Below are 136,021 nucleotides of genomic sequence, written 5' to 3' on the forward strand. Positions count from 1 at the left end.
CATGTGTTGGTACCACCTAGTATTGACGACATACGCGGCTGTTCATCACTGCAGCTCTTTTCTACTCTGTTCATCAAGAAAAAATGCCTGAGAAACTATCTCATTTAAATTACTTTGAACTATTCGCAAAACAAACATCTTGTGAGGTTTTGGTTTAGGAGGTAATTCCGTTTTTATATTAAAGACCAATGTTGATTGGCATGGTGTTTGTACCCACTGAGCTCAAATGCCTCTGAGGGAAAATGCAGACTTTCATGTGATTTTTGAACACTGGTCTTTGAAATTGAACCAGTATATTCACACTGGAAAAGCCGTTACAATTTCTTCCTCTTTGCTGTTGCGTAACATTGAGCAGATACATCTCTTAATGGTCACTGAATAGAAGTAATGCCACAGAAAGTCTAGGAGTGTAAAGGAAATTACTGGTAAATTATGAAAAGGATCAGCTCGCTGATGATTTTAAAGAAAGTTATTCTATGCTAAGTGGAGACTGGACTTCATTTCCTGGCATGATATAGTTACAAAATATTTTTAATACTAGTGCATGGGTAGCACAGCCGCAGATACATGGCAGTTCATTTGTCCACCTTCACAAGATACAAACAGAGCCACAGCAGATGGCATAAACCCCTTCTGCTCTACGCGGAGTCACCGGTAACCTGTCCACAGGCTCCTCTCGTTGGACTAGTATAAGGTCATCCTATGGATTGCTATCTGTTCTACAAGCGTATCTCCGTTTCAGCCAGTCCAGTCTCCCCTTCCCATCTCCGCTGTTGTAACGGACACGTGGAGCTGGAGATTCGCCTTTTCTTGGGGATATCGCTTCAGCAGAAACAGAGGTGGCTGTGAAACCCGGGGTGGGTCTGCAGGCACACAGAGGTATCTGCTGCAGGCTGAGCACGCAGAGATGAGGCTCCTGTGCAGCCCTTTTGCCGGCTTTTGGGAAGCGTTTCTCGGCGGTGCCTCCTCCAGCAGAGGCGGAACGGCTCCCCAGGGAGCAATGCGGAGACTTCTGGAGCTGCAGCTCCCGATGACGGCGATGCTTTCGGCTAGCAGGAGCCGAATCGCAGGAGGCGTGCGGCAGGGACGGAGCTGTGCCTCGCTCCAGGCGGCTCTGCGCTGGCTCGGGTCAGGGTGTCCCTGTGATTTCCACCTGTCACCTCAGGTCTCCTGGGGGGAACTGCCCCCACTTCCCCTGGCAGCCCTGAGAAGGTGCTGTCTGGGCCAAGAGAGCATGGGAATTTGCTTTTCTCTTTCGTCCTCTATTTCCTCAGACCCTGAGGAGGAGGACTCCTCAAGGCAGCAAAAGGAAAGGGTCTGGGCCACCCATATAAATGAAGAAGAAAAACCTATCAGATACCTTAAGTAATGGTTTTCATTAAGAAATCTTCACTAAGGAAGGTTGCTGCCATAAGGAGAAGGTGTCTTATAGGACAACCCGCCTAGTGCGGGGTATAACAAATGTCTGTAATAACAAACAACTGCAAAAAGCCTAGAAGCAAAATCCCAAGCTGCATGACTCCATCCCTTTAAAGCCTTTAAGCTTGCTGCTGGTGCAGTACCAAATCCCTTTTTCAACCCAGAATATACATCTTAACAGGAGATTTTTTGAGACAGAGAGGATATGCACGGTGGCACAGGGCTGTCTGTGACAGCAGCAAGCCCAAATGTTGGTAATGGCCCTTCCGAGAGCAATCCCACTCCCCTGCTCAGATTTAATCAGGCATCTCGTCCAGCATCTCCAGCCCCACGTGCGGGTGTGGGAGCAGCCCAGGATAGGATGCTGCGGTCCATGGAGGGATGCTGCAGCCCTTGAGGAGATGCTGCATCTCTCCAGGGGATGCTGCGGCTCCCGAGGGGATGCTGCAGCTTGCCGCGGGCAGGAAGCCGCAGGCAGTGCCAGCTCTGAGGCCTGCCTGCGCCTGGCAGCAAGTTGCCATGGCTACAAGGTGAGTCACTTTGGGGGAAAAAAAGGAAAAGATGAACTCTGGCAGGGCTGCCAGTCGGCAGCCTGCCCTGCCTGACAGCCGGAGCCGCAGCCATACCTTGTGTGGGGCAGACAAGGGCAGGAGAAGCTCCGACCCCTTGAAAAGCTGCTGCTGGCGCCAGGGCTCTCAGCTTTTCCTGTCAAATATGAATTTCCACACGCCAAGGGAGCCCTGGGAAAAAATAAGCAATTCAAATATGACCAGTTCATTTTGCCATTCCTTCACATGCACTCCTTCGCCTTTCAAACTTAGTTAACAAGGGAGGAGGAAAGCTTATACCAACAAGGAGACCCCACACGACCTTCCTCACAGCAAACACTACAATTTGTGCTACAAATAGGTGAAAACAGTCCTTGTGTCTCAAGGCAGCAAAGAGCCTGCTCCTGCCCTGCGCTGGGTGTCCAGGCCTTGTATGTTGCTGACTCTCCAGCAATGCACATGCTCAAGATTGTTGTGGTTTTGTTTTTTTTAAACATTGCATTTTTAAATACTTTGAGTGCCACAAAAACTGCCATGGCAGGCATTCACACGGAGTCTTTCAGTACAGAACGGGCTGAAACACCCAGTGTGTGGGACGGGAGCATGGCTGAACGTAAAACACCATTAATGCCAATGGACTGCAAACGAAAAAATGCCACTTTTGCCACTCCTAGCAAAGTTCAGTAAAATCCCTGTGGTTCACCTGGACTGAAGACCATGCAGTATTTTTCCATTGGGCTCCATGGGCTACCCTTCCTCTCCATGCCTCAGCTCCTTCCCGGAGCACCCCAGTCTCTCACATCAAGCACTTTTTGGTACGGGGTTGAACGCAGGGAGCCCAGACCCCACCACAAAGCAGCACAAACTGACCCAGGGCTCCTGGCAGGAATTTTGGCCCCTGACGGAGTGTAGCAACGCAAGACCACTGCCGCTGCCTTGCGGGCAAGCGGCAGAAAGTGGGGCAGTATGAAGATACCAAGATCATAACAGCGGGCACTCAAACCTGTTGGAGGGAAAGACTTCAGGACTAACATCCACCAGTCAGCAATAAAACCGAGGCAAAACTTCAGGAAATCTTTTCATCTGATGAAGGAAAATGCAATGGAAAAGGCTATGATGCCATATCAGCTTTTCAATCCCTTTTTTCTTTTTCCTCTCTTTTTTTCCTAACCAGGAGCTATTTGGAACCTGGTTCTCCTAAAGCACCCACCTCCGTTCAGGGTGGAAGCAAAGATCCCTCCTACGCACACAGACATTTATTTTCTTGCTCCGTTACTGGAGCATCGTGAGTGAGGATGCGCTGTCTTTAAATATTCTCTTTGTAAACCCTGAGATTCCCCTCTGAAAACCCCTCTCAAAGTCTTTCTGCAGCAGAGCCAGCACCTCCCTGAATATTTCTTAAGGACTGAGATGGATTACTTCACATCACCCAGGAATAAACCTCCGCTTTGTCACTGTCTTATTCATATTTGATAGCATGAATTGCTAACAGGCTTATATTTGCATATTAGATTAATCAGATGCTGTCTTCCTGGTCTTGCCTGAACAACTTTATGATGTGTCAAATTAAAGTCTACAAAGATTTGTTTCACGCTCGAGCTTTTTTGCAATGTGTGTTTAATTTTCATTTTACTAGAAATTAATTAAGGCTGAGTACAGAGCAGGCAGGTGACAGACACATTGCTGCAGGCGAAGCGGGGATGGCAAGTGATGCAAAACACGCATTTCTCACCCTGCCCCGCTGTTCTGCAGGTTGCGAGGCTCTCACCGGCTGGGTGGTCGCCGGTACAGGCGTGTGACCCTGGGAGTGCATGCTGCTGCAGTCACAGAGCGCTGTCTGGGTCCAGGGCAGGAGGAGATGGGTCTAGGAGGAGATGCTACAGCTGCATCTCTCCTGCCCCGGCCACCCGTTTCCCCAGCACTGGAGGAGCTGGCAGCTCATGCACCCCCATCCCGCATCCCATGCTTCCCTAGGCTCATTTTCTCCCAGACCTTGAGGACCCTATGGCTCATACGGCAGCGCGGTAACTGACCCAGGGTAGATGTTTTACCGCACACCATCAAACAGAAACAATGCCAAAAATGGAGACAGTAGGAGAACCAGGGGGGTCTGACACTAAGCTAAGACAAGAAGACTTTTTTCCCCTCTAAACAGGCATTTTTCTAGAGGATTTTTCCACCATGAACCTTTATTCATGTCACGTAGACACTCCCTGCCGCTACTCCTCTAATAGTCAGGCGGGACAAGGTTTGGGCACAGCACTCTGCTGCTTTTGACAAAGCATCACAGCAAAACACTCACGCTCTGCGTCACTGCCTGGCTTGGGCTTGCACGAGTTGGCAGTTCAGCCAGACACCTCTTGGCTCATTTGCGTCTGAAAATCCTTTGGCCATACCTTCATTGCAGGACAGCTCGTGGCTGCTATGGGTGGCAGGTCCTGGGCGTGGCCAGTTTCCCCCCAACCTATTGGTAAAGAATGGTGGAGAAACTCTGATTATTGCATTGCAAAGGGCCCAGGGAGTGTAACCCCAGAAGTTCTCCAGGCACACAGAGATGAAGGACGTTGTGGTCAGAGGGTTTCCAGTGCTGATGGCCACCTCAGCAATATGTTCAAAATGGGCTGTCAATCACACCAGAAGGCATGGTGCTGAAAAAATATTCCTTATTGCCATACTGCCTAGGAATTCACACAACTGACACAAACTATAATCCACATGTATTTTTAAATGGATTGAAAATAAGCTTTTTTCAGTTTTAGTCTTTTAATAATCTTTTTACCTTTAAGGATATTCTATAAGCACAGGCTCTTTAGAAAAGACCACTCTCTGCTGTGCTTCTCAACCTGACACAGAATGTCAACAGCTAATAATAATAACAATAGTAATCCACAAGGTCTTTTCTTCATTGATTACATGGTGCAGCTATTAGCAGACCCCATCACTCAACTTCAGCCTGAAGCAGTGATTAGTTCAAAAAAAAGGATCAGAGTATAACGCCACATTTCTAATGTGGTAACTGAGAACGATCAGGTCGGTATGAAAAGGTCTGTCCAGTGACACAATGACTGCTTTTATTTGGATTGGGGGACCAGGACGTCCTCCACCCAAAAGTGGGGACAACGTTTGGATATGTCTTAGCTGCCATTCTGAAGGAAATACAGGTTTTAATGGAAGTCCTCCACGGCTACTACACAAAGAGAGAAAGAACTGAGCATTTCTTTAAACCAGACTAGATTGTCTTTGGAGGGTTCTCGTCCCAGCTGTGGAGATGGACTCTTCCCTGGCCAGCACCTGGCACTGAAGAGCAGTGCCTGGCCTCACCAGCTTGCACCACAAGAGCAGAAGCACAGCACGGGTCTCCCTGGGCCCCAGCCGGAGCTTGGCCTCGCTCCCCAGGCTCAGCCTTTCCCCGCCTCTGGAGCGCAAGCCTGCCTCAACACTTGTCTTGGATTTCGTCAGCAAGGAACTGAAAGCATCACGTTAGGGATGAAGAGTGTGCACAAACATAGGAATCTCTTGGCCATGGATTAGTTTTTAGCTGTTTGCCATGTCTCAAAAAAGGAGGGAGTGAGACGGAAAAAAAAAAGAAAAAAAAAAGAAATAAAAGGAATAAAAGTAAACAAACCCCATGACCTCACCAGATGGCACAAGTTTCAGTCTTTCAAGAGAAAATAAGGAATGAACCAACAGACTTTGCCAACATGACCTAATCTCTCTTCTGCCAGTTTGGATCCTGTTTATAATTAGTAGTAAATGCACTAAAAAAAATGAAATGAGCTGTGCATTACTGACATTTCATCTGTGTCCTCTCGTGTACACTGGGAGAACTGCCTCTCTCTGTGCATCAGATTTTAATGGCAATCAGTCTTGAAGCTGGAACCCTGCAGATAAAAACGCTAGCACAAACATCTCCTCCAAGGAGTTTTCAACCTTGAGAAACACTCCTCTGCTTCTGGTCAGACGTTATTCACTTCATTTACCTCCAAAGCACCCTGGAGTCTCATTGATTTATCTGGATGATTCCCGAAGAAGTGAGGTGCACAGTGCCCTGTGTTCCCGTTGGGAAGTTTTAATTCTCCCAGGCAGCACAAAATTACACAGACGCACACACGCGGAAGCATGGTATGGCAGCTCACACCGCTTCAGCCTCACATCTGACCACATCTCTGGTGGTTTTGTTCATAGCACTGAACGACCACTGCTCTATTGCCATGTTTTATCTGTTAAAACTGAATTGAAGACTCTGAAAAAAATAGGATGCATTTGATAGAGTCAAGAACAGTTTGCTGCTTCTCAGATGCAAATCCATAGGGCAAGGAGTTACTAACCGTCTCTCTCTCCACGCGGCCTGTGGTCAGCCTGGCCACTGCCTTTGCAGCCTGACTTCCACTCCTGTCCCCTTTCCCCACCCTGCCGTGTCGTGCATCAGACCCAGCGCCACAGGCAGCACTCCTTCGATGCCAGCTGCAGCGTCCGTGAACGCACCACCGGGCATGCGGCAAGGTCTTTTAATCTCTCACGGAAGCACAGAAAAATCATTGGCACATCATCAGCGGGCCACTCAAATAGAGGAGGAATTGAAAAAAAATCCACCCTAAAAATTCTTATTTTCCCCTATAGTGGTAGGAAGCCAAATCCCAGAGTTCTGTTATGCTAAAGGGAGACTGCATTATTTTAAGATTTCTACCACTGAGGTTTCATTGCCTTATGTCATAAAATTGATATAAATAATGACAAAACTGTATCTGAGTGATAGGTGAAAATTAAGCGAAGAAAGGCAGAAGGATAACTAAAAATGTCTTGTTTTCAGTCCCAGAAAGGATTGGTTTCTTTGGTGGAAAAAGGATCACATATCCCGAAAAATGTAGAGTGGGATTTCCGCCGTGCGGTGCCTGTGTGCGGGCGTGGCGCCTGGCAGGCAGAGCAGGACGATGTGCACCCCAGGTGCCCGTCAGCTCGCTCTGGGGACGGGTGGGACCCCAGCAGGTGGCACTGCCAGCCCGGCGATCCTGCCTTCACCCTGCCGCTGAGGGCGTTAATTTAGACCGAGATCTTGATACTGAAGTTTGAGGCTACTTCACGTTTTTGAGTTATTACGGCCAGTACCTCTCTGCATGTTTGCACAGCGGGAATATAAACTGGCACTGTGGGCAGGTAACTGTGTTTTTTCCCCACCTTTCCTTACGTATCAGGCAGTATACGGAGCCTCACCGAGGTGCCTACAGCAAGGCTCTCTGCGTGCTGCGGAAACAAAGCTATGATTTCTGACAACGTGACAGCTTCGCTTGTTTTTTCAAGAATTTTTTGCTGCTGCAGAGGGGCAGAGCTCCGGCAGCAGAGAGGATGAGATGAGCCATGGGAGGAAATGAGTCACGGCCCAGGGGGGCGAAGGGAGCTCCCAAGAGAAGAGGCAGCAAAAATCAAAGCCTGTTTCTGACTGGGGCATCCTGAAGAGGAGGAGAGCTGAGCAGGAGCCAAACAGACCACGGGATGAGGAAAGACCAGTGCCATCATGCAACTGATGTTCGGAGCCATTTTAAGCAACAGAAAGGGGTGTCTAGGTCTCACAGCTTAAACTCCTCAGATTCTGCCTTTCTGCCAGATCTCTGAATATTTCTCTGTACGTGGGGGGTGCTTGAGACTCCCAGATGCCATCAGAACATCAGAAAAAAAACGGTGAATAATATTGTTTAACCAAAAAAATAAATGATGCTTAGTTGATGCTGTTTTGATTCCCCGTCAGAGCGGTTGAAACCAGGACGCTTCACAGACCACTTCTGAAGGACTTAAGGTCTGAGAAGCAAGCCCGTGTACAGCAAACGTTAACCCAGGTATGTGTCACCTTGAAAGAGCCTGCACTTCTGGCAGGGCATTTTTAAGCAGCCAGTAGTCCAAAAGGAGGTGAAAAGCACTGTGGTAAAGTTTCTTTGGCAAAGCCTGGAAGGGTCTTAACACACAGGTGCCACCGTGAAAGTGGAGGGTACAAAACCTGGTATCTCAGGTTTCCTGGGTCAGTGGTGCAGCCGGCGGCTCTTTGGGCGGTTGGCAGAGCCCTGGTGGACAAGGCAGGGAGATGGCGGAGACGGGAGGCAGCGCAGCCCCACCAAGGGGCGGAGATCCCTCCCCAGCAGTGCAAGCCAGCAGTGTCTGATTCACCCCAAATACGCTGTCGCTCTGTGCTCGGAAGATCAGAGCCAACCCAGAATGACTCCTGCAAATCTTTCCATACAACATTTTGGTGAGGACAAACAAGAAAAACACGGAGTACAAGCACAGTCACGTTGATGGGTTCACACAGAAGAGTCAGGGTAAGGGAGTGAAGGTTTGGGTTTAACAACCAGCACCGCGATAGTCTCCTCCTCGGCGCGGGTGACTCATGCTTTGTGCATCTCTTAAAGATCTGGTCGACAGCCCTGCCGCCAGTAAACACACTAGAGCGCAGACTGAGAGGGGCAGAGGAGAATGGCAGGACTGGGGTCCGAGGGAAGAAAATCATCCGGCGGCCACGCACCGACTCCAGCACACCCTGGAAACGGGGCACAAACAAGCTGCTCCCCAGAGACGTGCCACTGCCCTGCGAGAGCAGGGCTGGGACACATCTCTGGGCAACATTGCCCCACGTCTCAGACCACTGTCCTGGTTTCTCCAAGCCCTCCTGCACTTTGGCACTCCCTTTCCCACTTCCAGCTTTATGGGCTGTATTTATTTTTTTCCCCGGGGTGTCAGGGATTATCTCTCTTTGGCATGTGAAACATGTCCCCTGCCTCTAGCTGCAAACCACGCGCTTTGGCAGCAGAGGCAGAGGATGTGGGGGAAATGCCTGCACTGGCATCACGGCACAGACACGGGCACAGTGGCACACTGGCACTTAACTATTTGTTCACCACAAGTATCGTCACGCCAGCAAGCTGCTGACAGCAGTTTTGGGTGTAACTGGTCAATTAAAAAGGATCCAGTCTCTTCTGACAGCAGTATGCAATGCTCCCAGAGCTTTCCAGAGTCTTGTTGAAAAGGATAATGGACTCTGGTGTCAGGACACATACACTTTTTTCCAATCCTTACCCTACAGGGGGAAGGGGATTTTCACACATGCAGATATCTGGACCTGGCTCATGTAAAGTACCGTCTCCATACTTTAATGTTGCAGAAATAATGATTTTTAGACCTGATCTAAAACTCACTTGGAGCAGTGTGAAACCAGTATTTGCAATGAGGTTTGTGGCAGGCCCCTGGCAAGCACAACTGACCACATTTCCTCCAGTTACGCCAAATTCTGAGTAGCGGAGGAGGATTTTCATTTCCCCCGTGCCTGGCGTAGGAGGTGGGCACTGGTGCTCATGTGCTGTTTGCAAAAATCTCCTCTGAGTCTTCAGGGTCTTACAGCAGGGAGCGTGTATTTTCTCACTCGAGGCCATTATTTTTGCCACATTTAATAATTACACTTTAATTCTTTAGCTGATTACTCCACCCTGAAGCTGCTGTGCCACTGGCCTGCGGCCTCGGGAGAGCAGAGCAGGATGGATTTGTCATCTGCTCGCCAGCGGTGAGTCATGGCAGAGGCAGGAGGGGAGCAGCGGCACGGCGAGGGTGCCATCCTCCTCCGGACATGGACGACCCGCTCCCCTGCCAAGGGCCTTCCCTGCCCTTTGTCTCGGGAATCGGGAGGCAGCCGGGTTGTCTTAGGTTTTGGAAAGGGGGCAGGGGTGTGCTTCCGGTGCTGGGGAGGGGACAGAGCACCGTGAGCCGGGGTGGCCAGGCTGGCTTCAGCAGGACAAGCCCGGGCACGGTGCGGCTGTCCCGGGCAGTGGCATCGCAAGTCGCTCCACACCAAACAAATGCATCTCCTCAGGCGGAGTACTTCCCCTCAGATGTTACTGCTCTCCTGCCCGATGGTGGCATGAAGTATGTGGAGTTTTTTTGATGCCCGATGGTGGCAAGAAGTACGTGGGGTTTTGTGGTGTTGATGTTTACAAAATGTGAGTTCCTGCGTGTCTCCTCTCACAGCCCCTGTACGCGTACTGCCCACACACACCTGCGGCAAGCACTGTGTATTTGCAGTCACTGTCCCGAGGCCGGGGGAGCCTGTGCTGCATGGCAAGGGACACCTGGACACCGGCACGCGGTGTTGGGATGGCCGCTGCCCGGAGGGAGAGGAGCATCACCTGGGCTGACAGGGCTGGCTGGCGTGCAGGAGCAGCACATTCCTCTGGGGAGAAATGACAGGTTTGAGGTTTTGTGATGCACTTGCAACCTGTTACCTCTCATAATGATTTGCACATCAGCTGGACCAAGATTGTGCTGAGCTGCTCTACCAAGCAGTTTTACTGCAAACCAAGTCCTCCGCACTCCCACGCTGACGCCTGGTCCTGGAGACGGGGGGAAACAGGTCCTGCTGCAATGCAGGGCTACCCCATCTCAGGACAAGCGTGAAACTAACGCACAGCTTAAAATAGAAAGGAGAAGTGCTCCCCAGAGAGAGCAGCGTGTGCTGAGAGGGAGCTATCTGCACTTTGGCTCCATTAATGCCGAATGCTTTCAGAGGAGCGCGAGCTGCAAGCAGGGATGTCCCCCAGCAATGCACCGCAGAGGCTCTCGCCCTGACGCTGTTGCTTGGCCGCTCAGGCGAATATTTATATTATTGTGCTGTTTTGCAGCTGCGTTCGGTTACCAAGGTGGGAGCGACCTGCTCAGCACGCACTGAAACAAGCAAAAGGTGAGAGTTGTTTTTTCCACTCACTTTTAATTAAATGTCAAGCCAGGCTGCACTGAGTGTCATGGTCCTGTTTCCAGGTGCACACTTGTATCTGGTTCTGCTCAATGTTAGTTCAATTTGCTTTCTTTTTTAATTGTCAAAAATGTATACTGCCTTCAAAACAGCACATAGCTGTAAAATATTTCCCACTTTATACGTTTCCCTTCAGAGCAATCCCAGTTTCATATTTTCTCACACTTCTGGAACAGGAAGGAATTTCCTGCAAAGCAGCGCCGCAATTTTCCATAAAACATTTATGTACCAGCCTGTACTTACTTTGACTTCCTTTCTGCTGATCTGACTGCAAGTTGTGCCTCTTAAAAAGCAGCAATTGTATATTAATCTAAGAGGCCCGTGAGACTCAGTCCAGCAGGGAGCACACCGTCGCCAGTGGTGAAGAAGAGCTTGAACCATGCAACTGAGAAAAGATCAGAGCAGGGAAGTAATGGCAAAGCAGTAGACGGCTACAACGGATTCCGGGATGTCACACTGTAAGCAGAGCTCTTTTTTGAAGATTTGGTTATTAATATTAATGCAGCTTTTAACATGTTAGTCTGACTTTCAGATGAGGCACTAGTCAACCAAGTTAAGTGCAGGATGAACCAGACACTAACAGGCTGCTAAATGCACAGCATCCACCAACCTTCATTGAGCCGATCTGCAGCTATTCAGCAACACGATGCTCTCCGGAGGAACAGCATTGTCCGCTCTTTCCCCTGTTTCTGGGCATATCATGCAACTGTGATTGGCAAAGTATTCGACAATGTCTTTTTTCTAACTCTAGAGTGTCCTTAATAAATTGTTTGTGTGTGTATATATTTAAAATGTGTACATGATTGCATGAATGTGTGCATCTGCACACAAATACGTCTTGCAGACATCGTTATGCCATTACACATGGCTGCATGGTTAGATGAAAACCACAGTTAGGTTTCTCGCGGCTGGCACACTGGAGAGGACAAGCTATATAATAACTTTTCTTCGTTGTTGATACAGTCTGGTTTTTAAGCTTGATAATCAGAACAGAAATGTGGTGTGACCAAAAGGACTGTGCATAAACAAACCTCAGGGTCAATGCCCTTATCCACGACAAACACCCTGTGTGACCCCGGACGCTCCTCAGTCCTTCTGAACCTCAGTTTACCAGCAGCAAACACAACGGCCTCCCCCAGAAATGTGAACGAAAGCCTGGGGTCCTCGAACCCTGCAGGATTTGGGGATGTGTTACAAGTCATGAGACCTGCCAGAGGCCAGCACTGTAATTTCCTTCTCTCTCAACAGGAATTTCTTGTTTGCCAGAGGTTTTTTCACAACCTCTCACAAGTGCAGAGGGAAATACTATGGAAGTACTCTTGTAATTACTGATGTCTTGTTTCATGGGCAGCTGATGAAAGTGTATGAGAAGAGGCGTCACTGCCCAGCCAACACAGCATCGGGGAAAAATTTACAAACCACCAGTGGGAAGGAAAAAAGACATTTAGCAGCGTTGGCAAAACAGCGTTTTGTGTTGTCTAACAAGTGGCAGTGCCCAGTACTCTGCCAGCAGCACGCTCCTATAAGTGCCCAAGGAGCAGCCACAGAAATGACTGTCATTTGCAGTATTAAGAGAGCGATGGCCGCTGTGTGCTGCCGGTGTCACTGGTAACTACAGCTGATACCCAACTGAAGGCTTGTGCTGTGGCTACTGCTTACGAAGGCTGAGTGGAGGCAGGTGGCAGAGATTTTTTTCTCCCTTTCCTGGCCCTAGAGATTCTCTGAGGTTTCTATCCAAATTCTATCTTAAGCTCAATATTTTGTTGTGTAAGTCCAGGGTAAATTATATCTTTCAGTGCTGTTTTGCTTTAAATTATTATTGGTTAATGTTCACTCATTAGTCTTTTATTTTACCTGGGAATCATGGGAATATTGGTTAGGGATACAGTGCATTACATCATGTACAAAATAGTTGCGAGACGGACATACAAATATGTTTGTATAAATCTATATACATACTATATATAAAGCAGTCAAGTGTTGGTTTTATTTTTGCTTTTGGATTGTAAACTGTACTTTAATCTGTCTTGGGCTTCTTCAGCCCTAATTGCATGTGTATCTGTGCATGGGTAAGACAGTGAGAAAAAGAAAACATAAAATAGAAAAAGAGATGTGGTATCACGCAAAACCTTTTCTTCATTACCCTGGGATGACTCATCGAAAGTCACCCACATAAGTGATTTACTGCGTCTTTACAAACCAATAGAAACAATTTTTACCGTGTTTTACAGAACGCGTTTTAGAAAACCACAGCTATTTTTCATAGCCTGTCCCCTGCGAAGTCTCTGTTAAAACCAAGAATCCCAGGATTAATTTCATCTGAAGGAGAGCGTTGCCCTGAGGGGGCCACTGCGAACCTTGATGACTGCAGATAAGTGCAGTGTTGCACTGGAGGGAACCCTATTACTCTCAAGGAAATCATTGTTTCTGTGGCAAATGGAGATTAAGTGAGAAAATGCCCAAGAAGCACACTGAAGTTTTAATCTCCTGCATGGGTTGTATGATTTGCAAGATACAGCATTGACACAAATAAAAACATTTTGCATTGTTTTCTGCACGTTGAAAACATAAACTGTGTTTAAAAGCTATTTATTTTATTTTATTAGCATGATTTTCTGCTGATTTTGAAACTTTCTAGTGTATAAAGACTTCAAAATTTACTTCTAAACAGGGATTTTTTTTCATTTCACCTCACATGCAGCTCTACAAAGTTCTCCTTATCTGCAGTTTCTAGTTATAGACTAATCTAAGCCTACAGTTTGAGAACCTGAGAGAAATGGTATTGTCATTTCCACATGTATAAATCTTGCATTCAGCAGAGTTCTTCCAGGTTTATAAAAATCAGAAATGTCTTAGGTGTCCTGGTTTGAGGACATTTTGCTGTAATTTCATAAATTAGCGTACACTTGAGAGAATATACCTCATCTCAGGCAAGCTCTTCTGAGACAAATCCAGCAGACAGAAAGGAGCTGCAGGTTTGCCACTCCCACATAGCTGCGATGTTTGACATTCACTGGGGTAACGCCTAGCTCATCGTGCTGTACTTCCTCTTGGGCTCGCTTTGGAGTCATAACCTCGACTGTTTGTGCCTGTATCCAGGCCAGAGAAATGCCTGTGATTTGCTAAAAGCTGAATTTATACTGAAACAAACCAATGATTCGAAGCACACGTTCTCAAACTGGTTCCAAATCAACAGCTAGAACTATTCTGGGGATACGGTGGTCTCACCTCAGCTGCCTTGAATCTCTGCCGACTCCGCAAGCTGACAGCACTGTTTGGCTTCCCCAGTAGAAACTGTCTGTGGAGGCAAGAGAGCAACAAACATGAGGAGGCAGAACAAAGTCCTGTATGATGAAGGCTACAACTTTATTTTTTTTTCACTGACGGTTGTATCTGATACATTCTGCTGAAGCTTTGGGATTTGCCCTATTTCAGTGTAATGAAGCAGAACACCGAGATAAATAAAAGCTTTTGTACCTATCACCCAAATTCAGCACCAGTGATTATTCAAAGTTAATTTCAAAGGGTTTTTTTTGTTGTTGGTGGTTTTTTTTTTTGTTTGTTTGGTTTTTTTAATGAAGGCCCAACTCAGTATTTAGGGATTTACAAAATAACAAAACCCAAGGAAAACACTGATTTTCTCTTGTTTGGTGTCAAAGCTTGGGAATTCTGTGTGTGGAAAGGAAATTTCCATTCAGCAGTGGGATGGAGTCCAACAGGAAATCTTCAAAGCACACTAAACAATCAGAGGGCATACCATTTATATGATAAAAGAGAACATGTTTATAATATGTACAAAAATATGGGTATCAATATATACGTAAATAAGCCTTTCTTTTCAATAGTGAGGATTTGAATTATTGCTTTATAGAGCAAGGAGGTTACCAAACTGTTTGCTCTTACCAAGAAATAGAATTTCCGTAACTGAAAACTCCAATTTCCACTTACTAAACAGTTTGTGAACAAAAACAGTAGAAGAAGAAATGAAATGTACTTGTCTGTCTTTGTTATTGTTGGTGTGTTAAAACAGGGTGGGACTGAATGCATCAGATTAAAAAAAAAAAAGTAAATCCTGATGGTTTTGGGAGGAAGAGAACAGAAAGAAAACTTGTTAGAATTTTCTTGGTAGACCAGAAGAAGAGGAGGAAAGAGATTAAACAAAGAACTTGTTTGACTGGTTTTTATCCTTACTTTTAGACTTTTCTAAAACTACCCTAGATAAAAATCCAATTACACAAGAGATTTTGTACTTTATTTTGTAAATTTGGTGAATGACTCATAAGCTTGCAGTAGTACTATTATGCAAGTTATACTAATAAAATATGTATGCTTGGCAAAAATTTCATCCAATCTTGCCAGAATTTTGAGAACCTTTTTATTCAGAGGCATTTGACGTCAACTGATGCCCTTTGGAGACAGAGTACGGTAGGGAAAAATGAGTCTGTGATTCTGGATTCCATTTTTAGACTCCCAATACCTTGGATTAAATGTAAATGTATCTGTGAAACATCTCTCTAAATGGCTATTAAAAGCATACCAAATGTTTTAAAATACTTGTTTACATTACACATTATCACAGTAAGGAACCTGCGCTCCTGACAAGGCCACCTGCTGTTGCTCCAACCCATACACATGGAACAAACATAGGTCTGGACTATCCGTCGTCTCCTGCACCTGTTTCTGACCAGCCCTGTGCAGAACTCCGCTACCAGTGACACGTAAAATCTCAGTAGGCTTTAGCGGGTGTGTTCACTTGCAGGTGCTGTGAAGGAATAAGTAGAATAGGCAACAGAAAATACAGTATGACTTTGAAATTACACACCTGCATGCTACTGAAAGCTGCAGGAAAAACTTACCTTTTCCTGATTAAAGATAGTAAGTGTCCGACTGACTTGGATAATTGGTAGCACCTCCGCCACTCGGATGCCCAAATCCTTACACAAACGAGCAAACTGTTGGAGTGGTGTTTAGGCCTGCAGCAGTTCAAGAGCTGACTCAGGCACCCAACAGCTGAGATCACTTGCGTTAGGGGAACAAGTACCTGCTTTTCATTCCCCTGGTAAATGTGTGCTGTCTACATCCTTTCTGTATAAAAGTAATCTAAACCAGTTAAGAAAAAATTTATGCAGAAGTTGCCAATAAACAATGGTTTCTTCAAGCAGTGGCAAACTGGAGGAACCTTCTAATAGAAACAACAGTGCCAACACCTTTGCCCCGAAGCAAGATTTCCTTGCAAGGCTGGAGCCCAGTTGGTTTCCAGAACACTGCAGAAGCACGCAGTGGCTGTGGGAACCGGAGTACGTGGCTGGATGGCTCCAGTCTGCCATTATGCCGTGCTCAAATCTCATCTATATGCCTAACTTCTTACAAGGAGAGCTTAGAATTGATGATGTGTTTCTGGATCAGCAGAACCCTCAACACCCAGCGTGATACAGACCGACATCACCAAGGATTTCATGTATTACTGCCTCGTTACTGTGCAGCTCCACAATTCCAATTACTGTCAGCTCCGGTTGCTTGTCACCAGGCACGCAGCAGCCAGAGTGGTGAAGCAGAGCAAAGGCTTCCCAGCGCAGCGTGCCAGCAGGGAGGGTCTGCTGCCTGCAGCCGAGGAATGCAGTACAATCTGTTAGACCTGTCAGAGTGACCCCAGGTAAAACAGCACACAAGAGCCTCGTGTGAAAGTCATGCATTAAGCACGTCCCTTGCCTTCCTCTCCTCCGGAGCACCCTGCCGAGATGGATGGCGTTATAAGCTGGTCCCATGTAACTCCTTTACAATTCCATGGCCAGATGCAATACAGAGCTTCGGTAAAGGCTGTGTACTTAAAATTTTAGGCAAGTCACCCATCGAGTGGAATGCCAAACCCATACATGTCACAGACCGAAACACTTCAAAGGCCAGCCATAAATCTGCGTGGAGCTACTCAGAAAGGAAAAGCAGGGACAGCTTTAACCTGTCCTTCCTCTCTGGAGATTAAAGCCGTTCTCCAAGGCCTCGAGGGGTTCACCCTCGCCCACTCGTCTCCTTCTCTCCGTCAGACAGGACAGGGCGTGAGCACTAATTAGGTTTATAGACTTCCCACCAAGTGACTTAGTCCTTCTGCTTCTTCCCCGGAGGAAGCAGGGAGTAGTTGCTTAGGTGGTGAGCATTCCCTAGAGACTCGGATACTTTTCCTTCCTCCTGCTCATAGACGTGGCCTCCTCGCATGTGCCCATGTCCAGGAACCGCCACTGCTGGGACCTCTTCGGAGTAATAGCACCCACCCAACGCTGTGCCACCCAGCCAGCCTGAGCCTGGGATCCCCTGGCACAGAACACCCTGAACACCTATTTTACTTGAGCTGCGCACAAGCAAGACCTGGGTGAGACAAATCTGGTGAACCGTGCCAGTTCCTGCACACAACCCCCATGTGTGAGCGCTACACACGGCTTGGCAGTTACTGCACTTTGAACCCCTTCCACTGCAGGTTGACTTCATGTCATTAACCACATCGTTCTTGCCATAATGCTTCAAGAATATTTGCCATACTACTCAGTCACAGTTCATTTCTTTACCAAGGTGGCCTCGGAGAACCTCTTTTGGTAAAAGATTAATTTTTCATGCCAGCTATATATCCACACAAACAGGAGCCTTGCCCAAACCATTCCTACTTATGGAGGATTTTCCAGCTGTTGATGAGGGAGGTTTGGCCATGCTGAATCTTCCTTCAGCTTTGTGAAAAATAGCAAAGGTATTGTTGGCTTTCGCCATAATAACAAGGCTATAAATCTTTGACTTATAAGGATAACTAACCTTTAGTAAATTAGGAAACATGAGAAACCTCAAAGATAACAACTAACAGCAACTATGAAGAAAAACATCATGAAGAAAAACATCCGAGAGAAACAAAAGAGAACTTCTCCAAAGACTCCACAAGTGATTAACAGAAGGAAACAGATGCATGGGAAAAGGGAACTGAAGATCATGGATCCTCAGAAACAATTCAGAAGGAAACACACAAATAGAAGAGAAAAGGGACTAATAATAATCAATCATTATAAACAATTACTCTGTCTAAAAGAGGGAATACGTATGCAATATTGAATGTATATAAGACATGGTTGAAGTGTTAGCTGGTGTGCCGCTGACTTGAGTCACGCACCCAGCGCTGTGCTTTTGCTTTATTGGCTTTGTCCCTATAATAAAATAAGTGCCATTTCTGTTTAAGGGATCTGGCTATTTATTACAAGCTTTGACCGACCACTGTCTGTTCCGGCGGTGTTTTGGAAGAGCCGTCGGTACATCCCAGGCAGCTCATTTGTGTGAAGGCTCACACGGACAGGGACATTCGGGACCTACTCTCAAAAAACCATCAGACCTTGAAAGCTTTTCCACTGAATAACCCGAGCTGCGGTACATCCTCCTGACGTGACCGTTAACACATCGACCCACAGGATGCGTGACCCACACGGAGACCGAGGGCGCTGGCATGTCGGGATGGCGTCCCTTGCCTTCTGTGCCATTTCAGGCCCAGGTGACAGCCAAGGCCGGAGGCTGGTGGAGGAGCCGGGATGTCAGGGAGCCAGAGGAGCCGCAGGCGCTGCTGCCCAGCTCAGTCGCCGAGGGTGCCCTGAGAGGGCAGGATCCCTGCCGGGAGCTGCCTCAGCCCCAACCCGAGGGCCGCGCGTCCATACCCAACGCTTTCCCGAGGGGAAAGGCTGAGGGTCCGACTTTCGTGAGGAAAAGGAAGGCGTCTGTGCATTTTTTTACCACAAAACACCCTTTTTTTAAAGTTTCGGCCAAGCGTTGTCCCGCCACCGGCGCTGGCAGGGCGCGGGGCGCCGGGGGCCGCCGCCCCAGCCCGGGCCCCTCCCGACCGCCTCAGCCCGGGCCCTGCCGCCGTCCGAAGCGCGCCCCCCCGCCGGCCCCCCCACCGGCCCCCCCGGCCCCGGCCGGAAGGGGAGGGACCGGCCGCCGAGCGGGACGGCAGGGCTGCGGCGCCGGGACGACTGCTCGCCACCACCGGCAGCCCCCCCCGCCCGCCTTCCCCGGGGCCCGCAGCAACGCCGGGGGCAGGCGGCAGGGAGCCCGCCGCCATGTCGCAGCCCGGAGCGGCGGTAAGGCGGGGGTGCGGGCGTGTGTGGGGGATGGCGGGCCGCGGGCACTGGTCCCGCCGGGGCTGTGGGGCGGCGGGGCCTGGCGGAGGGGCGGGTGCCGCCCTGGGGCGGTGGCGGCTGCCGGGGCGCGGCCCGGGCCGGGCGGCGCGGGCGGTTGAGGAGCGGCGGGCAGCGCCATGGCCTTCGCGCGGTGGTGGTACGCCATGGTAAATAGGGGGGCTGCGGCCGTGGGACCGGGACCGGGGGTGAGGCCGGGCCGGGCGGGGAGGCCGGGGGGCGGCCGGGGGGCGGCCGGGAGTGGGGGGCTCCGCGGGCGGGGTGGCCCGCAGGCTCCCTCCCCGCTCCGGGGGCAAGGCTTAAGAAGGGATAAGGAAAAGGATTTTGTGGTGACTGGCGGCAAATCAGCGCTTTTTTTAAACGCTCGCGCAGTAGAGTTTCAGGTCAGATGAGAACTTGGTGTTCTCTGGCGCTGCTTCCGTAATCCCTGTGCCGTCTTTTACAGGCGACTCTGGAAAATCTGCTTTTTCGTGCTGTTGGCTGTTTTCGTAATTTTCTGAATACTGCAAGCGCGCTAGCTGATGAAACTACCACACAGCCATTTGCAACATAAGGCAGAATTTCTATATAAGTCCCAATTTGTATGGGATTGTTTTGGCTTTGGAAAAAACTCCGCAGTGTGCCTTTTTTCAGCAACATGTTCTTAACTGCAGGTAGGTGGTGGAGTTGCCAGGAATAGTCCTCGTTTGCCAGCGACTCCCTAAGTAAACCACAGCCCTCTGATGGCTCCGTGCGGTTTGGCTGGTCTTAGGTCACTACTCTAAATTACCATGACGAACCTGCAGTTGCCTTAAAAAGTCTTCTTTGTGATTTATTAGTCATATGAGGAAACGGTTGGTCGCACTATGGAGTGGTGAATAAAAGTTTGCGTTCTGTTAAAGTTTTACAGAAAGTATGCATTGTGTAAGGTGGCTTTCAGAGAAAATATCACTTTAATGTGTTTACTAAATAGATAATCAGGCAGATTAAATCTGTTGAATCTATGATTGTGCTTTTAAATTGCTCTAAGTAGCTCGGATCAGTGTTTACTAATGTTTTCAAGTACCGTTCCTTCTGTCAAGTCAGATCAGTGATGGAGGTGACACAAAGTCGCAAGGAGGAAAGTTTGGGAACTGCTGCATTAAGTGATGACACAAATGTTAAATGCCTCGGTAGTCCCGGGTCACTGAATCTAGGGTAAAAAAAAATACTAAGGCAACATGACTACCTTTGATCAGGTAAGGAAATCTCTCCTCCACGTGATCCATTGGAAACCCATTGTCGCAGGTGTTGGCAGCAGCGTAGGACCTGTGGGCCTCCACGTGAGACATGCGTCCTCTTGTCTCATGCACGTGTGTCACACAGGACAGTTTCTGCCTGGAAGACCTTGTGGCCTAAAGGATGAGTAAGCAAAGCAGAAAAAGTGGGAAGGAGGAACAGATGCAAAAGTGATTTACTGGTTGCTCTACCAAGGTTTTTACTGGCTAGTGTATTTAAAGGAGAACAGAATGTCTGTAAGATGAATCTAGTTTTCACCTTTCTATTCTTTACATTGCTTGATTTTAGTTCCCCCGAAACCTCTTTCCGCTGGCAGTTTTCTGAGCAGCATCAGATATCTCCGTCTTCCCAATTTCAGCTGAAAATGAAGGCCAAACTCCTATCCGCATAAAAGCATATCTGCTTTAGTATCTGTAATGCAAAGTTGGTTGACTTCAGCAGAGAATCTTGCAAGGAGGCTTCCCTTCTCACCTAGTTGCTGAGCATGTTGTCACTGCAGTCCTCTGAGATGTTGTGCAATGGCTTTGAACCAAAGGCTCATTAATGCTGATGGGGCTCCCGAGGTTTAGAAGGAATTTTTTGAAGCAAGAACTTTAGCTGAGGTCTGACTATTGCAAGCACAGGCTGAGAAAGCAATTGTGTGTTCAGTTCTTAGTATTTTGCTCTGTGCTTTTGACCTAGGCCGGTTACTTTATGAATGTTCTTTGACTCAGAAGTTAAAAGGTCTGTCTGTAAAATAATATATATGAAGGACAAAGGGGTCCAGGAAGGCTGGACATTTTTCAAGAGGGAAATCTTTAAGGTGCAGGAGCTGGCCATCCCCATGTGCCATAAGATCAGCCAGTGGGGAAGAAGACCAGCCTGGCTCAAACAAGAGCTCTGGCTGGAACTCAGAAAAGTTTATGGCCTCTGGAAGAAGGGACATGGCACTGAGGAAGAGTACGAAGATTACATGAGGCTGTGCAGGTAGAAAATCAGAAGGGCCAAAGCCCAACTAGAATGTAATCTGGCTACTGCTGTAAAAGACAATTAAAAACGTTTCTATAAGGAGGACTAAGGAAAATTTCCATCCTTTATTGGATGTGGGGGGAAACATAGTGACCAAGGATGAGCAAGAGGCTGAGGCACTTAATTCGTTCTCTGCCTCAGACGACTTTAATAGTAAGACCAGTTGTTCTCTGGGTACCTAGCCCCTGAGCTGGACAATAGGGACAAGGAACAGAATGAACCCCCCATAATCCAAGAGGAAATGGTGAGGGACCCGCTACATCACTTAGATACACGTAAGTCTGTGGGGCCGGATGGCATCCACCCCATACGCTCACCAAGCCACTTACCGTCATTTACCAGCAGTCTTGGCAAACCAGGGAGGTCCCAATTGACTGGAGGTTAGCAAATGTGATGCCTATCCACAAGAAGGGTCACAAGGAGGATCTGGGGAACTTCAGGCCTGTCAGTCTGACCTCAGTGCAGAGGAAGGTTATGGAGCAGATCATCTTGAGTGCTGTCACACGGCACATACAGGACAACCAGGCGATCGAGCACAGTCAGCATGGTTTATGAAAGGCAGGTCCTGCTTGACAAACCTGATCTGCTTAGTGGATGAGGGAAAGGCTGTGGATGTTGTCTCCCTAGACTTTAGTGAAGCCTTTGACATAGTTTCCCACAGCATTATCCTGGAGAAGCTGGCTGCCCATGGCTTGGATGAACATACGCTTCACTGGGTGAAAGACTGGCTGTCTGTCTGGGCCCAGAGGGTGGTGGTGAATGGAGTTAACTCCAGTTAGGGGCCAGTGATGAGTGGTGTTCCCCAGGGCTTAGTACTGGGGCCAGTTCTCTTTAATATCTGTATCAATGACCTGGATGAGAGGATCAAGTGCACCCTCAGTAAGTTTGCAGAGGACTCCGAGTTGGGCAAGAGTGTTCATCTGCTGGAGGGCAGGAAGGCTCTACAGAGGGATCTGGACAGGCTGGATGGATGGGCCAAGGCCAATAGTGCGAGGTTCAACAAGGCCAAGTGCCAGGTCCTGCGCTTGGGTCACAACAACCTCATGAATGCTACAGGCTGTGGGAAGAGTGGCTGGAGAGCTGCCTGGCAGAAAAGGACCTGGGGGTGTTGGTCAACTGACGGCTGAATAGGAGCCAGCAGTGTGCCCAGGGGGCCAAGAAGGCCAACAGCACCCTGGCTTGTGTCAGGAATAGTGTGGCCAGCAGGACTGGGGCAGTGACCACGGTCCCCCTGTACTCGGCACTGGTGAGGCTGCACCTCAAATACTGTGTTCAGTTTTGGGCCCCTCACCGCAGGAGGGACATTGAGGTGCTGGAGCGAGTCCAGAGAAGGGCAATGGAGCTGGTGAGGGGTCTGGAGCACAAGTCCTTTGAGGAGTGGCTGAGGGAGCTGGGGGTGTTCAGCCTGGAGAAGAGGAGGCTGAGGGGAGACCTTCTCGCTCTCTACAGCTCCCTGAAAGGAGGGGGCAGCCAGGGGGCGTCGGGCTCTTCTCCCAAGGAACAGGCGATGGGACAAGAGGAAACGGCCTCAAGTTGTGCCAGGGGAGGTTTAGATGGATATTAGGAAAAATGTCTTCACGGAAAGGGTAGTCAAGGATTGGAAGAGGCTGCCCAGGGCAGTGGTGGAGTCGCCATCCCTGGAGGGATTTAAAAGCCGGGCAGACGTGGTGCTGAGGGACATGGGGTAGTGGTAACATGGCAGTGCTGGGTTAATGGTTGGACTTGGTGATCTTAAAGGCCTCTTCCAACCAAAACAATTCTATGATTCTGTGATTCTATGAGTAGTGTCATGGTATTTTCGTTCACTGTAGAACAGGATGAAGATCTCAGGATAATCTTTCTTCTTCATGGTACTTCTCTGTGTATTTTGTGGAGACGCGATTATGGGTAGGTTTGCGTGTTTAGTAAAGTTTGAAAATAATTTGGGCCAACTTAACAACTATAAGGAATGGTTGTTAGCTCGCTAGTTAAGCTGGAAATGTAACTTCAGCTGTTCACCCACTATTTGTGTGACAGAGCTGGAGCTTCTCTTGTCCACTGTCTTGGTTGTGGATATGTTTCTTTGGCATTGGAAGGAAAGATAAGTGTTAAAGAGTGCCCAAAGGAGAAGTCAACTTTGTCATCCACTTGGGAATGTAAAGGAGCAATGCATGCATACTGTCTAAGAAAACTGGAGTGTAGTCTCCTGTAAGCAAACTGATTTATTTGCTTTATTTCATTTTTATATTTAACTTTTTACTAGAAGGTTCAAAGCTTGGAGATACAGAGCAAAATAGAGGTGTTGAAGGGCATGTTTGAAACAGGGTCCCTTCTCATGTCTTAAGCATCTGCTGTTCAGGGAAGCAGCATAATCTTCTCAGAAGGTGTATTAGGAAGTTGTGCTTTCCAAGCTTACCTCCTCAGGATGGCAGACTTTCAAGTGAGGTAATACTTTCATAGACTGTTTTATTATCTGAGGCCAGAGCGTATCAGCACTTGATGTGTACACAGTGTGTGAGGCCAGCTCGCTGGATAAAAAAATTACTTTGGTTGGGCCCATATGTGCCTTGTTCCTGTGGTTAAAATAAGCAGTCTTTGGCTTTTAAGTCAAAGTCTCATTGTTAGTGGTGCTGTTTGACATAACCTTTTGGAGAGAAGATGGCATGCATTTAATTTCTCTCCAACTTGAGTTTAGGGTGGCAAAGTTGTGGTCCTTGTCCTGTTCCGTTTCTTGTCCTTTCTGGCCAGTGAAGCCACCCTGGGGTGCCTCAGGGACGTGGAATTGATATTCTGCTTGAAGGGAGGTTGAGGGAATCCTGCCAGCCCCCTTGACCTCCTCTCTCTGCAGGCAGTGCAGGCTGCTGTACCTGACTGCCTGGTCTGAGAAAACAGAAGCGTCTGCTGAGGCAGGCAAACGCAGAAGACTTGACACGCAGGAGGGGACACTCTGAGCTCCACCCGCCCGCTCAGACACGGTGTATATTCCCCCTGAATAGTCCTGGGACTGGGCGTCTTATTGATGCTCTGTCTGTCTGGTACAGCTTTCCTTGGTGTGAAGATGAGGAGGTGGACTTAGGGAGGAAGGGTAACACCAGATTTGACCCTGGTAAAAGTCTGTCGCACTCAGTAGGAACTAAGTAAGGCTTCTCCGTTCTTTGACATGGTTTAATAAAACAACAAAAAAAATCTGGGCTTTAATTGGTGTTGCTGCTTTTTAAGCTATGTCCAAATTTGAAACAGCAAGTCAATAAAAGCAATAAAATACATGCAGTGTATAGAAAGACATGCTTGCTGTATTAGCTGGATTAAGGGTACCACTTGGCTTTTAGAGTGTTGTGATGCCAAGAGCATTTGTTTAGGAAGAGAGCCTGGCTGCACAACAGAGTTTTGCTGTGCGGGAGCTGTAGCTCCTGAGCCTCATAGCAGTGCTGTCTCTGGAGTTTCACTTTGTCATCAGGAGCACACTCACTGACATTGCTTTTACTGGTATGTATGTGGTGTGCTTTTATGGTAGCAGTAAAAAGCACAGGTAACTGGGTTAATTGTGTCTATACTGAAAGTGCTATTACGGGGCAGTGAGTCAATTCATCTCTTACCTGAAAAGCCAACCTATGGGACTTGTTTTTCCTCTGAAGAGGCACAATTGGAATATGAGAATAGCACTTTCAATTTTAGAACTTGTCAAGTATCTTAGTAATGCCCAAACTCATTTTAGAAACTTGAATTATTAGAGGTTGTCTAGAATAATTTTTGAAATTTTTGTCAGGTACCACCATAATGGAAACAGATTAGAGACATGCTATTTTTTTTATGTTTAGTTTTAAATTTTCATTCAGCTGTAGTATTTTCCCAGCCTGTCTGCTGACGTGCTCGAGCACGTTCCTGTTGCTGATAGTGCAGTGGTACATGGATCATTACTTTCTCCCTATAGCCATGTAAAGAAAAATCTGCGGGAACTCATTACTTCAGTGAGTTAGCAAACTTTACCTCCTGCTGCTCAGTCCTCAAAACAGAAGGGAATAAATCGGCCTCAAATCATCTCCTGTCTTTACTTAAAACAAACCAGACATGAATCCTCATTCCCAGATGTCTCTGTTTCTGTGGGAAGTTACACCAGCTGAGATATTAGATAATATCTCTATTATGTTGCCGTTTATATTCATGGTAAAATTTCTTGCTTTTAACTTTTTTTTTTATTCTGAAGATTAAACAATATGCTTTTGAAAAAGATTTGTTGAGGGACAGTATTAACTAATTCTGAGAGACGCAGAGACTAAAATGTGCGCTGTATGCCAGTGTGCATGCTGAAGAAACTGTACGTTGCCATATGTGGGGAGCAAGTGGGATTGCACATCAGGTTATGTGAAAGCAAGAGCTTTAAAGTCTTGGAGGGGATCAAAGAGGCGGGAGGTTTGGGGAACCTGGAAGAACTGTATTTCCTAATGTGCACCTGTGTCTGAACTATTACAGCATTTGGTTTTTGTATATGAGCAGCTGAATTCTAGAAATCGTAGTAATAGCTTTCTTTCAGGTTAGGAGGGCTGGGCATCGTGAGCATTTTAACGTGTCTGAGGAAAGGTCAGATGTTGGAGCAGATGCTTGTAATTGCACACGTTGTGTTGATCTCTCAGAGCTGTTCTGTTTCTGCTGAAGCCTGTGGGACTGACAGTGTTTATGAAGCAGGTATTGGAGAGGGCTGTGCTGGTGAGGAGTGAATGACAAGCATATTATCTTCCAGCACTTTTCACAAGAACAGTCAAGTTACATGTGCTGCCCTGAAAGTCATGACTTCCTGACTGATTTCACCTGAAGTTATACAGCAGGTCATGTAGAAATCCTGTCCAATACTGAGAAAGAAAACTTACAATGTTCCCATCTGTTGTATTGCAGTAGGTGGAAGGAATCACACATGCACTAAGATATTTGGGGTATTCTCTACGTAGAAGGTGTAATTTGGGATCTTATTAACTACACATCTTATTTTCTCTACTTACAGCATGGTGACAAGAAGGCAAGTGGAGCTTCTTCCACATCAGGAGAGAATAAAGGAGAAGCAGCAGAGGTAAATTCAAGTGTTTGAACATATGAAAAAGAAAAGTTGATAGTGAATTTTCCCCTATACAGACCTTTGTCTTTTGATGGCAAAGTGGTAGTTTTCAGGTAATCAGCCGGTGACTGTAGTCACTCATTATTCGTTCCAGGAATGTATAGTTTTGTCTTGTGCTGCTGAGCAGCCTACTGAAAATTTTTCTTTGCTCATCCTTTCACAAATACTTCATGTTAGTATTGGTGGAAATGATCTGAGTGGGTGTGTCTATGCTGCAGTGCAGTTACCCTTTGGGACACGTCTGGTGGTCCTGGTTTTTCGGTTGTACAGAAGTACAGATGAGATGAGTACACTGTGATGCTTTCCACCTTGTCGGCACCCTGGCTTTTCTTCCAAAAATGCAAATCCAAATTCATACATATATGTTGCTTGTCTGGGCCATCTCCTGACACACCTGCAAATATGTGGTCAGTACTGTATTTTAGAAAAAAATACTTATTTTTTGAGATACTGCCTCCTCAGGAACTGGTATTTACAGTTCAAGGGTCCCTGCTGGGTTATAACATTGAGTTTACACAAATGACTTCATAGTCTGAGCGTAGCAGCTGTGGCTGTTGTTAACAATCATAAGCCATATGGGTTGTGGGCAGTGTTAGGGTCAGTACCTTGAAGGGCCTCCTCTCTCCCAGCAGCTCCAAGCCCTGTCAGCCACTCAGAGGTAGGTCCTTGTGTGCTGCAGCGAGTCGGGCTGGTATTGCAAAGAGAAGGTGTTGTCCACACCAGGACGCGAGCGCCAGTACTGCTCGTTAGTTCACCAACAGCCTCTGCCGTGGCAAGCAGGAGCAGTGCTTCCCCAGGGAAGGCTAACAGCAGGTTCGGGAAGAGAAGAATTTGTGGTGATGTCTGTTACTAGTTGTCTACTTGTTGGCTTCAAATGTCAATCACTGATACATGGGAGACAGAAATAGTTGTGCCTGATACCTTGTTAATAGCAGAAGCTATTTGGACAATGTCTAAACTGTGGTGTGTTTAACTGCACTGCAGATCAACACCTGTGAATGTTTTTATTACTGTCCTCTGAAGGAGATGATTAGAGCAATTACCTTTCTTTCCTGGTCCCAATACCAAGAAAGGCTTGGCTAGCCTGGGAACACGTTCCTCCTTTCCTCTCTAGACAGTTTATTTTTTTTCTTAAATAGCATTATTCTTTTAGTTCAGTTTAGTTGTTAGTTTAATGCCAAATTCTTTGACTGCAGGTTGTAGCTCTTAATATAGAAGTGCTGACTTCCTTGTGGGAAGGGTGGGAGTTGAAGCCTGTAGTTTGGGTTGTGGAGTTGCTGTTTCTGACCTCTCACTGAGAAGATCTGCTTCTAGCTAGCAAAAGAAGGCTGTCACTAAGTTTATTGTCCTGGTGCTTTTACTTTATGAGTCCTTAGAATACTGCGTGTATATTTCCTCTTGTGAATTTCTTGATATGTTTGAGTTGTTTCATTGGCTTTACAATGCTTAAAAGTGAAAGTAGATCAAAACACTTTCGTGTAGGCCCATTGAACAGCATTAGGGCCGCCACGGTTCACATCAACCTCCAAAACACTCTGATATTTTAAGCAGTTGAGGTAGCAACTCAAAATCTTTGTGCAGATTTCCCAAGAGTCTTCAATGTTATATTTTTGTTTAAAAGTTTAAGGTTATTTCTGTAGTCTTCAGTTTTTGAAGCAGAAATTGATAATCCGCCTGTAGATGGCTGTGGACACCCTTGCCTAGAATATTGAGTTTGTGCATCTGCCTACTAGAAAAGGTTTAGTAATGCATTATAAAAATGACAAGGAAATACAAAGGTCTTTGAAGAGTTCATATTCATATTGAAGGGAAAATTGCAAAAGCCCTTGTGCTCCTTGTTTAGCTAAAAATAACAATAAACGACTCTGTCTCTCAAATTCTTTGAGTACATAGTCCCGAAGGAGTGAGAGAAGGTGAGTAAAGCTTTGAGAAGTAAAGGTAGGAAAGGTCTGACACAGGTTTGAGTAGAAGACACTAATTAGCCACAGCATCAAGGAGAACTCAAAACAGGTGCTGTTAAGGTGTACAATAGGCTTCTTAAACCTTTCCTTCTTGGAAACTTAAAACTAGATTGAAAAAAACACTGGAGAGGCTGACACTGGTCCCACAGCTAGAACTTGCTGGAAGAGGCAGACAGCAGGTGAATTCAACTGCCTGTCTTGGTTGGATGTAAAGGGCGCATACAGTCCTTCCCTGCTTCTCTTCCCAAGGGTCCACTCTCACCTCTTCTCCTCAGTGGCCAGAAACGTAAAGCTTACCACAGTACTGAGGTTCCGACTGATGCTTCTCTTCCTTCTAGAATACTGAATTTAGCCTGTTCAGTTTCTGAAAACAAAAGCTAAGATGTGTCCTTAAGGCTATATGCCCATTTTACTTTAACTCTCAACCTTCACAGTAGCCTGTGGTAGTTACTTGGAAGCCCTTTGGTTGCACTAGTAGTCGGTGCCATTGCATCTAGCACAGGAAAGAGGTGTTTCGGGAAGGGATAGGACTGTGATACCCTGCTTTACAGGGCCATGTTGTGCTTGGAAAGGTGAATCTCCTCCACTTCAGTACTTAATGTATGTTATCAAAGGAAAGATACTGTCAGTGGTTTGCCTCATTTCAGCAGCGCTTCTCAGACTTCAGGTCTAGACAGGCTGGGGGACTTACTTGCTATAGGAATGGTCAGCTTTAGGTTGAGGTGCACGTAATCTGTCAGTCTAATGATGAGCAACTGAAGGTGTATCTGTACATGGTGTCTTGTAGAAATAGGCAAAAGATTAGCTGGAGGGACAGAACTGGAAACTGCAAGTGTGTTAGAATACATAATTGAAAGATCAGGCAGTTCTTTATCAGTGTAGTTGACAGTGAAAGTGTGTGTGCTATGGTTGTATTGGGCACTGTTCAAGGACAAAGGTTCAAGTCACAAGGATATACCTTAAGTCTTTGTGTCTTGGGTTTCAGAACCTTACATCTGATGAATTCACATTCTGAGGAGAATCAGACACTTCTTGAGAATCTAAATCAGCTTTAATGAAATGTTTTCATTCTTTGTGGATGTGTGTGTCGTGGATGTTAACAGAAAAGAAATGATGGTTGCTGGAATTGGTGGTTGCTCATGCACTTGAAGCTGCTGCATATGTTTGCAGCTGGGATGCACCTGCCACCCAGTAGAAGTGAGTGATGTGCTGCTGTTTTCCCATCTCTTCCTCTGTTTTCTCGCTGTGTTTTGACATTGTGGTCGTGAGTCAACATGTTTGCAGCATGCCGTTGCAAAGTGTATGCGATAGGAAATTTCCTTTCTTCTCCTTCCCTCCTGATGTTCCAAGGCTTTTAGCAATTTTGTATTTAAAGGGTTAGCATGTGAGACACAACTGGTGGGGTTTTCCTTTACCTCTCATCTTCACATCAACTTCAGCTTAATGTGTCCTTCCAGCAATTTGAGATCAGTTCAGACTTTGTGTGCCATCAAGGCATTAGTGCTCTAGAAGCTTTTGGGTGCTAAAAGATAAGAGATAGTTAAGAAGTCCCTGGACCACAAATTGTTTGTAAGAGGGTTAACATGTACCTAACCTGTTTCTACATCACTGTTTTTGTATTCTTTTATATCTGCTGTTGGCTACTGCTAGGGACAGGGGAATGGCATATGTGACACTTTGGCCCGCCTCAGTAAGATGGGTCTTGTGTTGTAGTGAGTTGTATGGTCCTGCTGCCCTCTTCTTGAATGCTGTGTTCAGTATTGCCCCTTCAGAGGGCTGCCCTTGAGGGCACATAAGATTGATGCAGACCAGACACTCATTCTCCTCTGAAAACCACATAACTCTGTTTTGAATTGATTCATGCTTGTGTTATTAACTGCATTCTATAGTAAGACCTATTCTTGTTTTACTGTTGTAGAGGGAAATACCAAGGAGAGCTTCTGTATCAGTCTAAAAATCTAGCCTTCGTACTGCTGGTGTCTGAATGTAAAAATGTAGTTTAAAAGGAGGATGGAGCCATATATTCTAGGAATTTGAAGCCTCAGTTTAGAGTGGGGCCACGTTTTACCAGGTAGGGAATGAAACAAGACACTCCCTAGTGCGTCCTGCCATTTCAAGTCATGCTTTACAGCAGTCCAGACAAAATATTTGCTGCTTACTCAGCTCATTATTCTTTATTTAACAGGAAATACATTCTTTACTTTTAGTTGATGACAGTGATAATTGGCGTCGAAGCATTACTATCCTTTTAGAATTCATTCTTTGCTCTAACATCAGGATTTCTGTGATAACTTGTAATCCTGATGCTTGTGATGCAGGATTCCTTATCCAGAAAAAGCATTAGAGTTACGCGGAGCCCAGGGGCATAATGGTGAGTAAAGACATGATGACTGGTAAAAATCTGTTGGGGTATCCACTATGTGTCTGAATTGCGAACGTGCATAAGTAACTTTGATTAGAGCCTTTGTGAGGTTTCTTTCTGCTTTGGTACCAAATTATTTATTTTAAAGTGCATTGTTTGTTTGTTTATTTTTTTCCCCCTGCACAGGTGTCCGGCAGATGTGTCTGCCCAGACATGCCGGGGACACCGGTGGAGGAGCAGAGGTGTTCTGCGGGGTACAGCACTGGCTTTCTTGCCTGTCTTCCTTTGCTGTTTTGGTTCTTCTTCAGCTACGATGCAAAAATAACATTATTTCAGTTAAATTTTAATACTCGTTGGGAGCTGTTGTGACGTGAGGCTCTTCCTGCCATAGGAAGAAATGGAGTGTGATTGCTGCCCAAGCAATTCTTGAATGAAAGATTGAAAGCTGGAGGCTGAAATGCTGCTTATGGTTGTCAAAAGCATTTCCAGAACAGAGATTGCATGTTCTTTCCTCATGTGGTACTTTTTTTTTTTTTTCCTTAAAACACCTGTACCATATGCATTCTCATTGCAATAGTATAATGAACACTTGAATGTTATAGTCCAATATTCCTAGACACCAGTCTTAAGGCATGTCTTTACTTGGAAAATCTAAATATCAAAGGGATATGTATTTTATCTTCCCTTTGTTAAACATGGGGAAAGTAATATTCCACTCTGAAACAGTGTTTTTGGTTTTTGTTTTGAAGCCACTGCTAATAATGAAAAGTAGATTATGGGTACCTGTATGCCACAGCTTTTATTCCTTCACATGCAATTCTGTATGGGTTCTTGATTATTCTAATTCATTTCGTAAGGAAGCTATGCTTTGATAATTCATTAGCTCTGTCATTATCAGGTTGGGAAGCAAGGTGTGAGTACAGCTTCAAGGTGATTCTTCAGCTGATTGTGTCAGACTGTCACAGAAAAACTCATCCGCTTCTTGAAGGGGGAGAAGGTGTCAGCGGCTCCGATGGATTTGTTCATAAAGTGTTGGAGCTGGTTTGCCTGGAGGGAGCATTGTGTGGAGGATGCTGGGAAGTACATAACATCATTATTTTAATAAGCTTAAAAGAAGGATGAACCGAGTAGCATGATGTGGCCAATTTTTATGCTTTTACAAATGTATTAAGGGGTAGATATCAAAGAAGTTACTATTGAAAGGTGACCCTGGGAACTGAAATATATTACTGTACTTAGCCTATCATGGTCAGCATTCGCTAAAGAATACTAATGTGATGTTGTGGCTTAACTCTCCATGTAGCTTATCTCCAGGAAGTCTTTCTCTACTCTAAAGAATAATTTATTTGCTTCTTTTCTGTCTTCTACCTGTACAGCAGTGGAGCCTGCTGTTCCACTTACAGTGAAACAGAGAGATGTTTGTGTTAACATTTTTTTTCTTTATACTGTTTAATAGATTAACATAAGTTCATGCTCAGAACAAGGATTTATTTAAGTCTAGTATTAGGTTTTTTTTTCTAGTTCAGACTGGGGGGAAAAAAACAGCTAGCCTTGTGCCTGAAATTTTTGAGTATGTTGGTAGCTGTCATAAAAACTCATTCTGCACAACAGTACATTATTTGTGGATTTTCAGAGCTTCACAGTTATGTTAGACATAGTTTAGGTACCAAAGGTAGGTCCTGAACACCATGAGGTCCTGAACCAAGGGCTGAGCCTGCACTAGAAATCAAGAGCTGTGATGCTGAAGGCATACCCAGAATACTAACCCAGAATTTTTGATTTTTTTTTTCCTTTTCTTTTTGAAAATAGAAAGGTAGCACTTAAAATTTTGTGTTTCTTCAGCAACCTAGTAAGTTATTTAAAAGTTGAAGCGTTGGTGGATGATGCTTATTACCGAGCTTTTAATGCACTACATCAGAGACAAAACCTAAGGCATTCTGCATCTCAGCATTGTCCCTAGGAAACTGTAATGCATCACACCTTTGTCACCTGCCTTCAGGAGCATTGTCACCTGGGGCTGGAAGACCGATGCTTTAATTAAAAATGTTCATTGTGATGGGGGTTGAAGGGTATGTGAAAGGAGAGTGTCGGCCCTTTAAAGTGTGTCTGGTCAAAGGAGCCATAAGAAGAAAATTCGGAGACAAACCTGACCGACGTGATGAGGGAGGCTGTGACAAGAGGAAACCTGGTCAGTGGCACCAGTTGGACATGTGGAGTGGGAATATGAGAGAGATCTTGAGGTGCTGGAGCGAGTGCAGAGGAGGGCAGCGAAGCTGGTGAAGGGCCTGGAGAATAAATCTGATGAGGAGCGACTGAAGGAGCTGGGACTGTTTAGTTTGAGGAAGAGGAGGCTGAGGGGAGACCTCATCGCTCTCTACAACTACTTGAAAGGCCGTTGTAGAGAGGTTGGTGCTGGTCTCTTCTCACAGGTCATTAGCGATAGAACGAGAGGGAATGGGTTCAAGCTGCAGCAGGGGAGGTTTAGGCTGGACATTAGGAAAAAATTCTTCCCAGAAAGAGTGGTCAGACACTGGAATAGGCTGCCCAGGGAGGTGGTGGGGTCACCATCCCTGGATGTGTTTAAGAGCGGTTTAGATGTGGTGTTAAGGGATATGGTGTAAGGGAGAACTGTGTAGAGTGGAGATGATGGTTGGACTCGATGATCCCAAGGGTCTTTTCCAACCTAAATGATTCTATGAGTCTGTGATGTTTATCTTTTCAACTGGGTGGATAAGGAAGGGGAGGGAGACAGATGCGCGGACACCTAAAACCTGAGAAATTAGTGTCAATGAAGACAACAACCAGAAACAAACCTGGTAAGCCACACTAGTGGATGGGCTCTCTGGAAAATGCAGCAAACCGTGACTTTGTAACTGGTGAGGCTGGAAGCCGGAGGCTCCAGGATATTTGGAGGGGTTTGGTGGGATGGTGCTAGCTGGTGGGGCGATGTGCAGGTCACAGCCTGGTGCCGGGAGGGCGAGGGTGTGTGTCCTCCCCAAAACGGGTGTGCGTGTGTATTCACTGGCAAAGCTGAAGCGGGACCAGCAGGTGAGTGGGGACCCTGGGTCTGGGCAGGGTGTCAGGCGGGCAGAGGGTCCGTGCTGGTTTTGGGGGGACCCACGAGTGTGGGGTGCCTGTGGGACGTATGTGTGAGTGCTGTGTGTTGGCAGCGAGCACTGGGCTGGGCCAGCCAGTGAGCAGGGGAGCTTGGGCGGGTCCGAGCGCCAGGGTCCAGGTGTTGTCCCAACCCTGGGCTCTTCACCCGGGATGCAAAGAGCCGATCCACCCCCAGAGCCCAGATCCGTGTTTCCTGATGTCTGCGCGGAGCTGGGTGCTGGGGGAAGCTCCACAAAGCCAGCACACCTTGGCTTATGCATTGTAAGCTTTGATATTTTACAAAAATCCACTCATTGCCACGCTACGCTTCTCTCTGGCGGCTCACGATTTCACAAGAAGCGCCTGTTGGCGACTGGTATTCTCCCTTCGATTAAAGATAGAGAACCTTCCTGAATCTCTGCGCGAGCCTGGAGAGTGGGGGTCTCGTCTAGGAGGCGTGGAGCTTCAGAGGTGGAGGTGTGGTGGGCACGTTGTAATGAGCGCGGTTCACCTGAAGGGCACATGCTGTTTGTTTTCACCACTTTGTACAACCAGCAACCTTGCGGTTTTAGGGGAATGCCCCAGTTCTCCCGAGTTGTGTTCCTTGTGTCTTTTTGCTGTCTACAGCCGGACACAATACATCTGTTCTCTTTGACTGCCCGAGGTCTCGTCTTCCTTAGTAACATCCTGTCTGCTCTGCCTTCATTGCGGGCCAGGGTGCTGGGGAGACAGAGGGGCCGTGCTGGTGCTTGGGGGACCCGAGTGCGCATCATCTGCTCATGATCCCAGCGGGTACCAAATGTCTTCTTGCAGTAGTGACCTGCTGCCTTGGCCATCCCCGGTGGAGGGGATGGGCCTGGGGGTGCTGGGGTGTGATGGGGGTCCTGCCTGTGGGCACTGCTGACAGCAGCGGTGTCGGCGTCCTCTGTCTGTCTGTGTGTCTCTGGGACATGTGCTTGGCTTTGCTGCTGTTTGAACTTGCAACCACATCCCTCAGCCTGGGCAGGCCTGGCTGGGCAGGCGCTGGGCTGGGCTCCAGCAGCTGGGCAGGTCCATACTGGGTAGTGCTGGTCTATGCTGGGCAGCACTGAACTTCAGCAGCCGTGCAGGAGGGTCCAGTGCCGGAGTGGCTGGTGGAGGCAGCCACACTCCTAACATCCCTTTAACAGGAAAAATCACTATTACGCATGGTTTTTGCAACATACTGTGCAGTCTTAAGTGGATGTCTCCAGCGTGGCCGTTACTAAGTGTGAAATCCTTGATGTAAATATCCCATTTTGTGTCAGTCTGTGCCATCAGGCCACATTTTTGTGATGTTAATCTTATGTAAATGGCCACAGAGGGTGGCCTGCTGCCCCGGGCTCTGACTGGAGGTTGACTGTTGGAGGTGCAGCTTTGTTTGCTCGAGATGCTCTCCTAGTGTTTGGAGCTGAATCAGAAAGGGAACAGGAGGTGAAAATTACCTTAGTGATAGAGGTTTCTCAGCCTCCCAGTCTGTTACTGTACCTAGTGTCCCATCAACTGAAACCTGGTGCTTCTGAGTTTGCATCCAAGCTTGCTGATTGAATCTCTGGTCATTGTGCAGACTTCCCTGCTTGTAGAGAGTAATTTAAAGTGTGACAGCTTTAGTAGAGCTGTGAGTCTTGAGCTTCCACTTATCACAGAAAATTAATAGGTCCCAAACGTCTGCTGCTTCCAAAAATCAGATGCTTTTTGCTATGTTCATTAATAACAGCTTATTTTCCCAGTCTTCGTTAGATGTGATTTCACGTATCGCTGAGTTATTGCAGTGGTACTCAATGGTACTTGCTAATAAAGACATTACATTGGCCAAAACCTGGAGGTTCAAAGGGGATGTCATGGTTTTGTTTCAGTTGCAAGAATATTTATTAACTAGAAGAGCCATCATTTTTCCCTTAGCTTTGTATCTTTACTTCCCTGCCTGAGCTGTAGTGTTACCTTCTCTGTTGTCATTCAAGTTATGTCTGTACATCCATAGCTCACCCAGTTATTTTCATTGGTACTTTTCATTGAAGTGTATATGGTTACTGTTGCTTTAACTGTTGATTAAAACAGAGTCATTCTGCCACAGGAAATAGCACAGATTTATATATTATCCGTAAAACAGTATGAGAGAACTCAGCCTATTCTGGGCTGGACAATACTGTTTGAAATGAGTCTGCGCGAGTTAAAAGTTACATAGGAGAATTTATTTTTGGATAACTTGCCTAGTATAAAATGTTCTAATGGACTTTTTTTTTGGGGGGGGGGTACCTTTTTTTTTTAATACCTTTCTTTTTGGTTTACATTTTTACTTGGCTTTTCTTTTTCTTCAGCAACACTTCTGACACTTGTTATGTTTTGTATTTTGTAGAAGAAACCAGGAAGTGCTAATGTCAGCCAGCCCCCCAAGACTCAGACAAGTGGAGCACCTTCTGCTGTTAAGGTAATGCGTACTTAAGGAAATGGTCTCTTTTAAAACTGAAGAGGATGTGCTGTGACTTCATCCCCTGCAATGGAATAGAAAATAGTTTGTTTGCCTGCATTCGGCAACACTATGATGCCCTTCAGGTCTACTAGGAATCGTGGTGAATTGAAGTGAAAGGGGAACCCAAGCCTGTGGAATGCTAGCATTGACTTTGTGAGGAAATAGACTTGGTAACATTTTCCCCTGTCACGTGCTCTTTGTTAGTCTCCTAGTTATTTTAAAAAAAACACAGTCCCATTGATATCAGTGGCAAATTTCATTTGACTTACAGGGATATGGCCCTTTTTTTACTCTTAGTTTTTGTTTGTGTGTTTGTATTCTGTTTACTCCATGGGACGTGGTGAGAGTGAAGCACTGGTAAGTGTCTTTGCTTTCATAGCCTCTGGAGCAGTTCAGTCATTCAGGAAGTTAGCATAAGAAGCGTTATGAAGATGACTTGCATAGGAGTGCAGTCGATATTCCCTGAAGAGAAGCAGTGATCACATTAAGCGTGCTCAGGTCTTGCAGAATATTGAAATAGAGTGTTGAAAATACGGTGTCTGATGGTGGTCACACGTGAACTGATGGCTGTAGTTGGGAATCACTCTTAGGTGCGTATTTGTCACGGATGAGTGGAATGCACCTCACTCGAAAGAGAGAAGACGCAATATGTTTTATTAAGGTAAAATAATAATTTGACAATTGAGTAAGTTTGATGGAATTTAACAAAGTGTAACAGTGGTTCAATAAGTTTGGTGGCAAGGTTCACCTTATTAATTACCGCATGGAGGAAACATACAAAGGAAAATTGAGTTCGACTCGAGCTAGAGTGGTTCACACAGAGACCAGAGGGGCAGAGTAAAGAGGGCCTTGCCGTTGAGATACAGGGTTCAGAGTGGACCCCCCCCAGCTCTGTTTTTGGAGCCTGGGTGTGGCTGGGTCCAATCTGAGTCTCAGACTTGAACAGTGGTTTATGTCTAAAGGACTCATCCATACAATGTTTAGAATCATATTAACTCTATGGGTTAGTGATGGTTCATAGCATTAATGTGGCGTGCTATCGAGTACACAGGTGATCAGTCGCAGGTAGGGGATCTCTCTGCCTCGGGTACGGGAGGATCTCTTAGTCTCATGTAAGCAATCTCAAGCCTTGAGAGGGATCTTCTCAAGGGGGGAGTCACCCGGCCTGCAGTCCAGCTGCAGTTCAGGGAGAGCTCCAACTGGGCCCAGCCTGATGGCAATATTTAGGGTGAAATAGTTGGCTGATAGTCAATAGTATGGACAAGATAGATGTCTTCGTTTTAGTTCCGGTATCTTGTCCTGTACTTGGCTTGTCTTGCATTTTGGGTTTCAAATATTTTCGAAATTTCAAACCTTTCGAAATATTTTTCAAGACACCTTCACTCCCTTGCATATGAGCCAGGGGCTTTCCGGCTCGCCAGTTCAGCCCCGGGACATGAGGCTGGTTGCTCCTTAGCGAACCTGAACCAAAGTATGGCGAATCACTGCTTTTGTAAAGTAATACTCCTAAAGATATCTCTGTGCTACCTAAGTAATTATTTTTCCTTTCTACTCAGTGAAGGAGGACACAAGGATATAAATCCTGTTATCACAGACTCATAGAACGGTTTGGGTGGGAAGGGACCTGTAAAGGCCACCCAGTGGCACCCCCTGCCCTGGGCAGGGACACCTCCCACCAGCCCAGGTTGCTCCAAGCCCCGTCCAACCTGGCCTTGAACCCCTCCAGGGATGGGGCAGCCACAGCTTCTCTGGGCACCCTGGGCCAGGGGCTCACCACCCTCACAGCCAACAATTTCTTCCTCGGATCTCATCCAAATCTCCCCCCTTTCAGTGTAAAACCATTCCCCCTCGTCCCATGGCTCCCCTCCCTGATCCAAAGTCCCTCCCCAGCTTTCCTGGAGCCCCTTTAGGGCCTGGAAGGGGCTGGAAGGTCTCCCTGGAGCCTTCTCTTCTCGAGGCTGAACCCCCCCAGCTCTCTCAGCCTGTCCTCCCAGCAGAGGGGCTCCAGCCCCCCCAGCATCTCCGGGGCCTCCTCTGGCCCCACTCCAACAGCTCCGTGTCCTGCTGTTGGTGCCCCAGCGCTGGAGGCAGCGCTGCAGGGGGGTCTCCCGCGAGTGGAGCAGAGGGGCAGAATCCCCCCCTCACCCCCGTGCCCACGCTGCTCGGGATGCAGCCCAGGCTGCGGGGGGTTCCTGGGCTGCCAGCGTAGGTTGCCGGGGCGTGTTGAGCTTCTCACCCAACAACACCCCCTTCTCCTCAGGGCTGCACTTTCTTTGTCCCTTTCTTTCAGTGCTTTTCCCTGTCACTAGACAGCCCAACGTTTTTGTTGCTTTTGTTTCTATTCCTTGCAGTTTGCCAGGGCATTTCTCCTGCTAGTTAAGGTGGATGTAGTCGTCCATATGTAGTTCCCATGACAGCTCTACAATGTGGGATGGTCTCGAGTATAGTATTTCTGCGTATCAGTCACCAGCTGCATAGTCCTGTGGAAGCTCACATCTAATTTGCGAACTAAGGCATCTTTAAGTCTTTTTCTCTGTTTGTGTTCTTTCTATTGTAAGTGCATCTTTTACGTTAAGTGGACAAGATACAATTTCTGGTAATGCTGTTAAGCGTAAGAACTGGAAGGTAGTGTCATGAGGAAAATGTGACGTAATGTACTCACCAGGAATTGCTTTATATTAGGTTGTGGCAACTTTGGCTGTGTATTTTATTCAGTACTTGGTGCTTTTCCAGTTTCTGTGACATTCCAAAATATTTACTATTAAAGATATGTACTGAAAATACTTACCTGATGCTGTCTAATTTTGACTCTTAATAGCTATTTTAAGTTTAACCTTTTTACTTCCCTCTTGTCCACGACTACCTTTCTTCAGTTAGACTAAACCTTCTCTTAATTATATCTTCTAATTGTAACAATCTCCTGCAATCCTGTAGTGTCATTTAAAGTAGAGCAAAACTCGGAGACTTATTGTTCTGTTCTTGTAGTTTGTGCCACCTGTACTTTTTTTAAGCCATTTGGCTAGCTGTGTTCTTTTCTGCCCTTTTTTTTTACTTTAAAAATAGCTATTCAAAAGAAAAATTTTGTAGGGATTTGTAGGGATTTTTTTTTTTAACAGGAATTTTACAGGAAGGGAAGTAGTTCTTGAAAAGGCAGGGCAGCCTTTTCTCTTTTGCTGCAAAAATAGATAAAATCCTTTGATGAAATGAAAAATATTCCACCAGTTTTTAGACAACGTTGGAACTGCTTTTTCTTCCTTTAATTTTTTTCCTTGCTGTAGCTTTAATGTGTCCTGTGTGCAAAATATCTTTTCATTCCTTAATCATTTTTTTGGTCAATAATGCTTTTCATTAATATACCTTATCCCAGATAAATTTCTAACTTCTTTGAGGAGTCAGGTGAGGTGAGGCAGTTAAGTTGCTACAGCTAGAGCTGTTCAGTTTTTTAACCTACTCTTACCCTATGGTGAAATTACTTGCTCTAAATTGAATACCCAGAGGGTTTTTTGCTTCTATATTATGGCCTAAGTAATTTTTCCTTCAGTTAGTAAGTAATGATAACTGATGGCTTGTGTTCTGGTTGGGTTGCCTGTATTTCTGAGTTTAAGATACAGGAACTTGGGTGTGATGAATGCTTGTCATTGCTTAATGCCTGCCTAATGCGTGGGTAGTTTAATTTTCCTGTGATGGTATCTTGTGACGTCGACTACTTCTAAGAGCAAGGGCTTGTCTCTCTGGCTTTGTTTTCAGCACTGTGTATCTGAACTGCTGTTCTTTGTGTATTAATTTTATCTGCGCCCTCTTTTTTGTTTCATTCTGAATTTCCTGGCATTGCAGCCAGCGTTTACTCGCTGCTTCTGCTCAGTGTCGTCTTACAGGGATTTTATCCGGCTGCATGTGTGTCCGTGTGGTGTAGGGAATAAGCGCTGCCTCTCTTGTCTCCTCTCTATCTGTACAGCTTTTGTGTTCTCTGTGTTAAGGGCACCTAGGAAGTTTAGTTAGCAACCTTCATGTGCCTAGTTTGTGTATGACTCAAATCTAAATTAATAATGTAAAGATATTTAACTGAAACAGATGTTCTGACTTCTTTCTGTCAATCACAAGGCTTACTTTCCTTTTTTGATGTGAAATCCTGTTCGACTATTATTGTGTACCAGGGTGTTTTCAGGAAGCACATGCCTTGTACCCTGCTAGATAAATGGGTGAAAAGTTAAGATTTGGGTAAGGTTATGATCATGGTGAATATTTAGTGGTTGCTCATGTGCGGCCTCTTCCATGTATACATTAGCTGCAGAAACACACACTCAATGTATACATTAAGGTGCACAAACCAGGAGGTCATCGCTACCGTGATTAGCAGGCAGCAGTGAGGAGGAGAAAATGAACTAACATCCTTCCTGTGCGGAAGGTACCCTACCAGCACTGCTGTGTTTTCTTTTACCGCCTTTTAAATTGTTTTTGCCAATTTAAACCAACAGGAAAGCCAATTTCTAGCCCAGTGTTCAATCATAGCTATTAATAGAAGGCACTAATATTTGAACACAGCTGGATCCAGCTATTTGTCTTGGATCTTTGTGTTCTTATATGGTAATTCTATTGATACCAAACAAAGTTTTGCTGCTCCTTATGTAACAGGTTTTTGGCATTGATCTTAATGGGTTGTTAATGAGTAATAATTTTCTTTTTGTTGCTGGCTGCTGTAGTTTACTGAAGTCAGAATGTTTGTCCATATTACTTGCATGGACACTTTATTGAAGCAGTGCTGGAAGAGTTCAGGAACAGTGGAAATTCAGTAAGAATTATTTTTGTTTCAGAGTTGACTGATCTTGAATATTTTCAAAGGAAACTTCTTGATCTTAATGATTTAAGAAATTTAAGGTTAGTTACTTTCAGCTGGCATCCAAAGTAACAGTTTTAAAGGGGGATTCAATCTGCTTGTGCGACAGAGAGAAAAGCAAGAAGGAAAAAAAGAGCAATTACTAAATATCTTTGAGTAAAGCCCCTACTATTTCTGCAGCAGACTGGAAATTCTGTCACAAGTTTACGTGGATTGTCATCAGAAGTGATTCCTACTGTCAGTGTATTTGCTGGGATGTTTTTTTTCTGCTACATGCCTTACTTTAGCTGTCACTAAATTTTTATTCTGTGGGCTTTGCACAGGCATCTTACTGCGAAGGAAGGCATTTTTGAGTAGAAGACCTCTGACTTTACAATACTGATTTGGAACGTCCACAGAAATGCGTAAATCTATTTCCATGTTACCAGTCATATTATGAAGGTTGTAAAGGCTATCTCTAAATTTTGAGGTTATTCAGAAAAAATACTTAAATGAGGTATCTGAGAACTTCCTTTTCATGTTCTCCTTTGAGTAAGCTTGTGTCATGGTGCACAAATCCTCAGTTTATCGGTGTTTTGCAGCAAGACTGTGGCAAAGCACGGGGCTGTTGCTGCAAGTTGCCCTCAGAGCTGTTGCCAGCACGGAGCCCAGCACGTGGAAACCATGAGAGCCGTGTCCCTGTGGAGAACACTGCTGGTTTTCTTGGTGGCAGAGGCATGCTAAAAATAGACCAGAAGATGAAAAATTGGAAGCTGCAGGAGTACAGAAGCTGCCTCCTGTGTGGGAGAGCTGCCTTTGTGTAAGGTCATGGGATGTGGCGTCCATCACCCGAGGTCATCTCTGCGTTTGAAAAGTGGGGCTGCAAAAGAAGCCTCTAATCTGGAGACTGCTGCGGAAGTTGCAATTTGTAAAGCTATGCAGGGGTCAGAATAATATGATCATTTCACAATACGTGTTCTGTACTTCACTCAAAAATGGGATATTTTCCTCATCAGTCCATGTCACATCTTTGGGCGTTTTCCCCTTCCTACTTCCCTTCTAGGGCTGACTTCTGTTTCTTGTTCCCTTGAGATAAAGGGCAGCATGGAGGCTATTACAAAAAAAATGGCTGAAGGGTTTGTTAGTGATATGGGGGCTTTTTCTTAAAAAACATAAAACGTACACCTCTTCCCCCTGCCCCCCCCTCCGATATTGATAATTTGATTCTATAGCAAAAAAAAATAATTAAAAAGTCAAGAGCTGGTCACTGTTGGTATTTCAAGAAGCATCTTTTAATTTCTAAATTAATATAAATTACTTGGAATTTGTGACGCTTAAAAATAGTCCTCATTGGGCAAGTTCCAGTGGCTTTAACTGGTCCAACCATCTCGATTTCTTTAGATTAATAACACCTATGTACTTAGGGAGTCTGGATAATCAGTCCAGATTTAGGGAGGAAGTGTCCCATAAGCTTCTCATAAAAGTATCGGTGTTGTGCGGGGCAGATGAGTAGGTTCCGTCCGCCCGCACCGGCGCTGCTGGCTCGGAAGGTGGGAGACGAACGCTGCTTTCCCAGAGCCGGGAGTTGTGCCGCCCTGGCGGCCGTTTCATCCCCGCTCTTGGCGCGTCGCTCTCCGTGCCGTCAGCTCGGTGACAGCCCCGTCTGCTGGGGGCGGGGGCCGAGCCTCGGCGGGGCTGGGCGGGGAGCCCGCTCGGCACACCGGCTCGCCCAGGGCTGGGCCAGCACCTCCCAAAAAACCGAAACCACAGCCTGCGCCGCGGCGGAAACCGGCCGTATCCTGACACTGGGACGAAAACCAGCCATATCCTGGCGTTCCTGCTGGAAACAGAGGACGCACGAGTACCAGGTAAGTTAGCTATTCGTGATGGCTTTGCTTTCCCGCCGACTCTGCTTTAGGCTAATTTACAAGGTTCAGTTCTAACCCCCCCGCCCCCTTCCCCCGGGAATTTTGTGGGCTGAAACAACACAAGCTGCTGACTTCCAGGGCTTCCAGCGTGATCCCGTCGTCGTCAGGCTCGAAGTGCTCCGGAGCTAGCTGTGTGTGGTGAATTGGCTTTTAAAATCGTTGTAAGGTGGTGGGAACAGTCTTTTTAGACACTGTGTAAAACTGCATGTTTTGCACATTACACAACAAGTGGTTTACATGACATAAGCAGTCTTGTAGAAGAGACGGATAAGGACGAGCAGACTTTTAAAGTAGTGTCTAAGTTGTTCTGTATTTATATTTTTGGTTTTGGGTTGGTGTGGTTTTTTGTTGTTTTTTTTTTTTTTTTTTTCATTGCTCACAGCCCACACTGTTCTTGCATCAAAACCTGATGTAGTTTTTTTTGCAAACAAATGCAGAGCTTCATATGCCTGCGGCACATAGAGAATATTGTGTAGGCAGGGTATGGGGATACGTAAGAGCGACTTCTTGGTTGAAGTGTGCTTAGGTATCAACATCTTACTGACAAGAATTTGTTATACTTGATACCTATAATATGCTAAAATACCAGATACAACAAACATATGGGAAAAGAAATACTTTTCAATAAATTGTGTATTATTGCTCTTTCTGTAGTAGTAGAAATTAGATAGGTAGGTGTTGCTTAGGGTAGCCGCTATTTGATTATTGTATTCTTGCTCCTTCTCTTTTCTTCTTTGGAGAAAGTAAGAATAGTGAGTTAAATAACGTGGAGTTCTTGAACATTGCAGCGACCTCTGCTGAGTTCTTGATCTGTTATCTTCTTTTGACAACTAGTTTTCTCAACGTTGGTTTTTTTTTTTTTTTTTTTAATTGATACAAAACATACTGGGTAGTACTTTCTTCTGTGTAAGGCATTTTCTTTCGTGGACTAGCGTACTTGTTAGTGACAGTCTCTTGTATAAAACAGTGCTTTTTTTGTTTTTTATGGGAGTGATTAGATACATTGAGCTATGTAGAGCTTGCAGAAAATTCCGTTCCTAATCTTGGAGTGTCATGGAGCGTCCCTCAGCCAGTATTTCTCACAGCTCTAGTTCTGGAGCTCTGCACCTTAAGCGGACACTCCCAGTTTGAAATCTCGGCACAGCTGTACTGTCCAGAAGTTGGTGGCTCTTGGAGGACTGCGAATGGGGCTAGAGGAGAAATCTCTGTCTACAGAAAGGAAAGGAACCGCTTCTTTCAGTGAGTTTGTCTTCAGTGTGTTCATTCTCGTTTCTACTCTTGTTTTCCTGAGGGGTAGAAAAAACCTGCACTCACAAAAACCTGGGGCTTCGTCCAGAGCGTCTTCTGCCAAAGTAAGAACCTGGCAGGGAGGCAGTGGCCCTGTGAGCTTCTCCGGAGCTCTTTAAGGCTCGGAAACCTTCCCTCTTCTCAAAGAAGTCAGCTCTGCGCCTGCCTTTCTGCCTGACTCAGTAGAAGTGCTTGAACTGACTGGAATACTCCCATTTTTGATCCCCAGGAAGGAAGCCTGTGTGAAGCAGGACAAGGCTTCATGAAGCTGGAGATTTTGTGTTTTTTAATTGAACAATGATGTGCTTATTCCTCCAGAACATGCAGAGGGCCCTTATGAAGCAATTTTGAGAGATCCTGAGTTAAGAGCCAGTGCTGAAGCAAGAAATGTCCCAATCTGGCTCTTTTTAAGCAGGAATAGTAAAACAATGTTGAGTTTTTGTAAAATTATCTAAGAAAAAACATCCCAACACCTCCTCCCCCTGAGTTTGTGCAGTGTTGTGCTCAGATGATATTTTAACAGCAAAGTTCTATTAAGATTCCTTGACTTGGTGATTTTTATTTACCCTCGTATCTTATTTTCTGGTAACCAACACCGCTGTGACAGTGTGTGTATCAGATCATGTGGCTTTGTGAATAAGACTTTGTTTCTGCATCCTGGGGGTGAAAAATCCAGTTTCTAATTCAGAGTATTGCTCACTAGCTCTCCTGACTGGCAGCCACCCATTTTGAGTATTGCCTAGTTTGACTATTGTAATAAAAATACCCGGGCTCATCGTTTCAGAGATCTTCGTCTTAAGGTGAAGTCCTCTCTCACAGAACGTTTCTGTCTTTTTAAACGCCACTTTAAAGAAGGCTGGTTCCGTCTGTAATTCGCCGTTCCGTCTGTGCAGAGGAGGGCTCTGCGTGCTGACCCCAGCGACACCGCAGACCAAGTGACACAAATCCTAGCTGAGCTCAGCGGCTCGCTGTGGCATGTGGCTGGCACCTAATCGCCTGTTTTCCTGGTGTTTTCTTATCAGTGTGCAGTTTGCTGCTGCAGATCACTTTGGAGCCTTGTGGTGTTTAAAACAACACGCAGAAATGGAAACACCTGTAGTAATTACAGCTGAATACTAACCTTCTGCAGGGTGTAGAACTGAAAAGAGGATTTTTGAGCTATGTACAAAAAGGAGAGCCCTGCTATGGTGACCAGCTGGTACGTCACTGTAATACTCTGTTGTGCAGAGTGGGAACCGGAGAAGAGCGGTGACAGGACCAATGCACTGCTTCTAATCTTTGAATATGACTGAATGAAAATGAAATTCCAGTCTGTGCCAACTCGTAGCATTTATTGTTGATGAAGGCAGAGCAGACAGGATGTTACTAAGGAAGACGAGACCTCGGGCAGTCAAAGAGAACAGATGTATTGTGTCCGGCTGTAGACAGCAAAAAGACACAAGGAACACAACTCGGGAGAACTGGGGCATTCCCCTGAAACCGCAAGGTTGCTGGTTGTACAAAGTGGTGAAAACAAACAGCATGTGCCCTTCAGGTGAACCGCGCTCATTACAACGTGCCCACCACACCTCCACCTCTGAAGCTCCACGCCTCCTAGACGAGACCCCCACTCTCCAGGCTCGCGCAGAGATTCAGGAAGGTTCTCTATCTTTAATCGAAGGGAGAATACCAGTCGCCAACAGGCGCGTCTTGTGAAATCGTGAGCCACCAGAGAGAAGCGTAGCGTGGCAATGAGTGGATTTTTGTAAAATATCAAAGCTTACAATGCATAAGCCAAGGTGTGCTGGCTTTGTGGAGCTTCCCCCAGCGCCCAGCTCCGCGCAGACATCAGGAAACACGGATCTGGGCTCTGGGGGTGGATCGGCTCTTTGCATCCCGGGTGAAGAGCCCAGGGTTGGGACAACATTGTGAGGGAAACAGTTTCCAAAAGCAGGTAATCAAAGAGTACATTTTAAGAAGAAATAAGAATGGGGAGTTTAAAGCAAACTGTTGGTGTCAGAACTCTTTTCGTGACACTACTGTATGCCCAGCGAGCAGGTTTCACCCAGTGCTCACACGTTTGGCTTTTCTGAGTATTTCTCAATGTGTAGCTCGGGGCACTTTCAAGTTAGGTAACCCATTCTGTGATCAAGTGGAAATACTGAGATAACTCCTCATCTCAATGGCAATAAAATGAACATCTTTGACAAAGAAAAGTAATTTTGAAAATAAAATGGTTTTACTTGCCTGAAGCTGTGAGTTGAAAAACTTTTCCAGTGAAACAAAGTCTCCGTTTGGTGCTGGTGTGGTATAATCTGGATACAGAACCAAAGCTTTCTTGCAGTCTTCGCTTTTAACTCAATTTAAAAGAAACAAGGAGTGTTTAGCCTGTGATATTAAGGTGGTGGTCTGTTTGCATACGGGCAGAATCTGAAGGCAGCAGGTGAACTCTGTTTCCCTGCTCGGCATGCACTGGCTTTCTTTCCAGATCACTTGCAATAGTCGTGAAAGGATGTTAAACAGGAGTTGCAAAGGTTATAGAGCAGTAGCCATGCTCTAAGCCATTACTTAAGTCTAATTTCTTTGGCCCACAAACTGAACTGTGTGTAGGTAGAGGTTCTTTGCATTCAAGTACTGTGCCTGCTGTGTGACCACCTAGCAAACTCTTTTCCCCTGCCCCCAAACACAGTAAACGACCCTGTGAAAACATTAGACTCAAGTAGGAGAGATTGACAAATGAATGCACAGAGCTTCTTACCAGCAACTGTGGGATAGTTATAAATTTTTGTGCATATCCCAAACTTCCTGCATATAAGTAAGCATAAACTGAGGTGTTGAAAGGTGAAGAAAAGAGTCAAATGGTACAAAAATTGTTCAAAGTCAATTGTCATTCACTGCCCTTGGTTGCCTCTTGTTCAAACATCAAGGTGTTTCAGAGTTTTAACAGTGACTTAATAGTTACTAAAATAAAGAAGAACAAACATAGCAGTATTAAGCGTTGGACTTGACATAGGCTACTGAAATCCAGAAAGCCTAAAGCAGACATCTAACCTAAAGGTGGTTTGATGCATCAGTTAGTTCCTAGGTGTATGAAGCCTTTTTGACACTGTGCTAAATATAATACTGATCTTATTCACAGATTGTGCTTGATAACACTTGATTCAGTGTGACACAATTCAAATGGAAACAGGTTATCTCAAAAAACTCTGCTTAAAAACCTGTTACTTTAGATTTGAGTAGTATGGTTGATCAGCTTTGGCAGATAGATTAAAAAAGTACTGATAAGTTGTTTTTTTTTTTTTTTTTCCTATGCCAAAGTGGCAGAGATTTTATTTTAGTAGTCAAAACAGCAGAAAACAATAAGTGTGAGTCTGTCGTATGAAAGTTGTCTGTCTCAGTGTGCTGCGATCCCCGATAAATTTAGCAGCACTTGAGGCTGTAAGAATGCTTCATGAGCTAATAATCTTTTCAATTTCTTGAAAAATTTCTCTTTAAAAAAATAGTCATGTTTTTGTTTCACGAGAAAATGGATTTGTTTATTTCCTGTGTGCTCTTTGAGCATCTCTAAATGATGGTTGATCTTGCTCTTGGGTATAGATTAATCTTTGTTGCAAATACTTATTGTATGTGATGAGAAAATTGCAGAAGAATAAAATTCGAGGATTAATCTTTTCTAAAGTAGTGATATGGATCATCTTTTGAATTGGGTTTTGCAGAGAGGCAGGGTCCTGTTCTACCAGTGGTCTTTGGGTTTTGTCTCTCTGACTCATCCCCATCAACTTTCCGATCTGGAAAAGAAGCACGGGCTGTTTGTCATTAGTTTTGCTGTTATTTAGGAGGAGGGGGCGCGTGGCGCTGAGAGGCTGTCAGGTGGCAAATGCACTTCTGGGGCGCTCCTGAGATGAGAATGTCCAGATGAGGCTCCTGATGGTTGAGTTGCGTGCGTAGTCTTCCTCCCACTCATCTCCTCGCATGCCGGCCCCTCCCCAGGCAGCAGTTTCATTTTGACGCCCAGCAGACTTACCTGCTGCGTTTGTCTGTCCTCTGCAGAGGGAATACTTTAGCTCTACTTCACTTTATTCTTCGGGTTCGCTCTGAACTGTGGGTGCGTATTTGAACAGACAAAATCTAGATCTAAGTTTCTGAGCTCTAAGGGGGAGTGGGTTTATCTCTAAAATTATTTTTCTTGTTACCTTTGTCAGGTTGTGGAAATTTAAACTAGCAAAATAGTAATAGTTTTTACATTTTTTTAAGTTATGTTCATACCATATTAAAAGCACAGAAGTACAGAGATGGGTGGTTTTTTTCTCATTTTTGGTTGTGGTTTTTTTTTAAATGGATATTTTAAACCATGTGTATTGAAGAACTGAACCACAAAAGCATTAATTCAACAAACTGCCTATTCAAATGAACTTTAATACTTACATATTAAATCCTGCTTTGGTTTTGTTTGCTTTACGGCAACCAGTGCAAAGCTGGGGGGCTTTGCTGAGTCAGGGCTGTAAAGAGCTCCGTGCTGTCACAGTAACAACACCAACAAAGAATTTTACATTGAATTAGAATTTAGTTACAGAAAAAGTAGCTTTCCCCCAAGGATTTCTTCCCCACCCGCCTCAGTTACTGGCACGGGCAGTAGGCTTTGTTTATAACATGCAGTGTTAGTGAATTTCAACACTGATAATAGGCTTTAGAAATGAAAGAGGCATGCCAGTAGTCACATGTGGCAAAGTCAGTCATTAGAACTTGCAATGTGAGTTGTTTAGAAAGGAAATCATGCTGATTACTTCTACAAAGAAACTTATCACAACAGGAGGACATAGCGGCATACACGGCAGGAATGTTTTATGTAAATACATCAGCGTCTGGATAATATGCAGGTACTAAGAGGAAACCTATATCCTGCTATTACATTTCATTAAGTTTTTAATATTAAGCCTCCACAAAATTAACGGAGAGTCTGAAATCTTGGAAAAAAATATTGTTCTCTTGGTTGTGTGTGTGGTTTTTTATTACCTTTCTCTTAAAAACATGTTAAAACAACTTAATAGAGGAACTACGTATAGGAACAGTAACTGCAAAGTAGTAGGATATTTCCAGAATTACTTAGGATGGAAAATGGCACAGAAGCACTCAAACTTGTAATTTTTAACTCGGCTGTTATAGATACAGTCGTAATAAAATTTATATAAAGGGGCAATTTCAGTGGTACACTTCTTCCAGTTTTAAATCGCTGCATATCTTAGCTGCCATGTAGCTTTAAATATATATGTCTATATATTTTTATATAGAAATTTGTACATATGGATGCACACATGGATATTGACTGAGATTGTGCCTTGCACCTCCAGCTGACTCGTTGGAACATTAGTGGAATTGTGTTTGTGCTGCAGATGACAATATTGACTCTCCACGGCCGGCGTGTGTGGAACGTGCCTTGCTTTGCGGGCGGTGTGAGAGCCCGCAGCGGGTGCTGGGGTGCGCTCGGTGCCATCCTTGCCTTGCCTCCTGCCCGACGACAGCCACTGTCTCTCTGGGGGGCGAGGGCTGCGCTGCCCTTTTCTTACCACGCGCCACCAAAGCAAGCGAGACATTTAACCTACAGCAGCTCACGCGGTATTTTACGCTGAAGTGAAATAGCCCATTATTTTCCACAATAGTTCCCTAAAGAGCATTTGTTGCCCACATCTTACAAACGTTATTAATTAAAGTTTAGTAACACAACCATTCCTGTAGAGAAGCCACCATTTGTATCCAGGTAGGTGAGGTTTTGCCTTGCATTACACAGCTGTGTTGATGTAACCCTGTAAGTTAGTAACACTGAAATAATGAACTTGCTGTTCACTTTCAGCCCGAGGAACAGTCCCGACTCATTCATGTGTAAGGTGTGTAAGCCCAAACGAGGACCCAGGTGGGTCTTCAGTCCACTGTCCTCGATCGGCACAGCTAGGTCAGTCAGAAAATACTTAGGTAAGCTGGCCCAAGGCTGCTGGGGCTGGAAGTGCCGGGTTCATCTGGGCACCCTCTGCCACGGAGCAGCTCTTCTCCCAGGAAGGGAGATCTGTGAGCTCTGACTTGAGGGATTCTTTGCTATACAAAAAGTCAGTTTCTTCTTCTTTTACCGTTGCCTTAGCTCCCTGACCAGAGGACAAAACATCAAGTGCCATCTTGCTTTTCTTGACACTAATTCCCTCTTACCCACTTTTTCTTCCTTATTTTTTTTCCCACCTAAAGCTGTCCTCAGATCTTTCTTTATTTGTCTGTACTGCAGATGATTCGTCTGTACTGTACTGTGATGGCGAGAACTGTCTTACACTTGACCTAGAGAGGCTCAAGCCAAAAAGATGAAGTTGTTCCCATATTTTACATTTATATTTGTGTTCGCATGGTAACAATTTTTTATCTTGAATTCCTCTTTCCTGGGTTGTTTTTGGCAAGGGTATCTCAGCCTGTGGCATTGTAACCTTATATGCTTTTCTCAGTATTGCTGCCTGCCTAGCTTTTGGATTCTTGTGTTGTTGCATCTGATATCCTTCAACCTACCACCAGCCTGTTGGAGATCCCTTCGGGAACTCCCTGAAACGTTTAGGCTAGAAGCTGGCTGAAAGGAAGCTTGTAACCCAGTGTTAAACTCTAACCTCCCCATTTCATTCGAGAAAATGTCACCTCAAGTACTGTGAGAAGTTGCAGTGGCAACATGTCCTACTCTGGAGGTTTGTTTGTTCTTATTCACCAGGCTTATTTCCGTGTTTGAGTGTATTCAGTGTTGCGTTGTCTTTTTACGTACTTTATTCTTCACCAATCTGTTGATTCTTACTTACTCTCGTTATCATCTAAGTGTTTCTGTATTGGTTGCTTGGTAAATGTTTTCAGTATCTCTGCTGGTTTTGAAGGAATACAACTGGTGCGTTGTCCTCTTTTCTGAGGGTGGGCAGTGACCTTCTGTAGTCTGATGAATCTTCTCCATGAATTTCCAAAATTTATAGTATTAGTTGACGATAGCCTTTGCTACATTGCCTATGGGGTAGTTTCAATGACTTCCGTCTTTCCATAACTTAGAGCTCTCATGGATTTCATCACCTGCTGTTTGACTTTTCCAAATATGCATTTTCAGCCAGTTCCCTGAATAGCTAGAATTACTTTCTTTCTGTGTTTGTCACCTTTACTTTCATTTTCTTCTCCCATTGCACTTTCCCTTTTACTTCTGCATTTGTGGGGTACACGCACTGTGATAACCAATTCTTGATAGGCTATTTTTTTTGTCTTGTTTTACTAACCCACTTCTGGCTTCTGTGATTGTTCTGTTCCAACAGTAGCCTGAAGATTGTCCCCCTAATTTGACAAATGAGTTCCTAAGGGTATTCCTTCTCTTACCAAGTTAGATCCTGTGGTGGTGCAACCCCACCACCACCACCTTGTTCCTTGGCACGGTTTCGTTGCCACATAATAATACAATGGACCAGAACGATACATAATGGTCTAACGTGAAAGAAAGGAAAGGTGGAGAGCAATGGACCAGAACACTATGGCAACCCTTTAGTGTACCTATGGCTCCTACCGTTTCTAAATAATAACTATAATTGATCACTCCTGACAACATATGGATCGTGGCCACAGAAGGCGGGATACCAGGACCCCAAGACCTAGCGAGTTCTGGGCTTGCGTAACCGGTGGAAAATGCTGGAATATTCCATTGTCCCAGCTGGGCCACAGTGTACCTGACAAAAGTCAATTATCTCAGATCCTGTAAATAGTGATTCTAGGGGGACCCTTTGGGCTCTCTGGGATCACAGGGGGCTGTTGTTAGTATCTCTCCTGCGCTGGGACGCCCCTGAGGCAAACACCTCAAGAATTAGAAGGCCGGGGTGAGTCAGCCCCTCTTGAGTCTCAGTTACTGCCCATTAAGGAATGCCGATGCGGTGTGAACATGCGCTCTCAACTCAGGAAAAGGGAAGTTTGACTATAGGCTAGCCTCTCTGTCACCCACCTCTCCACCTCTATGTTTGTGATACACACATCAGCCTTGTGGATGTGGATGTTCCTCTTCATGTGGATGTGCACACGTAGGAGTTGAAAGGGGTACCAGCCAGCTCGTTAGAGGTGTGCGATACTGAGGGATCTTGATCTCGGTGATTATAGAGGACGGGGAGTGTGTGTGTGTGCGCGCGCGTGCGCACTCCTATGCTTTGCTCATGTGTATATGCATTAGTTTGAGATCTGTGCTTTTGCTCACATATCTGTGTATTGATTTGGGATACTTTATAGTAAGTCAGTGTCAATCTTGTCATCTTCGAAGTTAAGTTGTTGTTCAATTATTTTGTTAAATAACTTTGTAAGCCTTTAAATTGGTTAATGATTAAGCGTGGCTAAAATTCAACCTCTTGATCTATCTCAAATCATTAATAAATTTTGAATCGCTGCTAAATCATAACTGTGTCAAATATCCCCATCTGTGACAGATCCCCAGTCTCTCCGTCAGCCCTCCCTGGAAAGCCATCCATCTAACTGGTGGCCAGGAGCCTCTGAGGTCTGTGGGTGGGTTCCTGTGTCTGTCTGTCTGTCCGTCCATGCCTGTCCTGCCTGCTGGCTGGGCCGGTGACACCTCAGCCTGGGATGCTGCCTGTCACCCGGCAGCATCCAGGGTAATTATCAGGTACCAGTTTGTGCTTAATCAGTGTCAACCTGTAACCTCTCCTCTGTCTTTCAAGCCCCTTCTGTGGTGGTCGTGGCGGTCTCGTGCTGTCCATGGGCTGCCCTGCAGGAACCGTCTCCGCGTGCTCCCTGCTGGTGGCCGCTCTGCCCTGGAGCTCACCTGCTTTCCCAGCTGGCAGAGCCGTGCAGCAGCCGCCCCCAGCCAGGACCCCTGGCTGCCCCTCGCTCCCCAGGGACCTTCCCCACCAGTTGGGTCGGGACCGGGGCCGGCTCGGCACCCCCCGGCCCAGTGCTCTGTCTGGGCAGGACCCCCAGGTGCAGCCTCAGGAGGAACAGGCCGTGATGCTCATTTTTCCACCCGCTGCCGTCTCTGCCCTTCGGGGCGTCCCTGACAACACAACAAAAACTTTGCTCTCTGCAGGAACACCTGCCTGGCTTTCTCTGCCGAGCCCCAAGCTCCGGGGCAGGCCGGACTCTGCCCGTTCTCGCAGTTCCCTTTGTGAGGGGGTGTTTCACCAGCCGGGGTGGGAGCAGGGTGTGCCTGCCCGGGCCGCGGCGGTGCGTCAGGCGGTTGTTATGCTGGTTGCTAGGCAGCGTTTTAATATTTACCTCCGCGCCTGACACGCGTCCGACTGTTGCTTTGCCCCTTCTGCAGTCTGTCGGTCGGGCTGCAGCAGATGTGGACGGTGAGCAGCCAGGCACAGTCAGACGCTGGTCCTTGGAAGAGGGAAAGTGGAACAACCCGCAGTAAAAAGGAGCCCCCCAGAGCCAGGCTGGTGGTGACCGTCTGCCTGGTGGCCACCAGGCGAGGGGTTGGACCCTGGCAGCTTCGTGTGCTGTCAGTCTGCAAAGCTCAGCGTGGTTGCAGACCCAGGGCACTAAAGGGCTAGGAAGGACAAGGACCCCTGCTTGTAGTGGCTCTTTTTGGGGAGAGAGTGGAAAATTGGAGGCCCAGAGTAGTGGGGAATTGAGGCAAAACCTGCTGTTAAGTGAGGGGGGGCACACCGTGGCCCCGAGAGAGCCAGAAGGTCACTGCGGTGGTCTGCGGGAGGGTGCCCTCTGCTCTCCACCATCCTTCCCGCTCCCCCCTCCATCACAGCATTTTGTTTCTCCAGATCAACCCTGAGCGTTTTCGGGGAGGATGGCTTGGCATCCTGTGTAGCTGCTCATCAGCAGCCATGCATTAAACTGCGTTTTATCCACAAACTACTCTTCTTCCTCCATGAGTATTTGAAGGCCTCATCTCTCAGTTGCTGGTGTTACTGCCATCCAGCTGGATGGGGTAGAACGAAGCAGCAGCTGGTTTCTTTGGGAGGTTTTCGCTCATCTCTGCCAGTTGTAGTGCAGCTGTTGTGCTGGAACTTGGGAAAGAATTTTTCGATGTACTGTAAGAGAAAGGCTCGGTAGGAGTTTTCAGAAGGGAGGAAGGGAGAAGGGCTCAGATAAACGTGTTTTTATTAAATGGACAGGGATGAGGGTGACTAACACAAAGGTGTAGAACAGACACCTACTTGTTAGTCATGTGAAGGAATTCAGATTAATTTAATGGAAAAGAAAAGGAACGGAAAAAACTTTCAAAGGACAAATTAAGAAAAATATGGTGTTACCTACAGATTACCTGATGGTGGTAGTGGAAATGTATAAAAAGATTTTTTAAAAACTTTTGTTCCCTGTCCTGATGTGGGAGGCTCTGTACATTCCCGTGTACGTCTCCACCCATACAGAAGTTCCCATCTAGTGTGTATAGGTATATACGTATAAGGAAGCAGATATTATTTGCTTAGATTTCTGTAGTGTGACAGTTGCAAATTCTCTCTAGTATATATTTGGAGTAGTCAAACCTCTTACTGAGGTGTGGAAGACGCCGGGTACGCTGGCAGGGAGAGCACACTGTCATTGCCGCAGTGGAGCTTCTAATTCTGTACAACTTTCGTCTTAGTGTTGAGAAATGCTTGTGCTATGAAAAGTTCTGGGATTGAGAAAGTTTTCCATGTGGAAGTAAGAAGTCACCCCAGGTATGGAATAGTAATGTGGCTTCTGAGCTCGTTCAGACAAGGCAGGTTTTAATATAGCGAGTGGCATGGAAAACGTGAAGAAATCTAGAAGAACTGATAACTTGTGCTGTTCGTTTAAATGTAAACTGTAAGTTTGTTGCTATGATCAAGGGGGAAAATAACAGCCTTCAGCAGAGAAACACGAAGCAGGAAAGAAAGGTAGTATTACATCTGTATAAAGTATTGATGAGACAATTAGAATATTAATTTCTGGGCTTTGAAGTTTGATACAGTCACAGCAGAATTAAAACATGCAGATTAACATCACTGAAGGTAGGAAAACAGGCCGTGTCATTTGCAGCTTTTCCGCAAGTGGTGATATGCAGGAGCACTTGTCTGTGTGTTACATACAGATTAACTATTCCTTTTTATGTCAGCATATTTGAGTTTTCTAATTTAGTATTAAGTATTTTGTGTGGAAAACTAGTAAATCCAAAAAGTACAATTTTTGTTAAAAAAATCATGTAGAAGAATAATCCACAATAAGTATATATGCTTCAGTATCAGAGCAGGATTTTGAGTTATTTTGATACTTGATACGAAATTTGCTGTCAGTACATGTCAGAGGGAAAAAAAATGTGAGAAGATCTATGGGCATCATGCTGTCAAAATCCTCCATACTTCTACTGTAGGAATACAGGCAAGACACAAGACCTAAACTGATAACTCTAATTTTCACTAATAATTTATTCTTAATTTTTTTTTTAGCTGAATTCAGGTTGCTTATGCTAGCTTAATAGTTGTATGTGTAACAAAGGTGAAATTAATCAATTTCCTTTTTTTTTTCCTCTCAGAAGCAGTCCCCCTCTGCAGATGCATCAAAACCAGAAATTATGAAGCCATCTGAGACAAAGGTACGAGTTCTTGAGAAACTCAAGCTTGCAGTTAAGCACAAACATATGAAGCAATAGAATTTCTTTTTTAATACTGATACTGAGTAACTTTATTTTGCATATTTCTTCCCTGCAGCTTAGTTTCCTCTTCAAAAAGCATCTAAAAAATGCTATACAAAGTACTCGGAAGACTTCATGACAGCAATACTAATTTTAATTTTAGCTCAGTCACATTTTGTGACATGTATATAGCTCCCCCCAGTGTAATTACAGGGTTATTTATGTAGTGATAATTTTTCACGTATTCAAAGAATTCAGGACAAGTTTCAGCTTTGAGTGTGCGTACAGTTGCATCGTCTCATTAATCTCATATCTTTGTCCATCCGACAGCTTCCTTGCCTTTGTCCTTTATGCCTGTTCTGTCTTGTCTCATGACTAGCACTTCTGTAGTGTCGAAGCTGTGTCATCAATCACGTACTTTACTTGTTAGAATAGAGTCATAATCCTCACGTATGCCTCTGTTGCCTAACAGAATTTACATGTATTATTTAAACAAATGATTAATGATTTTCTCCCTGCTTCATTTTCCGTAATCGTAACAGTGAAACCAACAAAAATACCGAATACCAAAGTAGACCGGCAGGGACTTGTGCAGCGGCAAAGCTTAGGTCTGCCTGCACCTTTTGTAAGTACAACCGAGGGAACACTTAGAGCGGTGAGGTCAGGAGAGAACGCTTAGAGTCCTGAGGCTCTGGAGCTTGTCTGGTCCGGCCCTTGCCCCGGGCAGGTAGGTCAGGCTGCTGGAGGCCTTGCTGGGCAAACTTGGAATGTCTGCAAGGGTGCGGATGATGCAGCATCCCTGGGTAGACAGTTCCGATGTTTGAGTACCGTCATTATGATGATTTTTTTTCCTTGTATCAAATGGGAAGTTCCTTTGCTGCAACTTGTATCTGTTGCCTGTTGTCATTTTACTGTGCATCTGGGAGAAGAGTCTCGGTCCATCTCCTCTGTATCTGAAGTTAGCCCTTACATTCCCCTTAGCCTTTTAAAACCCTTTTTCTCCACGCACACATGTAATACTTAGACTGGTAGCAGTGAGCTGGGCAACAATTAAACCATTTCCATTTGTACATGTCCATTGTCACTCATATAGGAAGGTGTCAGCAAGTCTCCAGTTTCATCTTCCAGTTATGTTTGTGAGCAAACTCATCTGTGTCACGTTCATTACTGGTGCTGTTCTCCATATGGCTGAACGCAGCCAGCTATCTAAAAATAGTTACGGTCTTTCCCTGCTTGAAATTTGAAATAACTCTAGAAGAATGTGGTAAATTTCTAATCAGATCTTTAAAACTGGTGTTGCAAGATGAGGCAAAAATAGAGTGGGAGAGGCATATGCCAGTGCTGTGAGACTGGTAAACAACAGCCCCTTTGAACCAGAGTCCTGCCTTTGCACGGACACGTGTCGCGGCTCAACCCCAGCCCTCAGCCGAGCACCAGGCAGCTCGCCGCCCCTGTCCCTGGGAGAATCGGGAAAGTGAAAATGGGAAGACCCATGGGTTGAGATAAGAAGAGTTTAATAATTAAAGTAAAATAATAAGAGTAATAAAAAAATGTAATGGAAAGGAAAATAACCAAAAGAGAGAGATGTAAAACCCAAGGAGGAGGAGTGACGCAGGTGAAGAACAGCTGCTCAGCACCCACCGATTGATGCCCAGCCTGTGCCCGAGCAGCAACAGCCACCCCCCGCCAACCCCCCCATTTACGTGCTGAGCATGACGCCATCTGGTGCGGGAAATGCCTGTGGCCAGTTTGGGTAGCCGGTAGCCATCCTGGCTGTGCCCCCTCCCAGCTCCTGGTGCACCCCCAGCCTCCTCGCTGGCAAAAAGTCCTTGGCAACACCTAAAACGTGAATGCGTTATCAATATTATTCTCCTACTAAATCCAAACCACAGCACTGTACCAGCTGCTGAGAAGAAAATTAACTCTGTCCCAGCTGAAACCAGGACAATGTGTAAGACAGTCAGTGTTTTACTTCAATGTCTGATGCATTATTAATGCCTTCCTCCTGCTGGATGAAGCAAAGCCGTCTGCATTTCAACAGTAGGCTCCTTTGGGAAGAAATAAGGTTGCTGAGTCACTTTTCATTTCTAGCCCTCAATTCCCTGCAAATTAACAACTCTTTCCCATTTGCCTGCTATAACCACACCTCATTTGTCTTAGAATCGCCGTAGTGTGCAACTACTTTTAAACGTGCTCTGAACCCCTTTCAGCTTTCGGGTCTGTGTACGTGAATCCTCTGTCTCAACCCTCAGTGTTGCGCCCGTCTGAGAGAGCTGTGAGTTACTGCGGGAGGGAACGTGGGAGCTGTCGCTGGGCGGGAGGCCGGGGCGCTGGGGAGGCTGGAGAGCAGGGTGGAGGGCTGGAGCCCCCCGCCTCCTGCTGCAGGAATCGGGGTGCTGCCACTGCAGAAACACACCCCATTCCGCTTTCTGCCTCTTGCACGCATTTGTGCAGCTCCACTGTAAACTGCAGAAGGAGTTAAAAAATACTGGTTCTCTTTCGTAGGCTATTTTTCAGTTTCCTGAGTCGGTTTCGGTGGCAGCCTCTGAGGCGGTGGCACAGAGCAGGTGGAAGCAGGCAGCAGAAGGGGAGGTGGAATGTCTTTTTCTCTGTAGGAGTTCGGTGTTCGCTGTAAATATGCCATGGCTTCAGGCTGTGACTGCTCACAGCTGACACAGTTTAAAGGATGAGTGAATAGTTGCCTTTGAAAGTATGGTCTTATACTAAAATGGTTGGTTTGACTTGCCTGCTAATATTTTTTTTTAAAATTGGATTTGAACTTTGCTATTGCTAAAGCCTATGTAAATAGATATGTCTCTGCGTGTATGAGAGCCTGTATGTGCTCATGATCATGTGTTTTAATGTGGCTTCATCATCCTCATCTGTGTTTAAGTCTTGAATGAAAGCATTGCCCATATGGGTCCAGCATTGGACATGCTCTTCAGCATTGTCACAGATAAATCTATGGTATGAGCAATGCTGCACATTCTAAAGGATGTACAAGGATAATGAATAACGCATACACAAAAAAGACATTAAGTATTTAGTAAAACAATATTTACAATACTAAAAAAGGCATGCAGTTGCTGATAACTGGTTTGGCAGGCTGAGAATTTGAATTTGTGTTTTGTACAGGTGTTGTCGAGTGTTGACAGAAATGCAAGTAAACACATTTTATTGTCCTGCAAAAAAGGTGTGTTTACTTTTCTTCCGAAAAGCACGTAAGGAAAACCTGAATTTGTTTCTTAGCAGCAGGGTACTTAAAGTGCCGAGCAGGCAGCAGTCCCACAGCAGGAAAAGTCAAACTGTATGTTCCTTGAACCTCACGCCTGCGCGTGTGTTATGCTTCTTGGCAGCCTTGCTGCCGAAGGACATCCCCTCTCTGAATGACTCTGTGCTTTAGATGATACCTAAACACGCTCAACTTTTTTTAGCTTAAAAACTGTGAAAAGTCAGGATTACCTTTTCAATATAGGATTATTTAGTGTACAGGTACACAAATGGATGTGTGTATTTACCATATGGTAGTCATGTAACCACGATGTGCAAGTGGAAGCATATACGGTATGACTGAACCTGAGACGTACTGTGTTTCAATCACGTTAGACATCAAGAGAAAATCCAACAGGGGGAATCTGAGAGGCTAAGTGATTATTTTCATTTTTTTAAATGTTTTATTTTTAATTTTGTCCACACTTTGGAGTTTGGGAAATTTTCGTCTTCCTTCTCTATCAGTATTTTGCCTTTTGTGACTGACTTGCTTGTGGTGGGGTGTTCTTTACTGTGGTCTGCAGCTTCGACACCTTTGCCAGGCTTATGCCCAGACACCTACGTTTTTATGCATGTTTGGGATTTCCCAACCAAGTGTCTGTGGTTTAGTGTGGGGGTGTGAATACTTGCACAATGAATGGTAGAAAAAGGTAGCACATTTCTCTGTGTGGTCAGCTAGCAAACAGAAGCTGGATATATCTAAATGGTAATTAATGTTTGGCAGCTAAAACAAATAAAAATACGGTGAGGAGGCTGGCATTTTCATTTTTATTTCTTCTTACCAAATATAACCATTCCTTAATTTTTCAGTGTTTGTTCTTACACGTTTCTACCAGTATTCATTTATTGCTTACTGTACTTCAACTTGAGTTGAATCACAGGAGTCAATTTCGTGGCATGGCTGCAGAAAATTTTCAGGTGTAAACCCAGCTGTTCATTGTGTTTGTTTAGTATCTTCTTTCCTTCTCTTTTCAGTCCTTCGTATGAGGAGAGTGTGTGTGTGAGGGTGTGTGTTTGCACCCATTTGAGTGCTCTTCAGTCGCTGGAGTGGAGATCTGTGCAAGGTCAAGGCACTGTCTATTAGTTACACAGGATCTGTGCTCACAAGTGTGAACCTGTCCGATATTCTTCTTTGAATAAGCTGACTCTGTAGAAATAACCAGGCATATTAATCTCGATCTGAATGTATATTGCTTCTATTTCAGCCCACACCAACAACCAAAACAGAACCTGGAAAAACCGCACAGTCAACCAAGGTAAATGCATATCTTCGACCTTTGGTGAGTTTTTGTGCTTTGGCCTTTGACTAACTTTGAAAAAAGAGGCTAAAGTCTTGTCTGCCACTGCGCCACATGAAACTGCCATGAGATGAGTAACATACCTGTGCGCAAAAGAGCGAGGAGCTGGCAGGTCTGCAAATGCAGTGTTTTGGGGGAACAGTCAGGATGCTTTATTGCTTCAAAACAGCTTAAGAAGTGTTCTGGTAACCATCTGTAAATGTATCTTGTGCTTATTTGAACTGCTGTAGATCGTGTTCCATAGCACTGAATGGTGGTAACGCTAAATGATCTCGATTTTTTTATTTCATGACAGCCAACAGACTCTCAAAATAAACAGGCTTCTGAAGAGAGGCAAAAGGAACCCCGTGATGTAAGTTGTATGATTTATCTCTCTCTCCCTCCCCCTCCTTCTATCCTCCCTTTCCTCCACCCCGGGGCTTCTTGTGGTATTTCTCTTCTTTCTTTCGTTTAAAAAAAATAATTAAAAAAAACAAACCAAACAAAACCAGCCCATATGTATTTTCTTATCTAATGATAATAGTTTATCTCTACACAGGCAAAAAGCCAAACCTCACCTTCTGTGACAACAGCTTCTAAACCAAATAATACCGGAAAAGTAACTACAGCACAAGCTGATCAGCCTCCACCAGCAACCTCCACAGAGACAGCAAAGGTATAGCAGAAGTAGCAATATTATTTATGTTATTGTAGGGGTTAAAAATTCACATCAAGATAGATTCTTATAATGAATATTGTAAAGCAAGACTGGGGCCCCAAAAATCACTATGTAGAAAAGCTCAAAAGCTGTCTTGTGTCTAAAGGTTTCTATGAAAACCTCCTTGTCCTGCTTTAAAATCTAGGACTTAGAAACTGTACACTTTACCCACTAATTAACTTAAACAACATCCTGAATATACCACTTCCAGCTAACCCATGACAGCATTAATGGATAAGCATCAGCTGCAGATAGAGCAACCCAGCCCGGCGGTATTGGTAGTTTGTGCTGCTCCTTTGGAGATCCCGGTGTGCATCCACCTTTTGTTGTCCTGTTCATACATCTGTTTTCATGGTCCCACACACTCCAGCTGTTATCTAAGCAAGCGACATTATCACGATTGTAGGCCTCTTCCCGTGTGTTAGGTGTCTGGGGTTCCTCTGTCATTTGTACAAGCTTTGTGCAAGTTCCTTGCAGCTACATGGGTGTAATTAGTTCTTTGTCAGTCTCTTCCCTTGCCCCGTGAACAGAAGGGGCCGCCTGGTCAGTCAAGCAAATGCTTTCTTCATATGAGCAGTGCCATCATGGAGCTCCTTCACCTGTGGACTTCCAGGTGTGTTTGTAGTAGCAGTGTTGGCTCCAAATGCAGCAGGTCAGCAGGTGATGCATTTTCAGTAGGGCAACCCGTACACCCTGACTGCAAGACTCAAAAAAAACCTAGGAAGAGAAAGGTTGGGGAAGAAGCTGGGGAGGGGTCATTTCAGGGGGGCAAGTGGAGAAGAAGCTGGAGCAAAACTGTGTAGTAAAGTCAGGATCTAGATCTTTTTGGTCTTCTGGTCTACATGTGCCTGGGTGACAAGGCCAGGGTGACATGAACAGCAACAGAGTTGGCGTTGCTCCTGCACCTAACTCCCTGAAGCAGTTTTCACCCTACCTATTTGAGCACTATTTGCTGCTGGTGCTAATGGTGTATTGAGAACTATCAGTTGTAGGTGAAAGCCTCCAAAATGGAAAGTAAAAGAAAGAAGAAAAGTACTTAAAGTTGCATGCTTGCTTTCTCACAGCCAAGTCACAGTGGAAAGAGAGTATGTCTGCGTAGCATTGCAGGCAGATGCTATCCCCAAGGATTTGGATGCTCTGCAGGTGTGTTAGCCAGTTGCTGAGTCCAAAAAAATACGTGCAGCCTCAGAAGGCTGGGCTTAGTACCATGCAAGCTGCAGCTACTCAACTTTCCGACCACTCAGCCAGCACGTAGAACCAGCTTATCTTTATTGCAAGTGTAGATGAAGAGGGACAACAGATATGCGTGCCTGAGTAGAACGTCTCTGTTTTACCTTGTTCTCTCTAGGATTTGTAACATCGGGCCATGTAATCAAGCTGTCTCTTAATTTGTCTCTTATTTCTCCAGCCTAAGCCTGAGAAGATGTCCATAGCGGCTAGTCCACCTGGTGCAGGTGCAGCCAGTGCAAGTGTGGTTACTGCAGCTGATGAGTCAAGTACTGAGGTTGGTAAACGCAGTCCCAGATAAATTCTTCCCTTGTAAAAATGTCTGAGAGTGTATTTCTCTCTCAGAAACACTTCAGTTTCAGAAAAAATAAATGGGTAACTGCTGAAGTATTGCTATGTAGTAGTAATGCATGGTGGTGAAGGACTGTCTGACAGAAGAGGTCACAACCTAGTGGTGTGTCATTTGTGCTTTGTCAGATAGGACCTATTTAGAATCACTTTTACCACAACTAGCATAAAATTGATTACTCTCTGTCTTCAATTATGTTTGTATACGATCTTGTTCCTCATTTTGTGGGATGAGTTTAAGAACAGTTCTCCCTGAAAAGTTTGGCAAGTGCAGGACCTACTGAAAGAAAGCTTTTGGTTTGGTATCCAGGAGTTTTCAACAGATCCACTAGATGATTTAGATGTTGGGGTTTTTTTTCCTCTGTACCGTTTGATAACTTCTATAATTGTCTGCTTATTTTTTAGCCTGGCATGGATGAGTCGGCACTAGATAGCCTAATAGATACCCTAGGGGGACCTGAAGAAGATGTGCCTCCTAGTCCCGTTTACACTGGTCCAGAAGTTACGGTATTTAAAATTTTTCATTTTTATTTTTTAGAGGAGTAATCTCTAAAGTATGTCTGTAGTTGCACATTACTATGTTGATCCAGTAATTGTCACTTTGATCCGCTAACAGGTAAAATAAAGTTGTCGCAGTTGCATTTTAGTGTTGTTTTCAGTAATACAGAAATGAAACGGTTACGCGTGTATTGCGGTAGAAAACAAAAAATTGTCAACAATGAAAGTTTGTTGCTTTTGGAACTGATTTCCAAGCATAGCCTGCGCTGGATTTACAAAAGGCAGTGATAGAGGTATAAGAGCGTGTAAACAACCTGGGAGATTTCATTTCTACTTGAGAAAAACGTTGAGAATTTGGGGAAAAATGTGTACTTCTCTGAGCTAGAATGGGAGAGTAATTTAAGAGGGATTAAGATTACAAAGTGAACGGCTTAGTGCAGTGCTCAGCCGTGATAAAAATTTTGGAAAATAAATAATTATAATTCAGTCTAGGTACAGCAATGCATTCTATGGTCTGAGACACTGAAATGGCCAATGTTCATGCAGAAGGAATCTGGCAGTGGAGATGCAGAGTTTTGCCAGGTGACGTGCGCTGTTGAAGCTACGTGAGATGCAGGTGCCTGACACTGGGTTCTGAAAGACACTGGAGAGCTGTGGTCCAGGACTGGCCCTATCATCTAGCCAACCCTCGCGTTTTCTTTCCACAAGTATCGCTGTAGATAGCTCTACATTAGAAATGTATTTCAAGAAACAATAGTACAAAAACACTAATGTGTGCATTCTTTCCATAGGAAGATATATCTTCAAGATACTTGGAAGAAATGGGTAAACGGGAAGGTAGTCTCCCTCCAGAGTACGTTAAATTGTTGAAGGTTAGTGAGTTAAAAGAAAGATACTCTTCAAGCATGTTTGCTTTCATATTGTGTGGTTTTGTTTCCCATTTACTACAAAATTAATTCTCATTTTAGAGTAAAGGGGATGGCAAAGACGGAGTCCCACCAAAAGCAGACGAACGAGATGAAGTAAGAACTTTTTTTTTTTTTTTTTTAAAATATTGGAAGGTTGAAAATAACCCAATTATCATTTAAATTTAAATGTTGCCTGTCTTCCGAAAATCCCAGGAAGCGGGAGAGGGCTGTGGGGTGAGAGATAACATAGATACCGGTAAGAGTAAACAGAATTTGACACGGATGTTTTTAATAAAGAAATAGAAATTTTCAGGACACTGACTGAAGCTGAAACAAGTAAAATAAACGCTCATAGAGATATTGGTCATAATAATACCAAAGGGAGGAAGGAGTGGCTGTGCATGCAGCAGTCTCTTCCTAATGTCATTATCGAAGATTACTTGAATTTCTATACTTAGCAAGAGAATTCCGTAAACCAGCTTATATAAGTTTAACATATAAAAATAAAAGCTTATCAATAATGAATCAACCAGTGAGGGGAGATATCTTTTTTTCTGTGACAGCAACATGTGCTTATGAGGTCATTGGGTGAGTAAGCATGGAGCACACTCAGATTTCAAACTGAGTTTGACAGCATTGGTGTTTGAACTTTAATAATCATAACCTAGTTTGCAATTTCTTGCTCAGAAACCAATGACAGATGATGAGCTTGCAGAGGCCCTGTCATCTGACTTTACCTGTTCTACTGCGTCGGGTGAAGAAAAGAAGACAAGTCTGACAGAGGTATTGCATGCCTTTATTGAAATGAAATATTGCCATTATTATCTTAATATTTCAATTTAAAATGGTCTTGACATTTTCCCCCTTCTTTTTATTGTTGTGAATTTGCCTGTAATTTTGTATCTCTCGTAGAAACCAAGTAAGGAAGGGGAAATCGTGCAAGCACAAGCAGCAAGTTCAGTCAAGACCTCAGTTCCTCCAAAGGAGAAGAAAACAAAATCAAAAGAGGTATACATAGTCATTCTTTGACTAGTTAACTTCTAATTAAAATTTACTAGCACATGTCATATTTTATGTGTGCCTGATCTTGTAAAGATGCTCATCACCCTCGTTTTCAGTTGTAGATTCAGTCTGTCATAGAAAGTTTAGGAATAATATGAATTGCCATTGCTCAGACTTTACTGTACCTTAAAGATCTGGCACAAGTAGGTCGGATGATTTTCCTTTTGGATTCTTCTACAAAATAACTGCAGTTCTTCTGACTAGAGGCAACGGACTAGAAAAGTGTATGTTTTTTCTTAGCTATGTGAGGTATGTTTAAAACTTGAATATGATGTAATTTCCTCATGTTTTACAAATTTTTCTTTCCTTCTGTAGAGAGGAAGTGTGACCTTACACTTTCTGGGTTTGCCATGTCAAGGCATATGGCAATTGTGTTACGTGATACTGGCTTTTTTTTGCTTTCCTTTTTTTTTTTTAACTTTCCCCTCTCCTTAAGAGGAGATACGTGTTGATTAGGCTGTGCTAATCTTACCACCAGGTAAAGCCAAACAGAAACGAGCGGTCCGGTGCTGGGTGTTTGCTTTATATACAGCATAAAAGATACGCAAGATAAAACCTGTGCCAATTTAAAGAAATAAAGCAGTGATTTGCATATTTTCTTAAATACAGGAAATTAAAGATGATGCAATGGAAGCTCTTCTTGATACTCTTGGTGGACCTGAACCTGAGCCTGAAAAAGATCTTACCCCTGTTGTAGAGGTGTCAGAGGTATGATCTTACTCCTTTTTACAGCAGCTTTCAGACGCTGCAGTGGAATCCAAAGTCCTCTGTGTTAGATACTGTACAAATGTGTAGAACAGCAACAAAGTGGGCTTCATATCAAAGGCCTAAGCAATGTCTGAGTCTTATATGATTAAGAAAAGTAAGAAATGACGAAATCCTGAGTGGATTCAGGTAGAATACAATATAGTAGGATGGCCTGCAGAATGGTATCATTTGGCTGTAGAAGCCTCCATACATACACTTTTCCCTGTATTAACTATAGTTGCTCTGTTTTTTCCCCAAGCACTGGGTACAATTTGTAGCAAGCTTTTGTTCTGCATGTATTTGCTGTTCAATTTTTAATTAACTTTTTGGCGTTTTGGTGCAGGTACTCCTTTTTCCATCAGACTCCATTATCTTTCTGATTTGGGTCTTGCCTTTCACTGTGTCTTCTAATCTTGTTTTTCTTCAACAGTTAGATTTTAACAGTAGCCCTGTGTTTGGACGTTAAACTTTGACTTCTTAGTTTAGTTTTGCAAACTCTGCCTCTAAGCCTACTAGTATCAATTATTTTCTGCTGTCTTCGCTTACAGCTCAGAGCAAACAAATGACAGGGAAAGTGCAGAAAATCCTTTGTTGCTGAGAGAAGATGTTGGAACTCAATTTTGGCAAAAAAGAGCAAGCTGTATTGCAGATTCACTCAAATAACTTAGTGGATGCATTGCTTCATGAAGGAGGTCCAGAGAATTAAAAGCTGTGTTTCAGTAACAGTGATGAGAAAAGATACAGAATATGGCTTGTATAATCAGAGTGATGAAATCCAAGGAAACATAAGGATTTTGTACGCCCCAAAAATTCTAAAATTCACAAAGTGACAGCTCTGAATAGTGTCTGAAGTTTTTTAGGAATTAAAATAATATAGCCATATTCACATATGACATTGATTCTTAAGCCCTGACAATTTTACCACAGAAATTTGATAGGAATAAATTGAGGAATTTTACTGTCTTGATACATGGAATAACTCTATCTGATGCTAGTACTTCTTCAAACAGTACACTGAAGAATCATGATAGTGAAGTTTAGTGTACTTTGGGTTTTTACATTAATTTCTATTAGTGACACTTTTGTTCTTTCTTTTTAAGGTAAAAGCTAAAGAGAAAAAAGAAAAAAAGGCTGGAGAACGTGATGATACGATACCTCCAGAATACAGGCTAACACCAGAGTTGGTAAGCTTGTCATCTCTTTATTGCTTTGTAAATAGGGCACTGCCTCTGACACTTTCTTTCATCACAGATAGGGAAAAAACATGGGGAAAACAAGCAATAGTAGTATTCAGTCGATGACTTTCTCCTGTTGGTGATTTCTGTTATCTATAGTTTCCTTCCCTTCCTTTGCCCAGCATGACTGGGTTTTTCAGGCATTCTGAGCAAAGATCTGATCTTCCCAGGTCACTCGTTCCTTCTCCAAGAGTGGTCTTACTTGTTTCTGATACTAAACCGCAGTGCTGTAAATTCCATCCCTTTACAGAAGTGCTCGTGCGTATCCTTCTGTAAGGTAACCTTGAAAACACTATTTTAAAGTGGTATGAAAATTAACTCAGTCTTTCAGATTGTTACTTCAGCTGATTGAGATTTGTTCAAGGTTAAGGAAAATAACACTAGAACTGAGATGTGTTTGCCATAAAGTTCTGAATTTAAAGTTCTTGTGATGATTATTGGTATAACTGGTGTTAATGAGGTTGCTGTATAAACTGGCCTTGCTGGAGCTGAATGGTAACGTTTCTCTTTTGAAAGGAGCAGTGGAGCAGTTTTACCCTTCTTTTAAGGGATTAAAAGACTGATTGACTACAGACCCGGGATTAAACTCCCTATTTGTTCAAGTGCAAAAGTTTGTCTTTTGCACTCAATGGTTGTTTTGTTACTGGATGAATTCCTGATGGTTTACTGTGGAATTAATTCCTGCCGCATATTGATATTGATAGGAAGGAGCACTTTTCAGTGTCTTGGCCCATTTGTATTCTGCTGACAACACATTTGCTTTTTTTATCCACTTACCTGGCCATGTAAGAATTCCCCCTGTCTAGGGGAATTCCTGTTACTGTGTCACTGATTTCATCTTGTTGTGTATCATTTATTTTGCTGGTGATTATGGAGGATGGCACTTGTTATAATGATAGAAAATGTCAATAATACTTGTTTTACTTTTAGGATAAAGATGGAAAACCAATATTGCCAAAGCCTGAAGAAAAACCTAAGGTTAGAAAACTGACAATATTGTAGGAGTGTGAATAGATACCCTGTTTTCTCCCCCTCTGTCATCACTTCTCCCTGTGCCATTATGTAAGTCTCTTGGTCTGCTTGCGTGTTTACTTCCTTGCACAAAACCTTGTCAAGTGAATGTTGGTTTTATTGAAATTCACTGGCTCTAGATGTAGAGCTCATAGCAAGAAAAAGGTTTAGAGATTATGAAGATAGGAGAGAGTTACAGAAATAACTGCTGACACAAAGGAAAACTGTATGGGGAGTTAGTGTAAGGGATTCTGCAGAAGTCTGTTGGAGCTCTTAAATGACAGAGAGGGGCGAGGCAGGAAAATCTTGTGTTTTGTTGACAGTTTCCTCTCACTGGTCATCAAATATAAAGGAACATGACTGGCAAGAAGGAAAAAGCTGCTGTGGACGTTTTCCTAATCACAAAGAACAACTTGTACTTTGTGAAAAAGCATCCATTGTGGCCTACAAAGCGCAAGATAGAACGAAAAGACTGAAAGTTACAAATGTTAATTTAAAATGCCCAGGAAGAAAGGAAAGATTAGGAAGAGCAAAGGAACTGAGCACTGAAGACACTGAGGGCTTCACTTTGGAAATACTGTGAGTTGAGGAGTGCTGCCAAAATTGGAAAAGTACAGGAAACTCCATTCTTCTGAAATGAGTGTGAAAGTCAGGACCAATCTAAACAAGAGTGACACTGTGCCTTTTTAGCTGAAATGTGAAGTCATGTGTATTATTCGAGCTTGAATTATGGAGGAACACAAAGGCAGCAATGAAAAGACTTCACATCTCTAAAAATTTTCATGTCAGGTCTTAGACATGTAATCGTCTTCAGAGGGAGATGTGCGAGAGCTGCACAGAAGGAACACCTGCTAAGATGCCATAAGGAAAAAAAGAGAGCAGCCGTGGTCTAAGGGGACCAGGCATTGATGTTAGGAGACAAGCCTTCCTGCCTCACAGGGAGCACAAAAGAGGTGGCACACCAAAAAAAGAAAAGCTCCGGGAAAGGAACATGGCGTGAGTTAAGGGAGGTTGGTTCATAGCTTGTCTAAAGTCCAGTACAAAACCAAAGCAGAAGGTGAGCTCAGAATCATGAGGTCTTATGCCAAAAGAATTAAGTGGTTTAGTAGAAGAATAAGAATTCCTATGCTCCTCCACCACTATCAGTCAGAGACACAAATATGATTGACTAGTTGTTCTCTAAGTGAATCACACAGCTATCGAAGTCGTATGTTGCCATATTTTTCTCAGCACTATTTCACTCTTTGTAATTTAAAGAAGGCGATTTTGAGCAACACGTGCTCACCAGTATTCCTGTGGTATTATCGGTAATTTAGACCTGTGAAACCAAAACCAGCAAATCAAAAAAGTTATGTCAGTATCTGAAAAACCTTCAGTCACTTACAGTTCTTCCTCGATTCCTGGTGAATGTGAAGTTCTTCTTCCTTCATGATTTCAGCTAGAGCTTCTATTACTTTGTGCTTCTGTTCTGCATACCCGTAGGCATAAGTAGTGGCATTACCTTTGTGAAAAACGTTGCTATTGCCTAGGTGTTTTTGTGATTTCGTGATTGAAAGAGGAATTCAGTTGTTGTGGAAAGTGGGGCCTTATGCAATGAGGCATTTTATAGGCTTAGGGTCACTGATCCACAAAGGAAGGAAAGTGGGAGGGAAAATAAGAACTGTTCTTGAGAAATGTCATTTTACATATGATGAATTTGACCAAATGAGCCCTAACCAATTAGGCTGGGCATAGCAAGTGAATGGTGATCGCTGCTAGCAAAGATTTAAACATTTAGGTCTAAGCAGTAGTTTGAAGGATCCCAGGAGCATTAGTAATAGGTCACAGAAGTATATAGGTCACATAGTACTAGATCACGTAGTATCAGCAGATTGTAACAGATCACACGGTGGGGAACTAAAACTGCATTTTATTCACTTTTCCCTAAAACGTGAGCAGTGAACGCCAGTGGGTGTCAGCAGTCAGTGCCCAAGCCAAGAGAAGCTCCAGGTGGCACTGCTGCTGAGGGAGCTCTCCTTCTGCCAGGGAAAAAAGAAAAAAGAATCATAATCTGACAGCGCTGCTTTCCACTACCTATATGTAATTTATACTTGAAGTAGTATAACAACATGATGCTGTTATATTAAACACAATCTAGTAAATATTAGCATTCTTTTTTTTCCTAATTGAGAAGTTGCACTTTCCTTTTCAGTAGCCCCGTAAGCAGTATTGAACGTAACGTTCTCTACATTATGTTGACTTTTGATAACAAAGCAACTGACTCACTCTGAGAAGTGGTTTTCTGAATTTTGTGTGCTGTGAAATTCATGCCGTTTTGTTGCACGTGAATGTGAAAGGTTATTTCAATGTAGGCTACAAAAGTTTCTCTGCTTTTTGAGTAGCTGAAATATAATTCTTGAAAAAATAAAAACAGGCAGTGAGTCACCTGTAGCATTTATGTCTTTTTTGCAGCCTTTGAGTGAATCTGATCTTGTTGACGAATTTTCAAAAGACTTTGCCTGCCCTGTGCAGCCTGCAGTACAATCCAAACCATCGAAGCCCAGCACTACATCCAAAGTATGTCTTTCCAGTTCTCTGAAGATGCTGACGCTGATAGTTTTGCTAAGACTGGACAATGCTGTTGTTCTTTCAAGAAAAATACTGTTCTGTTGCCCGCCCATCCCCCCTCCCCCCCCAGCTTCTCCCTCTCCCCCTGTTGCCTTCAGTGGAACATGCACTATTGGCACTTAATCCTTAACTGAGGGACTCCTGACTCCTACCTTTAAATTTAGAATTTTCTTTCTTGTTTTGCACTTCATTTAAAAAAAAAAAAAAAAAGGCCACTTAAGAGGTACATTTTGGGTTTCCGAGCATCTTGGGTAAAACGCGGTGTAATTGTTCTGTTTCAGAAGCCGTCAGCTCCTGTGTCTGCAAAAACTACTGAGGAGGAAGCAGTCCCTCGTGCAACAGCGTGCACTGTGCAGTCTTCAGCTCCATCAGCTGTGTCTTCAGTGAGTAGTGTCAGCTGAAGCTAAAGTGCTTCGTTTAAGCGGTGGTATAGCATATTGCCCAGATGCATACTTCACTATGGCATATTCTTCCTCTGTAGAGGTAAGCCGCAAAGGCTAAGTGCTTTCAAAAAAAAAAATAAAATCAAGTGAAGCACAAACCTTCTTCTCAGCCCAGTGACCTTCTTAATAGAGGAAATCAAACTGACAGTTCTTGTGTTCTACTCTGGCACTTAATGCTCTAAAGGGGATGCTGTTTGTGAACTTAGTAGATAGTGCGGGAAAAGACAAATTCTACAAAAAGTCATAATCATCCTACTGAATAATTCAGAAGATATGCGTTAACGGCTGACATTCTTGCACCTCTTATCAGAATACATGTGCTTCTATTATAAACCAAAACAAACAACCCTCCCTGTGGAACATTTTATCTGTGAGTAAGTCTTTGGAAAGGAGAAGCCTGCTTACAGTGCAACCTCTGTCAAAGTTTCCTTACGCCTTGAACGCAGCAGATCCCAAGTATGGGAAGACAATTAGGGAGAAATGCGTTACGTCTTTTTAGTTTACTTCTCAATTTTTCCTTTAAGTAATATGTGGCTGGTTGTGGTAGTATATGAAGAGGTTTCTTCAGTTGCAGCTGACCTCCAAACTATGGACTGTGCTTCACTGTACTGATACCCTTACAGGTTGGTCATGTGGCAGATGAAGCACTGGAAGCCTTGTCCAGTAGCCTAGGAAAGAGAGAGCCTGACCCAGATGAAAAGAAACCCGTGGTGGACAAAGTTAAGGTAGAGAAACAATCAGACCTCAAAAAATGGACTGTTGATATAATTATCTTCAGCATGGTTGTATTTCCTCAGGCTAGAAACAATTTTGAGATAATATTTTCACTTTTTTTAAAAACAAAATTTACTTGTGAAACCAGTTGTGTTCTGCTTAGGAAGTACTAGTAGGATTTCAACACGGTAAGTACACTTTCTTAATCATTTTGCGTATTACAGTACAGTAGTTCCCTCAGATTCTGAAAACCGCATTACCTTAGTGTGTTACTGCTGAGCCAAAGCTGAACTAACATGCACATCAGAGGTGGCATCCAGTATGATCATTTTTCAAAAGGAACCAAATTTATGATGAGTTGTTTAAATAAATGATACATAAAACTTTGGGGGTTGTCGCTGATCTTATTTTAACAGGGAGCCTTAAGTAAGTCACTGAAACGTGTGTTCTGCCTAAGGGAATGCTGTTCATCGTCACAGTCTGAATGCCCCCCATTTGCCACCCCAAACCATGGCCCAGATGGTACTGACTGTTGACTGGAGCCAAAAATAGAGAGGACAGCTCTTCTGGTGTGCTGGAGCTTTTACCAAACAAAACTTATCAGGGCTGGCTTTACTACCTTTTCTTAGTTGTCATCTTCCAACATAACTTGTATGGGGGGAGGTCCTTTTTGAAGTTGGCCACTGATTTCTGTGTTCAGCCTTCCTTTGCATGCAGCCCAGATAGCTGTTGAGTGGATGTCAAGAAAAAGTCAAGAACTGAGACCTGGAGGTATAATGCTATTTTGTTGTTGGTCCATGCTTGTCTCTTTACTTAAGTCTGTTGATCTTCATCGAAACAGTTAGAGCTACTTCTGATACACACAGGAAGAAACAGGCAGAGAAATTAAGGCTTTCTCAAGAAAAGAGGCTTTCTTTTAATTTGCATGAGATTTTTATCTGCTAGTTGTATTGAAAGACTTCACTAGACTGAAGAGCTGAGAGCTTGCTCAAATGCATTTCTGTTGGGATGTAGTTACTTGGTTTTATTAATATTATTTTTATTTTGCCTTTGTAGGAGAAAACCAAACAGGAAGAACGCAAAAAACTGGGTGAAGACGAAGAAACAATTCCTCCAGAGTACAGATTAACAGAAGCAAAAGTAATTTATTTAATGTGCTGTTTCAGACCTACTGTCCTTTCATTCCTCAGAGTATATGGATGAAACTGAAGCCCCATTTCATTTTGAAATGTTGATGTTTAATTCAGACATTCTTATAGTGTATAAAAATTCCAGTTTGTAGTTCCTGAATCTGTCATTAGATGCCTGTCATTAGATGCCTGCGTAGGCACAGAAGTGGTTTAGACACAGCTACCTACACATGAATAATTTTGGCTGAGTTCAGTGCACTGCAGTCTTTCATTAGCTTTTTGTATTTTAGAACTTTAATAAATTGTTATTGGTCAAACCTGTTAAAAAGCCCAAACACTGCAAGGTGGTATTTTTATAGACATCACCAGACAACTCATTTGACAGAAACGGGTTGATTAGGTATAGCCAGGACTTGCACAACACCTGCCACAGCTGCCAGTGTGAAAAGGTGCAGCCTCTGTAGACGCTGCATCCAGGAACATTGTTACCCGCCTGGAACTTGGGATTTTATTTGTTAATTGTGCTGTTTCCATGGAAACTGAAACATGAAATAGGGAAGCTCAGAATCCCACACACTGAATCACTTCTCAGCACTCGGATGTTTCTGAGTTACAGGACCTGGATTTTTAAATGACACCCTGAGTAACAGCAGTAGAGGCTAGAGGTAACTAGTTGGATCATTTTCTTGTGTAATACTGCCTGTTGCTCAGCAAATCCTCTGAGAGTACTTGTATTGCACGGTCATTTAAGGACAGTTTGGTTTAATATAAGGGGCTTTTTCTGTTGTAGGCTAAAGATGGAAAACCACTCTTACCAAAACCTGAAGAAAAGTCTCAGGTAAAAAAGTCAATATTCAGATGAATGTTCCATTCATTAATTAATTACTCAAGTGTCAGTAAGGTTTCATTCTTCAGTTTAAAAATGGAGATTTATTGTGTTACCTGATCACTTTTTAATAGATGAAAAGCTTATATAAGCCTCTTTTTTTCTTGTTAATTATAGCCTATGAGTGAAAATGATCTTTTAGAGGGTTTGACAGAAGGATTTTCCTGTTCTCCATCCCCATCTGCACCATTACCTACACCAACTGTAATAAAGGTGATTATATTTGATTTCTGAAGATCTGTTTTATTTTCAAATTGTTTCAATAATCTTGATATGTAATTTGTTTCCCTTAAAGTTTATGTAAACTTTCTTAAATAAAATTCAATAACTAAAATTTTAAAATATTTTTTGCAATAAATTAATAGAAGAGCAAGACTTTAATAATAAGAAAAAAAACTAGGTAAGTTAGTTGTCATAGCTTTTTACCAATTACTTGCATAAGTAATGCTTTGCAGTTGAGAGTATTAGGTGTTACTTGGGAATATAGGTGGGCTTGGTGAAATCTTAGCTCCTCTGAAGGCACATTGAACCTGCCCCTGACTTAAGCTATGCCAGGGTTTAACCCAGCAGTTGAGATGGAAGATGGAACGTGAACAAACTGAGACGCAAAAGTGTTGCCAGTGCTTCTCAGGAAGGGGCTTCAATCTGAAATAGGTAGAGCTTCCAAGAAAAATAAAGTCCTAGAAGCAAACTGAATGGGCATTGCCTTTTTGATGCATGGAATTTGGTGAGAATTTTTCTCTTAATCCTCTGTGTTATAACAATGCTGTGTCTTGTTGCAGAAAACTAAGGAGGGTGAAAAGCCCGCAGATTCCGCAGACGTTATCTCTGCTGCTACAGTTTCTTCAGTGCACTCATCAGCTCCTCCAGCTTCTACCTCAGTAAGCAACCTCTTCTGTACATCCTTATCTCAAACTAAGGACTGCCTGATGGAGAGAGGTGGGAGCGTGGCCAGTTTTACTGTAACAATGTAGTCTGATATAGACTGTTGAAAAGTTAAATAATGTATTGCTAATTCAGGCTACTGGGGGGTAAGAAAGTGTTCCATCTGGGAAAAAAAAAAGTATGAGTTTCTGGGCACTGTGTGTTTGGCTAGCTGCGAAGACTGGTCTGCCCGCTGTGTCCGAGTGCCTCCCGCTCGCTGTCGTATCCCCGCTGCCTTTGGAACGGCCTCACCCGCGCTGGGGAGAGGAACTGCCCCGTCCGGTGCCCATTGCTCCGGAGTCGCTGAGGGCATTGGGGGATGGGTTCGTTTCCCTCCTGTGGGTCAATGCGGGTAGTTACCTGCGTGCCGATGGTTTTGTTTTTAGGGTTGGGCCTGTAACCGAACCACACCTTTTCTTTTCCTGCTTAGGCAATGAGAACATTTAAAATAATAATACTGTAGTCATTACCATAGTGGCAAAGTCATCTGTTAAGGCTATAAAAGGAGGAGTTCAAGGTTAGTGGAGGAGTGGGCAGTGCCGTGACCTCCTTTTAGTACCAGGAGGACTTCCCTTCGCACCACGTCCTGGTGGTGTTGTGTCCCCCCTTCCCCATTTCCATCTGTGCGGAGGGAGCTCCCTCTGGTGTTTCCAGCCTGGCTGGAGAGGGGAATATACAGCTCCTCCCACCTGGGTTTTAGTTGGGTTGAAGGGCTTTTTTTCTAACCAGTGTTTGAATATAACTGATGTGAATTAGCAAAAGACCATACGTATTGTGGAGATAAAATGTTAATAAGTTTTAATTCAGGTTGACACTTCCTTAGCAGCTAATCTGCAGCGATAATGATGTTTGCAAAATGAATGGCAATTACTGAAAAACAATCTTTTCATAGAGCTGTTCTCGTTAGATCAAGTAGGCTTCTGTGTAACAAAAGAGAGCTATTAAAAAAAAATTCCATAACCCCTTCTTGAAATTATGTTTCCCCACCTATTGCTCTACATTGTAATTACAGAGGGAGAGCTGATCATTCGTTGTTCACTAAGGTTGACAGTTCATTAGTCAGTACTTATATTAGCTTGATGAATTAAATTATTTTTAGAGCTGATTTCATTCACGACTGTGTTTATACTTTGTTAGGGAGGAAAAGAGATGGATGAAGCCTTGGATCTCCTGTCCGATTCCCTGGGACAGAGGGAACCCGACCCTGATGAGAACAAACCAGTTGTGGATAAAGTAAAGGTAACAAAAGACATTATGAAAGTTGTGCAGTCTGGGGGGGGGTGGGGAAAACACAACAAAAACCAGACAAAAACTGAGATACTTGCCTAACTTCTTGTAGATTTCTTTTAAATGGTACACTGCCATACTTCTTATGTACTTGTAGAAGTACACAGTATGTGATTTTCAGATGTAGGTGTAAGGTTATGAGAAAAAAACAACATACTTGTTGCATGGCATGTTGGCATATTGCTTCTAAGTGTGTACTCTTCAATCAACTGGATTACTTGTGGTTTTGGAGAAAAATGTTGAATTATTTAAGATAGTTTAGCTGTTTGGAGGTGTTGAAATACTACAGGTAATTTGCAATACTTCGATTTCAGTACCTTTTATTGTCATTATTCTAATTATTTTTCAGGCGTCTTCTCTGGCCTCTTTCTAAAATTAATTTTGTGGCCTTCTTTTTTGTCAGACTTTAACTTTTATAACCCCAGAGGTACCAAGTTCATCAACAGACAATGTTCATTTAATCAGTCCCATTTTTTACTTGCGTGTTTCCACTTGTTTTTCCTTCATTCAGTCTTTCTTCGTGTAATTGTATGAAGACCTTTCTACTAATAAGAAAATCAGACGCATTTTTGCATAATAGTAGTAGTAATAGCAAGTTGTAAACTGAAATACTTACGGTAAAGGATGTTACTGGGGAAAAAAACCACCATAAGCTGCCCATGAATAGCTTCAGGCTGGAATCTAGAAGGAGGTTCCTACTGTCAGACCAGGCTCGGGTGCGGAGGTTGCTGGCTGCCGTAGAACAGGTTCCTGCGGTCTGGGTAGTTGTCCCTCGCCATAGCAAGGGAGTGAACGCTTTGACTGCGAGATCTGCAGAGCTCCTGTGCTTCAGTGGAGCTGTAGGAGCCCTGCCTTTGTGGCGTGGTGGTCTTTACAAAGGCATTGAAAATGCTTACGCCGCATGAAGAAATTTCAAAAAGAAATGAGAGTGCCTCAAACTGTCTGCGTTAACAAATACAAAAATACTCTTCAATAATATGCTCAGAAACCTACTTGGATCTAAACCAGCTCTTGTATTTGGCGTGTTTCTGGTATTTTTGTGAGAAATCAAAGCAGCATAAATGGAAAAATAAACACAGTGGAAGGAACGCATCCCTTCTTGAGGCGGTTTTGAGGAGCTTGTGGTGCTCTGCCTTCTAGTTGTGTTGGAATTGAAACTGCCTCTGGCTCCTAAGTCTGATGGGACGCGTAGGCCACTCTTGATCAGTTTGGGTGTGAGGTGGAGAAGTGTCCTGGGTTTTGCTAAAGGCACTTGGATGCATTCACAGGTGAGACATTGCAAAAACATCAGTTTTGTGTCAATGATACAGTGCATGGATGAGATTTGGCACACTGTATCGAAGCAAATCACTGTATCACAAATAAAAAAGTATGGAATGACTCCTTTTAGTTGTATTGTTGAAAAGCAGAACTGAAAGTTGACGTAACTGGTTTTTTTCTGCTGCTGTGCGTGTATATATATATATATATTTAACTTAGTAACTGTGTACGCTTGTTGAGAGCTATTAAATTTAGAACTTTCAGGCATGAAACACACTTCATAATGGAATAAATATATGGGTTTTTTCATGGTAGTTTTGAAATTTTAAATTCTAAAAAGGCAGCTGTCCTAAGTTCAGTGAGCACTCTGACTTGCTGTTTGCTAATGTTTCTAACATAAGTACTAAAGTTGTTAAATGCTTTCAGGAGAAAGCTAAATCTGAACACAGAGACAAACTTGGAGAAAGAGATGATACTATCCCACCTGACTATCGAAAACTTCTGGAGTCAGGTGGGCAGGTAAGGAAAAGCTTTGTTATTTTTTATTTAGCTGTCTTGTAGCAACACCAGAAACTTGTGCACATGAGCCAGTCTGTCCAATTCGGAATTATGGGGAGAACAGGGAAGCTGAATAAGTGAGTAAATGTGTGCGCTCTATTTATGTGTTAGGGTTAAACATGTGAATATCATATACTTAGAGTAGCTATGTGTATCCTTGCATGCATTTAATTCAAAAGACAAACAATTGGTTTGTTTTTCTTTTTTTAAACTGGGCAACCTGAGTAAATAAATCACATTGAACCACACAGTAGTAGTCAACATCCTGTAAATCTAGCAGTGTAGATTCCAGCTACACTGGCTCAGTATTTTAGGTGCTCCAGAAAACCAGGTGGGAAAACAGGGAGTCTCCCTTGAAGAAGCTTGGCTTTATAGTCTCCTTTTAAACAGGAGATCCTTGCAAACTGTGAATAATAATGCGTGTTCATGCCAAGCAGTTCCGTTCCAAGTTTGGGGACAAAGGGTATATACAAGTCTTACCTTGATGGTATACCTAAAGCCTGGGAAACTGCCTTGCACTGAAGCAAGTGACTGCTCTGACAGTGATTTCATCTTTTCTGGATCAGGAAACTGTTTTTCCAATAGACTACAAGGGTCAAAAGATGATATCGCAGATGTAGTGAAAGTAACAGAGCTTGAAAGTACATCATGAACTGACTTTGCATAAGTAGCATGAGGAATAGAGAAATCAGTTCAGAATGGTTCAGGTATCTTTGTAGCCTGTAGACTCCCAGTGACATGTTTGTATCTTACAACTAATCTGACCAGTTCAAAACGTGGATGCAATCTTTCTTCTTCCCAAGGGTAAACCAGTGAAGCCAACAGCAAAGGATGATGCGAAACGCAAAGAACAAAAGGTAATATTTATGATATTTTTGTTCTGTGTTGGTTTCATGCTGGGTGCTCTGATCTTGTTTTCTAAGTGGTATCAAGTCACGATTCATTCTCATATTCATTTGCAAATTCTTGTAAATGCTAATGAACGCAGTAGGAATAGTAACAGTGTGGACAGTAAAACTTTTGTGAAGAGTAACTCTTCATAGTCAATCCATTTTTTATGCACAACTACACTGTGAATGTTCAGGTCCAGTATTCAAAGAAATTGTCCATCTTGGAAACTTCGAACAGACTTCTCTGTTCTAACATATGTGTAGAACTCAGTTATGGTGGGTTTTTTTAAGAAAGGGATAACTAAAGCAGACATAAATTCTGAAACATTAGTTTGGCAGCGGGGGTTGTTGCGTATTGTGTGACTTCAGAATTAACGTTATTGCAGAAGCCTACTGATGACTCTGCAGCTATCGATGCCCTATCAGGTGACTTCGATACTTGTGCAAAGGCTCCTGCCACACCACAGCACTCAAAGGTAGGACATTTTCCGCTAATAACTTGCAAAATAAACAGTTTTTTACTACTTCGTGAAAGTTCCTCGCTTTTGTTTGCAGTAGCTCAGTTTAGGTTTAGAGCTAGCCTCTTTGGAAGATGCTGTTCAGCTGCAGTGGTTGTCTTACGACTATAATGGAAGTTTGATGTATCTTGCTTTGTACTAAATATTTGGAAGAAGGAGGGTTTGTGGAGTATAGAGTCTTTTACACAGGTAAGATGGGCTTGGACAAGTAAGTTGAGCAGAGAATTGTGGTGACAGTTTTTGTACAGATTTGAGTGTCCAAAAAATGTAGAGAGGCAGAGAAGAATTTCTGCAATGACTGCATGCGCCACCTAGCAATAGTTGTAGGCTGGAACTGAGAAAACAGTTCAGGACTGTTTTGCAGAGAGAAACGCTAGGAGTAGAAAAGATTTCTAGGTGTGTTAGGGAAAGTAGTAGAGCTGACAAGAAAGACGAAGGAGGAATGGACTGGAGAGGTCCTGTAATGAGAAATGGAGCATTTATTTGTCACATAATCGTCTTGACCACAACTGGCAAACAGCTGTCGGACTTTTCCCAGCAAAGTGCTGCACATGCAAGGCTATATGAAATGAACTAGCAGTGGAAGCAGCATAGATTTGGAGGTCACCAACATGAGGACAGTGTTTGAGAAAGGATGGTTGTGCTGGAAAGGAGTGTGAAGAAGGGGGCTGAGGTTTAGTCCACATGTGAGAAGCATCCCTGTCAGACGAGCTTTCTGCTTGCTCTGAACCCGGAGTTTGTTACCTTGAGCTTGTGCAGAGGTAGAGGTCTTGTATGGCTTTGAGACATCCACTGTGACACTGCAGTCACATTACCCACTTCCTTGGCAGAGGAGCCATCTGAAGCAGCTGGTGGGATATTGGTGTGAAAATCCTGGACTCCTTTTGTTTTCTAAAAGAGCTCAAACTGGTTAAGAACCAGTAACTCCCTCCTGTTACCTGTTTGCTCTCTTATCCTGTATCTGACATGTTCTATCCTATGCCCTGGTGCCTCACCTGCAGACAGCGGGAAGCGTAAACATTTTTTTGAATGGGGAATAGCTTTTGTACTCAGCTGGGAAAGCAGGAACTGTTGTCTCTCATCTGCCACGGACTCCTGCTGGCCCATCCCTGCCTTTCTCCTGCAGTAGCGTCCCGCCTGCTTCCTGCAAGGAGAAAGAAAGAACAAAGCTTGAATGTACTAACTAGATCTTTGATCTTTGACCAAACCAGGTATTAGCAGTGAAAGATTAAATCCCTTGGACAGACACAGCTGTGGAAGCATAACCAGCTCCCAAGTGGAATTCTGCATTAGCTTCCCTGAGTTTATACTGCAGCGCACCTGGTTAGCAAGAGTGGATTATGAGTTTGTCCATACTTAGAGTGTTGACTATGATTGTGCTTTTTTGCTGTGTTTGTTCTTCTCGTGGGGGGAAGAGAAGAAGCAGGTTTGAAACTAAAGTTCAAATCAGATGTAATTCCTGGGAGGAAATAGCTGTGTTTACAAGCAGCTCTTCTGAACCGTTGCGCTGGTTCCCAAGCGCTTGCCTTGACGCCAGATCCTCAAACAGCTTGGACAAAATGTTGGTGTTTTATGTGCTGTTTTATTTGGTTATGAGCTTTGGAGCTAGATCTTCTGCTGCAACATTATTACTTTGTAGTAAATACAAGATGCGCCCCGTTATACCAGCGTATTCATCTGTGCAGGCTTTCCGGTGTCCTAGTCTCCCCGGCATTAAGCAAGGCTCCAGATTGCAGCTTGCCGTGGATTGAGGGCAGTAATTACATGCACGTGTCCTGCGTTGACTTCTCTCCCACCTTACCAACCACGTTTAGAATAATGTTATGGCAGATGTCAAAGTAGGAGCCACCAGTTCTCTGTTCTGTTTGTAACTGTAATTATTTTTTTTTCTTTGGAGTGTAGGACGAAAGCGGAAAGGAAACCATCACCACTAAACCAACCCCAAAAGATAAAGGAAAACCCAAAGACCCTAAAAAGGTAGAAACATACACATTATAGTATGGATAGTTACCACTATAAACACAAAAGGTGGGCAACTGGGTTTTGGATTTGTATTACATGGATGTTTCTTCGAGGAGAACTTTACATCAATATGTTGAACTTGGTCCATTTTCATAAGTGTATACATAGGAGAAAAGCACCTGTCTGTTTCAAGGGAGATTTTCAATATTGGGGGCTAAAATATGTTTCTTTCAGAGAGAGTGTGGTCTTCTACAGGGCGCTCAGTGTGTGCTCCACAGGCTTCTCATTCCCATATTTGCTGGTCTGAGTCACACTTCACATCCTGTAGCTGCCTCGGGATCCCCATCACACCTCTTTTTCCTTGACAATTTTAAGTAACATTCTGAAAGTGATTAGAACGTATTCCTTCAGCCACACGTCCATTTCTCAAGTTACTATTGCAACTCATTTTAAAAAAATGAATGAAGACCTACATGTAATTCTACATAAATAAGCATGTAGAATTAATCTGGTGAGAAAAGGAAGGCAGTTCGTTCTATATTTAAAAAAATAATAATTAGAAAAGGTTGTGTTGCTTTTGTCATCCAGAATGGATGTAGGTAAGGGTGAAGCTTTCCCCAGCATGTTGTTCTCCCACAGGATACGTGCTGGTAGATGCATGAATCAGATGGTAACATCTGCTCTGGAAATTTCATGTTTCGTGTTTCAAGTGATGGGATTTTTCTTCATTATGAAATTGCCACACATGCCTTTTGTCTAACATCAGAACTGTCTGTTAGAGAAGCCACTGCCCGAGCATTGACACCCGTCCCAAGAGTGTCACCCCCCCAAGGCTGTCACTGCCAGGACCAGGTCCCTGCGTGGCAGGGAACCCCCAATAGCTGCTGGGCGGCCCCTTCCCACTCCACACACAGACAGACGCTCTCAGGCGCTCCCTCGTTCTTCAGGCGCCACCCAAGGTTTCCTGCAGCAGAGTCTCAGACGCTGACTTTATAAAAACGAGTAATGGAATTGACAGGTCCGGCAGCGAGGTCAGCCCGGGCTGGTGCCGCCGGAGAGGGACGTTGAACAAAGAAGCCCCCGGGCATTTATACCCCTGGATCTCCACCCGCCCCTCAGGCGCTCTTTGCGCGTCTTTGAGCCCAGTGGTGGTGTTTGGTCTGGGATCTTCTGACACCTTCTGGGATTCTTTTTCTGTGTCCAGGCCGGCCGTTGGCTGCTCTGATCTTGTTGATTTGCAGCTTCTGCGGAGGGTTGTCGCCTCCCGATCTTCTGCTTTATGCTTCTTGTGCACCTGCGCTCGCCACCAGAACATGGGGACCTGAGAAGTCCCAGACTTAGGGAAGAACACTGCCAACACTTCGGTGTGATACCAGCATTTTTCTTACAGTGACAAACTAAACGCAGCACTGCACCAGCTGCTAGGAACATTACTGAGACAAATAGCTCTGTTGCAGCCTAAAGGCTTCAGCAAAGCTGGCCGTTCGTGCTAAGCAAAGCTAGACAAACAGCATAAGCACACCCTGTTATAACCCTAAGTAATTCAGTTTAATTAAAACTTACTTCTGTAAGCTAAACAACTAATATTGCTCAACACTTAGAATTTTCAACATAAAACTGGGGAGTGGGGCGGTCTTTAACTCCTCTTCAGAACGATGTATTTTTTAATGTTCTGAGTTGTGACAAGCTCAGTAGCATGGGTGGAAGGATGTTGAGAAATAGGGTATGAACAGGTCAGCCACAGCCCTCTGTAGCTGAAACTGAGTCAGTGATGGTGGGAAAATGAAAATATACATACACAGCGCAAGTTACGAATACCGTTGCTAAACTGTCCGTATTTCAAGCACAGATCGTACTTAAGTCTGAACTGTGACTCCTCATGACTCACTGTTTTATTTCAGATTTTCGCTTTTCACGGTTTCTTACTGTCTCATGCTCCTCTTGCTCTGTAGGCAAAGGGACAGTCCTCCAGCAGCAAATCTGAGAAGCAGAAAACAAGCTAAGCGTTAACATCATTGGGTGAGATTTCTTCCTCTCTATTCCCTGAACTACCACAAGGACAACTCATGCTGGTGTTATTAAAGCTGGGTTTTGTTGACGGAATTTTAACTGAAGCAAGAGATGGTTACAGACACTTGGAATGACCTTGAACTTCACTGTCCTAGGCAGGAAAGGCCTTACTTTTTTTTTCCCCGCACCCTTTGTCCATATAGTTCATACAGAATGACTTCATGTAGCGGAATTCCTTTAGGTTCGTGTAACTAAGGATTCCAAGACGTGACGTACTGCTTCCCTAGTAAGACCTTGTTACAGAGAAATGAAGACCAAGCACACCTCAACTGGTTGTTCCTGTCGTTAGGACAGTGAGATTATGTCATTATTTCTGCACCAGGCTAATTTTGGAACGGCGTGCAGAACAGATAAATATTCCCGCAGTGAAGCTGGCCGCTGCAGCAGGTTTTGGTGCTCTGCTCTGTGCACGTGTTCCGCTGCCACCGTGTACTTGTTTGTGCTTGGCTTGAGCACGCTCTTAACGTTAGAGTAATTGGGGTCTGCGACCGTCATCGTTAGTCCATGGAATGTTCGGTCGCTGCGCTGTGGAGCGTGGCACAAGTGGTAGGTGCGGAGGGGAGAGGCAGCGGCTCATCCTGCGCTGGCCGCTCCAGCCGGGAGGGCCCGAGCGCTGGCATTCCGAACGGCGGAGGAGCCTCTCCCCTCCGACGGCAGCGTCAGCCCTGGCTTCGCTGCGGGGGTGAGTGACGGTACCCGGCGAAATCCCATGTGACGATCCGCCCGCCAGCCTCGCACAGGCCGAAGGCGTCATCACTGCGTGTGCCGGGGAGTGCCGCGCTCACGGCAGTGTCACTCTCAAACAGTGCCTAATCTCTTGGTGTTTAGCCTTCCTGAGTTTCTTGCTGTCAGTAGAGACTTAAATCTCTATGATAATTCTTCCCAGATTTATTTTGTGAATATTTTTCCCAAGTTAAAGAAGGTAAGCACTCTAACCTTTTTTTTTAATTTCTTTTTCTTCCTTCCCAGGATCTTGGTGCATCACGTAAAACATCGTCTTTCTGTTGGTGGATAATTATTCCTGAAGAACAAAAGCTGATGCAAAACCCATGTGGTTATTTTGGGTGGTTTTTGTACAGTGATACTTGTTGGACTTTTTTCATATTTTCTTTTTTCCCAGTAGTAGACTAAGGTGGTTTGGTTTTTTTTCCCCCCCTAGCCATTCATTTTATTATACTCATATACTTTGACTTTTTTTGTAATTTTCTTCAGTTTTCAGAGGGAAAGAATGCTTTATATTTGCAAGAAATATATTTCATAAATGAATAGCAATGCCAAAAAAAAATATCTGCAGACTTTTGCACATAATCTCCACATAGTGCCTGTAAATCTCAGAAGAATTTATATGTGCTAGCATTTTTAGCATTGCAGTGAATGCATTAAGTATTCTGGAATGCCGTGAGCTTTAGTTATCCTCAGCCCACCTCAGCCTGGCTGCGCAGTCTTACCTCAAGCCAGTTCCTGGTAGGAAACTGTAGATAAGCTGTGGGTAGCTAAAGAATGAGAAACTGGGGATTAACCGCTTCATCAATTGCATCTAGTAATAAAACAGGTATTTCGGATGCTGCCTTACCTGTAGTTAAAACAGCAAAAACACACCAGATACGGATTTTAGTTTGTTTTTTTTTTCCTATTTCCAATCATCTGTACTGTTATCTGGTAATGTCAGGAGTCTCTTGGACTGAACAAATACAAATCCTGGTGTGACAATGACGCCGTTACCATCACAGAAGAGTCAATACAGAAGGTGCACGAGCCTTTAGCAGAGATCAAAGAGAAGTTCAGGTCAACAGGCGGACCTTTTTTTTAATTTTGCACTGTTTGTAGTCCTTGCTTCTGTTCCTCGCGCCCCAGGAGGGGATGCGGAAATAGGGCAGAAGTTAGGGCTGCGAGGAACAATGTCACGTTCAGCTGCTCTGCAGGAGCGGGCGCTGCTCCCAGGTTCGCTGTCGCAGTGGAGCTGTGCCAGGGGCCGCCGCGTGTTTTCCTCTGTCTCCGTGACTCGCAGAGCATCTTTCTGCACATCCTTACACTTGCACTGCTTCAGCATTAGCTCGCGGAGGAAGGTCATTCCAACACTTGTACTGATACAAAAAGCTGACTCTAGTATGTAGCGCCGCAGGCAGAGACAGACGGGAGATTTAAATTGGGGATATTTAGACTTTTGACTGTACTTCGCAGTCTGTACTGAGAACCTGTGTCACACTAATAAAGTTTTTAAGAATGCATTGTGATGTTTGTTACTTCTCATTTATTCCTAATGTTACCTGAATAGCTATTGAAAGACAAAAGAAACCCTACAACTAATTAAAAAAGCATTGGTGTATTAAAACTGAATAGAATGTCTTTTAAAAAACCTGTAAAATACTTGTCCATGATGCTTCATGAAGGCCCTCACAGTCTGATGAAGGTCCGCCTACAGTTGTTTTTCCCCCTTTCCTTTGGTTTTCAAAGCTCTGCCGCAGTTAACAGGGACCAAACTTAACTTGTGGGCTCCCACTGTGCAGGAAGCATTCAAAAGATGAAGACATAATCACAAGGATTTTCAGAAACGAAGTTATTGTTTTGCTGAAAAACTGCAGTTAGGATTTTGGTTGACAGGTCTGATACACGAGTGAGCGGCGGTGGTTCGGGCGACAGAAGGAACGCTGTTGCGATGGCGCGTGTGAGCCCTGTGCGGCGTCCCTGGGCCTGGCCGGGGTCTCCTGGACTGTGGCAGCAGCACCTCAGTCCCGTGTGATTCTCTGTGCACAAAAGCCCAAATGTTTATTAGTGTCGGGTCACGCAGCTCCATCAATGTAATTTGTTGTGTTGAGATAAATGACATAAAAATGTACCTGCTAGTGATGCTTGCTCTGTTCTGCTGAGAGGGCTGCAATCCCAGAATCCCAGACTGGCCGGGGTCGGCAGGGGCCTCTGGAGCTCACCCAGTCCAACCCCTGCCAGAGCAGGGTCACCCCGAGCAGGTGGCACAGGAACGCGTCCAGGCGGGTTTGGAATGTCTCCAGAGATGGAGACTCCCCCACCTCTCTGGGCAGCCTGTGCCAGGGCTCTGCCACCCTCAAAGTGAAGAAGGTCCTCCTCACGTTTAGGTGGAACTTCCTACGCTCAAGTTTGTTTCCTTTACCTCTTGTCCTGTCCCTGGGCCCCACTGAGAAGAGCCTGGCCCCATCCTCCTGACACCCCCCCTTTCAGTATTTGTAAGTGTTGATGAGATTCCCCCCTCGGCCGTCTTTTTTCCAGACTGAAGAGACCCAAATCTCTCAGCCTTTCTTCATCAGAGAGGTGTTCCAGTGCCCTCAGCATCTTGGTAGGTCTCTGCTGCACTCTCTCCAGCAGTTCCCCGTCCTTCTTGAACCGGGGAGCCCAGAACTGGACACGGCGCTCCAGATGTGGCCTCACCGAGGCAGATTAGAGGGGGAGGATGACCTCCCTCCACCTGCTGGCCACACTCCTCTTGATGCACGAGCTGGGCCAAGCAGTCCCCGCCAAGAGCCCCAGGGCTTCTCCCGGCCTCGCAGGGCCCCACGGAAGGCCCCGTGGGGCCTGGGGAGCCGCGGGGCTCCCCGGGGCTCCCCGCGGGGCCCGGCAGAGCCCCTCCAGCTGCCTGGGGAACAGCAGGGCTCCCCGGGGCCGCAAGCGGGATCCAATGCAGTCCCTCCAGCTGTCGGGGGCGGCGGGGCTCCGCAGGGGTGCGAGGGGGGGCCCGGCAGAGCAGGTCCCCTACGGGTGTCTCCGCCTCCGGCGCGCCTCAGCCTCTCCCCAGGCGGCTCCCGTTCAGTAACCGACCCGCAGCGCCTCAGCCGCTCCCCTTCCCCGGCGGCGCCGGCATCAGCCACCCGCGGCGGAGGCCGGGCCGGGGCGGGCAGCGCGGAGTGCCCGGCCCCCCGCTTTCGCTTTCGCTTTGCCTCCCGCCGTCGCGACGGGCGGCAGCGGCGGCGCCGGGGGCCGGCGGCCGCGGCAGGCGGTCTGGGGGCTGCCGGGGCTGCGGCGCGGTGCGGTGCGGTGCGGTGCGGTGCCGCGCCACGCGCCCCAGGGCTGTGCCCAGCGGGGGAATTCCCGCCGTTCCTTCCCGGCTCCCTCAGGCGGCGGGTGTAAAATGGCGCCGCGGCGGCGGGCCGGGCCGCCCCCATGGCCGTCGTTGGCCGTGGCGGCGGGGCTGGTGGGGCTGCTGAGCGCGGCTCTGGCTCTCGGCGGTGACAGCACGCCCTTCCCCTGGCAGGGGGTGAGACTCCCCAAGGATGTTGTCCCACTGCGTTACCACCTCGTCATCCATCCCAACCTCACCACCCTGACCTTCGCCGGCAGCGCCGCCATCGAGGTTACAGTCACCTGGCAGACCAGTGCGGTAGTCCTGCACAGCAAGCACCTGAGGATCGCCAGGGCCACCGTCGAGGCTGGCCACGGCCGCCCGGCGCAGGAGGCGCGGGTGGTGGAGCACCAGGCCCTGGAGCAGGTGGCACTCCTCACCGCTGAGCCCCTGCGGGCTGGGCACAACTACACCCTCCGCATCCAGTACCGGGCAAATCTCTCCGAGTCCTTCCATGGCTTTTATAAAAGCACCTACAGGACCCGGGAAGGAGAACTCAGGTAATCCTTTTTGGAGGGCTGGAGCCCCTCTGCTGTGGGGACAGGCTGAGAGAGCTGGGGGGGTTCAGCCTCGAGAAGAGAAGGCTCCGCGGAGACCTTCCAGCCCCTTCCAGTCCCTCAAGGGGCTCCAGGAAAGCTGGGGAAGGACTCTGGAGCAGGGAGGGGAGCCATGGGACAAGAAGGAGCAGGTTTAAACTGGAAGAGGGGAGATTTAGGTGAGATCTGAGGAAGAAGTTCTTGGCTGTGAGGGTGGTGAGCCCCTGGCGCAGGTTGCCCGGAGAAGCTGTGGCTGCCCCATCCCTGGAGGGGTTCAAGGCCAGGTTGGCCGGGGCTTGGAGCAACCTGGGCTGGTGGGAGGTGTCCCTGCCCAGGACAGGGGGTGCCACTGGGTGGGCTTTAAGGTCCCCTCCAACTCTAAACATTCTGCGATTCTATGATTCTGTGATATGCAAAAGCTTTTGGTAGTACCTGTAGTTACTGTGTAAATGTGAAATTACTCTGTTTTCAGACATCGCTGTGTCTGTGAGGGTGTTTGACCGTAACCCTTTTTTTTCCCCCCATTTAGAGTGCTTGCAGCAACACAGTTTGAGCCGACAGCTGCGCGAATGGCCTTCCCATGTTTTGATGAACCAGCCTTCAAAGCCAGGTTCTCAATTAAGATCAGGAGGGAACCAAAGCACCTTGCGCTGTCCAATATGCCAATTGTAGGTGGATACTTTTAATGATGTGCTGTTGACTGATGATCTTTGAAACACAAAAGCAAAAGGAGAACAGAATATTCAGGCAGTTGCTTTTATTGGGAATGATGACCTGAACATGTTTGCTGAGACACTGGCCCAGGTTGCCCAGGGGCGTGGTAGACACCCCATCCCTGGGGCCTTTCCCTCCCCTTCCCTGCCCTCCCCTCCCCTTCCCTCCCCTTCCCTTTCCCCTTCCCTTTCCCCTTCCCTTTCCCTTCCCTTTCCCCTCCCTTCCCCTCCCCTCCCCCCCCCTCCCTCCCCCTCCCCTCCCCTCCCCTCCCCTCCCCTCCCCTCCCCTCCCCTCCCCTTCCCTCCCCTCCCCTCCCCTCCCCTCCCCTCCCCTTCCCTTTCCCCTTCCCTCCCCTTCCCTTTCCCCTTCCCTTTCCCCTTCCCTTTCCCTCCCCTCCCCTCCCCTCCCCTCCCCTTCCCCTCCCCTCCCCCTCCCCTCCCCTTCCCCTCCCCTCCCCCTCCCCTCCACTCCCCCTCCCCTCCCCTTCCCCTCCCCTTCCCCTCCCCTTCCCCTCCCCTTCCCCTCCCCTTCCCTCCCCTCCCCTCCCCTCCCTCCCCTCCCCTCCCCTCCCCTCCCCTCCCCTTCCCTTTCCCTTTCCCTTTCCCTTTCCCTTTCCCTTTCCCTTTCCCTTTCCCTTTCCCTTTCCCTTTCCCCTTCCCTTCCCTTTCCCCTTCCCTTCCCTTTCCCCTTCCCTTCCCTTTCCCCTTCCCTTCCCTTTCCCCTTCCCTTCCCTTCCCTTCCCTTCCCTTCCCTTCCCTTCCCTTCCCTTCCCTTCCCTTCCCTTCCCTTCCCTTCCCTTCCCTTCCCTTCCCTTCCCTTCCCTTCCCTTCCCTCCCCTTCCCTTCCCTTCCCTTCCCTCCCCTCCCCTCCCCTCCCCTCCCCTCCCCTCCCCTCCCCTCCCCTCCCTTCCCTTCCCCTCCCCTCCCTTCCCCTCCCTTCCCTTCCCTTCCCTTCCCTTCCCTTTCCCCTTCCCTTCCCTTTCCCCTTCCCTTCCCTTTCCCCTTCCCTTCCCTTTCCCCTTCCCTTCCCTTCCCTTCCCTTCCCTTCCCTTCCCTTCCCTTCCCTTCCCTTCCCTTCCCTTCCCTTCCCTTCCCTTCCCTTCCCTTCCCTTCCCTCCCCTCCCCTCCCCTTCCCTTCCCTTCCCTTCCCTTCCCTTCCCTTCCCTCCCCTCCCCTCCCCTCCCCTCCCCTCCCCTCCCTTCCCCTCCCTTCCCTTCCCTTCCCTTCCCTTCCCTTCCCTTCCCTTCCCTTCCCTTCCCATTAGCGTGTGTGTGCTATTGCTGGTAGTCTTGACACAAGGTTAAAACAGAATGAAGAAAATAATGCATCGTATGGGTTCCTGCTTCTCAGCAGAAGTGTGAGAATGATCAGCACAGCGCAGCCTCCAAAATCTTTCTTTTACTCACACAATACTTTCCATGTTGATCTTAGATTTTAAGATGAATGATGAAATGTGTGTGAATAAATACATGATTCATGTGTCTTAACTTAATTGTCAGATAAACAGGACTTTCTCTGTGAAAAAAAGAATAGCCTTTGGACTTCTAAAAAAACATCTCAGAGTGAAAGTGCTGTACGTGTAGTAGCTACAGATATTGTTTGTGATTATAAATACGTATGCATATATGGGCTTAACTGTGTTTTGTACATTGGATCTTCCTTTGGGCGTAAGAGATTCTCCGTAAGTTCTTCTGTTCTATTAGTTGCTGGTTTGCAAGGAAACTAACCTTTATACGAGGGAACAGCACTTCCCACCCCTCACCCAAGTACCTTTCAAAAATGAAAAGTCTGGAAAGTTGGTATAACAAAAATCAATTCTTTTGTAGAGAAACAGATAAAAAAATGACTAAGGAGTGAGTGGCAGTGTTACAGTTCGGTGGGGCTAAACGTGTTGCCGGTCAAGTTGGTCAGCTAGGGCTCTCTGTAACCAAGAGGGGAAATGGATACCTCCAACAGTGCCTCATTTTATGCGAAACCACACACCCGAGGTAGCTGAGTCACGATTTGGAGGAGCTCGCTTCTCTCGCATGTAACAACGGCTGCTGAGATTTATACAGCTGCTGATCAGCTAAAGTTGTGTGAGATTAATTCCATCAATGTGAGATTAATTAATTCCATCGGTGTGAGCAGAGATTAATTCCATCGGTGGGCTCAACAGCGTTTTTGTTTTTCTGGTTTTACCGGTGTAGAAGTAAGTAACGCTTCTGAATGGAAGTGCCCCTATGTCTATACGTACGCGCAGTTCCGTTCTCGCTGTGGGGAAGGGTGGGCATGGGGATGGCTTTTTTCCAGTATGTCTTTGTAAAGTAATGTAATATCTTTAAACTGTAACGTAGTATCTATCTTTAAAATGCAGTATCTGTAAAGTGAGAAGAAAGACGGCAACTGTTGGTGCCAGGGTCCTCGCAGGTAGTACACTGGGTGATGCGCTGTGCTCGTTTTTTAGGTGAAGTCTGTGAATCTAACTCCCTGGCTTGTTGAGGACCATTTTGATACCACTGTCAAGATGAGTACGTACCTCGTGGCCTTTATCGTTTCGGACTTTAAGTCCGTCAGCAAAATAACCAGTCGCGGAGTTAAGGTAACTCTGTCTCATTTTCTAAGAGCTTTTTTGTATTTAAGTCTGTATGAATACATAATGTTTTACTTTGCAGTTAGATCATCTGATTTATATGTCTCGACGTTTTACAGGAGGGAAAAGAGAGAAAGGAATTGATTCTGTACTTGGGTGATCAATTTGCATTCTGGGCTTTGTGAGTTTCACAGGTTTTTGGTAACGGGCTTACTTCTTAGACAGTTACATGCATCGGTGACAGCTTGTTTCATCTAAGATTGTATAATTAAAGACAAATGAACTCCAGTTTTCATGGAGTATCAGCACTAATGGAAACCTGTGTCAGTTGAGTGACTCTGTCGTGGTAGGGCTGGAAATAGTAGAAGTCTTTGGAGGGGTGTGGTGGTTCTCGTGGGTGAGTTTTAACACTTGTTTTCCTAATTCCGATAATGTTTTTCTGCAAATGTTTCAGTAGCCCGTGTACGAGACGTGATCGGCGTGTGCTCTAGTGTCCCTTTTTATGGTCATCAAAGTAACTGTGGTAAAGAGCAACTTCTGTAAGCTTTTGATGTTGGGGTTGAAGTGCTGCCTGCTTGTCTGCCGTAGATTTCTGTGTATACGGTGCCAGACAAGATCAAGCAAGCTGATTACGCGTTGGATGCTGCGGTGAAGCTTTTAGACTTCTATGAGGATTACTTCAGCATTCCATATCCTTTACCGAAACAAGGTAAGTGTTAAATAATTTCATGCATTCAAGAACATTATTAAGCACCGACAGTAAAATACCACAAAACCAGAAATTTAGAGTATTAAGACAGGGCCCAGATTGGCTCAGAGGCTTTTGGAGTAAGTGTCTGCTTGACAGAACTTGAGGAAAAGCTCCACTGGGAGCTGAAGATCCTTGTCTTCTGTGTAGAGCTTTTTTTGAAAGTATGTTTTTGCAATTACATTAAAGAGAGCCTTTAGAAGTGTGTGTGATACCTGTGCTTATGTGGGAGCAGTCATGAAGTGGGAGGAGCAGGTAAGCGAGTTCTTTATTGAGGAAAACGATACCAGTAGTATTTTAATGTTTTTGTCTAGATTTAGCAGCTCTTCCTGATTTTCAGTCTGGTGCTATGGAAAACTGGGGACTGACCACGTACCGGGAATCCGCATTGTTGTATGACCCTGAAAAGTCCTCGGCGTCTTCTAAACTTCAGATTACTATGATAATAGCCCATGAGCTGGCTCATCAGGTGAGATCTGGGGAAGAATAAGGAGTTCAGAAGGGCCTGCAGAGGGGTCAGGGTTGATGGATGCTGTGCGGGGAGGAGGATCTTGGAGCTGGAAGCTGAAAAAAGCGGCCTCTGCTTGAGGGCTCGTCTGTGAACGAGGAGGACTGCTTTTGGGGAAGGAGTGCTGGCAGGCTGCACCGACGCGCAGGGCTGGAGGTACAATTGCGTTCAGTCCAGCAGCTCCAGCACTGTGGGGCCTTTGCACCATTGACAGCCCTTGAAATTAATTTTAGGCCGCCAAAATGGGAACATGGAAGTTTGGAAAGGTGCGCCATTTCATACGCGGCTTCCCTGCCAAACGGGGTTTCTTTGCAAGGTTTCTTGTGAGTGGAATGTGAGTAGAAGCCCATGTTTTGCTGTATTACTGCTAAAAGGAGAATGCAATGGGAAGAGGCCAGAGCAAGCTGTATCACTAGCAAAAGGTTCCGTAGCGGTCAATAACATACCATAAATGCAGCTTCATAAATCACAGAATCACAGACACTTCAGAGTTGGACGGGACCTCTAGAGATCATCTAGTCACTCCCCTGCCAAAGCAGGGTTGCCCCGAGCACATCCCTCAGGGCTGCAGCCAGGCGGGTCTTGAAAATCTCCAGAGAAGGGGACTCCGCACCCTCCCTGGGCAGCCTGTTCCAGTGCTCTGTCACCCTCACCGTAAAGAAGTTTTTCCGTGTATTTGAACGGGAATTCCTGTGTTCTAACTTGTGCCCGTTGCCCCTCGTGCTGTCACTGGGAACCATTGAAAAGAGTCTGGCACCATCCTCCTTCAACCCACCCTTTAGATACTTATATGCCCTCTAAGGCCTAATAAGGTCTCCCCTCGGCCTTCTCTTCTCCAGGCTAAAGAGTCCCAGCTCTCTCAGCCTTTCCTCGTAAGGGAGGTGCTCCAGTCCCTCAATCATCTTGGTTGCCCTACACTGGACCTGCTCCAGTAGTTCCCTGTCCCTCTTGAACCGGGGAGCCCAAAACTGGACGCGGTATTCCAGCTGTGGCCTCACCAGTGCAGAGTAGAGGGGGAGAATGACCTCCTTCGACCCGCTGGCCACACTCTTCCCTATGCAGCCCAGGATTCCATTGGCCTTTTTGGCAACAAGGGCACATTGTTGGCTCGTGGATAATTTACTGTCTACCAGGACCCCCAGATCCTTCTCCTCAGAACTACTTCCCAGCAGGTCCACCCCTAACCTATACTGGTGCTTAGCATTCTTCCTCCCCAGGTGGAGGACCTTGCACTTGCTTTTGTTGAACCTCATTAGGTTCTTCTCTGCCCAGCTCTCCAGCCTGTCCAGGTCACGCTGGATGGCAGCACGGCCCCCCGGAGTGTCAGCCACCCCTCCCAGTTTGGTATCATCAGCGAACTTGCTGAGGATACACTCTGTCCCATCATCCAGGTCATTAGTGAATATACTGAACAAAATTGGACCGAGTATTGACCCCTGGGAGACACCACTGGTTACAGGCCTCCAACTAGACTCTGTGCCGCTGATCACAACCCTCTGAGCTCTGTCGCACAGCCAGCTCTCGATCCACCTCACTGTCACCTCGTCTAGCCCATACTTCCTCAGCTTCCTAATGAGGATGTTGTGGGAGACAGTGTCAAAAGCCTTGCTGAGGTCAAGGTAGATGACATCTACGGCTCTCCCCTCATCCAGCCAACCCGTTATAACATCATAGAAAGCTATCAGATTGGTCAGGCATGATTTGCCCTTGGTAAATCCATGTTGACCACTTCCAATGACTTCCTGTTCCTCAACGTGTTTGGAGATGACATCCAGAATGAGTCGCTCCATTACCTTCCCGGGGACAGAGGTGAGACTAACCGGTCTGTAGTTCCCTGGCTCCTCCTTCTTGCCTTTTTTAAAGATTGGAGCGATGTCAGCCTTCCTCCAGTCCTCAGGCACCTCTCCTGTTCCCCATGACCTTGCAAAGACGATGGAGAGTGGTCTAGCAATAACATCTGCCAGCCCTCTCAATGCAATGCAACCTTTGTGAGAAATTGTGTATTTAACGTCAGAAGTCCTTTTTTTTTTCCCCCAGTGGTTTGGCAACCTTGTTACCATGGAGTGGTGGAATGACCTGTGGTTAAATGAAGGGTTTGCGAAGTTTATGGAGTTCGTCTCAGTCAGCGTTACCCATCCAGAACTGAGAGTTGTAAGCAGCTGTTACTGTATTCTTGTTTTATAACTGCCTTCGAAATCCACTACTGAGTAAGGACAAAGATGAAACAGATTAGTGCTGTGAACCACTTTTAAATTTCTGTTTGATAGGATGATCTGACGTTAACTGGGAAGGATAGGAATATCGATTTAACTATATGTAAATGTTTTCGTGAACTGATGACGGAAGTTAACGATTGCGGTGCAAACGTATTCTTTTTTTAAAGAGACTTAGACTTCCAAAAATGTAAAGAAATTCTTTTGTCTGATTTCTTCAAAGAGGGTCAGATTTGAAAACACCAAAATCCTTCCGCTAGCTCTAGCAGAGGCCCGATACGTGACATTTTCTGCCAAAGTCAGATGGACGGTGCATCTGGGCAGAATTTTGCCGTAGCCTAAGTGGCTACGATAATAGGGAAATTCACATTTTTCCTTTTTTTTCTTTTTTTTAAATTTTTTTTAAATTTTTTTTTACGCTTACTGACCACTCTGTCATCAAACTGTTGGAATGTGCAGGTGTCTTTTGGGAGTTATTTTGAAGTCTCACTAGCTCAACTATTTACGTTAGTTTAAAACACCAGAAGTCACTTGGCTGTCTGTACTACTGGTTGGAGGTTATTTTTATGCTCTGGAATAAAAAGGAAGCTGAGTCTTCTTTCCTTTGTGTGGCTTAAAAGATCATGGGGAATGGACTGAGAAGTGAACGCGTAGGGATTCAGTAGTCACCGAGCAAAATTTAGTAGTAATATTTGGTTTTGCCTCCCATCAGGAAGACTATTTCTTACGGAGATGTTTTGATGCCATGGCAGTGGATGCCTTAAATTCCTCACACGCTATATCTACTTCTGTGGAAGATCCAGCTCAAATTTTAGAAATGTTTGATAGCGTTTCCTATGAGAAGGTAAAGTACATAACTGCTGCTGATTTCAGTTGTGCTGCTTGTACTAGTCAATTGCATTTTACTGATTTTACCCCTACATACAAGATGTCCCCGAGTCACGGTGTTAATTGTTTTATGACTGGAATAATGCCTTGTTGGAAACACCTGGGTGGATTCAAAGGGCAGTTGCGTTTTCGATTTCTCAAATGAGGAAGCCTTTGCTTCTTCTACCTGTTCTGTATCAATTTAGTCTTAACCCACTTTTTTAGGGTCTTAACCCAAGGAGTGTTTTTCACTGGAGCATCGTGTGGTGCTGGCATGTATAGTAGTTAAAAAAACCAATAACATCACTTGCTCAATCGGTGATATTTTTAAGAGCCGTCGTCACAAAAAGACCAAAGTACTGTTTCAATATGCATAAAACCTGAGTATTTTTTTATTCAGAGGGACATAGAAAAGTGAACTGCTATGTAGATTAGTGGTATGCTGGAACTCTTCTGAAACAAGCACCTTGCCAGCTAAAGGGGTAGTTGTGTAAACACTTTGTGACTCTTTTTTTCAGGGATCTTGCGTATTAAATATGCTGAGGGACTACCTGACTGCTGATGTGTTTAAAGCTGGACTTGTCCAGTACCTGCAGAAATACAGCTATCAGAATACAAGAAATGAAGATTTGTGGAACAGCATGACAAATGCAAGTACTCCTTATTCTCTTTTTTTTTTTTCAAATTTCGTAACTTCTGGTGTTTTGTCTCTAATATATTACTGAGGACTGTGGCCAGTACTTACGATTATGACATCAAAGCGAGATGACCCAAAACTTTGGGGTTTTTTCCTTTCAGATTTGCCCTACAATAGGTAACGATAAAAATGGACTACAAGGTGATGGTTTTTGCAGAAGCAGCCAACAGTCATCTTCAAGTGCAGTAAGTATCTGGTTTTCCACCTGCCAGTGCTTAGGAGTTTGGCACGTGTCTGTGCCCTCTGATGTTACTGTTCCGTGCCGTGGCATTGATCCGTGCCCCTTCCAAAAGCATCCTTTACCGCTTGAGCACGGTCCTAGGGAGTGTAAAGTTTCCTCAGTTCCACGGGAGATCTGTTTCCTCTGACATCGGACAGAAATCCTACTCCTGTGCCCAGGGCTGACTGCAAAGCAGCAGAACTTAATGAGATGTCATTAACTATATGAGACCGCCCACAAAATAAACAGCTGGAGATGTCATCCAGTCTAACCGCACCTATGTAGAGCTTACCAATACCGAGGGCCTTTTAGAGTTCTGACATACCCGTTTCTGTTTCACTGTCAGTGTACTCCTGTCTTCTTCCTCTTCCTCCGTGTTGTCTTTTTCCCTCACTAAAAACCAGCACTGGACTAACAGAGAACCTCCTGACGTGAGGGCAATGATGGACACCTGGACGCTGCAAAAAGGCTTTCCCCTGGTAACTGTCACAGTGAGAGGGAAGAACGTCCACCTGCAGCAGGAGCGCTACGTGAAGGGAGTAGACGCTGCCTTGTCCACAGGGTAAACAGAATGGGGCAATCTCAGCACACAAACCGAAATACTGTCCTATGGCAGGCAGCGATGTCCAGTAAGAGCTCTTACTATTGCTTCTCGAGGAGCGCTCCCTGAGCTGTTTGGCTGGGAGGCTTTCCCGGTGTAGCTTGGGATCGGTAGCACTCCTGTCCTTGGACCCCGCACGCCTGGCCACGGTGGCAGAAGCTGCAGAGCTGCAGTGTCTGCGCCTCTGGGCGAGCCCACGCTGGAGACGTGCCAGCGGGACCAGGCTGGAAAGTTTGTAGTGTCGCGGCTTCAGTGTCAGTCATCCCCCAAGCAAACAAAACGAAAGCTGGCTAGGTGCCTCTGGCTCTGCGCTGAGCGCAGAGGTGCGAGTGCAGCGCGTTGCCGTTACCGCGCGGGCAAAGGTATTACTCAGCGGTTGGACTGGGACAAGTTGGAGAAGCTTTTGTGAAGTTCTTTCATTAAACAAAGCACTTCTGTTTTGCAATAGGTACTCGTGGCACGTTCCTCTAACCTACATTACCAGTAAATCTGACACGGTGGAGAGATTTTTGATGACAACTAAAGCAGGTAATTTCTTTGACGAAACAGGAGATTAATGTATTCAACGTTTGTTTGCAAGCCTTTTAGTTTTGCACAGTTTTTTTCGGACCGGGGAACTGGAACTACTGGTACCGGAGAAGCAATTTTTTGTCAGCCCCATAATACCACGACATCAATCTGTTCATGTATTTAGAAACCGTGTTCCTGTGTTCTTTAAATGCCTGAAATGAGAATAACACTGTCATTGGGTGTAGTACGAGGATGTGTTTGAATCAATAAGAAAAAAAAAAGGAGTTCCATTTTCGTTTCCAGATGTCATTATCCTCCCGGAAGAGGTGGAGTGGGTTAAATTCAACGTGGACATGAATGGGTATTACATTGTGCACTACGAAGATGACGGATGGGATCGCCTGATTAACCTTTTGAAAGAGAACCACGCAGCAATTAGCAGCAACGACAGAGCCAGTCTGGTTAACAACGTATTCCAGCTCGTGAGGTATGGCCTTCTGCCCAAGTCTGAAGAAAATACAAACTCTGTATTTCTGCATGTATACTACTGGGGAAGGAAGTGCCGATAAGTACGTAGTATTCCTTAAATCTGTTAAGTAGGTGGAGAGCGTATTCTTTTCCTGCTTACAGCAGTGTAAGCCCAGGATTTTTCTTGGTTGCAGTGGATTTATCTAACCCTATTTAGCGAAACATGTTGTGTTCAATATTTGTTGTTGGCTAAGGGAAGGATGCCAGTGTGAAGCGTGAAGCGTGAAGGACTAGGATAATGTTTTTGCACCTGGAAAGATCCCGGTGCCATTTGTTGTTTAGAAACAAGGCTGTTACAGTCATAAAGGCGTGATGTGATTCTGATCGGGGTTAATCTTGGTTCCCGGGGATGCATTAGGAAAGGCTGTGTCCTAGAGGCGCTTTGCCAACATTTGTGCGCAGCTCAGAGAACTAAGGAACCGGCCAAAGTAATTCCCGGTCTGAGCTCCCGGTGTTTGAGAAAGAGGGCAGTGGCAGGGAGATGGGCGATAATTAAGATCGTATGAATTTGAGCTGGCAGCTGAAGGGGATGTCAGCAGGCCTAGCTGCGATTTTCATTTGGACAGCAGAGGAAAGGTCTTTCTCGTTTGGAAAGAGGAGAGTGAAGCGAGATTTTCAGCACGTTCGAGGAGCTTCGAGAGGGAAGGAGGAAGGGACAGCTAGAGATGCAAATTGAGTTAAGCAGAGTTCATTTTGTGATGCGTGACTAGAGCATACTTGTATTTTGAGGCAGAAGAGACGGGTGAATAAGGACAAAATGAGAACGTGTGCAGGGAGCTGACACGGAAAGGAGTCCGAAGAAAAGGATTCACAGAAGGGTGAACAAACGAGCAGGGGGAGTGAGCAAAGACCTCTTGGGTGTTCTCTATTTGCTCTTGGAAGAAACCGTTGAGAGGTGTCTGGCAGGGGTAGGAGAGAGTTTGCCGAGTCAGGTAAAGACAGTGAAGGAGCAGTTGGCGTTGTAGCTTCGAGGCTTACTGCAGGCCAAATACCTACATGTTGAGCTGGAAGGGTGTTTTGCCGAGGAGGTCATCTCAGTGGCGGGATTCCTTCTGTACGTGTGTGGTTTGCAGAGCAAAAGCAATAGTGGGAGAGGGCAGGAGGGAGAGGCTCTGCTGGGATAACCTCGGCGCGTGAGAGAGGCGGGCAAAAAGTCGATCTTCCGAGGTCATTCTCTTACAGTCCATTTCTTAGTTCAAAGGTTAAATGTTAGGTTTCATAGCTTGGGTAGCTGCTGAGCAACATTTCACTTCCAAAAGCAGAGTTAAAAAGAGATTTGAAAATACTCTTAAGGCATTCCTATTTGTATAGTTTTCCGCAAAAAAATTGCTTTTAAGTTTTTAAGTTTGCTTTTGCTTTTAAGTTTTTGCTTTTGCTTTTACGTTTTAATTATAACTTGTTTTATCCCCTGTCGTCTGCTTCCTTAGCGTAAACAAATTGTCGATTTCCAAAGCTTTTGATTTGAGTTTGTACCTGAAACACGAAAGACAAATCATGCCTGTACTCCAGGGTATGCGCGAGCTGATTCCTATATACAGGCTTGTGGAGAGGAGGGATACGGATGGTACAGAGAAACAGTTAAAGGTAAGGTTTTAAAAATCGAGAATGTTCTAACTCTGCCTGTACCCTATAAAACGCACTTTAAAATATATCTGTGTTGTTTCCGTGTCTTAGGAGTATATAGTCAATCTGTTTAAAGACCTGATTGACAAGCAGTCTTGGAGCGATGAAGGCTCAGTGTCTGAGAGATTTCTTAGGCACTCGCTGCTGCTGTTCGCCTGCGTGCACAGGTACCAGCCGTGCGTGGACAAAGCCAAAGGATATTTTACAGAATGGCAGAAATCCAACGGGACCTTGAGGTCTGTTCTGTAACTATTACTGCCTTTTCTGATACTCTGTTTAATACCAGTAGAGTTAATTTACAAAAAGAGCTAAACTTCAGTCCTTTCCGTGCGCTGAAGTTGAGCCTTCATGGTTTTGTAACTTAGACTTCACGTTCCCAGCGCCTTCGCAGTTTGGTGCGTAATATGTGCCCAAAGTAGCACATACATCATGTGGAACTCCACAACTTGGCTTGGTAAAGATGTTCTGGAAAGCAAAGATAACATGTATTCCCCGATTTACACGTCTGAAGACTGACCTATAGCCGCTGTAAAACCAGTTCCCTACTGTTCATGAACTTCACCTGATGTTTGTTTCTCCTCATGGTGGAAGAACTCCCTAAAACACCCTCCAAAGTACCTCTGAGAGATTGTCCTGGGCAGGCCAAAGGGGACCGTATCGGTATCTCACTGGCCATAGCCATGAAAGGAGCATACGAAAATAAAGGACAAAAAAAAAAAAAAAGGATGAGTCCAGAATTTCTGGGAGTCGTTTCCAAGGCAGGAGCAGCACTGAGATACAGCCTGATACGCTTAAGTGTTTCACAGCTGCAGGGGTCCCTGTCTGATACCCGCCAGGGACCAGTATTTTTGAATAAGTTGTCCGCCGTGCGAGTGGACGTGCGACGGTGACGTGGTTATGTCTCTACCCGTGGTCCTAAGTACGCCGTGGAGAGTAACGTGGTCTTCAACTTGTTGTAGCTTGCCAGCAGACGTGAAGGCAGCAGTGTATGCTGTCGGAGCGCAAACATCCGAAGGCTGGGATTTCCTGCTCAGTAAATACAGACTGCACTCCTTCAGCGTAGAGAGAGACGACATCGAATGGGCTCTCAGCCTCAGCAGAAGTAAGGACAAGCTTCAGTGGTAAGTAGTCACACAGGAAGAGCAAGGTGTTTGGAGAAACTTTACGACCATTGAAACGGGAAATAGAATTATTCAGAGTCTCGTTTCAGAGCTTTTGCATTTCATGGCGTATCAAATGCTTTGTAGAGGTAATATGGCCAGAGGAAGTGGCTGCACCTTTTCATTTCTGTGTTCTGGTGCCAGGAGTCAACGCGCTCAGAATTTGCAGCAGCAAATTAGGACAAAATGCAAGATACCTGATCTTTGCTTGATAGACACTTCTTCATTTACCTTACTAGTGACTGTGATTACAGGCACACATGCTGTACGTTTCTTACAAAAATTTGAGGTTTCCCGCTTTTAAGCGAGCTGAGCACCACTGAGGTTTTCAGGTGTTAACTGCAAACCACGCGTTTTGTGACTTCCGCCGTTTGATGGGGGTGACAGCATGCGACACCGATGGAGCTGTGTCCCCGTATCACTGGAGACGTGCTTTAGCTCTTCTGTAACGTCGTTATTTATTCTCTGCGTTGCATTGCTGTTCGGGCACTTGCAGGTCCGAATTTTCCACTGGCACAAATACCTTTCTTTCAGGGGGCGGATGGACTGTCATTAATTTGGAGATTTCGAGTAGGAGCAAACTGTAGCCCCGATTTTATGCTTGGTATTTAGAATACAGGTCTGCCAAGTAGCTGTAACTGTGAAAATAACAGCGATGGGAAAGATGGATGTGGCCGAGGAGTTTGTTGTGAGAAGTCGGAAGTGACCCGGCAGAAATGACGCGTCAGGACCTTTAGAAAAGGGAACTTCCAACCAAAAACTCGGTACCAAATGAGTAATTTGCCAGGTTTATCTCCTGGTCTAAACAACTTCCGTCTCTGCTGTTGATTCTTAGGTTAATGGATCAAGGTCTGCGTGGTGACATCGTAAGAACTCAGGATCTTCCACATATTATTGTATTTGTTTCCAAAAACCCATCCGGCTATCATCTGGCTTGGACGTTTCTGAAAGCAAATTGGGAGAAATTCGTAGAAAAGTAAGGAACAGAAGTTGTTTTACTGCTCTCTCTATCCAGTTATACTTTAAAACTCTACTGGCTCCAAAAATAGGCATTTTCTGAGTATCGGTGGTTCTTTTTGCCAGATTTGAACTTGGTTCGAATTCCATAGCCACCATCGTCACTGGAGTGACAAGTCGGTACTCTACAAGGTCACAGCTTGCACAGGTGAGCCATTCAGATTCTGGTTTTAAAACATAGCTGTAGTATAGCTGAAATTAAAATTGGGATTAAATCTTAACATGGTAAAAGCACGGCCAGTTATGAAGCGTCAGGGTAAGACCCTGCGTTTTCCTTGCGAAACGATGGTGTTGGTGATGAGTTAGGTTACTGAAGGGAGAGCATTAAGCCAATGCCCAGGAGGAGGATGTTCTTTGTTTAAGCAGCGGGCCTGGGTGCAGCGTGTCAACGTTTGTCTGCCGTTCGTGCTTTACCTGCCTCTGTTTTTTCTGCCGACTCTGGAGAACAGGGAGAAAAAACCGGTAGGTCTGTTCACTGATTGTACAGAAGACAAATGCTGAAGGCCAGTGAGAAATACACCGCTGTTCTGTATCCTCTATTCTGGGGAAAATTCTCCGCGCTCCTGGGTGTCACAGAGGATAATGATTTTGTCGACTTAATCCACAATCCCTGTCGATGGTAAAAAACCCAGACTGGCCCACGTGCAGATATAATGGCATTCCTGACAATGCCTTTTCAGAAGCTGCAATTTTTGTTGCCAGTTTAGACTTTTCTGCTTTACGGCAAAACACAGGCCTAAGTAATGCAACCATATTAAATATAAAAGGAGAGAATATAGAATACGGTCTTCAGTCTTCATTTTAAATCTGAGCGGACTCTCCCAGTCTGTCACTAGCAGCATCTTGTCCAGTGGCAGGGGCTGCAGGGACGTTTCCGTGTCCTACCCAGAAATGTGGCTGTGTCTCCCTGGGGATCCGTGGGACTCAGGCACGAGTCTCTGAATCCAGGCAAAGTCACTCTGAGGCTGAGGGAGAAAATCCAGCAGCTCCCTTCCTTGTATCCTATTTGTGTCTCTGTGGTACTTTGTACAAGTATTTGCGTCTTGTATCACACTCATCAAGGTAAATTATCAGAAAATGATGTCTTTAATTTGTACAGTATGTACAGTCACTGTATCTTTTAAAAGCGTCTGCCATTAACGCCAGCTCAAGCCTGAGCCTTGTGATCAGGCCTGCCTCCTTGGGGAAAAAAACAAGAGAAAAAAAAAAAGAAAAAAGTGAAAGAGGCAGCTGCCAATACTTGCAGCAGCCGCGGGGAATGCAGTGAATTCAAGGAGCAGAAGCAGCCTCCAGGTTTCCAGTGGCTGCCTTCCCAAGTGCTTCAAGGATGAGAGCAGCGGCTTCCCCAAGCACTGGAGGAGGTTGGAGGGGGTTTTTTTAGAAAAATGAAAGGAGGTGCAGACGTCCCTGTGTAGGGAAAACTTCCGAAAGTGCTTTGCCGTCAACACTTACGCTTCTGCTGCGCCTCCAAATGGTCTGGAGCTGCCGGCAGGCAAAGGTCAGTGGCTCTCCTTGAGCCGCTCTAGTAACAGCCGCACGGTCTCTTGTCTGTCCCACACCGTTGTCCCGCCCGTACCAGCAGGAGCACCCGGCCGAGCTTCGGGGGAAGGTGTGTTCGGGAGCAGAGCAGCCACCGGGCAGAGCAGGGGACGCTCAGTCTCCCCGGTGACGTCTGCGCTGAAACACTGCAGCTGCCACGGCTGAAACGGCCACACGGGTTTATTGAACGAGCAGGAACCAGACGACAGCTCCTGCAGCTGCGTTTTTTTATGGTCGAATTTGAAATGTGATCTTGCCGGGCTTGTGAGATCGAGCCGCTACGAAACCTTTTCAAAAAACTCTTCTTGGGATGGCGGGCCGGGGAGCAGGGAGGAAGGGAGGCGGGGCAGAGCCAAGGCCAGGTTCGAGGATCACAAGTTTCTTCTGGTCTTCCTGCGCAACTGAGAGGTGGCCGCCTCTTCATCGACTGTTCTTTCACATTTTTGTCAACAGGTGAAAGAATTCTTCAGTTCTCTGGATGAAAAAAGCGCACGGCTTCGCTGTGTCCAGCAAGCTATCGAAACCATTGAAGACAACATACAATGGATGGATAGAAATTTGGAGAAAGTCAAGACATGGCTGCAAAACAACCATCTGTAAATTAAGGCACCTTGCTTATTTTTGTCAGAAGTAACTGAAAAGGCATGAAAAGGAGGGCTGGAGGGACAGCTCAACTGGATAGATTTGTTTGGGAGGCACTGTAAGGCGGGCTAATGCTGCTGCTGCTCAGGATTTGTCTGTCTCACGGTTGCGGCTTGCTGGGAACAGACCCGGTCCTTTCACCGATGTCTCCCCAGGTGACACTTCTGAGAGAAGGGGGATGCTGTGGCGTGAATTAAGGCGGGGGGGGCGGGGGTTGTGTGACCGCTAGAAATGCGAAAGGCATTGCTTCTGAAGAAGCCGAAGGTACTGTGAGATGAACAACCCAGAGGAACTTCCCACCTGCAGGTGCTGACCCTTCGCTGTCGTTCCTGCAAAGGTACAATGGGCCGCGCTACTCAACACTGACACGCGCTACAGCCCTACCGCGTTGCGGACATGTCTTTATCCTTAGGGTTTGTGTTCCCAGGGGAGTAATTTTGACAAGCCTGTACCTTGGATCAAGCGTCAGGTAATTAAAAAACCCCCAAGTACCAAGTGTAGTTAAAATTGCCTCAATCAAAGTAAATACGACAAGGCCCATCCCTGCGAGCTCTCTGGCGGTGTCTCAGGGCTGGGGACATTGCGGTGGCTGCACGCTGCCGAGGTGCCCGTAACGCCACCCTCTCGCCAGAGTCCTGCCCGGCTCCTCCTGCTGCCGGTGTGGATACTTTGCCCGCACTGGAAATATTCTTGTGCTTTTAGGTAACAAGTACGTACATTTTCTGTGCAAAAATAAAAAAAACCCAGTTGGTGGATTATACTTCAGATGATTAACCAGCAGTTTGTTTCAGCAGGAATTTTTGCTTTTCATTATCCCTTTTTCACCTAATCGAAATGCAACTGTTGTCACATGTACCCATTGACACTCAACAGGACAGACGGGCATTGCGCTCCTTACGTCTTGCCTGTAGGTCATGATCCCCTGCCCTCTTGTCACCAGGCAGAAGGAGGGGAACTAGGAGAGGAGGGCAGGGAATGGAGGCGGGGAATGGAAGCGGGTACCTGCTGGGGGCAGCAGGAGGTCCCCTCCAGACCCCCCATGCCCCCCCAGGGGCCCGTACAGAACAGATACGGGCCTCTGGAGACGGACCATGAGGGAACCAAGGATGCTGATAGAGCCCCATCCGGGGAGTCGCCAAAGCAGCCAGCTCCACGCATTAAGACTGCTGCTGTGAAGAGCAGGAGGAGGGCAACAGTCGTAGGGGGGTCCATTCTGAGGGGAACGGAGGGTCCCGTATGCAGGCCGGACCCTTCCCACAGGGAGCTCTGCTGCCTCCCTGGGGCCCGTGTTAGGGATACCGCCGGGAAGCTTCCTGGCCTGAAACGTCCCTCCGATTATTACCCTCTTTTGATCGTACAGGCAGACGGTGAGGAGCTGGAGAGCAGAAGTCCGAGGGCAATGGAGAAAGATCTCAGGGCCTTGGGACGGCTTGTCAAGGGTTCGGGAGCACAAACTGTGTTCTCCTCTGTCCCTCCTGTTTTGGGGACTGACGAATGGGTAAACAAGAAAATCGGACAGATCAACACCTGGCTCCGAAGCTGGTGCTACGAGCAGGGCTTTGGGTTCTGTGATCGTAGCTTGATCTGCAGGACGCCGGGCCTGCTCGCTAAGAATGGGAAAAGCCGATCCCGAAAGGGGAAAAGGGCACTAGGCCGAGAGTTAGCAAGGCTCACGGACGGGGCTTTAAACTAGAAACGAAGGGGGAAGGGGATAAAACCAGGCCCGCTAGTAACGAGCCTAGGGATAAAGGGCCAAGGGTGGGGGTGAAGTCGGTAGCCCAGCTCAAGTGCGTCTACGCGAATGCACGCAGCATGGGCAACAAACGGGATGAGCTGGAAGCCGTTGTGCAGCAGGACAGCTATGAGGTAGCGGCCATCACGGAAACGTGGTGGGATGACTGTCACGACTGGAATGCTGCGATGGATGGCTATAAGCTCTTCAGAAGGGCCAGGCAAGGAGGGAGAGGCGGGGGTGTGGCTCTGGTCATTAGGGAATGTTTTGATTGTATGGAGCTAGATTCCAGTGATGGTAAAGTCGAGTGTTTATGGGTAAGGACGAAGGGGAAGGCAAATAAGGGAGATGTTGTGCTGGGAGTATGCTACAGACCACCCAACGAGCATGAGGAGACAGATGAAGTCTTCTGTAAGCGGCTGGCTGAAGTCTCGCCATCGCCAGCCCTCGTTCTGGTTGGGGACTTCAACCTGCCGGGTATCTGCTGGAAATACAACACAGCAGAGAGCAGGCAGGCTCGGAGGTTCCTCGAGTGCATGGAAGAGAACTCCCTGACACAACTGGTAGGGGAGCCTCCCGGGGGAGGTGTCTCGCTAGACCTACTGCTCACAAAGAGAGAAGGACTAGTGGGAGATGTGGTGGTCGGAGGTCGTCTGGGGTTTAGCGATCATGAAATGGTCACGTTTTCAATTCGTAGCGATGTAAGGAGGGGGGTTAGCAAAACCTCCACCTTGGACTTCCGGAGGGCGGACTTTGACTTGTTCAGGACACTGGTTGAGAGAGTCCCTTGGGGGACTCAGGACTTTGTCCTGAAGGGCAAAGGGGTCCAGGAAGGCTGGACGCTCTTCAAGAAGGAAATCTTAAAGGCCCAGGAGCAGGCTGTCCCCAAGCGTCGCAAGTCTAAAGGGTGGGGAAAATGGCCAGCCTGGATGAATAAGGAACTTCTGCTGGGACTTAGGAATAAAAGGAGGGTTTACCACCTTTGGAAGAAGGGACAGGCAACTCAGGAGGACCACACAGATCTCGTTAGGTTATACAGAGAGAAAATTAGGAAGGCAAAAGCCCAGCTGGAGCTCAACTTGGCCACTACCATTAAGGACAACAAAAAAAGCTTTTATAAATACATCAACAAAAAGAAAGCCAGGGAGAATCTCCATTCCTTACTGGATGTGGGGGCGGGGGGAGAAGTTGCAACCAATGACGAGGAGAAGGCTGAGATCCTTAATGGCTTCTTTGCCTCCGTCTTCAACAGTCAGACCAGCTGTCCCCAGGGTGCTCAGAGCCTCCTGAGCTGGGAGATAAGGATGGGGAGCAGAACAGCCCACCCATAGTCCAGGAGGAAGCAGTCAATGATCTGCTTCTGCACCTAGACGCACACAAGTCGATGGGGCCGGATGGGCTTCACCCAAGAGTACTCAGGGAGCTGGCGGGAGAGCTCACCAAGCCCCTCTCCATCAGTTATCAACTATCCTGGTCAACAGGGCAGGTGCCAGATGACTGGAGGGTGGCTAATGGGACACCCATCTACAAGAAGGGTCGGAAGGAGGATCCGGGGAACTAGAGGCCTGTCGGCCTGACCTCAGTACCAGGAAAGATCATGGAGAGGATCATCTTGAGTGAGCTCTCACAGCAAGTGCAGGGCAGCCAAGGGGTCAGGGCCAGCCAGCATGGCTCTAGGAAAGGGAGGTCCTGCTGAACCAACCTGATCTCTTCCTATGACCATGTGACCCACCTTCTGGATGCGGGGAAGGCTGTGGACGTTGTCTGTCTGGACTTTGGTAAGGCCTTTGACACTGTCCCCCACAGCATTCTCCTGGAGAAGCTGGCGAGTCATGGCATAGGCAAGTGTACCCTTCGCTGGGTTAAAAACTGGCTGGATGGCCGTGCCCAGAGAGTTGGGATTAATGGGGTGAAATCCTCTCGGCGGCCACTCACCAGTGGTGTCCCTCAGGGCTCGGTTTTGGGGCCAGTTTTGTTTAATATCTTTATCAATGATCTGGATGAGGGGACTGAGTGCACCCTCAGTCAGTTTGCAGATGACACCAAACCAGGTGGGAGCGTTGATCTGCTGGAGGGTAGGAAGGCTCTACAGAGGGACCTGGACAGGCTGGATCCATGGGCCAAGGCCAACCGTATGAGGTTTAATAAGGCCACGTGCCGGGTCCTGCATTTCGGTCACAACAACCCCAAGCAACGCTACAGGCTTGGGGCAGAGTGGCTGGAAAGCTGCCCGGCAGAAAAGGACCTGGGGGTGCTGGTGGAGCCAGCTTAACACGAGCCAGCAGTGTGCCCGGGTGGCCAAGAAGGCCAACAGCGTTCTGGCTTGTATCAGGAATAGCGTGGCCAGCAGGAATAGGGAAGTGATGGTGCCTCTGTACTCGGCGCTGGTGAGGCCTCACCTCGAGCGCTGTGTTCAGTTCTGGGCCCCGCTGTACAAGAGGGACATTGAGGTGCTGGAGCGTGTCCAGAGGAGAGCGACCAGGCTGGTGAGGGCTCTGGAGACCAGGGCATCTGAGGAGAGGCTGAGGGAGCTGGGCATGTTTAGCTTGGAGAAGAGGAGGCTGAGGGGAGACCTCATTGCCCTCTACAACTGCCTGAAAGGAGGGTGCAGAGAGGTGGGGGTTGGCCTCTTCTCCCAGGGGAATAATGACAGGCCCAGAGGAAATGGGCTGAAGCTGCGGCAGGGGAGGTTTAGGTTAGATATTAGGAAGAATGACTTTACCGAAAGAGCGGTCAGGCACTGGACCAGCCTGCCCAGGGAGGGGGTTGAGTCACCATCCCTAGAGGTGTTTAAGAAACGACCAGATGTGGCACTTCAGGGCAGGCTCTAGTGGCAGAGACTGTAGGGGTTTTTTCTGTGTGTATGGTTGGACTCGATGATCTCAAAGGTCCTTTCCAACCGTGAAGATTCTGTGATCCTATGATTCTATGCTGAGCAGCGTAAGCCAATTGCTCTAAGGAGAGAAATTATTAATACTGTGTGCTCAGAAGGGACAGTTAGTCAAGAAAGCGAAGCTGAAATCTTGGAGGTGGGTGGTTTTCTGGTGGAGGGTTGTTTTTAACAGGAAGTTGGGAATGGCCTTCTCTGTTTACCTGCAGGAAACTTTTATTTCTGTGCTAAACTTTAAAAAGAAAAAATATTCAACTAATTACCACATGTCTTTAAATACACTTGATTTCTTTGCTCTTGCAACTGTGCCCTTGCCGTGATTCCACGGTGTTTGTTTCCTCTGCAGCTCTGACCTGTCGGTTTCCTCACGAATACGCTGAAGGAGACAGAAACTTTACAGAGATAAAAACTTGGGGGGGAAAAATGCATAACCTGGAACTCATCATGAACTTTTGACCGTGCCTTGCTTGCTCTTCCCTCAGCTAGAAATTAGACCTGCCCAAGCAGTTGAAACTTCCTTCATCAGAGCTCAGAAACGCTGCCGAGTTCTGCTGTTGAGGGCAAAAAGCTGTGTCACAATGCTACCGAAAATACCATTCCTCTCACTCACCTTATATAGAGGGTACCCCTTTATGTACCCAGCACCTTTTGCCTCTGAGCTCATTGAAGGAAACGGGGATTCTGAGCAGGCTGTGCATCGCACGTACATTTCCTGCTGTTATTTCAGGTATCGTTGACTGTTGCTCGCTTTAAAATGTTTTCAGAGCTGAAAAGGTAATTTAATAATAAATAAAATTTGTTGACGTGAGCCTAGATAAAGTACCTCATTAGTGTCATTTTGCACATTCCTTTCTTTTCCTGTTGTAAGCAGCAATTTGCGTTTCTGGTTTCTGCCTTTACTGCTTCATCTTCAGTTTCTCAGCTGCGGGGAAATCAAGTTCTATTCCTCATCTACCACAGCCCCTTCTTGCTCTAACACACACACACCCCCCTGGCTTTTTTTTTTTTTTTTAATTGAGGAAGCATCTCTTAGCCCGTGTGTATCCAGATGCATTGCAACGTGCATCTGGATGCAATGCAAGACAGAGCTCAGAGGGTTGTGATTAGGGGCACAGAGTCTAGTTGGAGGTCAGTGACGAGTGGTGGTCCCCAGGGGTCACTTCAATACATTCATCAGTAACCTGGAGGAGGGGACAGAGGGCACCCTCAGCGAGTTCGCTGATGACACAAAGCTGGGGGGGGTGGCTGACACACCGGAAGGCCGTGCCGCCATCCAGAGAGACCTGGCCAGGCTGGAGAGTTGGGCAGAGCGTGGCCAGCAGGTGGAGGGAGGTCATCCTCCCCCTCTGCTCTGCCCTGGGGAGGCTGCACCTGGAGTGCTGGGTCCAGTTCTGGGCTCCCTGGTTCAAGAACAACGTGCTGGAGAGGGGACAGCAAAGGGCTACCAAGATGCTGAGGGGACTGGAACACCTCTCTGATGAGGAAAGGCTGAGGGATTTGGGTCTCTTCAGTCTGGAAAAAGGACGGCTGAGGGGGGACTCTCACCAACACTTACAAATACTGAAAGGGGGGGTGTCAGGAGGATGGGGCCAGGCTCTTCTCAGTGGGGCCCAGGGACAGGACAAGAGGTAACGGGCACAGACTTGAGCATGGGAAGTTCCATCTCAATATGAGGAGGAACCTCCTTACTTTGAGGGTGGCAGTCTCTGCTCCGGAGATACTCCAAACCCGCCTGGAGACGCCATCCTGTGCCACCTGCTCTGGGTGACCCTGCTCTAGCAGGGGTTGGACTGGGTGAGCTCCAGAGGCCCCTGCCGACCCCGGCCAGTCTGGGATTCTGGGATTCTGGGCCCCACCCCAGCAGGGGGGAGTGAGTGAGCGGCTGCGTGGTCCTGGTCGCTGGCCGGGGTGAAACCACGACATGCTGCTCTAGCCTTGACAAGAACATGGAGACCTAAAACGCGTCAAGGGCTTACTTGTCTTTCATTCCTCTATTCAGAGAAAGCAATTCCACTGCAGCGCGGAAGCTTTCATTAACACCCTCCTATCTCAGGCTTGGCCAATCCATAGAGACATGACCCGCGAGCCCACATACACGTGGATGTCGCCACGTCCAGCACCTCTGGCCTTCCTGTGGGGCTGCCACCACTGGTGGGGCCACTCTCCACCCCTGCCGGCGCCCCGAGCGTGCCTGGGCCAGGAACTGCCGCTCTGCTCAGCACGTGGTGGAGAAGCAACGGGCTCCGGCATGGCCGATTCCATACCTGGACATCCCTGATGTGGCCCCTCCAGCTCTCGGGGGGGCTGGGGCTCCACACGGTGCAGGGGTGGCCCGGCAGAGTAGGTCCCCGTGGGTGCCTGGGGCGCAGCAGGGCAGTGTGGGATGGGGAAAAAGAGCCCAAACACCACATGAAATTCCACAGTCTTTTTATTAACGGCTGGGAGACGCAGGCAGGCTGGCTGTGCTCCTCCTCCTCCATGCCCTCCGGAGCCAGGAGCACGGCGCTTGGAGGCAGAACCTGGAGGGAGGCTCTCTCACGACTGCCTTCATAATCATCAGGGTTTGAGCCACCAGGGAAGACACGAAAGCGCTGCCGTCGTTCACCGCGCCTTCAAGGGCTGGGGTGGAAAGGAAGAGAGCCGAGGTCAGAGCCCAGGTGCACAGAGACCTCTGGACCTCTCCAGCCAGGGCCCCCCTTGGCCCCCAGGCTCTTCCCACGGCCAGGAGGGAGCCAGAGGCGTTGGCATCAGCCAGAAGGTGCTGGCCACCAGCGCCCCACATGCCCCCGCAATGTCTCTGTGCTCTGCCCGCACAGGGAGCAGAGCCCTCCCCGGCCGGGGCAGGGACCGGAGCTCCCTACCAGGGGCTCTCCTGCTCCCCGCCAGCCCCGGCAGACACCCCACTGCCCTCGCTCACCGTCGCAGATGACCTGGAGCTCCTCCTGGCGCCCATCCCTCAGCTGCCGCCCGGCGAGCCCTAGGCACACACAGCCCGTCACAGACCCCGCTGGCCTGCCCGCCCCAGCAGCCCAACTGCCCCCCACCGACCCCACGGGCCTGGCCACGCGCCCGCCTGCCCTCGGGCCCGGCTGAGCCCAGGCCGGTGCCCTGAGGGTGAAGCCCAAGGCGGCGGCCAGGGACCCCGCAAGGCTGCCAGCAGCTGCCCCTGCGTGGGCAGGGGTGGGAGAGGGCGGCAGGGAGCCCCGTGGGCGCCCGGCCCCGCGTGGGGCAGTCGGGGCTCTGCAGGCGCCCGGTGCATTCGTCAGCAGCCGCGGCTGGGGCTCAGCTGCCACGGGGCCGGGAGGGACCCGCGGCGGGGTTGTGGCTCACCGATGAATCTGACGGCCGCCTCGCGCAAGGGCTCCTGTGGGCTCCGCAGGTACGGCAGGCTCTGCCGCAGGTAATCCCCCGCGCCGCGGCTGCTTTCCGCCAGCTGGAGAGAGCAGGAGGGGACAGGGTGGGCCCAGAGCCTCCCCCTGTGCCCAGGGCTGGCCTTCCCTGCCTTCCCCTGCTCGCGCGCCCAGGACGCCGCAGCGGGCAGGGGCCCAGCTGGGAGCTCCAACGCGTGGGGGGAGAGGGGCTTCTCCAGTCTGGCTGTGGGGCTTCGAGGCCGCCCTTACCAGGCACTCGCCGAGCCTCCATGGCTGCTCCGTCTCCAGCAGCTTCCTGAGCTGCCTGCGCTTCAGGAGCTTGGCCGCTCCGAGCAGGGCTTCCCGAGAGGCCTGCAGAGCAGCAGAGAGTGGGAGATGGCCCTGCCGCCCAGGGGACAGGACTGCCAGGGGGTCCCTGGGCAGGGCAGGGGGGTGGCAAGGGTTGGGGGTCCAAGGCCTGGCCTCAGACACCTGCAGGCACCCCTGGGAAGCCCAGGGGGGCTCCAGTGCTTCGGTCTTTGTGGCCGCGCACTGCTGCTCTGCTCCGCTGGACCGAGCAGGGCAGGGGTAGGACACGTCCCTGCCCACCTCCTCAGCTGCTGCCAGCTCTGCGGCTGCAGGCAGCGGGGGGCTCGGAGCCCTCCTCAGGGCCCCAGGTGCGGCACATGCCAAGGGCTTAGAAATCCCCACCTGAGCCACGCTCTGGTCCCTGTCGTGCAGGTGGAAGAACAGGGGCATCATCAGGCTCCTCCCCACGTCCTTCCTCGTCTGCTTTTTGTGGCTGCTGACTGCCACCCCCATCGCATCTCTGCAGAGGAGGATGGAGTGCTCTCGCACGTCGCTGGACTCCTAGGAGGAGAGAAGGAAGAGGGGAGGACCTCAGTCCCGCTCCTCCAAGCCCACGGTGAGGAGACGAATGCTTGTGGCTCTCCCTCTGCAGCGAGGAGAAGAACTCTCGGGCCAGTGGGCACGCGCGCAGAGGGACGCGCCACCCCGGGCCAGGCACACGTGTGCCCCCGGGCATGCTATCCAAGCCTCCGCTCTCCCGCCGCCTTACGTTTTCAAAGAGGGGCGGGAGCGTCCTGAGCAGCTGCAGAGCGATGGGGCCAGCCGTCTGCCTGTCCAGCACGCGGAGCATGTTGCCGAGGACAGTCAGGGCCCCTGTCGTGACGTCGCTGTCACCGTCCTGCAGTCGTTGCGTGACCTCTGGCAGGAGGCCTTGCAGTGTCGCTGCCTACGAGAAACACACCGTTTCACTCTAGGTGAACCTGCTCTGGCAGGGGGGTTGGCCTACGTGGTCTCCAGAGGTCCCTTCCAACCCCTATCATTCGGTGATTCTGTGGTTGTGTTGTGTGACGCAATCGAGCACCGCACCGGCCGACCCACGCTGCGTGTGGAGGGTGCGGGGCCAGTCGGGCAGAGGTGTCTGCGCGTGCGGAGCAGCCCAGGGCCTGGCCTGAAGCGCTCACGGGCCGCTGAACGGGGCAGCAGGGACAGCGGGCAGCGCTCCCGCCGCTCCCGATTCCTGGCAAAGCCCGAGCAAGCCGCTGCGCGCACCGCGCCTGCAGCCCAGCCCCAGGCGGACACCCGCACTGTGCCCGGCGGCCCCTGCCCACCTTCTCGGGTCTCCCGGACAGCGTGACGAGGCTGCTGACTGCCAGCCTGCGCAGCAGCACCTCCTCGCTGCTCAGGTGGGCCTGGAGGAGGGACAGGACCTGGGCATTGACATGCTCAAAGTCGGTGTACTCCAGGAGCTGAAAGGCAATCGGCAGCAGAGTGAGAGCCCGGCACAGCCAGCAGAGCTCCCGGACGGCTCGGGGCAAGGCGCCAGGGCCGGACACAGCCCAGGCGGGAGGCAGCAGGGTCCGCAGAGGGCCCTGGCCGCCTCCCCTCTGCCCTCTGCCGCACGCAGGCAGCCTGCCTTCCCCCCGCCTGCCCTCAGAGAGGCAGCGCGTGCCAGCAGGCCCACCTCCACGAAGACCACCATGGCGCCGACGTCCTGCACGGCCCGTCTCTGGAGGAGGCCTTTGACCGCCTGCTCAGACAAGGTGGCGCAGCAGTCCGGTACTTGATGCCGCAGCACCCTGGCCCGGGGAAGAAGGCATTGGTGGCACCGAGCTGGGCAGGCCAACCTCTCTGGGACTGCGCTGAGAGGTGGGCGTCCCACTGCCCATGAGGACGGGGATCGTGCAGGCGGCCCTTCCCCGCCAGGGGAGAAACGCCCGGGCAGGCAAGGGCGGCTGAGCAGGCTCTCACCTCGTCAGCATGGCGACGCCGCTGTGGTAGGTCTCAGCACTCTCGAGCATGTCCCAGGCGCCCTGACTCCCGATGACTTCAACCAGGGAGGCACCGCCCAGGCACTGGAAGAGCGCTTGCATGGCGCTCACTGCACTCCTGCGGGCAGAGCAAAGCGCGGTCACACGCGGAGCCCCGGCCCCGGCTCTGGGCCCGGGGAGAGACCAGGGACAGGGTCGGGGCACCCGAGGAGTGCCGGAGCACCTGAGCACTGAAGGATGTGTCCCGCTCCCACTGACAATGCAGCAGCAGCCCTTCCGTGAGCCGTTCAGGCTGCAGGAGATCTGGAAGAGCACTGCCATGAAGACCTCCTCAAAACGTAACGACACGTGGCCTTGGCTGTCGGGCACCAGGAAGATCTCGCGCATGGCACTGGCCACCTGCAGAAACAGCCCGGGACGGCTCTCACTGCAGAGGTGTCCGGGCAGCAGGGCCGGGACAGGCGGCCTGCCGGCGCACCACGGGGCCGAGCGGCACGCGCTGCCCTGCCCGGCTGTGGCCCGAGGGCCCTGGGCCAGACGCCCTGGAGAGGGCCGGGTTTGGGGGCGGGTGGAGTGGGCCGGAGGGGCTGGAGAGGGGCGTGCAGCCCTGGGTGGGACGGGGCAAGCCTCGTCCAGACACTCACGGCCAGGAGTTCTTGGCAGCTGTAGTGTCCCCCGATGCTGTACTGCCTGCTGCATTGGTGACTGACCTCTATCAGCACCCTCAGCAGGTCGGCCACGAGGCCGGGCTCATGGGCCAGCGTGCTCCACATGGCCCTGGTAGTGCTGCAGAGCCAGAGCACACTGTCAGCGGAGCCACCTTGGCCACCACCCCTTCTGCCTGGGCAGGCCCCAGAGGTCCTGAGCTGCCCCCGAGGCTGATGGGCCACGTACCTGTCACAGGGCCAGGAAACCCTCAGCAGGCCAGTGACCACCTCATAACTGTCGATGTTGGCCAGCCGGAGAAGGGTGAACGTCAAGATCTCCTGGAGCTGCAGCCTACTGACGCAGACCAGGTGCCTATAGATGATCTCCACAAGGTCGTCCATCTGCCGGAGACAGCGGGCTGGAGCGGGCTGGAGCACAGCCATGGCCCCTGCTGCCACCAAGACCTGCTTCCCTCCCGCCACCCTTTGCTGGCCTCAAGGGACGCCTGTCAGGCACGGCAAGCCCTGGCCTCGGGGCGGAAGGAACGGCCCCCGCAGGGCACGCGCACAGGGCAACCCGGCTGCACACTGCCTACCCCGAGTAGATCCAAACACGAGCCTCTCAAGACCAGCTCCAGAGACCTGGCAACCAGCAGGATGTCAGAGACCCTGGGGTCCGCCATGTTTTTCAAGATGGTGAGGACAAAGTCGCTCTTCTCAGATGGGAGGAAGCGTCTCCGAAGTAGCTGAGGGAGAGAGGGAGGGGAAAGGCGTCACACCGACTGCCCTGGCGGCAGGGACCGTGGGCTCTGCCAGCAACCAGAGCTCGCCGGTGGCCAGAACGGCCAGAGCTGTGGCACTGACGCTGGGCTAAAGCCTTGGACTGCTCCCTGCAGAGAGGTGGTGGCTCCCTGCAGCCTGATGGGCAGGAGGCCGTGCCATCCCTCGCCGCGGCTGATGCACTGGTTCATCCCAAGCCTCCCGCCAGCCCCACGGCCAAGACCCCCAGCAAGGAAGGAGCTTGTTACCACCTTGGCAACGTGCTCCGGGGCCCAGCGGGCGACATCAGTTGCCTGCTCCACGTGTAGCACCAGGTTCTGGCTCAGGTTTCCTGCCTGGTAGGCTGGGAAGGAGGCAAAACAGAGCATGAGTGGCCAGAACAAGGCAGAGCTGGGGACAGCAGGCGAGGGCCTGAAGCAGAGCTCTGTGCCTGGCTCTCCATTCTGTGGGGAGCCGGAGGTGTGCCGGGGTGGCAGGGGAGGAGGGGAAACCGCCTCTTGGGCTGCAGAAGGGCAGGAGCGTGGGGTCTGGCGTTCTGCTCGGGGGCAGGAGGAGAGAAGGCCGGGCGTGCCGCTGCCACAGGCTCTCCAGCCCAAGGGTTCTCGGGACAGGCCCCCAGCTGCTGCCCTGCTCCAGCCTCGCAGGAGTTCGCTGCCCCTTCCTCTAGCAGAGGGGGTGCGCCGAGGCGGTGTGGCGCCATGCCTGGGTCCTTGTGGCTGGGAGGCCCCAGCCCGCCCCGGCCTCTCTTACCATTTCGCAGCAGGAAGAACCTGTGGAAGGCACGCAGGGCCTGCGCAGCCCCGTCGCTGATCTCCTGGTCCTCCTCAGCGCAGCACAGGGTGAGGAGCCCCATCAGCTGCCCCAGGAATGGCAGAGGCTTCCTACAGAAGAAGGACCTCCTTCTGTCTCCGCAGGGCAAGTCCTGTGGGAGAGAGGACGGAGCAGTAGCCAGAGCTTTGGAGGGCTCTGCCCTGTGCTGTGCCCCGTGGAGACCCAGCCTGCGGCAGCCGTCTCAGGGCGAGCAGCGTGCTGGGCAGAAGCCCAGGGGAGGCAGGGAGGCAGGGAGGGCTGCCAGGGCCGGGCCTGCAAAACGCTTCTGCGCCCTGGGACGGAGCTGGCTCCCGGAAAAAAGGCACGGGAGGGAGCAGCTCCCAGAGGGAAGGGCAAAGATGGTGGCGCAGGGCTGAGCATTGCCAAATACCCTGCCCTCAGGCCAGGCTTCCCTTGCGGGGAGCCCAGCGCTACCGGCTACGCTGGGGCAGCAGGACGCGGTGAGGGGTGCCGAGAGGTCGCCTGCACGGCACGCCCCTTACCTCCCGCATGCAAGAGAGTCTCAGGAACTGGGTGAGGTTGACAATCCTCTGCACAGCCCTCTGGCGCCTAGCCACCTCCGGGGATGTCATGAGGGGCATCAGGACCTGGGAAGGCAAAAGCAGATGGTCATCCTTGGGAAACGAGCCAGAGCGGTGGCTCTGCCGCGCGCCTGCTGGGTTCACACCATGTGCTGCTGAGGCTTCCCCTGCACAGGGGGAAGCCTGGATCAGGGTCCGGCCACCTCACAGCCTCGGGGACCGTTGGCAACAGCTGGTGACCTGCGGCAGTCAGGGAGGTAGCCGGATCCCACCCTCCCAACCACCTCTGCCCCTTCCCACACGCCCCTCCAGAGATGGCCACGTGTCCCCTCTGCGGGAGGACAGGAACCCCCAGGGGGGCCTGCCCCAGGCAGGTGCCAGCACCTCTGCCCCCGCAGCTTCAGGGCTGGACTCCCCTCGCACCAGGCCACGTCCCAGCAGCTCTCTGCCCTGCTGCCCTCTGGGGAGGAGAGCAGGCACGGGGCGGGCGGCAAGGGCAGTGGCTCAGCAGCGCCAGCTGCCAGAGCAGGGGAGCGGGGAAGGATGCTGGGACTCCTTCTGCTGCTCCGGTTCCAGGCTGGGCCGTGCACACTCCAGAAGGTCACCTCTCTTTCGGGTAGGGCAAGGAAGAGACCCCGAGAGCCCCGCTCTTGGCAAATGCCTCACCTGCAAGATCATCTCCAATCTCAACAGGCTGGAACTCGGCGAAGCACCACACATCACCACCTCCAGCACTCTGTTCAGAGTCTTCAGGATCTGCAAGAGGACAGAGCAGGTGGCACGCTTGCCCTGGCCCTTCTTCCTTGCAGGGCGCTGGCTTGAACGCCTTCCACCCGAGGCGGGCTTCAACTGCCCGCTGCGCCCGGGAGAGGCCTCAGGCTCTCCCTGCTCTTCCTTCTTCCCCTGTTGTCTTCCTGCAGCCAGAGGCGGCTAGGAAAATGTGTGCGGGGACTGAGTGGCAGGATCTCCCCGTAGCTCAAACCCGCGCTTACCGCAGCATCCAGGGAAGCGCCTTGACCGTCCCCGTTCTCTGCTGGGTCAAGACAGCAGATGTCACGGATGCAGGGGCAGAAGTGCTCGTGCACCAGGCCCTCAGTGTCTTCGCTGCAAGGAGAGAAGGTGCCGGTTGGATGCCGGGGTTTCCACGTCGGGAAGGTGGTCGCAGGCGTCGGGGCTGGCAGTCCCCAGGGTGGTACCCGTACGAGGTGGGGAAGGGATGCCTGGAGGCACGTCCTCCTTCCCCGGTGCCGCTGAGGCAGGGACAGAGGGCGGTCCTGGCCGGGGGAGCCCGAGCCCCTTTCCGCCTCCTGCCTCTCCCTTCCAGGGAAGAGCTAAGAGGAAGCGGGGAGCCCCCGGGCAGCCTCTGCCCTCCCATCTGGCGCACCCATGGGGGGCCAAGCGTGAGGGAGAGCAGAGGCCCAAAGGCAGTGGTGCCAGGGTCTTGCCGGGATGGGAGATGCCTGCTGCCAGCAGGCCCACGCCGTGGGGGGCCCTGGCCAGGTCAGGGTCTGGGGCAGGTACCTCATTGCGGCGATGGCAAGCATGGCTTCCTGCCACATCACGGCATCCGTGCTGTGAGGAGACTCCTTTTTCCGAAGGGCCTGGAGAGGGAGAGCACGGGCAGGATGGAGCAGCAGGGCTGCCAGCGGCCAGCACCAGTCTGCAGGGCGGGCACTGGCCCCCAGGGCAGCCCCTCGCGTGGCACTGGCCCCGTGGCAGGCAGGGCTGTGCCCAGGGAGGCCCGTCTCGCCCTCCCCTGTGCCCAAGGGCACGTGTGCTGTCTTTACCGCTGGGCTGGCGCTCAGCCAGCGCTCAGCCAGCGCTGCCCCCCTCCCTCGGCCCCGCTGGGTGCCCTCACCTCCATTTTCTCCACCAGCTCATGCACTGATCTGAGGTTGGGCCGGTACCTGCCCTGCAGCCAGGCTGTGCAGAGCATGCGGATGGAGACCAGGAACCTCACCTTGGAGGCCTCTTCCTGACAGCCAGCGAGCAGAGAGACAGAGAGGGCGGATGAGGGCCAGAGCAGGGCCAGCAGGAGCGGGGCCTCGAGGGGTGCAGCGATGGCGCAGGGGGCCGGGGGGGGAGCAGCCCTGCACAGCCAGCAGTCCCCCTAGGGCCCGCGCGCAGGCAGCAGGCACGGCAGCACGCGGCTGGCAGCCGCGGGCAGAGCCTGCCTGGCAAAGGCTGCCGTTACCCTTTGGGTGCCGTCGAGGAAGGCCAAGACGTAGGTGTGGGCTTCCTTCTCCTCGCCCTTCAGCCAGCAGCTGGCGGCAGAAGCAGCTCCACCTGATGAGGAACAAGCGCGGGGAGAGCTGTAGCCGCGGCAGGAGGCAGAGGGAAGAGAGGGGCCCCCTCTCCAGCCCTGCGCCCGCTGCCCTGCTCCCAGCGAGCCCTGGCCCGGGGTGCTGATGCCCCGTCTCCCCCGGGATGGTGCTGGCAGCAGGGCGGGAAAGGCCCCAGCCCGGCAGCACCGCTGCCTCCCGCCGGCCCAGCGGCCTCTCCCTGCCCTGCTCTCTGCCCCGAGGCTGGAGGTGGTCCCCTGGGGTCCTCTCGCTACTCACTCATGGCGGGGATGCCGGGGCTCTTCTCCTCCTCCGCTTGGAGCATGAGGAGGCTGGCGCAGCCCAAGTCCTCGCTCTGCACCCGGCGTTGCCTGGGGCTTTCTGGCCGCTGATGGTCCTCGGCGGCCACCCCGGCCCTTTGGTCCTCTGCCGCCTCAGGTGCAGGGCTGCTCCGAGGGCAACCGCTCGCCGTCCTGCGGGACAGAGGAGAGGGCTGAGGGTGGGGAGGGGGCTGCCCACGGCCAGCGGCCCCAGCGCGGTGCGGCCTGGCCCGAGCAGGGAGGTGGTGGGTGGCAGGGGCTGGGCAGGGCTGGGGGGAACTCCTGCAGGACGCCGTTTCCAGCGGGCAGTCCCCCCTCGCCCAGCCGGCCCTGGCGCCGGCTCTCCTGCCCCCAGCCCCTGCGGAAGGGCCTGCTGGGCCCGGGTGCCCTGGGGTCCCTGTGGCCCTGGCCCGGCCCAGAGCCGCACTCCTACCTGCTGCGGGACACCCTGGCCCTGGGGGGGGAACGTGGCAGGGGTCGCAGGGAAACACGCGTTCTGCGCACAGGGACTCTCGCACGTGCCGGATCACCCATGTCCACTCTTCACGAGTGTCCGGGACACTGTGGGGCTGCCGTGCACATGCTGCTGGACATCACCAGCTGTCACAAGGGTAGGTCACCAAGGGCCCATTGTGACCCGCCACCCCTGCCGGGAGGGGCAGCCCATCCTGCCCCCCGCTGGGACCTGGGCTCTCCCAGGGGAGTCAGCCCACCGCCGGATCTGGCCGCAGCCTGCGGTCCCTCTGCGCACGTCCCCTGCCGCAGGCAGTACTCTGCGGCCCCTTTGGCCTGAGGCCTGAAACCCGGCTGTGTGGTCAAAGGGCATCCTGCCACCACCCACCTGCAGAAATACGTCCAGACCTCTGCCAGGAGCATGAATCCCTCCCATCGTTGGGGAGGATCAGGTCCGAGACTGCCTGAGGAACCCGAGCATACCTAGATGTTTACTGATATTAAAATTACTGATTATTATTATTGATATCCCGAGTTACTGTGTGCTGGTTTCGTTTGGGATGGAATCGACCTTCTTGCGGCAGCTGGCGCAGCGCTGTGCTTTGGGTTTGGGATGGGAATGGTGTCGGTAACTCTCACAGTTTTGGCCACATTGGCCGATGGCCGGCGACAGATGCTCTCCCCCCACGTCTTGCACAGGGAGAGGAGGAGGAGACATAAAGAGACTTACGAGTTTAGAAGAAAGTAAACCACTTTAATGTGATATTAATAATAAAATAAAAAGGAAATAATGAAATAGATACAGCAGATACAAAGCCGTACCAGGCTCCCAGGATGCCGTCACCGGCAGGCACTGGGGAAGTCCCAGACTGGACTCGGAGACGGGTGGGAGCTGGATTCCAGAGCCGGAGCCGGGAGCACGCGGGTGGGGATCCCAGGCCGACGAACAGACAGGGCCCTGCTGGGACGCTGCCCATTGAAGAGAGCGAGCTGACCCTTTGATCCCTCAGCTTTCATACTGAGCGTGGGACAGGTGGGCTGGAATACCCTGTTGGCCAGTTTGGGGTCCCCTGTCCCGTCCGCTCCTCCCCTCCCCGCAGGTGGGACCCCTCTGCGCTTTTCCGCTTCCCACCCTCCAACGGGGCAAATAACGAAATGAGCTGAGCTTGGGTGTTACGGCAGTAAGTATAAGCAAGAGCCTCCCTGCGTGCCGCTCCTCGGCACAAGCTGCAAACGTTGGTCTTATCGCGCCGAGAACGAACCGTTTTCGGCACAACGTGCTGTTAATTTCAGAGTGAGAAGAGGCCTCGCTCAGAAGTAAAATGACTGAACGCACAGTTGGTTTGGTTTTACCTCAAACCAGGACATTCCACTCCTTATTCCATACCATTTGCGTCGTGCTCAGATCACGGATACGTTTCTCTATCAAACCTACACGCACGCATAGATCGATAGACAGACAGACAGACAGACAGACGGAGGTTACTCAGTTATATCTTGACTTTATACAGAAAAGTTCACTGAGTCCATTTAGTTCATAACTGTAGCGTTTCGTCTACCATAGTAGACTCTCAGGGTAGGAAAGATGAATGAAATTCATTGTGGGCCATGCCCCTGGGTAGCATGTCCATCTCAAAGAGTTTTGCTGGATGACACTTGATGAAGTTGGTTCAGGTTCATTACTACTACGTTACCCTGAAAAACACTGATAGAACACCGTTAGTGTCATATGACAATATCATGCGATTCAGAATTAAGTATTCTCACCCGGGGTCAAATTTCCTTGGGGTACACATTGATCCTCTCCGTTCTTCAGCATCACCCACCAAGTACATCCAGGTCCTTGAGCAAAAAGAGTCCCACAAACGGGTTCGCCTTGGCCTGAGGCAGGAAAAACCCAAACAGTTTTCCCTAACGTATTCCTTTCACGCACCACAGGGACTTTATCCCCTTCTACTATACGTAAAAGGCCTGCTTGAGCTGGAGCAGCTCGATTGATGGATCCCCTGGTGTTAACTAACCAGGTGGCTTGTGCTAAAGGCTTGTCCCAATTTTTAAAGGATCCACCACCCATTGCATTCAGGTAGTTTTTAACAATCCATCGTATCGCTCGACTTCCCTGGAAGCTGGTGCGTGACAGGGGATATGACATACCCACTCAACGCCACGTTCTTTGGCCCAAGTACTTATAAGACTGTGTTTGAAATGAGTCCCATTGGCTGACTCGGTTCCTTCTGGAGCACCATGTCGCCACGAGACTTGCCTTTCAAGGCCCAGGATGGTATCGCGGGCAGTGGCGTGGCGTACGGCGTAGCTTTCCAACCATCTGGTGCTTGCTTCCACCATTGGAAGCACGTAACGCTTACCCTGACGGGTCTGAGGGAGTGTGATGTAGTCTATTTGCCAGGCCTCCCCGTACTTATATTTCACCCATCATCCCCCACACCCCCAAGGTTTCAGCCGTTTAGCTTGCTTGATGTCAGCGCATGTTTCGCGCGTTTTCAGGGTAACCTGCGCGATAGCATCCGCGGTTAAATCCACCCCTCGGTCACGAGCCCATTTGTATGTTGCATCCCTTGGTGACCTGAAGTGTCATGGGCCCACCGAGCTAAAAACAGTTCACCTTTACGTTCCCAGTCCAAACGTGTCTGGAAAATCTTAGCAGCCTGATCCACTTGCTGATTATTTCGATGTTCTTCAGTGGCTCGCCTCATGGGTACATGGGCATCTACATGACGTACCTTCACCACTAGTTTCCCCAGCTGGTCAGCAATATCTTGCCATACTTCAGCAGCCCAGAGGGGTTTACCTCTGCGCCGCCAGTTGCTCTGCTTCCACTGTTTCAGCCGTCCCCACAGAGCACTGGCCACCATCTATGGGTCGGCATAGAGATAGAGTGTCGGCCACTTTTCTCGTTCAGCAATGTCTAAGGCCAGCTGGACGGCTTTTACCTCTGCAAATTGACTCCATTCACCTTGTCCTTCAGCAGCTCCTGCGACTTGTCGTGTAGGACTCCGCACAGCAGCTTTCCACCTTCAATGCCTTCCGACAATACACAAGACCCATCAGTGAACAAGGCGTACTTGCCTTCTCATTAGCTGAGAGCGCATTGTACGGTGGGGCTTCCTCAGCACGGGTCACCACCTCCTCTGGTGGCATTCCAAAGTCTCTGCCTTCGGGACAGTTTGTGATCACTTCTACGATTCCTGGGCGATTTGGGTTTCCTATTCAAGCTCGCTGAGCGATTAAGGCAACCCACTTCCTCCAGGTAGCATCAGCGGCCTGATGAGCAGAAGGAACTTTAGCCTTGAACATCCAGCCCAGCACTGAGCATCGGGGCACCAGGAGGAGCGGTACCAGTTACCCCTCAAGCAGCTCCAACTCCTTCATATGCCGCCAAGATTTCTTCCTCAGTTGGGGTACGGTTGGCCTCGGATCCTCTGCATCCCCGACTCCAGAATCCTAGGGGTCGACCTCGAGTCTCCCCTGGTGCTTTCTGCCAGAGGCTGCAGGCAGGGCCATTGTTCCTGGCTGTTGTACAGAGCACATTTTTAACACCCCATCCTGTTTGGAGTGCTCCAAGGGCTACTGCACGCACAGTCTCTTGTTGAATTTGCCTCCAAGGCCTGTCGTTGCTCAGGAGCCCACGTAAACTCCTTTTTCTTTCGAGTCGCTTCACAGAGAGGTTTCACAATCTGACTACAACCTGGCACGTGCATTCTCCAGAAACCCACCACACCTAAAAAGGCTTGTGCTTCCCTTTTGTTCGTAGGTGGGGACATAGATGTTATTTTGTTAATCGCATCCCTTGGGATCTGGCGACACCCATCCTGCCACCCGATTCCTAAGAACTGGCTACTTCAGGCTCTTTGTGTAGCAAAACTTGCTTTCAAAATAATCTTGACTACCTCCTTACCTTTCTTAAAAACCTCTTCTGCTGTATTACCCCACACAATGATGTCATCGACGTACTGCCGGTGTTCTGCAGCTCCCCCCTTCCCCAGTGCCGTCTGGATCGGGCCATGGCAAATAGAGGGTTATCTACATCCATCATGAAATTATCGCTCTCTAAACCAGCTCTGGGGTTTAGAAAGCCGACATTAGTTTATTTACAGCACCGGGTGCATGGGGGATACCTCCTCCTGTCATGCACAGCCATCAGAACTCTCCGTGTGATTTTTATACACGTTTTACAACATCGCTATAACGTTAGTACCTCCCACCCCTATTTGATTGGTTAGTAACTCACATACAGTTACACCGTCAAGTTACAGCTACCACACATGCTCAAGGGAAGGGTCTTCACCTGGGCAAGGGTTGTCTTGACCTATGGGCGTGATTTTTAGTATTCTAATGAAGGTAGTTCAGCTTGGGACACTAAGAATTTTCACTTTCCTGACAAGTCGGCTAAACGTCTCAAAACACGGAGATTAGTACCATCCTCAAGGTCCTTACGCTCCACGTGCTTCCTGGAGAATGATGCACTACTTGCCTCCCGTGATGAGGAGTTCTTTTAATTAGCTCATGCCTGATAAAGTCGGGGATAGAATCTTCATTATTTGTGAGAACTCCCATAAGGCCTTCCAACCCTAGCTACTAATAACATTTCAGGGATGTGCTTTGCTAACAGCAGGGCTGTGTTTGCACCCCTGGGGCAGTCAGTTCCAGGTGTACTGGATGCCTCTCCAGGTGGAAGGCTTGCTGATCACGCCTTGGGTCTCCAGCCGACGAACCAGGTTCCGGATGGGAATCGGGGACTCTCGGCTGGTGCGATACTGTCGCTGATGCACCCCTGATACCATGAGCCGGTGATTAAGGACTCTCTAAGACTCGGTTTTGGAGTGTCAAAGCAGGCATTCTTTATTGCAGCGCTGGGCGCACAGGGGATCGCTCCGCCTAGAGTGCGCGCCGAGTTGCTCAACTACAAAGGCTACAAGCAATCAGAATATACATATTAATTACATTTCCCAGAAATGACTAACATACTCCTATTAGCACCTACAACTCATTAATATGTAAATGTCCCTGATGCATGCGCATCCGTGTCCGTTGGTGGTCTTCCAGGGTCCTCTGGTGGTCGTCAATAGTCTTCCTCACCGTGTCTGCTGGTTGAACTCGGGTACAGTTGCACCCGCGCACACTCCGTTCCTCTTTTGGCTTAGTTTGCAACTCCAGTTCTCACCAAACTAGCTTATTCTAGCATCTCTCCCATCTACTCTCCTCAAGGATACAACGTCTCAAGACTTCCTTGTATCCAACTAAACCCAGCAGACGTCTAACCCATCCGCTTACAAAGCGTTTCAAACTCAGCTACGTTACTCCAGTAAGGAGGGAACCAGATGTTCTTTTCAACCGGGTATCAGTGAGGCCTGGGGGGCTTTCCACCCCAGCCTTTTGTGCTGTTCAAGGCTACTGTATCACCAGCGAGGGTATCACCCTGGCAGCAGCCATTGGGTGTTCTTTCACCTTCTTTAACCTTTAACCTGTTCTTTAACCTTCAGCAGTCCCGCCACAGAAGGGTCAGCTGAAAGACCAGATAAGGCAGGCAGCTGTGTCATGTCCTCAGTCCCTCCAGCTGCCATACCAAAAGCCCACCCATACGCTTTCGGGTCTTTGAAATACCCTCTCTTGAGATAGTTTACGCCAAGGATGCACAGAGCGCCTGGGCCAATCACAAGAGTCCCCAGGAGGATGGGGCCAGGCTTTTTTCAGAGGTGCCCGGGGACAGGACAAGGGGTAACAGGCACAAACTTGACCGTGGGAAGTTCCACCTAAACATGAGGAGGAACCTCCTTACTTTGAGGGTGGCAGAGCCCTGGCACAGGCTGCCCAGAGAGGTGGTGGAGTCTCCGTCTCTGGAGACATTCCAGACCCGCCTGGACGCGTTCCTGTGCCACCTGCTCGGGGTGACCCTGCTCTGGCAGGGGGGTGGACGGGATGATCTCCAGAGGTCCCCGCCAACCCCTGCTAATCTGGGATTCTGTGATGAGAATAGCTGACGTGCAAGAACATTATTTTTGGCAAATCAAATTACATAGTCGCAATTCTATTCCATACAATAAAGGGAGAAGCCAGATCAAGGCTCAGACACAAAAATCCAGCCCACCAGCAAGACAATGCTTCTCCTGAAATTCAGTTTCCTACCTTCTTACAGGACCCAGCTAGAGTACTGCAAAGGACAACTGAAGACAGAAACAAACCCACAAAATATTGATAGGAAAAGTAGCACAGTGTAACAAAATGCAGCAGCTATGCCTTTTCGCACGAGGCACAGCTCAACAGGTTCTGCCATCAGGAAAGCAAAGACCTCTTGTAATGCTTAGCAATGTCTGTTCCCAGCGTATTCCAGCACCAATACCTACCGTGATCTTCCTGTAGACTGCCATGAGGCTGTTATCATCAAAGGGGAGAAAGCCACACAGCAGAGCATACAGCAGGACTCCCATACTCCAAATATCCGCCTACAAAATAAACGCAAGTGGAAGTTGCGAACATGATCTATCCAAAACAGGGTAGACAGGTAATATTGCAGCCGAAAAACAGCTAGTATTCTCACCAGCGTTCTGTTCAAATTACTGTAATAGTCTGTAACTTCCTCAATTTTACAGCCAGAGAATGTCGCCCTCCCCACAAGAGGCCACGAGATTAATATTCTTTCAAGACTACAGCATCCACCAATAGCCCAAAGGGCAGGCAGGCTGCCTTTTGACACGTCGCACCCCTGTGTTCTCAAGAACTCCGCAAGGGCAGCGGAAGATCCCACCAACTTGTAAGTATCTCATGGCTTACCCCCAGAGCAAGTTTGTCCATGATTTTTATGGCAACCTTCTCACCAGTGAGGAGATGGCGTGCGAGTTTCACCTTTGCAAACCCACCTAGGATTGGAAAAAGAGACGTTGAAAGCTCAGCGTGAGGACACGTTTTCTTGCCTATAATCTCACAGGGGCAGCGGATGTGTCACACACACCGCAGGCAGCGTCTTCACTAGAGCAAGAAGCGATCACTGACGCCAACTTTCAGTGACACTGCCAGAGCTCTGCCACGCAAAATACACAACAGAAACGTGCCCCGTGCCTTCGACAGCAACAGTTAACGTGTGCTTAGGGAAGCACGAGAGCGGTCAGACAGGGCGCGCGCATGGGGTTGTGCCCACTGATCAGGCCTACCTGTCCCAATCGTTTCATGTAATTCGTAGCACTTGAGAATTTCCTCATAATCACCTAAAGCCATTCTGAGAGCAACGGGGACCCGGCAATTCTTCTCAGCCCCTGCGAGGAGAAACTGCAGCCGGCCTTTGGGCTTCTCCACGCTGAGCAGACTCTGGAACGGAAAACGCATTTACTGCAGCTCAGCGCGGGCCGGGGCGGGGGGCAACCTGCGCTGATGACCAAGCGCTACACCCCCAGCGGGAAATTCACCAGACGGGGCAGCCCTCAACATTAGAGGTGCCCTGCCTCCAGCCAGGAGGAGGAGAGGGATAACCGAGTTTATTGGGCTCTGTGGATTCGATGTCCTCGCGTATTAGAGCCACAAAAGCATAAAGACATGGTGGACACCAGTGCGCAGTGTACCCTGTTGCCGTTGAATCATAAAGGAACAAAATCTGTTGCGTGAAGTCTGGTGCTTTGCGAGCCTCCTTATCTATGGTCTAAGTGGGGATTACGGTATGAGGCGGTATGAGGCATGTGGACCTTGTCGTGCCTCTACGAGCAGAGAAGAAGCAGCAGGGTTTTCAGGTTGATGGCACCTGTGCTGGCGGCGGCTGTCATCCGCAATACGTTACCATAGGAAATCCCGTGCCATTCCTAGTTGGATTTCATTTTCGCCAGCAAAATCCTTGTAGATTGAAGGTAATGCAGCAATTTAGTGACCTAAGGGGAGGATACTTGTTTTACTGGTGCTCTAGCTTGAGTGAATGGAAAATGGAGTTTGGGTTGCGCGCTTGCACTTGGAATGTAAGCATTCTGTCCAGAATTAAGGAGCCTGCTTCTCATGAGCTGTATGTGGGCTTTGCCAAAGGGGGACAATATTACCTGTCTACCCTGTTTTGGATAGATCATGTTCGCAACTTCCACTTGCGTTTATTTTGTAGGCGGATATTTGGAGTATGGGAGTCCTGCTGTATGCTCTGCTGTGTGGCTTTCTCCCCTTTGATGATAACAGCCTCATGGCAGTCTACAGGAAGATCACGGTAGGTATTGGTGCTGGAATACGCTGGGAACAGACATTGCTAAGCATTACAAGAGGTCTTTGCTTTCCTGATGGCAGAACCTGTTGAGCTGTGCCTCGTGCGAAAAGGCATAGCTGCTGCATTTTGTTACACTGTGCTACTTTTCCTATCAATATTTTGTGGGTTTGTTTCTGTCTTCAGTTGTCCTTTGCAGTACTCTAGCTGGGTCCTGTAAGAAGGTAGGAAACTGAATTTCAGGAGAAGCATTGTCTTGCTGGTGGGCTGGATTTTTGTGTCTGAGCCTTGATCTGGCTTCTCCCTTTATTGTATGGAATAGAATTGCGACTATGTAATTTGATTTGCCAAAAATAATGTTCTTGCACGTCAGCTATTCTCATCACAGAATCCCAGATTAGCAGGGGTTGGCGGGGACCTCTGGAGATCATCCCGTCCACCCCCCTGCCAGAGCAGGGTCACCCCGAGCAGGTGGCACAGGAACGCGTCCAGGCGGGTCTGGAATGTCTCCAGAGACGGAGACTCCACCACCTCTCTGGGCAGCCTGTGCCAGGGCTCTGCCACCCTCAAAGTAAGGAGGTTCCTCCTCATGTTTAGGTGGAACTTCCCACGGTCAAGTTTGTGCCTGTTACCCCTTGTCCTGTCCCCGGGCACCTCTGAAAAAAGCCTGGCCCCATCCTCCTGGGGACTCTTGTGATTGGCCCAGGCGCTCTGTGCATCCTTGGCGTAAACTATCTCAAGAGAGGGTATTTCAAAGACCCGAAAGCGTATGGGTGGGCTTTTGGTATGGCAGCTGGAGGGACTGAGGACATGACACAGCTGCCTGCCTTATCTGGTCTTTCAGCTGACCCTTCTGTGGCGGGACTGCTGAAGGTTAAAGAACAGGTTAAAGGTTAAAGAAGGTGAAAGAACACCCAATGGCTGCTGCCAGGGTGATACCCTCGCTGGTGATACAGTAGCCTTGAACAGCACAAAAGGCTGGGGTGGAAAGCCCCTCAGGCCTCACTGATACCCGGTCGAAAAGAACATCTGGTTCCCTCCTTACTGGAGTAACGTAGCTGAGTTTGAAACGCTTTGTAAGCGGATGGGTTAGACGTCTGCTGGGTTTAGTTGGATACAAGGAAGTCTTGAGACGTTGTATCCTTGAGGAGAGTAGATGGGAGAGATGCTAGAATAAGCTAGTTTGGTGAGAACTGGAGTTGCAAACTAAGCCAAAAGAGGAACGGAGTGTGCGCGGGTGCAACTGTACCCGAGTTCAACCAGCAGACACGGTGAGGAAGACTATTGACGACCACCAGAGGACCCTGGAAGACCACCAACGGACACGGATGCGCATGCATCAGGGACATTTACATATTAATGAGTTGTAGGTGCTAATAGGAGTATGTTAGTCATTTCTGGGAAATGTAATTAATATGTATATTCTGATTGCTTGTAGCCTTTGTAGTTGAGCAACTCGGCGCGCACTCTAGGCGGAGCGATCCCCTGTGCGCCCAGCGCTGCAATAAAGAATGCCTGCTTTGACACTCCAAAACCGAGTCTTAGAGAGTCCTTAATCACCGGCTCATGGTATCAGGGGTGCATCAGCGACAGTATCGCACCAGCCGAGAGTCCCCGATTCCCATCCGGAACCTGGTTCGTCGGCTGGAGACCCAAGGCGTGATCAGCAAGCCTTCCACCTGGAGAGGCATCCAGTACACCTGGAACTGACTGCCCCAGGGGTGCAAACACAGCCCTGCTGTTAGCAAAGCACATCCCTGAAATGTTATTAGTAGCTAGGGTTGGAAGGCCTTATGGGAGTTCTCACAAATAATGAAGATTCTATCCCCGACTTTATCAGGCATGAGCTAATTAAAAGAACTCCTCATCACGGGAGGCAAGTAGTGCATCATTCTCCAGGAAGCACGTGGAGCGTAAGGACCTTGAGGATGGTACTAATCTCCGTGTTTTGAGACGTTTAGCCGACTTGTCAGGAAAGTGAAAATTCTTAGTGTCCCAAGCTGAACTACCTTCATTAGAATACTAAAAATCACGCCCATAGGTCAAGACAACCCTTGCCCAGGTGAAGACCCTTCCCTTGAGCATGTGTGGTAGCTGTAACTTGACGGTGTAACTGTATGTGAGTTACTAACCAATCAAATAGGGGTGGGAGGTACTAACGTTATAGCGATGTTGTAAAACGTGTATAAAAATCACACGGAGAGTTCTGATGGCTGTGCATGACAGGAGGAGGTATCCCCCATGCACCCGGTGCTGTAAATAAACTAATGTCGGCTTTCTAAACCCCAGAGCTGGTTTAGAGAGCGATAATTTCATGATGGATGTAGATAACCCTCTATTTGCCATGGCCCGATCCAGACGGCACTGGGGAAGGGGGGAGCTGCAGAACACCGGCAGTACGTCGATGACATCATTGTGTGGGGTAATACAGCAGAAGAGGTTTTTAAGAAAGGTAAGGAGGTAGTCAAGATTATTTTGAAAGCAAGTTTTGCTACACAAAGAGCCTGAAGTAGCCAGTTCTTAGGAATCGGGTGGCAGGATGGGTGTCGCCAGATCCCAAGGGATGCGATTAACAAAATAACATCTATGTCCCCACCTACGAACAAAAGGGAAGCACAAGCCTTTTTAGGTGTGGTGGGTTTCTGGAGAATGCACGTGCCAGGTTGTAGTCAGATTGTGAAACCTCTCTGTGAAGCGACTCGAAAGAAAAAGGAGTTTACGTGGGCTCCTGAGCAACGACAGGCCTTGGAGGCAAATTCAACAAGAGACTGTGCGTGCAGTAGCCCTTGGAGCACTCCAAACAGGATGGGGTGTTAAAAATGTGCTCTGTACAACAGCCAGGAACAATGGCCCTGCCTGCAGCCTCTGGCAGAAAGCACCAGGGGAGACTCGAGGTCGACCCCTAGGATTCTGGAGTCGGGGATGCAGAGGATCCGAGGCCAACCGTACCCCAACTGAGGAAGAAATCTTGGCGGCATATGAAGGAGTTGGAGCTGCTTGAGGGGTAACTGGTACCGCTCCTCCTGGTGCCCCGATGCTCAGTGCTGGGCTGGATGTTCAAGGCTAAAGTTCCTTCTGCTCATCAGGCCGCTGATGCTACCTGGAGGAAGTGGGTTGCCTTAATCGCTCAGCGAGCTTGAATAGGAAACCCAAATCGCCCAGGAATCGTAGAAGTGATCACAAACTGTCCCGAAGGCAGAGACTTTGGAATGCCACCAGAGGAGGTGGTGACCCGTGCTGAGGAAGCCCCACCGTACAATGCGCTCTCAGCTAATGAGAAGGCAAGTACGCCTTGTTCACTGATGGGTCTTGTGTATTGTCGGAAGGCATTGAAGGTGGAAAGCTGCTGTGCGGAGTCCTACACGACAAGTCGCAGGAGCTGCTGAAGGACAAGGTGAATGGAGTCAATTTGCAGAGGTAAAAGCCGTCCAGCTGGCCTTAGACATTGCTGAACGAGAAAAGTGGCCGACACTCTATCTCTATGCCGACCCATAGATGGTGGCCAGTGCTCTGTGGGGACGGCTGAAACAGTGGAAGCAGAGCAACTGGCGGCGCAGAGGTAAACCCCTCTGGGCTGCTGAAGTATGGCAAGATATTGCTGACCAGCTGGGGAAACTAGTGGTGAAGGTACGTCATGTAGATGCCCATGTACCCATGAGGCGAGCCACTGAAGAACATCGAAATAATCAGCAAGTGGATCAGGCTGCTAAGATTTTCCAGACACGTTTGGACTGGGAACGTAAAGGTGAACTGTTTTTAGCTCGGTGGGCCCATGACACTTCAGGTCACCAAGGGATGCAACATACAAATGGGCTCGTGACCGAGGGGTGGATTTAACCGCGGATGCTATCGCGCAGGTTACCCTGAAAACGCGCGAAACATGCGCTGACATCAAGCAAGCTAAACGGCTGAAACCTTGGGGGTGTGGGGAATGATGGGTGAAATATAAGTACGGGGAGGCCTGGCAAATAGACTACATCACACTCCCTCAGACCCGTCAGGGTAAGCGTTACGTGCTTCCAATGGTGGAAGCAAGCACCAGATGGTTGGAAAGCTACGCCGTACGCCACGCCACTGCCCGCGATACCATCCTGGGCCTTGAAAGGCAAGTCTCGTGGCGACATGGTGCTCCAGAAGGAACCGAGTCAGCCAATGGGACTCATTTCAAACACAGTCTTATAAGTACTTGGGCCAAAGAACGTGGCGTTGAGTGGGTATGTCATATCCCCTGTCACGCACCAGCTTCCAGGGAAGTCGAGCGATACGATGGATTGTTAAAAACTACCTGAATGCAATGGGTGGTGGATCCTTTAAAAATTGGGACAAGCCTTTAGCACAAGCCACCTGGTTAGTTAACACCAGGGGATCCATCAATCGAGCTGCTCCAGCTCAAGCAGGCCTTTTACGTATAGTAGAAGGGGATAAAGTCCCTGTGGTGCGTGAAAGGAATACGTTAGGGAAAACTGTTTGGGTTTTTCCTGCCTCAGGCCAAGGCGAACCCGTTTGTGGGACTCTTTTTGCTCAAGGACCTGGATGTACTTGGTGGGTGATGCTGAAGAACGGAGAGGATCAATGTGTACCCCAAGGAAATTTGACCCCGGGTGAGAATACTTAATTCTGAATCGCATGATATTGTCATATGACACTAACGGTGTTCTATCAGTGTTTTTCAGGGTAACGTAGTAGTAATGAACCTGAACCAACTTCATCAAGTGTCATCCAGCAAAACTCTTTGAGATGGACATGCTACCCAGGGGCATGGCCCACAATGAATTTCATTCATCTTTCCTACCCTGAGAGTCTACTATGGTAGACGAAACGCTACAGTTATGAACTAAATGGACTCAGTGAACTTTTCTGTATAAAGTCAAGATATAACTGAGTAACCTCCGTCTGTCTGTCTGTCTGTCTGTCTATCGATCTATGCGTGCGTGTAGGTTTGATAGAGAAACGTATCCGTGATCTGAGCACGACGCAAATGGTATGGAATAAGGAGTGGAATGTCCTGGTTTGAGGTAAAACCAAACCAACTGTGCGTTCAGTCATTTTACTTCTGAGCGAGGCCTCTTCTCACTCTGAAATTAACAGCACGTTGTGCCGAAAACGGTTCGTTCTCGGCGCGATAAGACCAACGTTTGCAGCTTGTGCCGAGGAGCGGCACGCAGGGAGGCTCTTGCTTATACTTACTGCCGTAACACCCAAGCTCAGCTCATTTCGTTATTTGCCCCGTTGGAGGGTGGGAAGCGGAAAAGCGCAGAGGGGTCCCACCTGCGGGGAGGGGAGGAGCGGACGGGACAGGGGACCCCAAACTGGCCAACAGGGTATTCCAGCCCACCTGTCCCACGCTCAGTATGAAAGCTGAGGGATCAAAGGGTCAGCTCGCTCTCTTCAATGGGCAGCGTCCCAGCAGGGCCCTGTCTGTTCGTCGGCCTGGGATCCCCACCCGCGTGCTCCCGGCTCCGGCTCTGGAATCCAGCTCCCACCCGTCTCCGAGTCCAGTCTGGGACTTCCCCAGTGCCTGCCGGTGACGGCATCCTGGGAGCCTGGTACGGCTTTGTATCTGCTGTATCTATTTCATTATTTCCTTTTTATTTTATTATTAATATCACATTAAAGTGGTTTACTTTCTTCTAAACTCGTAAGTCTCTTTATGTCTCCTCCTCCTCTCCCTGTGCAAGACGTGGGGGGAGAGCATCTGTCGCCGGCCATCGGCCAATGTGGCCAAAACTGTGAGAGTTACCGACACCATTCCCATCCCAAACCCAAAGCACAGCGCTGCGCCAGCTGCCGCAAGAAGGTCGATTCCATCCCAAATGAAACCAGCACACAGTAACTCGGGATATCAATAATAATAATCAGTAATTTTAATATCAGTAAACATCTAGGTATGCTCGGGTTCCTCAGGCAGTCTCGGACCTGATCCTCCCCAACGATGGGAGGGATTCATGCTCCTGGCAGAGGTCTGGACGTATTTCTGCAGGTGGGTGGTGGCAGGATGCCCTTTGACCACACAGCCGGGTTTCAGGCCTCAGGCCAAAGGGGCCGCAGAGTACTGCCTGCGGCAGGGGACGTGCGCAGAGGGACCGCAGGCTGCGGCCAGATCCGGCGGTGGGCTGACTCCCCTGGGAGAGCCCAGGTCCCAGCGGGGGGCAGGATGGGCTGCCCCTCCCGGCAGGGGTGGCGGGTCACAATGGGCCCTTGGTGACCTACCCTTGTGACAGCTGGTGATGTCCAGCAGCATGTGCACGGCAGCCCCACAGTGTCCCGGACACTCGTGAAGAGTGGACATGGGTGATCCGGCACGTGCGAGAGTCCCTGTGCGCAGAACGCGTGTTTCCCTGCGACCCCTGCCACGTTCCCCCCCCAGGGCCAGGGTGTCCCGCAGCAGGTAGGAGTGCGGCTCTGGGCCGGGCCAGGGCCACAGGGACCCCAGGGCACCCGGGCCCAGCAGGCCCTTCCGCAGGGGCTGGGGGCAGGAGAGCCGGCGCCAGGGCCGGCTGGGCGAGGGGGGACTGCCCGCTGGAAACGGCGTCCTGCAGGAGTTCCCCCCAGCCCTGCCCAGCCCCTGCCACCCACCACCTCCCTGCTCGGGCCAGGCCGCACCGCGCTGGGGCCGCTGGCCGTGGGCAGCCCCCTCCCCACCCTCAGCCCTCTCCTCTGTCCCGCAGGACGGCGAGCGGTTGCCCTCGGAGCAGCCCTGCACCTGAGGCGGCAGAGGACCAAAGGGCCGGGGTGGCCGCCGAGGACCATCAGCGGCCAGAAAGCCCCAGGCAACGCCGGGTGCAGAGCGAGGACTTGGGCTGCGCCAGCCTCCTCATGCTCCAAGCGGAGGAGGAGAAGAGCCCCGGCATCCCCGCCATGAGTGAGTAGCGAGAGGACCCCAGGGGACCACCTCCAGCCTCGGGGCAGAGAGCAGGGCAGGGAGAGGCCGCTGGGCCGGCGGGAGGCAGCGGTGCTGCCGGGCTGGGGCCTTTCCCGCCCTGCTGCCAGCACCATCCCGGGGGAGACGGGGCGTCAGCACCCCGGGCCAGGGCTCGCTGGGAGCAGGGCAGCGGGCGCAGGGCTGGAGAGGGGGCCCCTCTCTTCCCTCTGCCTCCTGCCGCGGCTACAGCTCTCCCCGCGCTTGTTCCTCATCAGGTGGAGCTGCTTCTGCCGCCAGCTGCTGGCTGGAGGGCGAGGAGAAGGAAGCCCACACCTACGTCTTGGCCTTCCTCGACGGCACCCAAAGGGTAACGGCAGCCTTTGCCAGGCAGGCTCTGCCCGCGGCTGCCAGCCGCGTGCTGCCGTGCCTGCTGCCTGCGCGCGGGCCCTAGGGGGACTGCTGGCTGTGCAGGGCTGCTCCCCCCCCGGCCCCCTGCGCCATCGCTGCACCCCTCGAGGCCCCGCTCCTGCTGGCCCTGCTCTGGCCCTCATCCGCCCTCTCTGTCTCTCTGCTCGCTGGCTGTCAGGAAGAGGCCTCCAAGGTGAGGTTCCTGGTCTCCATCCGCATGCTCTGCACAGCCTGGCTGCAGGGCAGGTACCGGCCCAACCTCAGATCCGTGCATGAGCTGGTGGAGAAAATGGAGGTGAGGGCACCCAGCGGGGCCGAGGGAGGGGGGCAGCGCTGGCTGAGCGCTGGCTGAGCGCCAGC

At 48.2% G+C, this 136,021-nt stretch overlaps 2 protein-coding genes across 11 annotated transcripts; both read left to right on the forward strand.

Moving 5' to 3' along the window:
• The first annotated feature begins 18,688 nt into the window (after positions 1–18,688).
• On the forward strand, positions 18,689–86,154 carry CAST (calpastatin). Of its 8 annotated transcripts, none has more exons than XM_074569110.1 (30): positions 18,689–18,851; positions 26,149–26,214; positions 36,053–36,124; positions 55,671–55,730; positions 60,245–60,295; positions 60,633–60,689; positions 60,876–60,992; positions 62,443–62,538; positions 63,015–63,116; positions 63,899–63,979; positions 64,076–64,129; positions 64,703–64,798; positions 64,928–65,023; positions 65,687–65,785; positions 66,925–67,008; positions 67,990–68,037; positions 70,522–70,626; positions 70,959–71,060; positions 71,744–71,845; positions 72,891–72,974; positions 73,755–73,802; positions 73,968–74,063; positions 74,633–74,731; positions 75,912–76,013; positions 77,748–77,840; positions 78,683–78,736; positions 79,156–79,245; positions 81,190–81,264; positions 83,202–83,268; positions 84,289–86,154. In XM_074569110.1, the coding sequence occupies exons 1-29, from the start codon at positions 18,831–18,833 to the stop codon at positions 83,250–83,252; spliced, it is 2,301 nt and encodes a 766-aa protein (XP_074425211.1). In that variant the 5' UTR covers positions 18,689–18,830; the 3' UTR covers positions 83,253–83,268; positions 84,289–86,154. The 8 variants fall into 8 exon arrangements, with proteins under 8 accessions (XP_074425211.1, XP_074425207.1, XP_074425212.1 ...); XM_074569106.1 differs by having other exon boundaries at positions 81,185–81,264; positions 84,289–86,153; XM_074569111.1 differs by having other exon boundaries at positions 18,693–18,851; positions 55,674–55,730.
• Positions 86,155–87,275: 1,121 nt separating this feature from the next.
• On the forward strand, positions 87,276–104,868 carry LOC141736269 (endoplasmic reticulum aminopeptidase 1-like). Of its 3 annotated transcripts, none has more exons than XM_074570201.1 (18): positions 87,276–87,909; positions 88,475–88,613; positions 91,105–91,239; positions 91,819–91,939; positions 92,293–92,447; positions 94,524–94,637; positions 95,412–95,543; positions 96,085–96,216; positions 96,365–96,448; positions 96,888–97,045; positions 97,533–97,612; positions 97,898–98,081; positions 99,550–99,706; positions 99,797–99,981; positions 100,705–100,866; positions 101,741–101,881; positions 101,989–102,070; positions 103,915–104,868. In XM_074570201.1, exons 1-18 carry the CDS (start codon positions 87,419–87,421, stop codon positions 104,059–104,061), a joined length of 2,799 nt encoding a protein of 932 aa, XP_074426302.1. In that variant the 5' UTR covers positions 87,276–87,418; the 3' UTR covers positions 104,062–104,868. The 3 variants fall into 3 exon arrangements, with proteins under 3 accessions (XP_074426302.1, XP_074426303.1, XP_074426304.1); XM_074570202.1 differs by having other exon boundaries at positions 99,797–99,912; XM_074570203.1 differs by lacking the exon at positions 103,915–104,868 and adding an exon at positions 102,372–102,701.
• The last annotated feature ends 31,153 nt before the right edge of the window (positions 104,869–136,021 follow it).

Source organism: Larus michahellis, chromosome Z, assembly GCF_964199755.1.
Source record: "Larus michahellis chromosome Z, bLarMic1.1, whole genome shotgun sequence".
NCBI classification, from domain to species: domain Eukaryota; kingdom Metazoa; phylum Chordata; class Aves; order Charadriiformes; family Laridae; genus Larus; species Larus michahellis.

What these genes read in the sequence shown, in the direction of transcription:
- CAST (XM_074569112.1), top strand. Translation starts at nt 19,028, where the DNA reads ATGGCCTTCGCGCGGTGGTGGTACGCCATG. An exon ending in CTGATGAGTCAAGTACTGAG is followed by an intron (nt 62,539 to 63,014) that starts GTTGGTAAACGC and finishes CTTATTTTTTAG; the next exon opens with CCTGGCATGGATGAGTCGGC. An exon ending in AAGCAGACGAACGAGATGAA is followed by an intron (nt 64,130 to 64,702) that starts GTAAGAACTTTT and finishes TTTCTTGCTCAG; the next exon opens with AAACCAATGACAGATGATGA.
- LOC141736269 (XM_074570201.1), top strand. Translation starts at nt 87,419, where the DNA reads ATGGCGCCGCGGCGGCGGGCCGGGCCGCCCCCATGGCCGTCGTTGGCC. An exon ending in ACCCGGGAAGGAGAACTCAG is followed by an intron (nt 87,910 to 88,474) that starts GTAATCCTTTTT and finishes CCCCCCATTTAG; the next exon opens with AGTGCTTGCAGCAACACAGT. An exon ending in CCCATCCAGAACTGAGAGTT is followed by an intron (nt 94,638 to 95,411) that starts GTAAGCAGCTGT and finishes GCCTCCCATCAG; the next exon opens with GAAGACTATTTCTTACGGAG.